Here is a 115,688-nt window from a genome sequence, read left to right as displayed (position 1 = left end):
CTTCCCAGGACTGCTCTCCTGACGGGACAACGGGCTGCTCCCCTCAGGGCTGCTCCCCTGACGGGACAACGGGCTGCTCCCCTCAGGGCTGCTCCCCTCAGGGCTGCTCCCCTCAGGGCCGCCCTCGTGACGGGACAACGGGCTGCTCCCCTCAGGGCTGCTCCCCTCAGGGCTGCTCCCCTCAGGGCCGCCCTCGTGACGGGACAACGGGCTGCCCTCCTCAGGGCTGCTCTTCCCAGGACTGCCCTCCTGACGGGACAACGGGCTGCTCCCCTCAGGGCTGCTCCCCTCAGGGCTGCTCCCCTCAGGGCTGCTCCCCTCAGGGCTGCTCCCCTCAGGGCTGCTCCCCTCAGGGCTGCTCCCCTCAGGGCCGCCCTCGTGACGGGACAACGGACTGCCCTCCTCAGGGCTGCTCTTCCCAGGACTGCCCTCCTGACGGGACAACGGGCTGCTCCCCTCAGGGCTGCTCCCCTCAGGGCTGCTCCCCTCAGGGCTGCTCCCCTCAGGGCTGCTCCCCTCAGGGCCGCCCTCGTGACGGGACAATGGGCTGCCCTCCTCAGGGCTGCTCTCCCCAGGGCCACTCCCCTGACGGGACAACGGGCTACCCTCCCCAGGGCAGCCCTCCTGGCGGAGCACGGGCTAGCCCGAGGAGGCCTCTCCTCGGGCCGCAATTCCTGCCCGGAAAGAGTGAACTGCTCCCAGCCTTAGCTGAGAAAGGATTGTGATGGTGGTCAGTTTCAAACGCACCTGCTGATAACAAGGACGTTTTAGCTCCTCCCATTAAATAGGATAATTGCCTCAGAAGAAAAAATGAGGCAGCTACAAAGCTGCCATGCAAAAACAGAAGGGAAGAGACCCTGCAGAAATTGTTTCCTGCCCAGGAGAATGGACTAAATTCCCTATGGAACAGAGGTAAGATGTGCGTACTTCCAGGGAGGGAAAGAGGCTCTAGGCATGGAAGGAGAGGACCTCTACAGTGAACGTGTGGGCCGCAAGAGGCCAAAGCTCTCTCTCTGGCCATGGTGGTGGCAGTAAAAGTACATAATGGACTAAGAGGGATTAAAACTTGATGTGTGCCATGTAGTATAAAATATAAATAGATTTTGAGGTTATTCATGTGTTTTGAATGTTTGGGATAGACAGTACTGTAGAGCTCGGTTGTTTGGGGTTTTTATTAAGTTCTCATTTCAGTTGTTTAAAATTTTCTGGGAGCTTTCAAGATAAATTGTCAGAGCAGAACCAATACTTAGTATAGAAGAATTCAACAATTACAAGTGACTGACAAAGTTTTAACAGAACTGTTTGGTCTTGTTAATACCACATTCAATTTAAGTCTCTCTTTTAAATGTTAGCAGATGATTTTTAAAGTGTGAGTCCTCATGCCTTTCATTTGGGTTTGTGCGTGGCTGGGCCGTGTAGAAGGAAGCTGGTGACCTCCAACAAGTGGGAGGTTTGCCCTCATTTGTCCATGTTTGTCTCTGAGTAAAAGTGAGTTTGCTGTCCGCTGTAGGTTTTGTTGATTGCAGAAAAATATCACTACATAAAATCATTAAGGCTGGGGAAGACCTCCATGATCATCAAGTTTTACCTTTGACCTCATACCACAATTCCCTGGAGTCTAGAAACTTTCTTGTCAGAATTTGATGAAAAGTGGTGTCACAGTTTTACCCAGGCTGAAGAATCATACTGCTTTTAATACACAGAAGCTTGTATGTTATGTTCCTAAGTTATTTGTGGAGTTAGACTAGTGTTTTTTCCCTTAATATTTAAAGGAATACCTTTTCCCCTCACTGAATATTGTCTCCTTCTTTCACCTTCCCAAGCAGTTATATTCACTTAATGTTGTTACAGCCAGCATAGTTTTTACTGCTTTTGTATCAAAGCAGCATGCAAATAGGAAAGCCTGGTTGGTATTCATAGCTGTGTGGCAAAAGCAGCAGAGAACCAGCTCAGGAAGGGTAGCAGTCCAAGGTCTTGACCAGCAGTGCTTGAGTAAGTGGTATAGCCTCTTGTCATGTTGGTATTCTCCATCTCCAAATGACTTGTACTTTGATTTGAAAAAGAATTTAATAACTTTTAAGATTTAAGATTTTTAACTAGGCATATACCGTAAAATAGGTCTAAATATTATTTGCAGATATTAACTAATAACCTTAATGTTTTTAAATAAATCAATTAACAAACAGAAGAACTCTGAAACAAGAAATGGCAGAAGCTTGATCCCAGGTGTTGGCTGAGCAGCTTGTACATTGTGGCTTAGTACTAAATTTTTTATCGTATTTGTGAAGACATGGAACAAAATTTTGTTTTAAAAGAGTAATATTAGCGTTAAATTAGTAAGAAAAAGCTGTGTAAGTAAATGTCAGGTAGTAAACTGAGTATACACCCCTATTATAATATGTTAGCATTTTCTAAAAGGTGATTACTGAATAACTCTGAAATTAAAATTTCTGTCTCTGGTGCCTATTAGCTTTTCTCAAATTCAGTTAACAGTAGGACTGAAATTGTGAGGACATTTTCTTTTTTTTCCTCTTTATGCTGCATTGAGACCATTTGTATCTGTAACTGAAGTCAAGATGAAGTAAAGTAGGTGGGCTTTACAGAAGGTAAATCAGTGTGATTGAAACATGTCATCATATCAATTAGGTGTAAATCCTGTTTCTACCAGAAGGCCTCCAGTACCATCTTCAGATTTGATGTTTTTTCTTATTTGTCAGAGAACTGTTCAATAGGCAAGTGTCTGTTAACAGTAACTGAAACTGCAAAGCTGGAATTAAAGAAGGTAATAATGGTGTAAAGGAAAGGCCTGTAGAACTGCAGTTATGTTTTGCTCTTTTATTTCTCTACATTACTTTAACCAATGTTTAATAGCACTGTATCTTATTTTTTACAAAATATTTTCATGTTAATTTCCTGCTTCCAGCTGAAAGCTTCATACAACAGTCACTACATGTCAGCACCTAAATCTTCATAATATTGTCATTCTCTAGTGAATTTTGTTTTGTTTCAGACCATGGTTAGAGATCTTGCTCTGTATTCAATGTTGTCTTATTTTTCTTGTTAGTGCAAAATGTTTTCAAGGGGGGATAAACATTTACAGTGTATTGGTAGCAAGGCCATGGCTCTACATGAAACAAAGTTAACCTTGCTGTTCATCCATTAATTAAAGAATACAAAAGTTTTATTTTTCTCATTCTTGGTTTCTGTTTGCACATGATAATATATGCTTAATGGAATGGTCAAAGTCAGATGGATAAAAAAAAAACAACCCCAAAATGAGCTTTTTATTTAGTGGTAGATGTGTATTTGTTTCTTTAAGCTTGTTTATCCTGGTGATAAATTGACCTACCTTACCATTTGATATATATTATAGACCTTTAAAAAGTATGGAAAATTCTAAAAAAATTGTTAGGGTCAAAAATTCAGATCTCCATTAAGTTCCTTGAAGAAAGGGAAAAATAAAAGCAATAAAAATTCCCGCCAATATAATTTAATGTAAGTAAATTCTTGAACATGTTATTTTTATATAAAGATATATTTTAATCGTAGATGTAATTCTGTTCCTCAGTTAAATATTATGACTGAGGACAAAATCACTGTATTGCAATGATTAGAACATCACTTCTCAATCTTCTTTATAAAAACTCCCACCTAAAACATAAAAAACCCCACCGCAACAACAATAACCAAAATAACAAAACCAAAAAAAAAAAACCCCACACAACAAAAAAAATCCAAACCCAAACCAAACAAAAAACCCTACCCCCAAACTCCGGAGATCTGTATCCTCAGCTGGTGTAAAACACCACAGCAGTCTGACATAGGACAGGTGTGGCCACAGGAATTCCAAATTACTCCAGCAGAGCAGGTTCAGACAAGTGCATTTCAGTCCACCCAGCATATTTCAAATGCTGTACTGGTTATGTGGACCAACTTTTGATGACATTTTTCTTAACAAGAACAGCAGAAACAACAGGAGTTTTGAAAATAAAGATACAGTATTTAAATAGATGATAAAAATCTTAACACTACTAGGTAGATGTGTTAAATAAAAACTGTCTGTAGTTTAATAATAAATTAAAAATAACCTTTGGGTTTGAGTCTGAAGTATTTAGAGAGATATAATTCAGCATCTGGCTCTGTAGAGTTACTGGAGTGCATTTCAAAGTACTGCAGTGATATGAAACTAAACCTTTAATGTAAATTATATGGTGATTTGTGTAAAATTATAAATTGATAGTAAGTAACTATGTTGGATCACAGAGAAGTGTTGGTAGACCAGGTAAATTGTATTTTTCCATCATTTTCTGTGGAAGCAATTTAGAATACGCAGGGCATAATTTCATTCTGGTGCCTGTTAATGGACAATTAATAAATCAGGCCACAGAACTCCTTAGAAACATGAAGAAAATGAGGCTGTAGTTCAATAAAAAATGATAAAGTGCTTTAAATGATCATTTGTTGTTTACTGCATTATTTCTCATGTCACAGTAGACAACAAAACCAACACAATGAGATACAATAGTGCTCTGGAATAAGTAAAACTGAGTCTGTTACTTACTGTAGTCAATATTTCCAGGTCTTGATGTTAAACTTAGTTTACTGTGGGATCAGAAGGGAAGCTTATAGTACAGGCTGAACTTGCACAGACATAAAGATCACCATAAATAATCTCTTATCTTGATATTTTCATTTGCAACAATGTGTATGTAAGAAGGAAGAAAAAGAGCAAGTTGGAAACAGTTCAGATCCAGTGTGTGGGGCCAGCGGGCCTGAAATACATTGTTCAATGTTGTAAGTCAGAAGAGTGTTGCTGGAAATGTATAGAAATCTGAGAATTTATTCCAAGTTCATTGAGTGAAAGCTGCTATAATATGGACGCTTCTTCCATGGCTTCAATCCACCTGAAAAGTAGAGGAAAGAAAAATGGTACATACAAATTTTTTTTTTTTTTTGCATTTTAAGAAAAATAAGTACTTTAAGAACATAAAGCATTGAAGAAGACTATATTTTCCATCCCAGCTCTAATGAGGAACAATAGTTCTGTGATTAAAGTGGGGAGCAGAGTACTGGGACTCTTGCTTTCTAGTACAATCTTGATCAGTCATTTATTGTAAAATCTCAAAGTCAGTGCTGTCTTAGAATAGGAAAGATGAATATGGCAAAGTATGATTTAAAGCAACAAAACCTCCTATAAATACTAATTTCTTTTTTTGTGTGTCTTGGGGTGCTGGGTTTTTATTACAAATCTTGTGGCTATCTTATTATGTGAAAGCAGTAACATTAGAGTGGGAAATCCAAACAATTATTTGTGGATGAGAAAACTAAGAAATGGGTAAATTTAACATATAAATTAGAAGGTTTTTCTACAGTAATCACTTTTGACAGACTTCTATCTATGACTCCTGAGGCTCAGTCTCTACCTACAGAAGGGAGCAAATTCTCCTTCCTGAAGGAACTGAAAAGCACCAGGTAGATTTTTAATGTCAGTCAGGCCAGTCACATGCAATCTGGCTTAATCAAAATTCTGAAAGCTGTTTTTTCATCTGTTACAAAGGTGTTCTGAAGTGAGGGAGGGACAAATCCTCACATAAGCTCACTGGCTGATGTGGAAGTCTATCCCCATACCTATGTGCTGAATTGTTATCCTCTGCTCGGAAGCTATAAAAGAGGGTCTGCTTGTGGTAGAGATGAAAAACTGTATCCACGCTTCCTTCCTCCTTTTCTGGGGCAATGGTGAAACCCAACAAAGGCAAACTTTCTGTAGCAACTTTGTCCTGAAAGTGAAGAAGCGAACCAAAATGTAGAGAGAAGGCTTGTAACAGTTTGAGGGCTCTTTCTGAAAAGCAAATGATCCAACCCTTCTGTGACAGTTCTGCAAAAGCGGTAGTGTGGATGTTCTGCTGGACACATGGCTTTTAACCCAAACAGGAGCAGTGCCTGTGTACTGCACATGTTTTATCTACTCTGAGTCTTGAACACTAGCTCTCAAAGTCCAGTTCTTCATAATCATCCATGTGGCCATGAAGGTCAAATTAGCCATTCATTTAATGGCTGCCTTTGACATTAGGGTCCAGGAGACAAACTTGAGATTACTAAGAGTACAGCAGCAGTTCTGAAAGGCTGAGACTCACTTCCAGTTATGTTTATTTCAATCATTTTTATTTGCTGGCTGCAAGTAGTGGTTCTTTTGGTACCTTGTCATTTCTTTTCACAGCATGAGTGACTTTTTTAGAAATCTGCTCTTTCTCAAGCTGCACACATGCTTTCCAAAAGGCTGCTTGGAAATTTCCTAGTTAGTAATGCAATTAATCATTAATTTACTCCCATGAATTTAGCTTGGCAGACACAGCTTTGTACGAGTCAAAGAAAACCATAAGTCTTAATAAAATTGCAGTTAAGCTGTTACTGATAGCTGCAGTTTTTGGTCACTATGTTTAGGTAGATTATATGTGTATACTGCCTTTGTCTCTGCTTTTAGAAGATAAATTGCAGCCTAGGAATGTAAAATAACCCATTATTGCCTTTTTCCAATTGCTAAATGAGAAATAATCACTTTTAAGGTTAAAAGAGATAAGGCAATTGTGTTGGATACAGAATTTGATGCTAACGGTCTGAACTGCTGGCTTTGGCCATGAATCCTTTTGTGACTCAATCGCCTCATCTGTTTAAAGGGGATAACATTGCTTCATGTAACCAGCACAGGGGTGGTGGCGATTCAAGTTTAAATATCTGATGTTTGCAAAGTATTCTAAAGGCTTAAAGTACCAAGCATTGCTTTGACAGGTTTTTGTATTCTATATCCTTTATTTGAGCAAAATGAATTTTTATGGTTTTGCTTATGAAATCTGTCAATTATAACCAAACTTTATATCACACTTCAAGTTCATCTGTATTACAGCTATTATATAATAAGAAAAGGGATAAAATACATAAAAATGATCTAGCTGATACCCAGCCTCCTTGACTGTAAGGAAGAGCTTGCAGGCCAATACAGAAGGCATTGTTCTCACTTCTGCCTCCTGTCTTTCTCTGTTGGTGCTAGTTGGACAAGCATGTCTTATTTATATTTGCCAAACTACAAGATCCTCCTCCCCACCCAAAATGGATCATAGTACTCTCCCTCTACAAAAATATGTGACAGTTACTAAGTGCACCAGAGAATATGGAAGGATCTTGAAGTCTTTAGGTGTAAATATGTATGTTAAGGTTCCCAGTGGTTGACAATTTAAAATAGTATGAATAATAAGAAATCAAATAATGAAGGGCAGCATGTGACAGGTCCAGGTAGGACTGTGGCCAAGTCAGTCTGTTAGGACCCGGTCTCAGTAGCAGGTAGTTGGAAGAACTACCATTTATACCTTTCCCATTTACTGGTCTCCTGCCTGTAGGAAGCAAAGAAGGAGTCTCGGATAGAAAACTATTTCAAGACAGATTACACAGTACCTCGTTTGCTAGGTAGGTGTAGAGGACTTTGCCTTTGATAACAAACCAGCGTTTCTTCCAGTGTCTTTTGCCTCCCTTACATCTGCTGAGGTAACCACTTATGGTAGCTCCCTCTCCTGAGGCTGCCACCTGGAGCACAGAAGGAGAAATCAGGATTTGTAACAGTAAAGTTTTTTCCCCTCTTGATTATGCATGTTTGCATCACACCAACCACTAAGTGAAACCTTAAAAGTATTGATACAGAAAAAATATAAGCATGCTATTATTGTTCTTTTTAACTGTTTGAATATTTATAGGTAAACTTAATTCTCAGTTACTCCAATGGAAAATATGCAGTTGAGTTATTATTGAGGTCAGTAAGATTACAGTTGTTTTCTGAAAAGCCAAATTTGTCCCTTTTCCCACATCTGGTGGCTTTGGGGTGCTTTTCATATTTTAAAAGTACATGCTTCCAGAAGTGAAGTAGAGTCTTGTAGCTGAACACTTTTAAGACGTAGGTATATATAGGGCCTTGTCATGTTTTTATATTAATTTATGTTAATCACTTTGGTAATGACTTGGTTTCATTTTTGAAATAATATTTCTGAGAAGACTTGCTCCTCTTATAGAAATATTTTGAAGTCTGAAGGCTTAATGTTCTCAAAAATCCAGGTTTTGAGTAGATGGAACTATACACATGCACACATAGAATGCAGTGTGCATCATTTGTTACAGCAGTAAACTATAGTAGTATTGGATTTGGAAACAAAGGACATAGATTCAAAAGCAGCTTTTGTAACACTGATACAAGAGATGATTGAGAATTAAAATAGCAGTGTTTTGCAGCAGCACAGAAATGTTCCACGACATGGAGTAATGCTATTGTGAGATAGTTCATGTTAATAAAGATGTGCTGCTTCCCTGTGGATAAAAAGGTGATGCTTTTTTCCTCATGGGGTTGAAATTCTGCCTGCTAGTTCTTTTAGTACTCAATTTGTGTGTTTGTATTACGTGCTTGTATCTTTGGCACAGTTTCATGAACAAACCTCAAGAAATTGTGCAGTGTCTCAACTGCACAATGAGTTCAGCAAAATGTTTGCACCCTAGTCTCTTTAATACAATGATAAATGCCTGCAGAAATGGGAGTGCCTTACTGTACTCAAGTTCAGTGGGCAGTTTAGCTACCTAGAATCAGTCATCAACATGATTGGCACCTTGTTCCTGGAAAGAATACTAACACAATTGGAGAAATCATGTCCCCATTGAAATTAGTGGAAATTTTGTTTACATTGGCAAAGTCAAGATTTTACCCATTTGATTTGAAATAGTTTTGTTTGAACTGGAAGGGAAGTGCCTGGTGAAACATGCACGCTCTTGAATTGGCTGCCAAGGACTACTCACTAAGTAAGTCTGTTTCCTAAGTAAGTGTTATTTTATTTCTCTTGAAATCAAAGATTTTAGAAGTAAGGGCCTTCTTAAGAAAGGTAACTGATGACCAGTATATCATGCTCTGTTGATCTGCCCTCTTGTTCTGACTAGTGCCCTGAAAGCATTTTAGTTTTTTCAAGATTTCATAGGCTGATGAGCAAATTAAAGTACCATACTCTCCCACTCTCTCAGTGGGCTCAAGACACTTCTGTGGTATCTCCAGAGCTCAGAGTATTTTTGTGAACACTACTGTGAAAAGCAAAAAAAAAAAGAAATTGCACGATGAAAGTAAACCAAGGCATGTATTGAGCCCACTGCACACAGTATAATTTAAAAACACAGCAGCTGAAATATGAGCACACACTTTTCTATAATTCCTTGCCTTTCTCAGGCAGCTTGGTTCCTACCTCCATGAGAGCTGAAGGGATTTTCTTCTGTTTCTTAAAAGATGAATAATGAATATTGTGGAAAACAGAGGAGAAGGCACTGCTTGAACACCTAGATGAAGCTGGAGGGAAGCTCACACTTAGTGGTCGCTCTGCAAGATTAAGAAAATTCAGAAAGGGAAGGGGGAAATTGATAAGTTGGTATATATCAGGCTAGGGTAGAGACACGATACACTAATATAAATAACTATGGAACATGCAATGCCTCCTTTACACACAGTTTTTACTTCAGCCTTTCTTTCAAATAACCTTTTAAAGTCTGATGAATGGGTTCCATGGCACCCTCAGTTAATGGTACTAACCTAAAGTTTCTTGAAAAGGCCTGCAAGAAAGCTGACAAAGCTCAAAACACAGCTTGTTTTCTTCTTGTTTAAAATGAGCATTAAGCAAATGGTTTTGACGTCTTTCTCCTTTATGTTCTGCAACACCTTTCCAGGATAGATTTACTAATGCAACATTCTTTCTGTATGAACCATTCATTATCTTTGAGTCGTACATGGGAGACAGTTATTCTGTATCTGAAAATTTCCATTAGGCCCATGTGTCTGAGTTAATATCTTCATGATTTCACTTCTGGCAACACATTATTTGAAAGCTCTTAGTAAGCATAGCATTAGTTTAGCACAAATCTTAGTTACTGTTTCTGGACACACATTGGCTTGGGGATGCTTTTTTTGGCTGTTGTGACAGCGTCTGTTTGATGTATTTTCTTGGCTAGCGTGAATTTCTTTAACCAGAAGGGAAAAAACGAAGCTTCATCTGTCCATGCCTTTTTTCCTGGCAATGTAGTAAGCTTACTGTTAGAGACTATCTACATGAGTAGTTGTGCAAGAAAATTATTTCCTGTTCATTCTCTGTTCATATATCTGTAACCCCTCACCCCCTTTTGTCTTTTATTTGGATGTGTACTTAAATCAGAAGAGACTTATACAGTAGGATAATAATACAAAGTTCTAGATAGGCAGTAGCTCTTCTGCTTTGAATTCATACTTTCATCTATAGCTAGATAAACTTGCCTTGTAAAGCATCTCTTAGTGACTCTGCACTTAGCTTTAGTATTTCTTTTTGTAAAAGCAACAACATGGATAAGGACAGTGAAGAACCACAAAGACATGTTTTATTTTAATGGATAATTAATTGGAAATGACAGGGAATAGTTATCACCTATAATTACATCACAAAATAAAATAGTTCAGTTAGGAAGAACCTACAACAATCTAGTCCAATTGCTTGACCAATTAAGGGTTGCCCAAATATTAAAACATGTTATTAAGGGCATTGTTTAAATGTCTCTTAAACACTGACAGGCAGGGGGTATAGACTACCCCTCTAGAAAGCCTGTTCCAATGTTTGACCACCCTCTGGTAAAATAAAGGTTTCCTCATATCAAGTCAGAGCCTTCCCTGCTGAAGTGCTGAACTTTTCTCATGTGTCTTGTCACTGGAGCAGAGGGAGAAGAGATCAGCACCACTGTTTCCATGTCTCCTCCTCAGGAAGCTTCTGAGAGCACCTTCCAGACTCCTTATCTTCAAAGGAGGCAAACTCAGTCCTCAGCTGCTCCTCGTAGGACATTGTTTTTATCATTATTCTGGTTTATCCAAAGGCTAAGGGAGGTCTCACAGAACTGGCTTATAATCATACAATCCCAGAATGTTTTGAGTTGGAAGAGACCTTAAACTTCATCTTGTTCTGTTGAAAGCGAAGGGAGACAACCCATCCTTGTTGATCAGCATCGACTCCGTTTTATTGATCCAAAATGCAGGTTTTTATAACCGTGTTAATTAGGCCATACATATTGCAAAACTCGAGCTCACGATAGGCTACAGAACAAACACTAACCCCTCCTTTTGTTTTCAATACCTGTGGTTTGTTATTGAATCCAAGATTTATTTTCTCACCCTGTTATGAAAGTTCTCAAGGCCTCCAAGTTATTGAAGACAGACTTGAGAACTTAGCTGTTTACAGAAACAGGCTGTGAGAATATGCTCCTCACAGCTGCCTTTTAAGCCAATTCTGAGCAAAATTCTCCAACATTGTTCCATCCCCTGACATGGGCAGGGATGCCTTTCACTAGACCAGGTGGCTCCAAGGTCGGTCCAACCAGGCCTGGAACACTTCCAAGGGACAGGGCAGCTGCAGCTTCTCCAGGAAACCTGTGCCAGTGCCTCATCACCCTCTGAGCAAAGAATTTCTTCTGTGGAGCTAACCTAAGTTTCCTCTGTTCCAGTCTGAAAAAACAGTTTGCTAAACTTGATTTTATGGCTCACTAAGCAGTTTTAGCTGCTATAGAGCCTGGCTCTCCCAGAACCTCAGTACACATGCCTCAAACTTGAAATGAGGAGTACTATTTAACAAAACACAATTTAGAAGGCAGGTCCTAAATCATCCCCATTATACAAGTAGGAAATAGATTTGTCAGTTTTGTCAAGAAGGAAGGAATCTTACCTCTTTTCTTAAGTTCCACATAGCAGCTATCACAGACTTTGGCTACTTGATCTTTGAGGTACTTCATAGGGTACTTGTTTCTTGAACAATTTCGACATACAATCTGTTTCAGCAAGAGGAGAGGCACATAAATACAATATAAGTTTATAGATATGCACATACAAAACAAATCCCCTGAGCTGGCTGGGAGAGGAAGTTGGATAGTGGACCAGACGTGACTCTCTCCTGAATCTGTGGCAGTCGGGAAACGCCTGCTGATTGAAATGTGATTGCTGTAGCTTTACACTGTTGCAAGCCAAGCAGAATTGGTCACTGCATTTGGTTGCACGCTATTGCTGTGTCCTTCTCTCCAGGAATTTACACCTTCCCACCACTGAATCACAGAAAGACTGCTTTAATATGACTTCTGTTTTCATAGCTTTGTAAGTAACATTGTTTTCTTAAACAAATTTGTGTGCTCCTCCAAACCCTGTGTAAGTACAGATTGATTTTCTCAGTGGAATTAGGAAAAAAGATTAAGTTAAACGTTTTTTTATCCTATCAAAAATTACTGTTGGTTTTATTAAAATAAATTTTAAAATCAGGTTAAAAGACAGCAGTGGTTTAAAACAGGACTGCAGTTTTATGTATACAGGCAAATCTCTTTAGTCAGAGGTCTAGGGATAAAACCAGGAAAGCTTATAGATCCCCTGAGCTTTAGGGCAAAAGGCAATAACTCTTTGGAGCAGAGAGGAAACAGTCCCTTTAAGTCACCGATCGAACCATGCTCTGCTGCTGAGTTTCTTCACTTTCCTTGGAAGATCATTTTGCCAGCTGTTACTAGGGACAGGACATGGAGTAGTTGTGCTACTGCTCTGGTCCAGAACAGAGCCTGTATTTTCAGTCGATTTCTTCATTGTCTCTAGAGCTAGCTGTGTGTTAGATAAAAGGGCTGCACTCAAAAACAATTATCCTGTCAGCCTTTAACAACTAGCTTTAAGGAGGTAATTTGACTTTAAGGAAAAGTTACTGTTATTCCTTCTAGTAACAGTAGAAACCTAACTAGCTAATTTAGCAAAGGGCTCACTGGTTCTATTAGAAGTCGAATTGTCATTTTGATGTTGCTACAAATTTTCGGGTTACAGCAGCGGCCTCCAGTGTCCTAGAGGTGTGAATAAAACCCCCTTGAGAAGCTGGCACAGCTCTTACCTTCCCGCAGGCATGGCAATGATGTCGCCTCAAAGTGAGGGTAAAGTCACAGCCACAGTTCATGCACATCATGACATGGGACACGGGCACCAGTGTAGGAGGCCTCTCACCCAAGGGTATTCCAAGCCTTTCCCTTAGCTTAAAATCAAAGAAGAATAAATGAAGAAGCATCCACACTTCCTAAGTCCACTTAGTCAGCCCTGTTGCATTACATACAATTCTCTCATTTCAGTCTACCTTCACCTACTAAGATCCCCAAATTTTCTCATTCTTAATGCACTTCTATAAGTGGCATACAGCTGCTTCAGCATTGAAAGACTAGCACACACTGCTGTTAAAGCGAGTCACAAAAAGTAAAAATCCACATAAATCTATTTTTGGTCAGGCCCTGACACTCTTCCACATCAGAAAAGTATCTGACTAATTGCATATGAAAATTGCAGGTAGGAACATGACTTAAAAACATCTTTTTGTTAGCAGCTTTTGAAATGATATCCAAAAAAAGCTCTACAACCTTAAATCGAAAAAGCCCTTGAGCTCGTTGTCATTACACCTTGGGACAGCTGTGTGATAAGGGAAGGGAGGATAAAGAAAACAGTAGAGCCAAAGATGAATTTACCCCACTCCAAATCTGATCCATGCTTTCTGGTTGATCTCAATATGTGTAAGCAGTTTTAGAAAATGTATTTACTGTTCCTAGTTCTTGAAATGCATCACATGGCAGTGATGTTCAGGTGCCTTTGCTCCAAGCCCAGGGAGCCACAATCAGTGTGGAACTAAATGCAAGCTAACAAGGTGTGCTACTTCAGGTTCAGCACCAAAGTATTATGAATGCCCCATTGGATTTCACAACTGCTCAGCATTTTGCACAAGTAGGACAAATTTTGTGCTTTTGAAGGATTGTTTCCTGTATGGAAATTAGGCTTCTGCCGACACACAGGATCTAAACACAGACAAATCAAATTCCTCCAAGTTTCTCAATGTGCACATTCAAGCTTATACCAGAGGCAGAGATGCAAAATAAATTATTGTTTCATTTGTTGAAAAAGGATTTGGTTTAGATTAAACTGACTCATTTCAAATGATTTTTCTGTGAAATATTTGAAAGTAGATTCGAATACAGGCCAGAAAAACAAGTCCGATTTGTTTTTGAATTAATTTTTTACTTTCTGATGTCTTAAAAAAATAATTCATAGAATGGTTGAATTTGGAAAGGAACTCTGAAGGTCACCTGGTTCAACCACTCTGCTCAGGCAAAGCCATGTAGTGGCAGTTGGCAAGAACCGTGTATGGGTGTCTTCTGAACATCTCCAAGGATGGAGACTCCACAACCTCCTCAGGCAACCCTGGGTGCCAATGCTCAGTCGCCCTCAGGGTGAAAAAGTGTTTGCTGCTGTTTAAAGAAATTTCCTGTGTTTCAGTTTGTGGCCACTGCCTCTAGTCCTGTTACTGGACACCACTGAGAACAGCCCAGCTTCTTATTCTTTGTGCCCTCCAGGTATTCATACAGTAGATGATCCCTGAGCCTTCTCTTCTCCTGGCTGAACAGTCCTAGCTTTCTCAGCCTTTTCTCCTATCTGAGGTGCTCCAGTCCCTTATCAGCTTTGCTGCCCTTTCTTGACTCTTCCCAAGGTTTCCACGTGTCATACTGAGGAGCCCAGCATTGGACACAGCACTCCAGATGTGGCCTCACCAGCACTCTTCTGTATTTAATAAAACTGGGGCTCTATGTAATCTAAAATAGCTTTTTAAATTTTTATCAGATGCAGGTTTTGCCTCCTAGGCAAAACCTACTAGGAGTAGAATAACTGAAAATAATGAGATAATAATATGCATAATTGCACTGGTATAATTTCAATATTGCTGGTGGGGTTTGCACTGATAGTGACTTTACTGTGTATATGATATTAGTGTAATTAATGGGTAGTTTTTTTTTTTAATCTGTGAAGTTTGTAGTTTTTTTTAATAGATCCAAAATAACTACTTGTTTGTTGTTAGGACAAAACAATCTTCCTCCAGAAGAAAGAAGCAGAGGCCATAGAGTATGGAGTGTGATTAATATTTCAGAGGTGACCCATGAGCTGTGATGAGTTTCACTGTTCAAGCTTGGTATGCTTATTTAAATGAAAATAGAATGTATGGCTACTAGGAACTCCATATTGTTCAACCCTCCTCCTTTCATGTCTCTGTCTTTCTCTCCCTTCCCTTTTCAAGTATTGAAAGATTTGGCCTCCTTTTACCTCCACGCTACTGTGGAAAGTCGAAGTCTTGTGAGCTTTGCAGTCATCTGGGATGTGTTTGGTGATGCAGCTGTACCAGTCATCCCTTTCTGAGCAAGAGCTGGGGAATGAAATACAGCAGAGCAGTCAATGCCATGTACAGCAGGGGCTGAAACAAACTGATCAGAGGAGAAAAGTTTCACTTCATGAATGTTTGCTTTTCCCCACAACTGCACTGAACTTGTAATTTTCTGACCAGGAACAAAATTGACTGTTGGACATATTCAGAGTGATGATTAGTGTAGCTCCATGCTTAGGACTGTGACTGAGAAGGAACCAAATACCCAGAAATTCTTTCAAAGTAGTCTCTGGCTTTGCTATAAGCTGCTCAATCCTGGATCACACAGGACAATATGAAGTGGTTCTTTTTGTCCTGTCTTTTTGTCCTTGTCTGGCCTATCTTTTAGGGACTCTAGTGCATAGAGTGTTGGCATACAGGGGCTGCTCAAAACAAGCGTGTTTATGCCCATCTCTATAGTGGGCTGCTTAGGTGAATTGAATACAGGGAAATGCAGAAGTGTATTGCCCACAGTAGAGATGTGAATGATTCATTTTCCTTTAGCTTCTTCACAGACAGCCTCCTGTCTCCTGGAACAGAAGAAGCCAGGATAGCAATTATTGAAGGAAGCTGGGTGTTCCCTGGAGTTGCAGTTACACGTGGAGGCCAGTAATTCTCCAGACTGGCCCCTAGATGCCCCCTGTGGACAAGGCAAACCAGCGAGCACTTCGCATTTGCCTGCTAGTCCAGCTATCCGCAAAAACCAGCAGGGTGGGTTCCTGTTATTTTACAGATGCATTTGCTGTGTTACAGCTGTGAGGTATCCTGCCTGTTTTAGCTGTTTTTTCTGCTATGATTTCAAACAGTGCACTTCCTGTTCATATGAAACTCTGCACAGCTCTAGCGGTTTCTAGCCTGTCACTGGAGAGAATGCAACTCAGTGTGGTCTCCCCTTTCCAGATCATACCAGCCATTCACATTAAAGCTACCCACTAGCCTTTGTTGTAAAAACTAGCAGTGGTATCATTGCCAGCTGCTGTTCAGCTGTGATTTCCTCACACTGTCCTCATGAAGACCACCAAACATGATATCTGAGAACAACTTGTGTTTATGGTCTTAAAAAAAAAAAAAAAAAAAAAAAAAAAAAAAAAAAAAAATAAAGAGCACAAAAAGAGAGGAAAGGAAATGTCAGATTTCCAGATTTTCTTGATGATCTTTGACGTGGTATCCCTCTGCACTATAAGCACAAGCCCTTGTCTGACAAACATCAGCCTGTGCAAAATTCAACAAGCCTGGAACAGAAACCCTGAGCTAGTGTATGTACTACAAATGGGGTAGCTTCTTCTGGAAATGAAGGAGCTAAGTTACAGGAGATCACCTCTGTCAAGAGTAAGACTACTAGTCACAGGATCCCAGAATGGTTTGGGTTGGAAGAGACCTTAAAGATCATCTCATGCCATGGGCCTGCCGTGGGTGGGGACACCCTTCCCTAAACCAGGTTGCTCAGAGCTCTATTTAGCCTAGTCACTCCTTATTACTACCAAAGTTACCACCTGTCAAATTACACTTTCTAAGAAATCTGAAGATGTCTGCATCTTCCAGACAAATCATGTTCACTGCCTAGAAAACACTAAAAGAAGTCCTGATTTTCCTGATTTAAACGTTTGTCTTGCTAATTCTTTAATGGAATTTCTCTTCACTTGAGAATTAATATATGATTAAAAAACCCAAAAGAAACACAAAGGAAATCATGGCCCATATAGTGGTGGAAATTAAAGCCACTTTAGGAAAGACAGGTAAGAAGGACAACATAGCAAAAGTCTGTATCTAATTGGCCCCTTAAGCCTCTTTTCCACTCAATTAAAAATATCTAGGAAGTAATTAGCAATTTTTAGTGACTAAATGTGGGAGTAACACCCATATGCTGATAAGTAAAATCAATTATGTCAATTTGCATAGGCTTGTTCTTAATTAGATATTTGACTGGTCGCATGAAAGCTCAGCAGAGTTTTTGCTGAACCTTTGACACTCAGAAGCTCAGCCCTTAATCCACCGTTGCCGCATTTGGTCCTTGTAGGATTTTTGGGATGCATCTTCTGTGCTGAGCTATCGGTTATCCATGTCAGCTCATATATTCATCATTAAGCAAGCAGAAAGAAGGGGTCAAGTTGCCATTGCATTTCATTAGACAGCAGGGGACATCCACAGAACAAAGAAATTGGACCAGGATGGGATTTTGTCAGAGCGCTATCACTATCACTTTAAATTAACCTTGCAGGAGGTAATATTGACTGTGTTATCCTAATATTTTCTCTGGTATTTTATATAAGCACCACAGAGTTATACCTGTGTCCAAGATTAATATTTTTGAAATGTAAATAAACATATAAGAGCATATGAGCCTTCTCCATAAAGATGTTGTGCTCAAATCTGTTAGTAGCTCCCTGCTAAACCAATAACATGACTCTTCAGGTGAATGAGCCATTTTCAGCAGGAAATGCTAAGACTTTACAGTACTATCTGCTCATACAGCCATGCTGACTTCTGAGTTTTGGTCATCCCTGGTCTACAGCCTTTAGTCCTTGGCATTCATGTTGTATTTACTCAGTTCACTCACCTTGTCTCGTACAAATATAAAGGCTTTGAGGTTTTCACTTTGGTTGTTAACCACTGGCCTGTAGTGCAGCTTGCAGCCCCTCAGTGTGAGCAGTAAAATATAGTCTAGAGATACTTGAAGCCTTCTGGACTTTTTTTTCATGTCTTTGGTGCTTCTTTTGGTGAGTGTAACAGGCCAAGGGTGTTGTGCAATGGAGTTAGGAGAGCGTGCTGGCTACTGGCTCACTGGTATCTCATTAACTCTGCCAGCCAGTTCAAATAGGAGGAGGAATAATTGTTCTTGGGTGACTTTTGGCAGTTTGGTCACAGAATGAGCAGCACAAGGAGATGGAAGGGGCTCTATCCCAGCCTCTGTCCTTCTGTTATCAGAAGGATAATCTTAGTCTCAGGTGCTGGTTCTATCTACAAACAAACACAGCTCACAGTTGCCTCACATACTTTATTTATCCTAATTAAGCATGGACTTGATATGAGTACGAAAGGCAAAGAAGCAACCTAGTAATGCAAGCAGTGCATCCCAATCTGCTCAATAGGGATGACAACTTCATTTGGTCTGGGGAAAGGGGACATGCAACAGAATTTCCCCTCTGCAACACAGAAGGACTGTACACATCTTGCTTTTATAATTGGCAGGTAATTCATTATTATATTTTGAGGACTGTGAAGAGTGTGGAGGTCTATGGAAATCTCAGATATGATTGTAAAAGGAAATGGACCAAAAGGCTTTAACTGGTAGCTGAGCACTCCCCACAGACGATAAGTGCTCTGGGAAGGATGAGAGCTCCGAATGCTGATTCTGAGTAAGAAAGTGCCATCCCTGTCTTTTTCTGGCACTGTGTCATTTAGAAAGTTGGCTGTGTTTCTAGGCATTCTGTTGCATGCTGTGGTTGCAGACTGATGGTGGGAAAGTCAGTACTTAAAAGCACTGAAGACCTTGTTATTTGGAAGAATTAATTTTAATACCTCTGCCATGGACATTTGGGAACAGTACCTTGCTGACAGGGTCAGGCATTGCTCATCATATTCAATCTTCAGGATGTTTTGGGCTTTCTCTATCACTGGGCGACTGACCTAGAAACAAATGCCATGAACATGAATGTGGACATGAGTTAAACTGTCTATAATCAATACACCACACAAGTTTCAATGCATATGACCTCTTATATCCCTACCATCTGTTTCATATTTCAATGCAAAAAGATGGGCATTAGGGTTTTTTGTATTGCTGTTGTAATGAGGTATGATCTCTATTTCAACATGATGGTGTGCTGAAGGGAAAAAAAAAACCATAATCCAGCCTATAAGGATGAAGTATCTATGAGGGTTCAGTTTTAATATGACAAACTTAGAAGATGTTTAGTCTGCCAAGTGTCAGAGCATTTTGGTCTATGCTTGTAATGAATAGAAATCACTTTTTTTCTGATGTGTGGGCATTATACAGTGAAGCACTTCAGTGAATGCCTGCCTGCAGCAAGGCTCTGTAATAGCAAAAAAAAAAAAAAAAAAAAACAAAAACAAGCCAATTTAAAAGCTACAGCTTAGCTAAATTTTTTTCCCTACCACGGAGTATATTAGTAGCCTGCTAATAGCAACAGCCAGTGAGGAGAAACATAGGTTCATAGTTTCATACATTTTTATTAACAAGCACCATTATGTTACTCACTCAGTATTTCAAATGTATCTCAGTAAGAACTTGCTCCACAACTCCTTTTCACTAAACAGTAGAATATTTTGGCAATTCCAAAACCCCTGCCACTTTTTCACAACACCTTAAACTTCCTATGTCATTCCACTGAAATTAATGATTAGTAATTCTCATCTTGTGTGTTTTCTAGATCATCAGACTCTTGACTTGTCACTTCAAATTCTCTTTCACATAAAAACAACCTGGAATATTAGTTATAGAACAGTTATGAAGGTCCAATAGATCTCTTTGGCCCACTATTTCCTGTTGCATAGGTTCTGGTGCCAATGAATACTTAGGGAAAGAGTGTGAGGACAGCTTAATTGTGTTTGCAATTTATAAATTTATTGAAGAAGAAGCTGGTTTCATATCACTACATGAAATTGTTCCCAATATACCTTTTCCCCATAAAACTGCCTAATTGTTTTTTGAACCATTAATGCTTTTGATGAAAACAGTTAAAAGGCACATGAAAACCAACCATGTGTCAATTTTGAGTAGCAAGAGTTTAAAACCAGGCAGACGAAGCTCCAGTGAATATATTGAAAGGAAAAAGAATGCATTGGCTGGAGACAAAATGAGATAATAAATCTTTTCTGTTTCATGTTTGGAGGGTAACTGATTTTGGCTTCTATTATTTATGCAGTCCGAATAAGGCTGTCATATTAAGTCACAGACTTAGAGATAACATTTTTGTTTGTTTTCTACTGTTTTTCCTTCTGTCTCCTGTAAGACACAAGGGAATGCTGTGATAACAGGTCTCTCCCCTCTTTCCCATTGCTTGATATGAAACATAAACCAGCAAAGCACCAGCAAAGCACCCTATAAAACTTTAATTCAACCTTTTAATAGAGATGAAGTATTACCTTCATGCCTGATACAGCCCAAGTGTTTTTCAGTCGGTATTTGCCATCCTTCTGGGGATATGTATACAGCAGAACATCATTCATCTATATGAAAAGAAAGACAGAATCAATAATTTGCAATATGGCTTGCAGGCTTGCCTGCTTGCCCATTCTCCTGGGGGGTATACCGGAACAAGCTGTAATTTGATGAACTGCTGGAACTGTTACCTAACCCTAACCCTTTCCTAATATCCAGCCTAGCCCTCTCCTGACAGCTTCATGCTGTTCCCTTGGATCCTGTCAGAGAGCAGAGACTAGTGCTGCTCCTCTACTGCCCCTCCTGAGGGAGCTGCAGGCCATGATCAGGTCTGACCTCAGTCTCCTCTTCTCCAGGCTGAACAATTCAAGTGGCCTCAGCCACTCCTTGTATGGCTTCTCCTTCAGATCCTTACCCATCTGTGTGTTCCTCCTTTGGATGCTCTCTAACAGTTTTAGCTCCTTATGCTGTGGTGCCCAAAACTGCTCACAGTGCTCCAGGTGAGGCTGCCCCATTGCAGAGCAGAGCAGGACAATCCCCTCCCTTGCCCAGCTGGTGATGCTGACCCTGATGCGCCCCTGGACATGGCTGGCCCTCTTGGCTGCCAGGGCACTGCTGACTCATATTCCAGTTTTGCTGACCAGGACCCACAGGTCCTTCTTCACAGTGCTGCTCTCCAGCACCTCATTGCCTAGTCTACACTAAAGGTTTTTCCCTCCCCAACACTAGTCCTTGTTAAACTTCATATGGTTGGCGATTGCTCATCTTTCTAATTCGTCCAGGTTTCTCTGCAAGGCCCCTCTGTCCCCGAGGAAGTTGACAGCTCCTCCCAGGTTTAGCATGATTGGCAAACTTACTTCTTATCCCTTAGAGTCCTGCATCCCTGTTGTTCACGAAGACATTAAAGAGCACTGGCTCTAAATGGTCCCTGCAGTACCTGGGCACTAAACCCAAGGAAGTGAACTCCTGAGAGAGATTTTCAGGATCCTGACATAGTCTGCTATGAGGCTTCCTGAATAGCAAACTCAGTTTTTTAAATGTATTTTAAAAGTTATATATCTCTTTAAAAACCTGCTTATTTTTTTATTACTCTTGATAAAGGATGACATTATTAGCATGGTGTACATCATTAGCATGACGACCTTACTTAATATCCCAAGATTTTACTAAATGTTACTTTGCTCTTAACTGCCCATTTTTTTTCCCCGTCCTTTTTTTCTCCCCTATTTAGCAGTAGGCTGTGATTTGGAGGTCTTACTAGCTACAATTTGACATGGTGAAATCATGACAAATATTTCAAAGCTTGTGAAGCAAAGCACACATATTCATGAAGAAAGAAAGGGTTTGCACTCTCTGCTGTTTCCTTTGCAAAGACCTTAGTGATGGCCATATGAATGGTATGGACAGAATTAGTATTAATACCAGTGGTTTCATGCAGTCTCCTCCTTCAACTGTTCACTGTTCCCTCAAGCAGTGAAGACTAGCTGATGATAAAAGCTGATCTTGCAGCCTCTCAGAAATTTGTGCTAGAGGAGATGGACTGCTAGAACCCTGTGGGAAGATTCCCAGACTGCTCAGAGTTTGATATTGGACCACATACCCTTTTTTTGCACAGAGAAAGAAGGATATGTCTCATCCTTTGTTCCCTTTTTTCCAGTCACTGCTTTCCTTTCCTCCCACCTTCTTTTTGTAATTCTCTCTGTTGTGACAGTACCTAAAAACGTTACAGTCAATGCAAGTTTTCTAACCTACAGTGTTCAAGTTGATTGATCCAAACAAATTTAAGCCCTGCTAAACTGCTGGCATCCATACATAATATACTCTCTTTCTAAAATCTTCTACTGTGTGTTTGGTTTTTCTGAATGTTTTAAAGGCTATCTAATTATGAACCCTGCCTTCTTCTATTCAAGTCGGAGTTAAACATGCCCTCAGTGTCAGTGGATCAGTCTGAATGTGTGCTGGAGCTGTGTTTTTCAAGCTGTGACTCCAAAAACCTCCTATACTTCAACCCTGCTAGATACAGCATTAAACAGTCTCCCATTTGATAGCAGCTTCCTGCAATCCATTTTCAAAACAAGTGGTCTTTGTAGAGAAATTCTTAGAAGGGTGAGATAAGAGACAGGCTCTGAGTTGCAAAGTCTTGTGGTGAGGGGCAGTTAGGGGACCTGCCAGTTTCAGCAGTCCATACTGTGCTGCACAGAGGCCACAACATCCTTGTAAACAGAGACTGGACTCAGGAAACAGACACACAGCAAAACTCACAAAACATCCTGCCAGGAAACACTAGATTCAACAATACCATCAGCCTGCACAAAACAGCCAGCTCAAGTAACATTTTGATACACACAACATACACCTGCAGAAACATTTGAAAATTATCTTTACACTGTCATGCATATATGTGCTGTGCAGAGACATACAGTGCTCCTTAGGGGTAGATAAATATTCAGAGCACACCACTAAAGCACACTTTGAAAGCACAGGCCAAGTAGAAGCCTAGCACACACCAAGTTTTACAGCCTATTCTAGCTACAACTTCAGTTTGATGGGCTCATCTCCTGGGATGTGTAGGGATTAAGTTCTCAGGGTTATCCTTCGGTGTGTACTCTTGCTCTGAAATTCTCTCCAGTTCCTGATCTTGATTTAGCTTTAGTCAGAGCAACTTCGCTACTAAGAACTTCAGAAAATGCTATTCATGTAAAAATCTCCTTGGGATAGTGAAGGTAAATACACTTATTCCATCAAAGCAAATTGATGGAATACATGTTATCTTCTGGTGATCTTTTTGAGTCACCGCTGACATGTGAAGCATTAAAAAGAAGTTCTGAAAGGTATTTTTGTTAACAGACAAATCTGAGTTTTGCAAGTGGCTTCAAAGGATTACAATATGGTCATTAGAAGATAAAGGCCTTTAATAAATGTCAGTTTTAGGAGAAAATGTTTAGGAAATTATTCTAGTCTTGGGGTTTTGTCATGGATTTTTCTTCCACAGAAATCACTGAACCTGAAGGTAGATATTTGCCAATAAGTTTCAAGTAGTTTCAATGATCCAGTCACCCTCTCCCTGCCCCTACTGAAGATACGATACAGAAAGCCTGAAGTAATTGCAACTTCAGTGTGTTAGATCAGGAAATAAGCCAGGTTTATGTCTCTTGGTTCTTGAAAGTGATCATTATGACTAGCTCCACCCCATTCTTTGCATGACAGCACATTTGGTCACAATTTGCCTTGCTGACTGAAAGGAAGAAAAACACCCACTGTTTCTGGATAGCGAGAGCGTCTATTAACAAGACATTGGCTACTGTAATGTCTCCAGCTGTCAAGAGACACTTTTCTCTCTGCAGTTAACATCTGAACTTTCCCCAGGAAATAGTTTCTAAACTAGAGAGTGCCAGAAAGTAATTTCTGTGCTTGTTCTGTTCCAGTAATTTTGGCCTCTTGTGACTTATGACCTTCAAGCTGATACAACCATTTTGGATAACTTGAAATTTATATAAGTTTATCCCATGTGTAAATTACTTTCCTCTCAGTGTTTATTATCAACTTGATTTTTGATCTTCCTTTAAAATTCTCTGTATCAGTTACAACAGCTAAGTTTGTAGCACTTCCGTTTTTGCTATACTAATGGGTTATGATGACAGCAGCAAACACATTGGAAGATTAAAGGGTAGTGACGTCTTGGAATTTTGCTCCAGCTTTAGCTACAATTCCAAAGTAATTTTGAAGACTAGTAAAGGCAAGCTCTTCAGAAGAGAGGTCAGTAGGAATGTAATTTTCATCTGTTATTAAGCGGTTATCAGTGGACTTCAGAGTTACTGCTGCTGAGAACATTGTTTCTTAACGCCAGCTCCTGGAGTTTCTGGCATAGCCTTTTTCCTGTGACTGCAACAAAGTCATGATTCTACATGGGCTTTAGGTAACCATAGGTGTAGGCCGGGCTTTGACTACAAAGGCTAGGAGGAGGGCCAGGCTTGCCGCTAGGCCTGATCAAGAAGAGTTTAGTGTAATGAAAGTTTGAGTATTGGGAAGTATGTATTTGACATTTATTGCACTTGTTACAGTCCATTGATGCTGACTCTGTAAAAGAGAACTGCAGCTATCTCACATTTGAAGATTTGTGTGAAATCCATACTTTTCAGTACATGAAAGTCTGAATTTTCACAGAAACCACTGAAACTATCAAAATAGTGCAGCACCAGCACTTCATCCCATCCCATCTGATCTTTGATTATGATGGCAATATGTGATTGAGGCAGGAAAGAAGCTTGTGCATACACTCATGCACAAATAGGAGTTACAAGTAAGAGGGAGAAATATAAAGGATTAATGCAAAATACATGGCTTCTGTAATAAGCCATCTCTCTGCCTTACAATGATCCCATGGTGAAAAGCTGTCCGCATTTAAAGGCAACAGCAAATACATATGCCAGGCAAATAATTAATTTATTTTAAAATCAATTCTGCAAGCAATATTGTAATGTTAATAGCAGCAGTAATTCTCAATTCTTTATGGCTTTTTTCTGGGAGGGAGCTCTGAAGAATTTTTCAAACATTAACAGGTAAGCAGGTAACAAAGTTCTAAGACACAGGTAAGTATCATAATCCCCTCAATATTGAAAAGTGCGTAGAAATATGTGTGGTTACAAAACATGCTACCTGAAAAGTTGAGAACAGAGCTCAGGAGCCTGGAGTCTCAGATATTCTCTAACTGCTCAAAGGAGTGTGTGATGCAAAATAGAAAGCATAAGTGATCATAGCATATCTCCAACAAACAGTGGGGTTTCATCAGTTTTGATTTGATTATGATGGCAATATGTGATTGAGGAGGGAAAGAAGCTTGTGCATACACTCATGCACAAATAGGGATTACAAGTACTTGCAGGAGGGTTGTGGACACTTGTAAAGGGTATTCCAGCCAAGTGATGAAAGGTCCATTTTTCCTAATTATCCTAGAAGAATGTTGCAAAGTGTCACTGAAAACTCGTTCTAATCCACACTAGGCTGGAGGTGTGTGTTTAGAGGAATGACACTGAGGCAATGCACACAATTATCAGGACAGCAGGAGCTAAAAGCAAGTTCTTCAGTTTCAAAGATCCTTCCCAAGTGTGACCAAAGGAAATTTTCAGCTACTTCAGCAGTAGGGTATTCTCTCTTGTTTCTGATTAAGTCTTCAAAGGTCTTAGGACTTTCAAGTGTGTAGCTTAATTCCTGAAGGTTTTCAGGAGTTCTCATCTTCCTCATCCCCTTGAGAACTTGCACTTCTTGGCAGAATTACATCCCGGTGAAGGCTGTATGTAACTGTTGCACAACTGGAGGGTTGCAGAGCACATATTTCTGTATGTGGGGCCAATGGGATGTGTGAAAGGACTACAGCTCTGTTGGCAACAGGAACTAACTCGCTACATCACTGTTGATGGTTAAATGACTTGCAGCCTAAAATCTCCCAGGCTTCAGGGTTGCATAAATGCATTGAAATATATGAGAGAAACAGTAAAATTTAAAAAAAATCTTACCAAGAACAAATGTCGAGGATGCCTGTTTTTGCCAGAGACTTTCATCAGTGTTCCCTCTTTAACAAAGATCTGAAGGAGAAAACAGCAGATTGTAAACCTGAGATTTCATTCTGAATCTGAGAAAAAAAGAGTATTTGTCCTTGGGAAGGAGCTACGCCAACACCATTCATCAGCACAAGAAGACATAGAGAGCCTCAACGCTTGTTTCTAGCCTTACTCTCTATGATCTGGCTTAGTCTTTGCCTGGGCTGCTCTGCTACCCTTCATGGCTTGCATTTGTGTCAGTACAAAATGGGTTGGAATCCCACTTGTCCTCAGCCCACTCTTTCTGCACTGTGGACTGTGCTCAGAGGTGATTGTCACAGGTTGAAAATTAACATGTAATGGGCTTTCGAAAAGAATTCTTGTCTTTAAAAGTCCTCTGAAATAGGCAGACCTGAAAAAACCTGAAACCTTGGGTTTTAGTATGCTACACCATCTTAACTATACCTCCATATATAATTTGTATAATTTTGCAAGCACAATACTTTTTCAGTCCATCTCATTACTTAGTATGTAGGTAGGTCTGTGTATGTAAAAGCAGCTAAACCAGCACACTAGAACTTCATTGCAGCAATGTTTGAAAAAGTCTGTCATAACTAACTGAACTACATCAGTGGATTAACACTCATGTGCCCTTTTCAGATGGAGAACAGAATCTAGTGTACTTCTCCACTCTAGAATAGTTTATAATCAAAAAGACAAATCCTGTAAAATCTGTATGCTGGACTTTGCAGAATTTGTTAAAGCATTACCTGGTAAGGGCAAGTGAGAATATGGATGTTAGAGAGAAAAATATTTACAATATTTGGCTGATGAGTATTCTTATGCTATGAGTATGCATGCTTTGAAAATTGCTTCATGAATTTTGTTAAAGATATTGGTGGACTGAAGGGAAATTCAGAGTTGCAGACCTCAGGAAAGAAATCTTTTGAAGCATAGAAGCAGGTTGGAGCTGAAGGAACTGGACAGGTTTGAAAGTCAGAAAAAATTTGCATTTGATGTGGATAGCAAGACAGCTGTACGCTCTCTCATGTTTCTGTTGATGTGTTGCTTAAAAACACCATCTTATATTAAAAGTACCATGGGCCAATGGTGAAAATATAAAATTGAAAAAAAATTAATTGCCCTAATTTAAGGTTCTTAGCCAGCTATATAAAGAGGCTTTTCAGGCTGAAAGTAATTCCTGCTAGAGTTGCAGCCTTTTGATAGGAGTATATAAGGAGGAAAGCAGTAGCTCCATCAAAATACACTACACTTGGGGTGTCTGAGGACTGCTGAAGTGAAAAGCCAAAAGGCTGCTCTGTGTAAAAGCAGAGACAATGCATATCTTTCTCAGCATGACCTTCTTTTTGTGCACTGCCAGAGTGATGTTTTTTACACAAACCAGTGCTCCAACTTGTATCACAATAGCTCAGTAAACAACATCTGTAGTCATCTCAAACATGGCCATCCACACGGAGATATTGCTGGCCAGAAAGAATACCCTTATCAGCATAGGTTTGCCAGCAGCACTCACCCTTCCTGGCTGGAGGAGGCCACTCTGCCCTCTCACACTGTGTTCAATGTGTACTAGCTTCTGCAAGTTTTCCTGGGAGAGAAAAACAGCATTTAGAAGGCTGCATGGAGACCGTTTTTATACAAGTGGGCAAATTTCTCCTCACCCCTCCTCACCGTTTTATTTCTTTAGAACTGGTATTACAGGATTAGATTTCAGAGAGAGCTGAGACAGAAGATTTACACCCAGAAAGTCTTCTTCCTGCCTTATGGATTTTACAGAATCTCATCACCTGCATTCACACCTGCTGTGACCTTCTACCATTCTTTTACCTGTGATTCCCCAGTGTACCTTCCAGAGGAACTGCTAACTTCATATGGTATTTATACATTGGCTTCTTTGCTGACTTTCTGGCTCTATGAACTAATAAAATAGGGACAAAGTACAGTATCTGCTCTGAAGGCCTTTGCATAAGAGCCATGACACCAATAATCCAAAGCATGCTTTGATACTTTCAGACTGTTGCTAGGTTTACCTGAAGATTTACATTCTGTGATAACAGATTAATGCCTTTGCATTAGGGGATGTAGAGGGTACACTAGTAAGCAGGCAATGAAGCTGCATTTCTGTTTGGATGCTCTGCAAAAACCAGGAAGTTTATGATTCAACTCTGATACTATTAACTATTTACCTGGCCTTAAGGCACAGTCAGTCAGTGGGCACTGGCACCAGGCATGAACTTATCCATGAAGATGGTAAATAAGATTAACCTAGATAAGTCTGTGCTCCCATAAAGAAAATCAGATGAATGTAAGAAGGAAGAAGGGATGACTGTACCTTTGCGATATTGCTAGTCTTTTCAAATCTCCTTCCATTTAGCAGATGAGGCTTTTCAAATAGAGGCTTGTGCATAGGATTCAGCTGCGATTTTTATCTGATCAGAACAGTAGAATAAGCTACCCAGGAGAAGTGAGTCCTCACTGGAATATGCCTAAAAATTAGGAGTCTCCTATCTAAGTCTCCTAGACTATAGAGCCACGTATCCCGTATCTTCAGTTATACACCCAGATAAACTACAGACTAAGGACCATACTTGATACAGCTTTGTGACCTGACAGCCTTTTAGAACAGTTTTCTGCTTCAACAGGCAATGTTTTCCTTTGCTCCATTGACTGGCATTAATATACCCCTGGGATTAGTGAGACTTGATTAGATCATACACTGTATCTACCTGATAAAAATCAGTCATGTCTACAGGATCAGCTAACTGAGAAAGTTATCACAGATACCAGAAGGAACATATCCAAGTTAACATGATGATATGTCAAGGCTAATTTACCCTGGATTTCAGCTAACACAATTAACATACCTATCAAGGCTTGCTTTTTGAATAAGCCTGAAATCTCCCTATCTTACCACGCTAGTGAAATATTGCACTTGTTTAGCATGATACTTAACTCTTAATCAGTAACTGGGTCTCAAATACATGGAAATACCTACAAGCCTACAAGGCTTGACCAGCACAGGGCCTCACTGTGCCCATGCAACATAATTGACAGTTGACACATTTTCAAGAATTTGAGATGTCAAGTATCTCTTTTGCAATGCAGGAAGCAACAAATGGATTTTTTCAGGTCACTTCTAAAATACTATAGGCAAATAAAATAGAATCAACATATAAAGCAATAGCACAAGAAATATCAGGGATCATGGGACAGCTAACTTTTGCAAAAGGTATTTGCAAAGGACTTTCCTGTCACTGAAGGGTATTTTAGCCTGGCAATACCTGTCCAATTGACAGCTTCCATAAGGAAAACCTGTTTTTCATCTGCAGAAAAAGCAGTGTTCTCCTGTGAGCACACTCATGCCAGCGCTACTTCTACTCATCTGGGTTTCTACCAGAGAAGTTGCAGCAGCCCAGCTTCTCTCAGGACTGCTGGCAGAGGAGCCTCTTGAAATGCTGATGTTTGCAATATGGACACATGTTCACCAGGAAACAGAGAAGTATTGAACTCATTTCCTGAAGGAAGTCAAACACGCATCACATGTGAAGGATAGTGGTTTATCTGGGAATGTGGACAGCTGAGGCTGGGCATAGTTTCCTGTCAGTTCCCCAAAATTCTGAGTTTATATAGCTTTTTTCATTGGTCTTAAAACTACCACTATTCTTCTTTCTAAGATCCTTCACAATCCTACAATTAAGGAATAAAAGCAAAGCTCTATAGTACTGCAAAAGTGGGTGTCAGAAATACTGCTGCGGCCATTTTAGCAGTGAACTGCAGCTTCCATAATTTTAACATGATGTCTATGCAGCAGGAACACCTCCCCAAGGAATTCACCAGCTGTTAATAGCAACAGTGATTTATAGCTGTTAGCATCTCAGGGCCTCTAACAGATTATAGATATTCAGAGAGCAGTACAAACCCTGCTTAGTTCATCTCCTGGAATTACAGATAGACATAGACTCTGTGGTGATGGTGTGCCTTGTACTTCTTTTTGTACATCTGTAACTTGAAAGTAATATTTTCGTATATGGTGAAAATGCTGTAGAGAAGGTTATGGTCATAATTTGCTTGAAAATCCTGAGTTAATAGTCCCCAGGAAAGACTGCTAGAGTCTTATTATCATAAAACAACAAAAAAAAGCTAATAATGGGTCACTGATATTCTATAGGAAATGTAGATCCTAATTCAGTGCTCCTATGAGATTTTTGGAGTGTTGTTTGATGAGCTGGTACACAGGAACAGAAATCATCTTCCTTCCAGGTATATGCCAAGTCTAAATTATTTCTTAAAAATTCAGCCAGGTACATGACAATTTATTAATGCTCTAGAACAAGTGGCATTGTTCAGTTTCTTCTGTAATTAGAGTAATTATTTGCTTTTATGTTTTCTTTTTTTTAAACTGAGAGAAAGAAAAGAAGTTCTGGTTGTGGCTTTTGTGTCTGGGATGTTCATTCAGGAGGACAACCTCTGATTTAGCAGAAAATTGAACTCTGTTTCTCATGAACTTGCGTTTTCACAAAACCCTCCACATTCACACAAAATGGAAAGAAGAAAATTTTGTTTCATCTCTTCCATAACAAAGTTTTGAAAAATAGTAGATGTGCTCTGATGATACAATGAAAAATAAGTGTAACAATATATCTGGAATTTTTGAATGGAATTATTCCACAACAGACATTATTTATAGCAATTATTATACAGTCTGTGACATGTGTACAACTCAGATGATACAATGACATTCTTCAAATTGAAGCATGGCTTAGTAGAGACAACATGATTTCATGGCAATGCAACACAAATTTGATTTTGGCCACTTACATATACTTCTGACTTCAGAAAAGTATTTCTATAAATATCCGATATACCTGAGTGAAATCTAAGGAAGCAGAGTTGCCAGGAATGTGTGACCTTGATCTGTTTGAACTGAGCTCTTAAGAGTTCTGAACCTCTAACACAGATATCCCTAAAGCTCTGAGATTTTTCTGGAAGGTTTGCATGCGCTCTCAGGTTTTGGATGAAATATTTATTTTGGTACAAAGACTGCTCTAATAATGGGAAAATATGATTATAAATTCTTCGCCTGAGGAGAAGGAAAATCAGAATCAAACCAGTTGAATCAAACCACTTTGCTTAGAAGACTGGAGTTTCAGAGTCTAGTTTACAGAGGGGTCAGATTACATTCCTTATTATGATAAAACTCTAGGCTTGTTAGACATCCTCCCTGCAACCTACATCTGTTCTTTCATCTTCATAACCGATTAGTGTGTTCTTCCCTAAAAATTTGAGTGCATTCATTTTTTCAGCCTTAAAAGCCTACCTGAAAACAAGCTCTTACTGAGAAGATTGATATTTCACTCCTTTCTTTCATCTACATCATCTTAATGTGATGCCTTTTCACTTTGTATTTTGAATTTCATGTTCTGATGCCTGAATGATTATTAACAACCCTCTCATTGCTCAGAAAATGAAATAATAAAGAAGTGAGTTGAAACCTAAGAGGGAAAAAACCTCCTCTGTGCTATTTGCTATAGTATCTTACATCTTGCACAACTGCATTAAAGGGCACAGACCAACTCCACATCTGCAGTACTGTAAACCAGATCTGTATAAGCCCTTGAGTCTCACCTTGGAGGAGGCTTCAGAATCTAGCAGACATATGTATTCACTTGAACAGGTGTGTAAAAACCACACTATTGATCAGGGGAGCATGTGTCATGGTAGGACTCACCGCTTGGAGCATGCTGTCATTGGCTTGGTCTGTGATTTCAGAAACAATGAATAAGGCAGCTGAGGGATGAAGGAAAAAAAAAAACATGCATCACACAAAAGAGTAGAAAAATAAATCCCTCCTGATTGCAAGGGCATCCTTTGTCTTCTCTGCCATTTTCACAATGCAACAGCCTAGCAACTCTGACATGGCATGGGGTGCTGTCTCCCCTTCCTCTCTTCATCATTTTCTTGTGTGAAACAGCATCATGCTTGTGCTGATCCAGAGAGCTTATGAGGTCCCTTTTAAGCATCAAGGATGGCACAAAGTCTTTTTTGTAATGTTTTCTAGTTGCAGATTCTTGTCAATGTCTTGTTATATAGAGAGATGAATGTAAACCAACTTTAGCCACCAAAGTTGGTTTACACCAAGCCACCAAGCATGGCAGTCTAAACTGTAACTCTTACTGCCGAGAGAGAGGACATGTCATTCCTTCCTGACAGAAATGTGTGTGAAGTGGTGACACAAATTAATTCCTGGATTCTCCACTGGCAAATAACCTGGGCTGGGACATGTTTGCTGGCACTGAAAGCAGTGGCATAACACGGCTCAGGTCCCTATTTCACATCCCTTCACCTGTGGCACAGGGCTTTCTATAAATTTCTGGTCATAACTTGGGAGCATGCTGGCTAGGAATGGCACAAGCATCTCCTAACCAAAATGAGATAGGCAATTGTGGTCAGAGGGCTTGAACATCTGCCCCGCTAGTGTTTAAATTACTGGTATAGCTGTTGTGCTACCGTCAGTGACTAGGGACCTAAATCTTGCATGAGTCTCTGCTCTTGGGCAGAATAAACTGACTTTCAGTCAACCACTGACTTTATTGCTATGAGTTGGTTTGAATTTATAATCAGTGTAAGAGGGCTGAATTGATTTCATTAATACAAGGTTACTGCTGCTTACTCCAGTCTGGAAAATACTCCTACAGACATCACAACTAAACCTTGTTATGATTTTAGTGGGAGTAAGAGACTTCTGCTTTATCTATCTCATGTGTTGGAAAGGATGGTGTTAGCAGTAGATTTTGCAGAACTGCTTTTTATGCAATATCTTTCAACTTTATGTAACGTTAAGGAATCCAGAATACACATATGCAATTCAAATCTCCTTGGTTTCTCTCAAGTTCACAGAGTATAGCAGGCATACCATAGCTAATGGTACATAATCAGGCAGGGGGAACCATCGAAATGGATTTTACAACGACCAGGCCAAACATTTACAAAGTCAAAGAGGACTAAGATTTCCTCAGTGACCGGGGCAAAACTACAGTGTCTGCACTATGCCTGAATAGATGTTTTCTTCTTCTCTAAGTTCCATCATGCCAAAACTATAGGAAGCCCGTATGTTTCAATTAAAAATAAAATTATACCATTCTTGTCCTAAATAATTTGTCTAAATTAGTAATCCATTCTTACAGATTTTACATCTAACCTATTAGCGCAAAATCTTGAAAAGAATCATCTTATATATACTACCAGTATAGAAATATTGCACCTCTTTGGAAGCAATGTTAGCAAAACAGAAGTTTTCTTCTACCAATTTCATTTTACCTTGTGTGGCTTCATACTCAGTAGAATCAGGACAAAGATTATTCAAGTAATCTGTAGTAAATGATCAAATAAACACAGACATACAACAATCAGAATTCAGATCAACATAATTTGTGGTGTTGTTAGCTAAAACATTAAATCCTAATCACAAAATCAGACACTGGTTGGGGCTGGAAGGGACATTAAGTATCATCTTGTTCTAATCCCTCTGCCTTGGGCAGGAACACCTTCCAGCAGACCAGGTTACCCCAAGCCCCATCCAACCTGGGCTTTGAATGCTTCCAGGAACTGGGCATCCACAGTAGTGTCCCACAGCACTTTATTCCCAAATCATTAATTGTATACACAGCCTCTGTCTGAAGCAAAATTCATCTTTGATGGCATTTTACTTAGAGAATCAATGCAAAGAGCATTGATACAGATTCGGGCTCACATAACCTGGCAGGTACAAATAAACTGTCAAAAATGTTTCTCAAGAGAATTGCTGAGTAGCACCACTTTACAAATAACTCTTTTTAAAATTAAGTTTGATTTCCCATCTGAATGAATGCGGTTGGCTATACTTGCAGTTAGACTAAATGAATCATATACTTTTTATGGGCACAGGAAGGAGACACTAGTTCTCTACAAGCAGGGTTTAACTAATTACTACCAAACTCAATCATAATCTGAAAATAGGTTCTGTAAGATAGATACAATAGTGCTTAGTGTGACAGCAATTATATTTGCATTATATACAAACCTTTAACCAGTGTTATTTTGGACTATTTTTCTTGGACCACCTGCTTATTCTGTGTCTGGGTCTTTATGCTTTTAAAGACTGTAGTATGTAAGTGCTACAGTTTAAAGACTCTAGCCTTCCTTCTTACCTTGCTGATTAGTCCAGATTCCTAAATTCTGCATTGAAGAACTAGACTTCTGTGCTGAGAATGGTGCTGGGCATGGATGTCTGTTCCCTTGAATGTCTTATCCCTACACATTTCTCTTTCTAGTGCTGTGTCTTCCCTGGCATCTTGAACTTCACCTGGCTTTTACCTGCAGTCTGGAAAGCATCTGCCTGTACTCAGGCAGGCAGAAGGGGTTGTGTGATGTCATCACTCAATATTTAGTGTTCCTTTTCACCACTGCAAGCTCTGTTCTCAGCTGTGGACTAAGTGGACAAATCCTTTCAGTTGTGGTGCCATAAGTGGTAATCAATACCCTCGTAAATACCCCTCCTTATCTGGCAGAATCAGCCAGTTATCACACAAGTGCACCTGAGAATCTGAAGGACTGCACTGCTCCAGACTTCTGTCCTAGCAGTCAAAGAGGGGCTTGGTTTCTTGAGGTGAAGGACTAAAGCAGTAAACCTATTTTCTGTAGTATCTTAATCCAGTAGACTTCATCTCAGTACACACAAAAGCTTTCGTTTTCCCAGTTAGTGTCAGTACATGGGACAAGGAGGAACTCAAGTTGTTTCAAGCATAAATAGAATTCAGTCACTGGAGTTTCAATGAAGCCCTTCAGCTTTCTCACAAAATATCATGCTGCATGCTTGCAATTTATCTTGTGGACCACAGAAATGGGAAAACAGAGAATAGAAGGGCTATTTTAAAGTTTTCATATGGTCACTTTGTTCTGCTGCTTTTATAGAAGCCCCTTCTAGTACACTGTGCCCTTCATTGGCTGTATGGACAGGGTTTATGGCTTCCTTTTTACTGTCCCATGGGTAACTAAAACTGATCTTGCATCCTTGTCCACCCACAAATATGCATACTTCCAAAATATTTCTCTATCTGTATGTCTATGGAACCTTGTTCTTTTGTGTTCTGACTAAATTACGTGACAACAGTGAGTTTCATTGTTACATTTCACCATTTCCTTCCCTAGCCAGTTCTAAACTTCGCAATTCTTTTTAGTGGCCACATTCTGCTTCAGAAAGCCTACTCTTCTCACAGGCTCAGACTTGGTAGATTTGGGGTGGCTTGCAGAGAAGGAATATAACCCCCCTTGGAGAGACTCAGGTAGCAGTTATACATATGGCTCTGAATGTAAAGGGAAGGTATAACTGTAAATGTAAAATCTGTAAGTTAAAGCTGTACTGTTAATTCAAATTTGTGTCTCTTCCTCCTATAAGGCAGCAAAATTGGACTGTTTTTTTGACTATCATTAGCTTTCGGTACACTGTGCATAGGACTTATGATGTAGTACTGGGTACAAATGTTTTGTTGATAAGATGGTGCTTGCCACTTTCATAGAGGATTAAGTGCAGAGTATCCTTGCCAAAGTCACCTGTCTTCTAGTGTCTCTGATAACTACCCTCAACATAATAAGAAATTAAACCTCTTTGTTAGTAGTGAGGCTGAACTCTGCCTCTCCTTATTCACAGAAGGAAAAAGCCAAGAAGTAATGGCTAAAAGCATCTGACTATGCTTTTTTTGTGACTTTTCAACATGGCTGTCCTGCAGAAGTGCCTGCATCTCCCCAGGCTGCCTGACACTTCCTGAACTAAGCACATTGAAGTTCCCAGGAAATCCCATACTGCTTTGGCCCTATTTTAGCTGTTATGGCATCAATATGTAGCACAGTGGAGGCACAGAACGTCAGGGTAGTGTTTCTACTGGGTTCTTTTCAGAGTGATTTTACTGACCTGTGAGCATCACACGATACTGGAAGACACGGTGTACCACTTTCAGAAGCTGGTGTTTCACACTGTAAGGGCTGTCACTGGAGCTTTGCTGTCCTCAGTGGAAGGGAAGAAACACTGACATCAGGCGGAATGCGAGCTCAGCAGCACATTGTCATCTTAGTTCTAATCCTAGTTATTAACTCTAACACATCCTCAAAGAGCTTGATAAGTTAATAAAGTGACTGAGAAACCACTACAATATGTTTCAGCAAAATATGTACTCATGTATCTGTAGATTCACCAACACAAATTCTGTATGCACACACAGGAGTGTGTGGGCAACAGAGACAGAAACAAACACATCACACACAAGTGAACTTCTCATTTCAGTTTTAGCATCAGGTCTGTGAAAAAAGACTATTCTTCCATTCTACCCTATGTGTGAACACTGGTGGAGTTACTGAAAAAATAAATCCTCGAGTAATCCCCATGGCAAAGCCATGCATTTAGTGCATGTAAAAAAACACGTGAGCCTCACCTCAAACTCCTGAATCATGGTAGCCAGTTGGGAATATTTAAGGCACATTTGATCTAGCAAAGCCAAATTCCTGTCAAACTGCATAATGTATGCTGAGTGGTGATGCAGCCTTGATTTTCTGGAGAGAAAAACATCAGCAACTTTCTGGTGTTCATCCCTAAGTTCACAGAAAGAAAAGAAGCAGCAAATAAATAAATAAAAGTAAAGAAGTAGAGCCATACCTCTTGCTTATTGTATTAGATGCACAGTGGCTCTATACACTGTGCACTTAAAGCCTAGGCTGAACAGCAGGAAAGGAGGAGTCCTTCAGGACAGATTGACAACACCACAGGCTGCTGTAGCATGGGCACCATGGGGCTGGTCCTTTGGCTGTGCCTCTGCCATAGCATCACTGTGAGGCTCATTTCAGGACACGGCTCCCTCTCCTGTAAATAGACCTTCCAATTGCTGCAGTGCTTTGAGTACTATTTGTGGGGGAGAATATAGCATTTGTTGTAATATTAGATCTTCAGCTCTCCTTCACTGTCTGTTTCTCAGCACTGCCTCACTGTCATCTGTCTCAGTATTCAGGTGCACAGTGTTGAAATATTTCTAAAGCATAGATAAGGAGAGAGCAGAACAAAACCTGAGTTCACAAAAGAGGAAGGAATCATACTTAAAAGAGGAACTTGAGTTCCAGAGCAACAGAGTGTCTTGAGCAGTGCAGGCACAGGGAAGGGCTTACTGGAAGCTTCAGGTGTGGTAATCACCTGGGAACCTATTTGAGTGCAGGCGTATAACGTATATATATCTGTTGTGCTGGCAGCATTTGCAATACAGTTTTCTTTTATCCCCAGTGCCACAGAGTAGTTCTGGACAGAACACTCAGGGTATTTATGGTTGCATTCTTTTTGTCTTAGGGAACTGGCTGCAGAGTAGGGTTGTGGCTTTTTTAGTACCCAAGACATCTGAGATCCCAGAAACACTGTGTCTGTTTGTGTTCTAAGTGTATAAATCACAAATCATCAGTGATACTTTTTAAGTCTTTCTCTCAACAGTCCCTCGGTGGGCACAAACCAAAATACAGTTCCCTTTAGCCTCTCCTTTCCTTCTTGTGTGCTTTGATTGGGAAGAGTAGGGCTGCAAGGAGACTTGCGCCCTACATTTAGGATTGTTACTGAAGAATTCTACTAGTTTTTAACTGATTTCCTTAATTGCTCAGTAGCTGTACAGAAATAGGATCATCCATTCTCAGTGACCAATGCCTCCTGGAGTTTGGCAAGTTGGAGGTGTGGGGTTTCATTCAATAGAAGCTGGCAGACTGGCTTAAGTCAGGGGCCTCCTCAGCTGAATGAATTTTGCAGCATTGTCTATCCTATTCATGGTCTTATTCTCTCATGGAAAGACTTTTCCCTGTAAGGATGTTTGATGGAGTCCATTAACAGGCTGCCAGAGTCCATTTGGCTTGGAAGCCTAAGGTAGCAGATCCCTGCCTTGGTGCTGGGAGGAAGGGGCTGTCCCTAACTGAGACCTACACAACTGCTATGTAGATTTCTGTAAGCAGATGATCCTTAGGATCAGTTCTGATGTAAGTTGTTCCTGCTTTCCACAGCATGAGCCTGTGACCTTCAGGCCATAGGTGTGAAGACACTTGGTGATGACTGAGAAGTGGCAGGAGATAATGCATATGAAGCTGGCTGTTCTCACACTGACTGACAGGGCCATTTCGAAGTCATTGGCTGTTCACTACACACATATTTCAGTATTTGATTTCTTAGCCTGACTGCTTCTACATTTACTTCCTTTCTGTCTGTACGCAAAATCTGCCAAAGTGGTTCAGATTGTATTCTTTTCATTTCTGCTGGGATGGTGAAGGGATGAATTCACCCACCTACTATGGGGAGGGTATGTTAAGGCCATCAAACTATGCCATTCTGTACTTGCCATTTAAGGACTCGCTCTTCCAGTTCTTCCAGGATGTCTTGGTGTAATTCATAAATTTCAGGGAGTTCACTTAAACCTTGCTTGAGTTTAACTTCCTCTTGTTCATTTTCATCATCATCTCCGAGAACTTTCAAGATACCTTCATAGAAATCCTGTGAACAACAGCATTGAAATGAGGCAAACAGACTTAAAATATCCTTTCTGAAATTATTATTTCTTGACTCTTAAACTATGCTTTCTAAGAATGAAAAGCTATGCTATCAACAGCAATAGTGTTCAGTATGGCAAGGAGATCATAGAATATGTTTTCTTTTATCCATTAGTTCATACACTGTTTCAGCTGAATTCCACAATGCTATCAACCTAAAATGGAATGTTTCACCAGATCAAGCCATGTGACCCTTATGTATGCAATGCTTTGGTATCTTTTTATTTCTTTTCCCCCCTGCTTTCCTGGGTCTGGTTTGCCTCATTTTTACAGTGTTTCTTAACCCAAAACATAATTTTTAAAAATGAAGGATGAGATTCTTACCTCATTGGATCCAACATCTTGACATGAAAAACATTAACAACTCCATGTCTTGTGCTAGAAATTGCACTAGCTATACTTCTGAACTTAAATTTAAAAGTATGGAACAAATAATTTTCCCTATGAAACCTGAGTCCTTTCTTCCTCATCTAAGAAATGGTTTTCATCATGAAGTGGTTTATAAATTATGTAGGCATAGGGGCAATTTCCTCTATATTAAAATATAGCCCACTTTAGTACATAATAGGGCACCTATTTCAGAGCGCATAGCAAAATACTTTCCCAGGTTTGAGTTGCCAAGAAAAGAATTTTTGTTCCCTGGACTTTTAGGGACAATCTTATGAACTTCCCTGGGCCATACTGGGATTTATCATGGCATTTCTCATGACACTGGCTTCTGTCTAGTTAATTTTTTAAAAAGTAGATAGAGTTATTAAGGAGGAGTCTAAAAAGAACAGACTTGCGCAAATCTTGCGGATGTCCAGGTATGAGCAACACATCAGAGTATGCTTCACTGTGAATCTGTATTTTACGTTGGATTGTCCACTTTGGACTGATTAAATCAAGGTTGCTGTACTGATTTCGGCATGGTGAGATGTGGTTGGTATGACTGTGATCCTGCTGAAAGGTTCTGCTCTTACACAATAGGAAAGAGTCTAGTCAAAGACCTTCAAAACTCCTCTCATGGATAGGAACTGATTCCAGGCAATACCAGGTTTTAGTTTCCTCAGATTAATTCCTGGTTTTTCTGTTGTTACTGTCAACTGCAACGTCCACACTGGCTCTCTGTGAACTGGCATGACTGGATTATCTAATTGATAATAGCCAAGAGTCACACATAGAAAATGTTGGGGTTTTTTAGCAACTGTAACAGCTGAAACATTTGTTTTCTGAAAAGCCACTAGAACTAGGTAAAAAAAAGATCATGATGACAGTTTTCTTTTTGATTAACTATATCCTGGATAAAAAAATATCATAAAGATTTCTGAAAAAGTATTACTATGTTTCCTAATTATCTGGGTCTAATTTCTGCAACATGTCCTGCCCCAGTACCATAAATAATCCCAATGTTGTGCTATTAAATTTCCAATTTTTTCGGATGTGAGTTAGCCTATCTAAGTTCTTGTTTCAGCCAGTGTACAATTCAAAAGCTTTTCAAGCAACTAAACCAATCAATCTCTCTTCTGGATGCTTTTACTAACTCAAAGGAATCTGCAACTTTTCAAAATCCTCAGTCATCATAATTAATCCAGATCAGGGAAAGGGAAAGAATCTAAAGGGTTCTCTCGGCTTATTGTGCCTAGACAACTGAATAGCTTGTAGTTCACTAGTGATGTGCTTAAGTAATCTATTACATTACAAAGATGTCATCTTTTCCAAATTAACATCAAACAGCTCTGTATCTGTCCACTTTCCACCACAACAAGCAACAGGATTAACACTCCTTTCCCACAGCATCTCACTAGATTTAATTAGTTTTTAATTGTCTGTCCCCTTGATTATAATGAATTCTCAGACAAATAATTAAATTCCAGTTGCCTGGATAGCCAGCCTTCTAATGATTAACAAAAACCCTGCAGCATAACAGTAATCACTATAAACATCCATTATAAATAATTATGTCACTGTTGAAAATGCTGAGTGTCTGTGAGGCCATTAATCAAAGGCAAAGTGCTTTTCCAATCTCACTAACTGTAATCAGTCATGGCACCTGAAGGCCTCCAAGTCTCTCACAAAAGCCCAATGTCTAAGTACAGGAGGTAGTAAACACTGAGTCTATATAATTCCCTGATGGATCAAAACTTTCTTAAAACAGCTTCATGAACAGAAATTGTTTGGTTCAGGGCTCTGGTGTGATAGCTACAAAGCTCAATCTATCCAGGGTTGGATGAGCCTACAGATCTCACACAGTCTTATGCCTGTACTTGCATGGGCATGGAAAGCATAACCCAAGCTGCCTAGGTGGCACAGAAGGTTAGCAAGCCAGCTATGAAAATACATTTCTGAAACATAAATATTTTTATTACATTTTGGGGATCCATAAGTAAGCCCTTTATAGCCATCAAATGGCCATATCCTTAACATTCCTGATATAAACCCTACAAATAATGAAGTGAAACAAAGAGGATCAAACCCCACAGCCACAAAGGTTGTTGGCTTGGTTTTTTTTCCTTTTGTTTGTGAACATCGCTAATACACACAAGTTATGTCTTTTCCCTCCAGAAATGCCTCTGAAGAATTCTGTTCTCTGCTGTAAATGGGGACTGTAGTCTGGAGTTTGTTATGAGAGTATGAGACCAGGAGGAATGCAGGGTTTCAACAGTATCTTATGGTTTATGTGGAGCCCTGCCTAACTGACATATGATTGGCTCTTGGAAAAGAATCTGACACCCTCTTTGAGGTGATGAGCCTCCCCGCAGGACGCTGGGGTATGAGACGCTTTACTGATGCTGGGAGTGCTGGCTGACACTAACAGGAAACAGTTACGGTGTGTGAAGTTTTGGGAAAAAAAAAAAAAAGTATGTGGATCTAGGCTACAGAAAAGTAGCCCAATTTACCTAGGATCAGCAACCTTGATACTTTTGTAGCAGGTAGTTATTTCTAGATACTCTTACAAAGAAGTCAGCAATGCCAGCAACCAGAGGTTTTTGGTAGAACATTTATCAAGAAAGTTCTGTACAGGATTCAACATCTATATGAAATGTGATATTCTAATAAAAGGGCAAGAGGTGTAGTTAATTGGACAAGAGTTAATTCTGGGTTTAGCTTCCAGGATTCTGTGAACAGATGCAGAAACAGTGAGTTTGTGTATCATTTCTCTCCAACAATAGGAGTGAATGTGTGAGTCCACCTGCAAATTTCAACTGTGCAATCCTGTATATATGTTAGCCTTTATTAGAAAAATGAGTGAAATTAGAACATTTAACCTTGCAGGACCCTAGTGAAAGGAAGGAAAATCTCTTGTCAGACTTATGACTTATCAGGCAAGTAGGTTACCCTGGAGAAAAAAATTGCCTCTCTGTACATGTATACATACATACATATATGCTATGCTGGGTGACTCCTTTTCTTCAACTTCTACTTCAAAAAAACTTGGAGTGCAGTAATTCATTCTGGATTCAGAATGTCTGTTTCTTTTTTCTGTATATAGCAGAACAGGCCAAATTAGATCAGTTCATCCACTAGAGATGGATGAATCCCTGGGAACTGAGGACTACTACAATCAGTCTAATAGAGGTAGTCAGAAAATGATAGGACTGAAGTTATTTTCTACCTTTACTGTTAAAAGCTAATGGTTCTGCCATCTGCAGTGTGTTGAAAGCAACTATGAATATTAGAAAGCTGAGTACACTAAAGAAGGGAAAGTTGGGATTTTGACTTACAGGTGTAGCTAAACAGACAGCACTATTTGAAAGAAGACCTTTTAGAATTGTCCAAGAAATGCTGATCAGTTGCTAGATTTACTTGGGTTTCTTATTTTTCATCTTCTAAAGCACTAGCATAGACAATTCTAATCTAGTCATAATGAAAATCCTAGTCCTTGCATATTGACCACAATTGCAGGAGAACAGAATGGAGAAGGGAGTACATCATCATTAATATTGTCTTTGCCAATAGTAATTTCTAGTCCTATGGTCTGACCAGAAGTTCCTCTGCAGGTGGGGACTGAGGTTCCTTCTCACTGGCTCACAGCATTGTGTTTCTAGCATCAGGCCTGAATTTGAGCTAGAAAATGTGATGTTCCAGTAGATAATTATGATTATAGAGCAAAGCCACTCTTTAATAGGCCAAGAGAAATATCTGAAACAAATAGCATTTCTGTGAACAAAAAGTGCACATTGTACTAGAAGGAACAGATTGCTAGATTGTGGTTGAATTAGAAAAACTCTGAATGCCTGCAGTCTAAGGATTATGGGTGACCTTGATTCCAGGTCTTGAAAACAAAGTTAATTTGCTCTTTATTACATCGTCTCATTGGGAGGAACAAAGGTCGTACAAAGCAGAACAGACCTGAACTGCTTCCCGAATTTTGAATTAGCTTCACATTGTTGTTAACAAGGTAAAGAAATCTTAACTCAAAAGGATGCAATGCAATGCTCTGAAGACGTTAATCATCTGCTGTTCTTGCCAGAGAAAAACGATGTAAATCTACATGAAGCAGAGGTCTGACCCCTACAGCTGTAATGGCTGAATCAGCTTTTCTGCATATATCTCTAGACTGTATTAAAGAAAAGGGAATGGTCTGATGGGTGAATAAATTCCCCTGGGATATTTCTACAATTTTTAAAATAGATGTGTTAGTTTCCATTAGGGAATAACACTGGGAAAAAAAAAAAAAAGAGAGCAAGTGTACAGAGCAGATGCATTAGTGGAAAACTGCAGCTATTTTTCTGCCTTTGCCTTCATATGGGGATACCAGCACTTCAGCTACAGAAATCATGTCTACACACAGCGTGTTTTTACCTTCTTCACACCACAACACCCACCTGGCATCCAGACTTTTATGCTTTTCAGCAAAATACACACATACATCAACATACGTGCATACAAAATAATTTTATATGTATATCTAGAATTGCAATTGCTTCCGTAGTCAAGCTGGTGTTTTAATGGACCGATACTAATGGGAAGTCATCATATTTGACACTTTGTAATGCAGCTAGGGAGGACAACAGAAAATCTTGTTGCAGCCCAAATTATGTAAATAAAGCCTACACTAATTGCATAAAATGGGGCAGGATTTTACAATCACTCTCACTTCTAGAATGAAGGTGGATTTAATAGATTCTGCATATTGCAGAATCCAAAGCTCCTTTGGACATCTATGCATTATACCTGAGGGGAGGGTGAAGAGTTCAAAGGGGGAAAAGACAGCCTCCATAATAAAGCCAAGTACAGACATGAGGTGCTGTACAGTACCCTATGAACCGAGTCTGACTCATGGAGATTCTTGGAGGTATCTGCATCACAGTTAGCAGCCCCTCTCCGAATGATGAAAATGGCACTCCTGAATTAAAGAGTGGCACATCATCTATAGCAGACTGAATGACCCCTGATCTGTATGGAGCAGCGATCTCACATTTCTCACTACTAGACTCAGCAGAAACAATGCCAGATGAACAGCAGAAAATGCTATCTCAGCAGCCACAATTAGTCTCTTATCCTGCCATACAGGGTACAATCTAGGTCAGGAACCCTGACCTCAGCACACATTCACATGCAGCCAAATAGACATATTCATCCAAAACATAGCAAATGAATTTCAGAACCAGCAGACTGTACAGTATACACTGAGGATACTGTATCAGTGCAGCTTTTTACCAGGGAATTGTCCTGATCCAGATGTGCTGGTGTGGCTTCCTTCTCCTTTTAAGAGATACACAGGTTATCTGAAAGCTATTTTGGCTCAGCATTTCCACTGTGGAAGCTCCCCGGCCAATACATAGTTATTTTCCCACTGCTGATGAACACAAAAATGAATAAATATATGAGAACAAAAATCAGCCTAGTGTGAGGACAGGCTATTCTTTTGTAACAGTGTGTCCTTAGGCTGTTACAACAGCTTCAGAGGGCCTAACAGCAAGCTAGCTCTTTGCTTAGGCAGCACATTACATTCACTAAAACATTTTATTAGGAAAGTAATGACTTGATTGGTTAAGCAGAAGTTTGAACATCATCCAAGAAATTCACAGTCGTAAAAAAGGCTCAGCAAATCATTCACTGGAAGTGTAAATAATTAGAAAGATGGAAGGGGATAATGAGATAGATGGAATTCTGTTTTTTCTAACACCTAGCAGTGGTTCCTAAATTAGGCAGTTAATTTTAGGTTTTGAGAATGTGCCACATATAAGAATTCTGAAAATAGAGTTTAATCAATGAGGTTTAACTCTTAAGTTAGAGGCTTGAGCACTACGATTATTTTGTTCTTTTTTACGTCCTAAGATCTATTTTGCAGTCATGAACACTGAGATGTCCAGTGCAGGGTTGAATTCCAAACTGCTCTGAAGGCTGGAGAACCCGCACATATCGATCTTTATCATATTCATAGTTATATCTCCAAATGCTTAGGAAGCATAAATCTGGCTGTCTTTGTTTCTAACAATTGTGGTCAATTGTTTGAGGAAAATACAAACCAGGAAACAGGATCAAATTTCTTTTTCAAAGGAGATGTTGGGGCTGATGTCTTTTCAGTGCAGAGCTGTCCTTAATTCAGTAAATATCTTGGAGGGAAGTAATAACTTCAAAGGGGTTTCTGCACACACAGAGATTTTATGTACAAAAGCCAAAGGCAAAATAAACATGAATATGGTCCACTATTAAAAATGAAAGGCAAAATAAATGTGATCATGGTACACTATCAAGGAAATGCTTGGTCCCATACAGACTGGGATCCTGAAGCAATCTAAGTCACCCTAAGTTTCATTTGTGTACATCTTGTAAAGCCATTTGAAACAGACCAGCTGAGGGGAAGCAAATAAACCATCTTGGTGATGTGTGAAATTTTAGACTGAGAAAGCCATCTGCAGCATTTTGTTCAGGAGCAAGTACTAAGAAAAAGATGTCAAGTGCAGCCTGCAGTGCTGGGGAAGCATAATAGGAGACAGAATGATAAAGCTTGAAGATTAAGTGATCCTGAAGGAGATTCAAAGACTAATCGACTTTGGAAAAACCGTGAGTACCAAGAGGTCATCAACTTGGACTAGAAGGCCCTGCCAGTGCCACCTGCTCAGACCAGAATGGGTCCTGAACTTACTGCTCCAGAGAACTGTATTACCTTTGAGTAGGGCAAGTAACAGCTAACCTTTTAAATTATTATCACTACTTCCACACCAACGGATACCAAGTTTGTGAGCTAACACAATGTTTCCAGTCTTTCAGTTCAATAGCAGAGTGGGTGTATGGAAATGTCATCATTTTGGCAATCAATCAGTTTATTAAAGTCTCCACTGAAAGGCCAAACAGAATCTGTTATGCTGAATGAACAGCAGCACTAGCCAAGCCTGGAAATGAGATGGGAAATTGCTCTTGCTGCAGGCTTAAGAAAAGCCTTTTTTTTCCTTTCTGAAAGTAGCTAGGGTGTGGTTTAGTTCTTTGCCTTTCTTACCAAGATGTGGATTTACATGAGAAGATGAAACTTGAGACATGATGCTAAGTTTCTAGAAACTGTTTTCTTGAGAAAGTCGATGATGGGAAACAGAAATGCATGCCTGGGTTGAGGAATGTTGTCAAGGAAGGTCCTAACTGGCCATGAATGTTGTGTTGTACCTTGAGATCAGTTTGGTGACTGTGGGCACTCTTGGTTGCTTCTGAAATCTGCCAGTGGAACTTGTGTCAATAGCAAGTGCACAGGAAAGCATGATTTTTTGCTGATGTGATTATTCTTAAAACTATTCAAATACGGAAAAAGGAACAATAATTAGAATTATTGTAACTCTTAGTGTTACGGCAGTATTGAAAATATTGCTTGGTTAGGTAATAACCAATATTACCCCTACATTCTAAGGGATTTGCATGCTGTAATATTGGTAATAGTTTCTCTAAATATTCTGAACAATACACTGGGCAGCAGGTGAATACAAAGATTCAACATTAGTTGGGACAGAAAAAGTGACAGTGTTTTCTAGATTGAACATGTTTGCAAACATTTGGAGAAACCTGCAGATTATTTCTGAATGCCACTGCAGTAGGTAGGTATCATAGAGATGTCAGCTTATACCAGTAGAGACCAGGGTGACGGACAATCAATGAAACTCAGAAACATACCCTCTGAGCCTTTTCCCATGAAGATTTTTGACTTTTTCTAAACCAAAGACTGCCTGAACTAGCAGACAAGTGTGAAAACAGGCTGCCCGTTTCTCTCTTCTCTCTCATTCTCTGACACAGGTTCCATTCATACATCCTCACTAGTTAGAAAGCCAACTCATAAAAACAATTACATCTTATCTGAGAAACTCGTTTATTGGCTCTGCTGAAAAAATGCCTCCTGTAATCCCAAAAGGAGTGTATGGGTCAAGACACATATGAACTTTTCCTTTATATAAGGAAATAATTAATCAAAATTGTGATTTTGCCCTTCTTAAACTTCATACGGTTGGTGACTGCTCATCTGTCTGATGGGTCCTTCCAGTTCTCAAATTGAGGAGGTCTTATTAAACTTTCTAACCCAGGGAATTGGGACAGGGAATGTCACAGTGCATGGTTATAGTAATTCTGACATTTAACAACCAATAAGTGGATTAACTTTGCCCACCAGTGCATTCATTCAAGGGTTTGCTTTGGTCCATTTCTCACTTTCATTTGACATATTAACTTCTGTCCTTTTTTTCTCTTTCTCTTCTCCTTAATTTCTTTCATAACTAGGAAAAAATGAGAATATGCTAAATATTCGTAAGATCCCTTTAATCCAGTGAATTGGGCAGGCAGGGAAACAAATTTCACTACACAGGGATTTACCAGAGGAAGCAGAAAAGGGAAGGGATGGGGAATAGTCCTGAAGTATTTTTTTCCTGCCTCATAGCATAGGCAAGGCAGCCTGACAGTAACATGGTGCTATAGCAGCCATGAGGGTGTGCAGCCATTTACACTGTGTGTAAAGGCACTGAAAGGCATTTCAAGTTCGGATATATTTATTGAAAAGTTTTCTGGCATTAGTAAGTCACTTTTATCTCCTAGAGGTGTATGGAAAATGCCAGGATGTAATGCAAATGAGAGGCTTCTCCTAGACACCTCCACTAAATACTCTTACTCTACTGTCTATGTGCTTTCCACAGTGCTGCTCTCCAGCCTCTTGTTCCCTAGTCTATATATACAGCCAAGGTTGCCCTGTCCCAGGCACAAAATCTGGCACTTGTCCTTGTCAAACTTCATGTGGTTGATGATGACCCACCTATCTAACTTGTCAAGGCCTGTCTACAAGGCCTTTCTGCCCTTGAGGGAATCGACAGCTCCTCCCAATTCAGTGATATTGTCACATTTAGTATCCTTTGAGTTCCAACCTCATTACTTTTGTCCCCATCAGAGTTTCTGTTCCACTGCTAGTGCTTGAGACGTCCTCCAAGGACAACGTGGAGTTACTTTTTCCCTTCTCAGGAAATTTCTTTCCAAGCAGCAGAGGAAATAGCAGCAGCATGCTTTGTGTAGCAGCTATTATTCCTTACTACCTTTCAACTAACAGCCAAGAAAGATACTGACCGCAAGGCCATCTAAGCTCTGTACCAGTCTTTAGGGAAGCAGAGGAAGATCTGTTAAAGGGACACAGAGTATTCCAGGACAAAGTTACCAGTCAGTTTATGCCATGCAAGAATTCTCTATCAGGGACTAAAATTGATTATTTCTGGGTGTTCTCTCACATGTTTCTGACACCAGAATCTGTATTTTCACCATGGTGATTAGCTGTGTGTCTTGGCTAACCCAAAATGTTTTGGTATTCTGTACCTGAGACCAAAGTTGTTACTGTCTTATTAAGACTCCATGGCCAACCAGAAGCAGAACCAGAAGGTGCCTGTCTTTTTCATGTTCACATTGCCCAAGCAGAGCTCTTTTGCCTCTTGGCTCTGCTCTTTTCCCTTTTGTTCTTGCAGGGCAAGATAGCTGAGGCAGTGCAGGTAGAGGCTTTGGCTTGTTTTTGTTTCCCTCTGGCCTTAGAAGAGAGTTGCTTCAGGGTAGCAACCTGAGAGGCTGCATTTCAAAATGAAAAGCTTTCCGAGTGAATTTTGCAACATCTGCCCGCAGCGCAAGGCTGGCACTGGTTGGGGTTGAGCCACTGCTCTTTCTGTGCTTGAGAGTCCGTTTTCTCCCTAGCCCTCATCAGAACAGGGACCCGAGAGAGCAGCACAGCATCAGCACCAGTGGCTTGGAGGACGCAGTGCTGATGCTGGTTGGCTGCCGCCAGCCTAGGGACATGCAGAGAGGCTGGCACTGCAGATTCACCGAATTCTTCAGTTCCCAAACTCCAGATGCCCGAGGGTGCTGGCCACCTTTGTCAATGGAGCTGTTGCTGCTGGAGAGATGAGGCGGGGAGGGCTGCTGCCACCTTTGTCTCCCCACATGCAGTTGCGGAAGGCGCCGTCTTAGGGGTTTGTCTGACATTTTCCTTTTGTCTCCGACACGCTCTGGGCTGCAGGGGGCGTCGTCTTGGGAGAGGGGTTACTCTGGCCTTTGGAGTTAATGTTTGTTTCCGGTAGTCCGTGAGAGCTCAACAACTTCGTAACTAGTGAGGATTACTGTTATTTTTTGCCTGTTGCTGTTTCTTTTTTATAGAATGCTATTTTTTCACTTATATCTATTCCTGTTCCTTTCTCCTTATTGGTGGAAAGGAATTTGTTAAATCAATGGAGAGGTAACTAATTTTAGAGTATCTGCCTCTTAAATTGTCTTAAACCAAAACACTGTGACACAGTGTGGATACCCAGAGCACACTGGCTATTACCAATACTGCATTATTAGAAAACAAGAAGCTTAAATGCAAGCAGAGTGAGTCCATTGAAACCAAATCCCCATGCTTCATAGCTCTAATCCCATCTGTCTCACTGTGAAGGGAGAGTGTCCACCCGTTTATCACTATCTCCTTCTCTGCACTAGGGTTGTTATGCACCTTACACCAGTCTCAGCCTCAAGAAACCCCAACTGTTGGCCAAGGCTTTTCCCTCTAGATGACAAATAATAGATTAGAATGGTTCACAGTAAGCCATTCCTCCTCAAATTCACTTAAATCCCTTCAGTGCTTTTATGTCTTTTAAATTGCAGCTAAATAAAAGGGTATCTAGGTTTCAGCGATTAAAATTATTTACTTACCATACGTAACAACTGGAGCATTTCCACGTATCTGGGGAGAGAGACAAACTTTTATTAACTGCCATCAAATGAATATGGAAGGGTGGTCTACATAGCTTTAATTTTAGAAGCGCAACAGGTAGATTATAAAAACAAACTCACACTTTTTCTGAAGACATTAGTTCCTGGGCAATGAGGTAAGCTCTGGACTGGCCTTCTTTCTGTCAACAGAAGAAGTCAGAAGCAATTAAGAGATTTCTCATTCTACAAAGTAAAGCAGTGTTAGAGAGCACTTTAAACTGACATATTTCTATAGTAAAAATAGTGAACAGACTTTATTCTTTGTTGTTCAGTGTCTGGTATCCTGGACTTTTGAAGACAGGCCATTTTCCTCAATTCAATACTAGTAATACAGTACAAAGTAATAGCTGCTAATACAGATGGCAAGTTTGAAAATGTCTTGTTATTGAAGGAGGAGTGAAATTTTCTGTGGATTTTTACAGGTCCAAAATTTGTCAAAGAAGCAGAAAGTGCTTAACTTTGAACAGGCTAGCTTCACAGCTGTTGAGGATATACCATCTGGAAAAGGGAGTTCTTTATCAAAATGGTCATATTCCAAACTGTTCTGACTGCTGTCAGTGAGACCTGTGGAAGCAAACAGGATAAAGGGCTTTATTGCATACTAAAAAAAAGTGTCTAAACTAAATGGCAATAAATATCTCCAGAATTAGTTCAGTACTTCACCAGAAAACATTGTTTGAAATCTCAGAGGCATCTATTTAACTGGTTGGCATCTTGGAAGAAACAGATAACTGTGAAAGAAGCAAACTGTATGGCTCTGAGGTGCAAGTGGCTAATAGTATTTTGCTCCTAATTCACGATTCATCCTTATGGTAAGACATGGCTAAAGCATAGAAATATGTACTGAAAGGAATGTACTGGAAAAAGTTTGACTTTTTCAGCAGTGATGAAGTAAGGAGCAAAAACAGTGGTCTAGTAGTTGCAAAGAAATGCAGCCCTCAGTGACTAAAAGTGGACTCACAGGAAATGAGTGCAGTATCAAGTCTCAGTGACATTGCTTGCCAGACCAAGTATGCTGGTAAGAGACTCAGCGAAGCAGAAAGTCAAGGGTCCCTACATGGCTGCCATGGCCTCCATCGGCTAAGCAAAGGCTTGGAGCAAGGCCCAGAGGGCAGCTACTGAAGAGGGAGCTGGGAGACAGCTATACCACAGGACTAGGCACATGACTGGCTGTAGGGAGTAAAGATTTTAAAATGCTGGTAGCTTTGCAGTCTTATAATAATCACTTGGACTTTGTTTCAGAGAGTGAATAGTTGAGGGACCTGCACCCACAGATTTGCAGAAATCTGTCTACAAACACTGTTTTGTATCTCAGAGTTAATTTCCTGGTTAAACAAACAGCAATTAAATAACCCAAGACAGGCAATGCATAGAGACACTTTCAGACTTGTTCTGGACAGACCACGTGACACTGAAGTCCCTGAATTTTGCCTGTGACATATTAATCATAAAGATTGATGGCACTTTGGTGACAGTGCCAGTCATTCCCCTTTAAACATAGTGCCAGTTCTCAGTTATGCTGACCCAGCTGTTTGTACAACCTTTATCAGAACCAGACTGGTATACTTAAAAAACTGAACTAAACAGATCCAGGTTAAAAAAATGGTGGGGCTGGAGGCAAAACTGCCTCCATAGGGCTAGGATGGAGTTGTTTGGCCTAAGAGCTGCACAAGTAGATCATAGAACAATTTTCTAAATCAGAAGCATTGTGCAAGTCACTTCTCTGGAGTACTCTTTTGTACTGCATTTCAAAGCAGGGCAACTCGTGAAAACATGGAAGCAGAAGATCCATCGCTGTGTGTGCCACTAACTTGCCATGCTAACATGGATAGATTTCATCTCCTCATGCATTTCACTATGTGTGTGTTGTACTTCAGAGTGTATTGCAGCTTGATTGTGTTCTGGTGTATTGTAGCTTGATTGTACTCAGACAAGAGCGCTACTGCCACATTTAGAGGCTCATAGCAGTTTTATAAGCTTCACTATCTGGGTGACTTTATAATGCCCCATTTGTAATTGTTATGCACTATGTAGCAGTTTACAGTAGTGCTAATGGTAAGTAAACTGAGGCATTATGAGAACAATTCACTTTTTCAGTTTAGCTCTGCAAACCAGTGAGAGTGAAGGAAAAGTAGTCCATATCTGTCTTCCAGATCCATCTTTGAAGAGCTAGATTGCAGCTGTCCTGGAGGATCTGCATAATTATATAAATCAAGAGCTGTCCCTTGAAAGGCATCTGAAGTAGGTGCTTCCTCAAGGCACACAAGTCTGTAGTTCCCAACTGCAGCACATTTCAGTTTTATGTATGTGCACAGGAGTGCACATTTTGATATGTTAAAGGTTTGCAAAACAGAATGATTCCTGGAGTCTGGAAACAGTGGAAATGTGTAAGGAGCAGCAAAGACATTCTTATGTACTGCTGCTTTTGATTCAGTAGCTGCCCTGCTTGTTTTGAGACCTTTGAGACTCTGCTTACTGGTCCCTGTTTGTGCACTGTGCAGGTCTTCTCCATATGTCTTTTTTGATTCAATGTAATTTTAAATTCTCAAGATGGAAACTAAATGCTTTGGAGTGAGACTTTTTTTCCTGACATTCAAGCCAGGCCTTTCTTGCTGTTTACGTTGTCTCCATTGTCCATCTTCAGACTACATTCTTTGCCTTTGCCATGTGCTGTAGAGGTAAATTTTTCCTAGTGCAGTGGGGGAGCGAAGGACTGATGGCTCTGCCATTTCTAAATGAGCACCAGACAAAATACAGACAGCTAAGAATCCAGAATCTTCTGCACATTGCTTTTCCCTCTCCAGGTTTCATGCATTAACCACTTTTAGAGTTTTTTTTTACCTTGTTGGTGAGACTTGGATCACCAAGGCTGCTTTCATCATCTTCTGAACTCTTCTGTTCCTCATCTGATGTGACTACTTCCATTGGTGTCACAGAGACTGGGCACACCTTGTAGGGCTCAGTGTAGGCACTGCAGAAAAACAGAACAGACTAGTTCAATGGTGTTATTCCCTGACTCACTGTTGCTCAGACATATAGAATCCCTGCAGAACTGCAGGGCTTGGAAAGCAAAATTTATAAAGCAGGTTTTTTTTTTGGCTGCTATGTTCAAAGGCAACCATTTGGGCAAGCAGAAGACTCTGAAAGGAGCAATGGGAGGTTTAAACAAACTTGTTCAAGCTTCCCCAAGAGATGATTGTTCTGGCCCAGTTTGGAGTAAAAACTTCATACTTAGTTGGAAGCAGAATTGCTTTGTTCCTCCATAGTCAACCCCTCAAAATAGATTCAGTAAAATCACACTAACATTTTTAAATGGAAGTTAGATGCTGTGGCAATGGGTTTTCTGGGAAAACATCAAAAGGACAAGAAAAGTATAATGGTAATACCAATGTCATTTAAACTACAAGATACTCAGGTTCCAGAATCCCTGGATTGTTTCAAGGGAACATGAATTCAGCTCCAGAAACTCAGAGAAAGCTGTGCAGTAAGAGTACTGTACCTGGTGTGAAACACAGGCCAGTGCAATACAGGCCTGTGGCTTCACAGCATTTTATTAAAGAATTATTTTTTTCCGATTAAAATGGCCAGTGATCTCAAAACCTCCACAAAGCATGACTAAAGCGATCTGTATATGCCTAGCTCCAAATTCCAGTTGCTGGATCTTGTTAAACCTTTGCTGAACTGGTGGCCAGTCTTTCAGATTTTGTTACTGTGTACTTACAGGCTGTATTCAAGTTGTGCCTTAATTTTGACTTTTATATGAAATAGGTGAAGATTTTGGTGTCTTATTCTGTCATGCCACTTATGATTTAATAATTCTAAAATCTCTGAACTTCATCAAATTATTATTAGCATTAGCATTATTCAATTTACCAATCATTTTAACACCAACTTTTGCTGCCATCCAGTTTTGATACTGCTCTTGGTACTGCAACACGTAACTCATTATTCCGGCACTGGCAAAAAATGAGTACCAAGCTGTGTATATAAGCTGTAACACCCATCTAATCCTACCTGACTTTACTGAGTTTTCACATTCAAGGATCACATTTGGTTTTTTGACCACAGTGTCATTCTAGGATTTTATATACAGCTTATACACCACAGTGGCCCCAAGCTTTTTACATTTCTAGGGCAAGGTTCCTGTGTTCAGCCAAGACAGTGAGTCTTTTGTCTTGAGAATCAAAATCTGACATTGCCATATTTTCTAGTAGACATGTTGGCCAGGCAGATCAGTCTGTAATGTGGGCCTGGATGACTCAGTTTATATTATTTCTATACTTCCCATTTCCTCTGAAACACTAACTTCCTTTCACATCTCTGCTTCATCCCTTTAATCTGCTTGGAGATCCCAGATGTGAACAAACCCACAGCATCAAAGCCAATGCTAGAGTAACAGAAGGCTGGGAAAAGATGAGCTAATGTAAGTGAGAGGACAATTATGAGACTCCCAAGGTCACTGACCAGATTCTTATTTCCTTTCAGAAAGGAAACTCCTTAGATATCTGCATTTACCTCTAAGCTGCAAACAAGGCTATGTGTCTCCCATGCAAGTGTGGCTGTCAGCCTTTCTGTTCTGCCTCCATATTTTCCCTCATGTGCAGAGTCCAGGAGCTCATATTCAGTCTAAAGAAGGGTATGAACAAGTGCTGCACTTAGGGAACCTCTGCTGTGTTCATATTTGAAATGAACTAATAATTTGTCTCCATAAGGTACATACTGCCTAAAGGATGATCCCAGCTAATAAAACTCAAGAGGTCAGCAAAGGATATCTTGCTCAATGTGTCCCAAAAACAGTGTCTAGGGTGTGCTGGTGTTTCAACCATTGTGACATGATTTGGTTAACAGGTATCTGTTCAGCATTCAGACACCCAGACTACCTGGATTACCTCCTTGCTGCCTCCCTGTGGTCTTTCACTCTATCTTCCCAGTCAGTGTCAGGACAGAGAAAGAGAGAATAGTTATTTTCTTTGCATCTGTTGCAAACTGCAAATTTGATGATGCAAATTAATTACCAGCAATATACATGAAGGCCAAAGAGCCCCCGATATATTTTCTCAAAGTTTCTTATGGTTTCAAAAGTGTCTGAAAGTAAAGATCATGACAATATTTGGCCAAAAATTTCACCACAAGATGAAGAAAGTGGTGGAAGAGGCTAGAAATCACATCCCTGGTTCCATTCCTACCAGTACATTAAAGGTGCTTTTGTCAGTAATTATAAACACAGGGCTCACCATATTCAATGTTTACGTGTAGTGGCATAGTCTATGTTTCTGAGGTAAGCACCGACTTCTGCTCTGCCTGTTGTGGGGTAACAGAATGTCTTTTTGTCTAGGATGTTTCATCCATTCATTAGTGAGACCATGTTTCTCAACTGCTAAAAGACAATCCTTCAAATATTTGCCTAAGAGAGAATGGCTGCAGTGTTGAGTTCATTTAGACCTAGATCCACCAAAGCTCTAAAATGAACGAAAGTTATGACCCTAAATGTTTTTCTGTGTGTATTGGTGTTTGCACTGGCAATTATTTGAACTGAGTCACCAAAGCAATCTTATATGAAAACTACTTTGGAAGGTACAGTTATTCTTTCTCTATAGACTACATCCTCTACAAGTATATCTTCCCTGAAGCCAGCTGAGTGGTGATGAGCTTGACATATCAATTCAGATAGCGCATGCTAAATTTACAAATGACTACTAAACTGCTGCCATAACATTTCCATCCACAGACCCCACCCTGTGCCCATTTAAATTCCTCTGTCACAGGAATCTTAGCTCATAACTAATTATAATGTATTCGATGCAAGATCAGAATCTCACCTGGACACAGCTGGATTATGCAAAACTCACATATGTAAAATTTATGCCATCCAGTGGGAAGGAAAAATAATCTACACCTGCAAAGACCCCAGCCCTCCATTGTTTGGCCAAGAGGATTGAATGCTGCTTTTTTCTGCATGCAGTATCCCTGTCCCTAACTCAATTCCCAAGCCCAGTAGTTACCAGTTCAAACTCTCAGACAGTGACGTTCTTATTGCAAAAAACTAAAATAATATGAACTCAATGCAGTGATTGAGTAATTTGGGAGATGCAGTGGGGTGCTGAAGTACCCTGTTTTATTAAAACTGATTATTTATTTCCCTGTATCAATTTGCAAATGATTGTTTTAATTCATTCTGCAAAAGGAAGGCTCATTAATAAAGGAAAATAAAGTCCAAATGCATTTAAAGACAATAAAAGGAAATGTCTATTAGTGCAGCATAATGCCTATTAGTGCAGCATATGTTTAGCCAGTCAGTTCCCTATGGCAGATCATCAAGGCAAATATTGTACCTGAAGTCTGAAAAGGTCAAGAAAGACATGATGCCTGCTAATAACATACACAGCCTGTAAAGGCAAGGTAACACAGGGATAATCACATTTCACACTTTGAGGCATAAGCTGTTTGTCTGGCAAGGCCAGAAAGGTGCTCTTTCTAAATCCACAAGCATTTCAATTTGAATATTGCTCCTTCTTACATTATTGTGTTACAGAATACAGGCGAGGGGAAGAGGATTTTTGATCAGGTGCATAAGGCTTTTGCTGTTTTCGAGACAACTTTGGGGACAAAACTCTCCCGGCTTCAACCACTTCTCCTGGAGATGGTCACAGAACAACAGTGCTGGTACAGCTCTAGTTTTGGAAAGGAATGCAGGAAGCACAAAGGTGTTCGGGCTCCATCTTAAGGAATATCCTCTGGCCCAGCCTGGGGCACTATCAGTAGAGAATGGATAAGAGAAAGCCTGAGAGTGAGGTTTCACTAGCCATGTCCCAGATGTGCCAGGATGGATAGCTTTGAGGCTTTTGCTTTGACGCACCTGTGTAGCCAATCCACACTTCAGGCTCAGTGATGTACTCTGGGGTGCATCGCTGTCTGTGAGCACCATTACTCTCCCCAGTCCTGTAGTTTTAAAACACTAGGTAAAACAAAGAAGCAGTAAAAGCTGGACATGCCTGGAAACAAAACAGTGTCCTTGGGCCTCAGACAAGTGGCATACCCCCTTCCTGCTCTCCCAACCATGAGGGAGAGGCAGTGAGCTGTGGTGGCCTCAGCTTGTGCTCAGCCCAGCCCTTTGGCCCTTGTCCTGCATTTCCTGTAAACAGGGAACAGTTCCTCCCCAGAGATGACCTGGCAATGAACTAGCAAGGGCTGACGCTCAGCTGCACCACACCCAGCGTCCCACCGTGCCAGAAGGTACAATGGGGCAGCCAATAATACATAATATATTATTAAAGGCAGATCTACCCTTTAGGGACTCCTTTGAACATATTAATCACATCACGTCAGCCATCACAGAGCTTTTACTTTCAATAAATCATTGGCTTCAAAGGCACCCCAGAGCTTTTATATCCAACAGCCCCAGCAGAGGTTTCCCTTACGATTCTTTTTATGCTTCTCTTTTCCTTCTTTCCCTTGCTAAATCATAGCCCTGTTGATCTCCGTCACCCTACCATTCCCATCTGAGGTAACCTTTTGCTATGTTGGATCTTTGCAATGCAAAGGATGTGGGCATAATGAAGACCTGAGTGCTTGACGGTGACAGAAGTACTGTGCTGTGAAACTTCTTCCTTCCTAGACCATGCACACCATATATCTGCATTATGTTGAAATTCCATTCTGCATTTCTGTCAAGGGACAGAAGCTAACAAGGAATACAGCCACCAATTATCAGGATAGGTTTCAAATGATTTGCTGAGTAATCCCTAGTCACAGTACAAATGGCCTCTGACTGTGAAACCACCCAACACTTTTGCCGTATTCTCCTCTATAAAATGACTTATCTCAGTGACAGTCTGACTGTGGATACAATGATGTAAAAATGGGGAGGGTTCATCCTGACTTCAGTGGACTCACTTTGTGATCTTTGAGCAGCATAAGACCCTGTGATTTCATACAACCCTCTGTAAGACTTATTCCTCTCTATAAATCAGTGACAGAATAAGCCAACTACCTACAACTTCATTAATAAAGGGAAGGAAAAAATATAAGTTAGAAGTGACTTTCAGCTGGTCACCTGATAGTCATCTCAGAATATGAGACATACACCTCTCTGGGGAGACCACTGTCTGAGAAGCAAAGCTGAAACCACTGCTTTACTACAAATTATTTGTTTTGATCTTTGGCATGTTTCTCAATTTCGTGTTTAGGCAGTCAGTTGTGTAATGTGGGTAATCCCAAAGCAATGTCACATTTAGAGCACATGTCACGTTTAGACCTAAGGCTTTGGACACTGTGGATCCCTGACAGGGTCTAAACCAGAGCTACTTTGTCCAGCTCCCTTGAGGCACAGTTTTACTTCTCCTGTTTCTGTTCACTGCAAACTAAAAGGGATTTCACTTTGTCTTTAAGAGAGAGGGCTGGGTACCCCAGGATTATGCCCATGCTTAAGGCACAGAGTAGTGTTTTCATTCTTATGGCCAAGCTGAGATGCAGAAATCTATCTGGAACTATTTAACAGTCATGTTTGCTAGTATTGCTGCTTTCTGCTGGCGGTGAGGGTTCTTGAGTTTGGACTGTCAGTGGCTTTCAGGCAGCCAAGCTGATGATTTCTGCACAAAGGCACACACTGGAGAAGAACAGCAATAATGAAAGATTTAAATAGTACTACTTGCCCAAAGAATTAGAATTCATAAAAACATTGCAGCTGGACCATTCAGAAAAAGATCTGTATCAATCATCATGTGGGAGTTTCGCAAATGGAGCCAAGCAGAACCAAGGCACATTTGTCACACACAAACCTGGCCCTGGAGACGTTCTGTGTTGGTGGACAGTTCTGTTATCTAACAAGCATATTAAACAGGTTTAAAATTTTACATAGGTAAGAATCAGATCCAGATATCTTTCATACCTGCACAAGGAGCTTATTTACTATAGTGAGCTACACAGAACTAGAATATCTTTACAAGTCCTCTTCCTTAGTGAATCTAGATCTGTACCCTACAGCAGTTGCTCTGTACTTTTGCACAAATAGTCCTGAAATTCAGAGTACAACCAGGACTACATTGTTGCTTCTGGAATCTAGTCTGGATGAGATGTGATTAGGTGTCAGTTAGGCAAATGTGATCAACATAGCAGCAAATGGATGCAACTCATAATAATCCTTTCAGAATATCCAGTTTGACATAATTGTAAGTGATAATAGCTGTAAAAACTCAAAGGAGGATGCCAGCTTGGGAATTGTGTCAGTGAAACACAAACATAAAATTCAACTTGAATCAATCATCATTTGCTGCAGACAGACTTTTTAGTGACCTGTTTATTGAAAGAAATTTGAATTCTTGGAATCTGATTCCAAAAGACATAAGAACTGGTGGACAAAAGAGGCATTGGTTTTTGTGGTAGAGAACACTGCCTTTTTAAAAACCTTTTTAGAGTTGTATTGGGGAAAGACTTAAAAGTAGTATTCCTAGAGTCATTTAGATTACAGAGAAAATGATACTACCAACGCAGGTAATGACAGTTTTCAGGGTTTTTTTCTTTCTTTTCAAAAAAAGCATAATTTTTTCTAAATTTAGGAAAAGTAGAAGTAACATAGCACCAGTACTTTACAAAGTCTGAATCTGCTATGACAGACAAAATACTAATTTCTTACAAATAGTACCTTGTTTAGAAGTGAAGTTACAAACCTTGTACAATAATGAGTCCTAATACAAGAATTATCTCTAAGCATTGTTATAGTATTACTGAATTAAATTTCATTCATGCATAAGTACAATAACAGTTCGTTACATAAATAGCAGAATAAGGGCAGAACACAGAATTTCAAAACTGGTATTAGGAATGGGAGGACACCTTCGGTTTGTAATTGCCATTTCCAAAATGGAAATGACACTTGTAATGTATGGCTTTAAGAGATCCCTTTCAATGCAGTAACAACATCTGTCTCTCAGATCCAGCAGTAGAAGAGTGCCCAAGAGGGCAGAATGTAGACTGCAAAGCTCTGACTGTTAGTTCAGTTCATACAGAACTTGACCAGGAGACCACTGTCTTTCCTTGTTGCAACATCTGAGGTGTAGGAATTTATTTTTGTACCTGAAAAGGTACGTTGGGTACCTCAGGTATATTTTTGTACCTGAAAAGGTACATTATTTCACACATTCTAGAAATGAAACAGGACTGTGTCCATTTTTGGGTCTTGCGACCAAAACCTGTAGGTATTTCCTTCTCCCTGTGGCTGGTGTTTTAGGCATTGGGTTGTGAGAAACTCATAATCTAATTACCACTGCTGACTGATTCAAAGTCATCACTCAAAGTGATCTGGAAAAGCAGACCTGCGAGAAGCAGAGACTAGGTTTTCTATATCTTAGGCTACAGCATATAAGAGTTCCTTTAAATTCTGTCAAAACAGATGTATGCTTCACATACAATTCTTTTGTGAATGTTTCCCTTTTGGAAAATGTTTCAGCTCATTCTAATTTCAGGTTCTAGCACAAATCATCAAGGCAGTCAAATCACAAATTGCTGTTCACATCCTCAGATGTACAAATGTACCCCACATGAGTATCTGGCATAGTATCATTTATCACCCAGATTCCATTTCACTTTTCTAACTATGACAATTTTACTAATGTCCTTCTGACTATGAGTCCTGGATCCTCTTAGAAAAAGATGATACATTTCACAAAATGAAACTGTTAACATGGCACATAACACAGACTGGCGATTAGGGATATGTTCCTGATTATTATTACTTTGTTTATTTTTTGGCAGTGTAATTTAGACACTAAAACTTGATACCAAAGTCTCTATGTTCTCTTTTCATTTTGTTGCCAGTTCATTATTCCATACTTTCCATGGAAAATACTCACAGTAAGTTCAAAATAATGAACACCATTCTGCCCTGCAGGACTCTTAAGATGGAAGGCAAGTTGTTATTTCCCTGTACTACCAGGATCAATTGTTTTACCAACACCATGCAGCCTGGAAACAAACCAGGGAAAATTGCAGTGAAGCTAGGGTCAAGTGAACTCAGTTTTCTTGCATTTCAGAGATTTACCCAGTTGTTAAAACAGTACTTCCAAAGGAGAGAAACAGAGCTTAACTGCTAATCTGTAGAGCTGAAGCAAAGTGCTCTCCTCTGTCTTCTAAGAGGTTGGGTTCATTTCCCAGATTAAAATTAGAGTTTGCTGTACTTTTTGGCTGAGGTTTTTTTAAATTGGAAAATCAGCTTTGGAATGATTAAAAATGACAGATTTGTAATATTTGGCTGGGATGAATACATTAAATACTTCTGGCCCCTCTCCCAAATAATTGTGGAAAATCAAAACCATCTTAATTCTGCAATTCAAAAATATGGCTTAGTTCAGAATTTACTTCAGTATCTATTTTTTTTCTTACTTGCAAATGAAACAATCAGAAAAATGTCAGGAACTACAGAATTCCTTTATTTTGTTGGGGCTTTTTTCTCGGACTTTTCAATTAGGCATGCATATTTTATCTCTCTTTTAGCCACTGAAGCAATGTTTTTTCTTAAAACTGCAATCAAATGGCAAGATAAATTACTTGTCCAGACAACTTACTATATGTCACTCTCACTGAGTCCCTTTGCCCTGGATGTATTCACTGTGATGTAGTTTTATCTCACTGCCAGTGTCATTTTTTATGGCTAGCAATGTGAAAGTAGAAAGAGTGAAGGAAAGATTTTGAGGTGCCCAGTTTTACCTCACATACTGCCCTTTTCTACTTAAGGAACAGAAGATTTGACTTCAAAGTTGTGTTGTACTGTATGCAGTCCATTACTTCTGTAGACATGTGTGTTAAGGAAGAATCTTTTCTGAGTTCTTCTAGCCAACTCTCAGAACTAAGAATGCAGACTGAGACCTGAAATGTAAGAGGACAAGAAACTCATCAGAAACACCAAACTAGCTATCCTTGATGAGGTCCACCTGCCCTGAGGGCCCATCAGGGGGATGCAGTGGGTTAATATCCAAGTTTAGTGAACATATTCAAGGCATAAGGACAAACTACCAAGAGACTTAAGAGGTACTTAATTTGGGACAGCTGAGAATAGCTGGATGGAGACTGTGCAGCAGACATATGAACCTATCTCTTGTCTCAGTTCATCAGTACCTAGCTGTATTTCTTTTGAGAAAAAGAAGTTTGAGTATCCCTGTGATATTGATAAAGCTGGGGTAGCATGTGCTTTTAGCATTGCTTAAATCACACCAATATCACTTCTAGCTCCATAATCATCATCCAGGACAATTCTGCACAGCAGACTCTCTCCTCTTGTCTAATCCCACTGAAATGTATTTCTGATTCATTTAATGGAAACAGTGAAGACAGAGAAGTCAACCCAGGCATAAAAGCCCTCAGGACATGAAGAGGGCAATGTGAACACATTTCTTCTTTTCTGCACTGTAATTTGATAATTAAAATAGCCATCACAATGGAGTCCATCTACTAATAAAGCAAACATCTGCTGAGGTTTTTGGACCATTTCCTGCGAGGTATATGAGACTGTGATTTCTCATAAACAAAGCCAGGGTGAGATCTAGCACGTCGTGTCTGAGTAGCAGCAGTTTTCTGAGGCTGTGCTATGTATGCAGGATGGTGATATGCAATGCAAAGCTATGCTGGGGAGCACACTGGCTTTATCAGGACTTATACTGTCCCTACACATCTGCATCTCCAGCATGAACCAAGTAAAACAGCTCCACAGATATGAGGAAACAGGACAGCAATCACAGAGTTGCTGGAAAATTGATACCTGCTTGTAGGTAATGTATTAAAATCTTTCATTCTTTGGTATTAATCTGACATTACTGATACTGTCTAGAGACACTTCTCAGAGGTGCTTCTTAGAAAAACTCTGCCATCCAAGAGCACTTAATATTTTCTGTCTCTAATGCCTGACAGTGCAAGGTGAAGCATGCCCCATTGCCCAGCAGCAATGGGTTATCTCCAGCAGACTGTTCCCTGTCTATGAGTAGCTTGAATTCTGCATTAACCACTGTCACCTTCAAATTCCCTGCTGCAATTCAGACAATACTCAAGTAAACAGAAATAAAAACGTGACTCATGTCAGAGCTGGCTGAGGCTGTTGTCAAGATTTTCAATAGGTTGTGCATGGCCTGAAGTCAAGTATAGTACTGGGATCCCTTATTCTGCAATGAACTTACAAAGCTTTCTTTCAGGTTTATGCTGCAAAATTCAAGAAGTGGTGAAAGCTCATGAGATTTTATTTTTTATCCTATTCATCCGATGACAAGTGACAATGTCTCTTTTCCTCATCTCTAGGCTTAGACCCTGATTCTTCTTCCCTCTGTGACAGCATTTTTATGGGACTTTCTCCCACCTACAAGATCTAGAGCACAGCATGTTTCACACTGACATTAAAAAAAAAACAAGCCAAAAACCTATGTAGAGATTTTTATGAGCAATTTTTAAAAAAATTACGTTTCTTTTAAAAACCTCTCACAATGCTCATGATCACTTTGGTTCTCTTCAGCTAAATGATTGTCAGCAAAATTCCTTACAATTGACCCGTACAGGTCTTTAAAGGAGCTAAGCCCCATTAGTAGACCACTACCTCCATAATAAACATTAATATATCACCAGCCCTGAGAAATGCTAGACCTGCAAAACCAAAATTCTGTCTCTTGTAAAGCTTCTCATCAATGCTACACATGCATGCTATCTTAGTGTAGTCACAGAGCGGGGGTTTAAGAAGTAGAGAACTAGGAACTGAGTAGATTCAGCAGCTAGAATTTGTTTTCCTGTGAAAGCAAGAAAAAGAAAGGATGAGAAAATCTTTCCCAAATCAACTATCTAAAATTGATGCTGATTCTGTAGCTCAAAGCCTGCTTTGTGGAGATTTGCCTCCAGTATAGATATAACTTGCTTCTATTGCAAATGCAGGGTAATGTCAGCAACACTGTTATTATCATACATAGCAGTGAGCCAATAGACAGCTTGAACTGCGTTGAACATGTGTTATCTTGTTTGGATATCCTCTGTACTGAGCAGCTCTAGCTAGGACAAGCAGAAAAAACAAAGCATGAGTTGATTTTATCTTCTTGACAAAATTCTCCTTGAGTTTTACCACAAACAGGAAAGAATGGTAACTGAACTGCTCATTGGGATGAGAAGTCTTGATACGGTCACCACATGGGCAGGTGTTGTACAGGTCAAAACCAGCTAACAAACTGTGTGTCTTTTTTCTGCTCCCATTTTCTATAAAATGTCAGAAACATCTGGAAACTTGCTGTTGATTCTCCTTTCACCACTACTTCTTGTATATGAGGTTATTTTAATGATCTAGAAGCAACTAGAATGCTTCCCACTCATTTGCTCTTTGTTGGGACAGAAACAACTGTAGCCTTACGGTTTACTTTGGGCCAGAGTTCACCTGAATTAACTGTCATAGGAAGGGGCAAATTGCATCTGTATAAAAAACAATCAGGTGCTTTAGCTGCACCTATTGCTTGAGCTGCACTTTTTATCCAAGGAGTGAAAGGCTCCAGGAGTTTCTAGTGGCCATCCTCCATGCCCATATGATGCAATAGGAGTTCAGGAAAGGTGGGTGAGTTTCAAAACAGAGATCTTGAGGACACAGGAACAGACTATCCCTCTGTGCTGAAAGATGATTCGACAAGTTAAATGCCCAGCTTGGATGAGCAAGGAGGTTTTGAAGGAACTTAAGAATAAAAGGAGGATGTATCACCTTTGGAAGGAGGGTTAGGTCTCTCAGGAAGTATATAAGGGGGCTGCTAGAGCATGTAGGAAAAAAATGAGGGAGGCCAAAGCCTGGTTTGAACTTAAAATGAGAACTTCTGTAAAGGATAATAAAAAATGTTTCTACAAATATATTAATGGTAAAAGGTAGGGTAAGACCAACCTTTGTTCTTTACTGGATGAGGGAGGGAACTTAGTAACTGCAGATGAGGAGAAGGCAGAAGTACTTAACACCTTCTTTGCCTCAGTCTTTAGTGGGAAGATGGCTTGTCCCCAGGACAACTGTCCTCTTGGGTTGGTTGATGGTGCCAAGGAACAGAACGGTCCCCCCATTATCCAAGAGGAGGCAGTCAGACAACTGCTGAGCCACTTGGATGTTCATAAATCTATGGGACCAGATGGGATTCATCCCAGGGTGATGAGAGAGCTGGCAGGGGAGCTTGCAAAGCCACTCTCCATCATTTGCTAACAGTATTGGCTCACTGGTGAGGTTCCAGATGACTGGAAGCTGGCCAATGTGATGCCCATTTACAACAAGGGTGGGAAGGAGGATCCTAGTAATTATAGACTGGTCAGCCTGACCTCAGTATCTGGCAAAATAATGGAACAATTTATACTGACTGTCATCATGCAGCATCTACAGGATGGCAAGGGTATCAGACCCAGCCAGCAGGGGTTTAGGACGGGTAGGTCGTCTCCTTTTAAGACCAGGTGGCCCCCCGGGTGGATGAGGAAAAGGCTGCGGATGTCGTCTATTTGGACTTCAGCAAGGCCTTTGACACTGTCTTCCACAGCATACTCCTAGACAAGCTGGCAGCCCACGGCTGGGACAGTAGCACTCTGTGCTGGGTTCAGAACTGGCTGGATGGCCGGGCCCAGAGAGTGGTGGTGAGCAGTGCTGCATCCAGCTGATGGCCAGTCACCAGTGGTGTCCCTCAGGGGTCTGTGCTGGGGCCAGTTCTGTTCAATATTTTTATTGATGACATGGATGATGGGATTGTGTCCTTCTTTAGTAAATTTGCAGATGACACAAAACTGGAAGCACGTGTCGATCTGTTGGAAGGTAGGATGTTTCTGCAGAGAGACCTGGACGGTTGGATAGATGGGCAGAGACTAACAACATGAAGTTTAAGAAGTCCATGTGCCAAGTCCTGCATTTTGGCCACAATAACCCCCTGCAGCGTTATAGGCTGGGGACGGTGTGGCTGGACAGTGCCCAGGCAGAAAGGGACCTGGGGTGCTGGTGACAGCCAACAGAACACAAGCCAGCAGTGTGCCCTGGGGGCCAAGAAGACCAATAGCTCCTGGCCTGTATCAGGAATAGTGTGGCCAGCAGGAGCAGGGAGGTCATCCTTCCCCCGTACTCAGCACTGGTGAGGCCAAACCTTGAGTGCTGTGCACAGTTCTGGCCCCTCAGTTTGGGAAGGACGTTGAGACGCTTGAGCACCTCCAGAGGAGGGCGACAAGTCTGGTGAGAGGCTTGGAACACAAACCCTGTGAGGAATGGCTGAGGGAGCTGGGGTTGTTTAGCCAGGAGAAAAGGAGACTCAGAGGCAACCTTATCACTCTACTTCCTAAAGGGTAGTTGTAGTCAGGTGGAGGTCACTCTTTCTCCAGGCAGCAACTGACAGAATGAGAGGTCACAGTCTCAAGCTGCATCAAGGGAAATTTAGGCTGGATATTAAGAAAAGGTTTTTACAGAAAGGGTGATAAAGTACTGGAATGGTCTGCCCGGGGAGGTGGTGAAGTCACCATCCCTGGATGCATTTAAAAAAAGACTGCATGTGGCACTGGGTGCCATGGTTTAGTTGAGGTGTCAGGAAATGGGTTGGACTCAATGATCATGAAGGTCTCTTCTAACCCAGTGATTCTGTGATTCTGTAATACTACAACTGTATTTCTCAGAGCTGATTAAAATCTTGGTATTGCTGTTAGGATTCTCCTGATGACTGCATAGCAGCACACTTCAAATGTCTGTCCTTTTAAGCAAGAAACTTAAACAGTGAATCTTCTCATCAGAGAGTTTCTGCGAAGTCCCCTCTTGCCCTGCTGTTCCCCAGTCATTCACAGTAGGGAAGGTTCCTGGTTTATAATAATCTTTTATAACACTCATGTTCTGTTCTCTGAAGTGTGATAGAAGAGTTGAACTTGGTTATTCATCAAAAATGTAGCAATTCCATAAGGTAAACCAGATGTTAAACCAGATGTTTAGCACAAGTACTCTACAGGTGAATGCACAAAAAAGAAGTTCATGGGCTCAAAAACCATGTATTGCAAGGGTTTAATCCAACACACTTGTACTCTCAAACAGTTGAAAAAAGCCTCTGGATATGAGCAAGCTGCAGTTCAAAGAAATTTTTTACGCCATTTTGGTAGAGGTATGTTAGATTGATATTCTTACTAGAAATCTTAAATCCATGGCAAGGCATTTTAGGCCAAACTACTTCAGCAGCAAATAAAACATCCATGTCCATACATCATGTATGCATGTGTAAATAGGCGCACCTGCTTGTACAATTTGCTTTGCTTTTCAATTAGGCCATACCCTGTTTCTTCAAGTCTGTTATGCCACTGCATGTGTATGTACATGGGATGTGTATTTACATTTCATCAAAGCTTTTCAGGCATGTCTTTGTCCAAAACATGCTGACAAAATATAGCAAATAATAGCTATCTCAGCAGTAATTATGTCTGCCTGGTGCTCTTCCCCTCCACCCTGGTTATCTTGATAAAGGAGCTGTACAGGAGCCTAGCCTTCATTTCACCTCCAGTGGCAAAAACTACATGCACAACAAGCAGCAGGCTGAAGACTATGTTCATGCCTTGACCTCGAGACTTCCTGAACCAGTTTGGATTGGCTCTCCCTTTGAAATTACAGGCTTTCACAGGAAGTTCATAAATGGGCCCAAGTCACAGCAATTGACGTAGTCCTAATATTTTTAACTTGGTTCTTCAAGAACTACCTACAACGAGTGGTGTTTCACAGATACAAAGAACTGTCTAGCTTTTTCAAAAGCAAATGTCAGTGTGCTAGGTGAAATGCAAACCACTGAAAGCAAGTGAGTAATGTAGCTTTTGCTGCTCTGTGGATGTGGTGGTGTGTGCTGTGAAGCTGCATTGCACTCCACCATGTCCCCGTGTCAGCATCACTGGAGCTCTCAATACTGCAGGCAGCCATTGTCTCCAAAGAGCTAAACCACAGGCCAGTGTTCCACACCCCTCAGCTTCAGGTGCATTTGGATCCACTGCTTAGGCCTTAATGCAATCTCTTTTCCCATGTCTCACTCACTACCCCACATAATTTGTGTCTTAGAAATGGTTTGCAAGACTCATTCAGAGGAATTACAGAAAAGTTCTTTTACTCCCGAAATCCAAAGTACCCTGAGAGGGGTTTGTGAAATGCCCATGGTTTGTTCTATCCACAATAACAAGAGAGACGAGCAGAAAAAATAAATGTTGCAAAGAAACACGAATCTTAAATCTTTTAGAGAATGATGGATGCAAATGGGCATGAAAACCTTATTTCTAAGATTTTTATCTTTTTCATATAGCTCTAACAAAATGCAACTGCATTAAAGACATTCCTTTTCATTCGCTTTGCACCTTGTTATCTCATTACCTGTTAAACACAAACTTAATAGAAAACACTCTTCTTATTTACATCTCTGCATTCCACTGATTGTATGCTATAATTTGACAGCAAGTTCAAATTCAAAGGTGTTGAATGCATTGCTCCTACGTTCCTTTGAAAAAGACATTTTCATGTTTGCAAATAACCTGATGGAATGGGGTGAAAGGTTGTTATTGATGTTAGCAGTGCATATGATTTCAGAACTATTTAATTCATTTCTAATTTAGCAGCTCTGTCCAAGGGCCATGATAGCCCTTAAAACAACTTCTAAAATTCAATGTCTAGTCTGATTAGTTCATGATTTGGGATTTTCTAGTCTATATTTAACTGATGGACTTTGAAACACAAATTATGTATATATTATTGTTTTGAGAAATTATGTATATATTATTGTTTTGAGAAATTCACAGGAATTAAAAAATGAAGCAGGGCCCCTTCCAGCATATAGGCTCTCTTTTCATTCAGTCAAGAAGTCAGAAACCCTTCTTACTGAAGAACAAAGCAAACTCTCCCCGTTTCCCCTGCCAGTCACTAAAATTAAATCCACTGGATAAACCAAATATTTTTGAATATTCTTTGGTTTCTGCCTGCAAATCATAGGATCCAGATCCAGTATTCATTTACAAAGTAAGGAGTTAATTTGATGTCTTTTATTTTTTTCACTGATAAAGGCTTATCTTGTATTCTTCCAATCTTTCTTGTAAGCATTTCCTGAGAGGGGTGTAAGTCAGCCAACATGGAGAATCTGCCTAGGATACCTAGGAGGGAAAGCCTTGCTTGTTTGGCCAAGGCTAGCATGTCTTACATAATAATTTATTACAGTACCTTTCTGTTTCCTGGTCTGTGGTTTGCTGCTTGTTTTCAAAGCCAGTGAAGCTGCTCATATCCACATAGCCATCATTCTCATTAGCAGCAGATAATGCCCTGCTGGGATCTTCAAAAAACTCAGTAAAAGTTCCTGCTCTGGTGGATCTCCGAGGAGGAATTTGTATGTTTTCATAGTCAGAACTCATAGCAGGAATGTTCTCATAGTCAGATGTGTCAGCATTGGGAAAAGAAATAGACCTAGGTTTCGTCAATGGCAGTGGCATGAAAGGAGGTCTGGACCGGTCCTCAAAGGACTCCACCCTTGACACACTCCTGCTGAAGGACTTGGGCGTTCCTTTTCTTTTACCATCCTTATAGAAAAGAACAGCTGAAGAAGACTCAGATGCACGGAGCTTACCCACATGAGATTTTAGTTGAGGTGAGCTACTTAGGCTCCTTCCTTCCAGCTCCATCAGCCTAGGAGGCCCATGATAGCTAGACTCTGATGAGGACCTTGAAGAAGAAACATTAACATCTACATGAACTTTATTCTCATTTTTCTTCTTGAACTTTAGAGTAAGAAACTTCTTAAAAGAAGACTTCTTTTTCTTGGAATACTTAGTAGGTGAGTCATTCTCTATCAAAAGGGAAGGTGAACTTTTAGTGATTGGCTTTTTGGTGATGTAGGCAAGTTCAAACGGAGGTGGTATATCAACAACTGAGGATGGAGTAGATACGCCACACGATGAGAGATGATTTTGCTGGGAAAAACTACCTGAGGAACCATTGACACAAGGCAAGGACAAGTTATCTTCTGTCCTTTTTATTCTAACACCATCCAGTACACAGACATCACTTTCTCTGTAAACAGAGATAGGTATCTCTCTCCCTTCAACAGAATAAGATCGAGGATATAAAAGAAAGCGTCTTGACTTGGTTGGTAAAGCCCTGTTGGCTTCCACTGGTTTTCCTTCCAATGAAAAGGAATTATTGCTCAAGTCTTCTGTCTCACAGCCATTTCGGGAAGAGGGTAAATCAGTTTCAGGACCAGTTTCTTCTGGAACAGTTTCTGGGACATAGCCTGGCATTCTCCCAGAGAGAGATCGTGTTCTAGTGACAATACTTTTACAATCAATGGGCAGCAAGTTGTTTTCACCATCCATGCCTAATTCACCCTTTTTACTGTGATCAGCTCCTAAATCAGTCTGCACATCATGGACAATTTCATTTTCTTCAGGAAGCACATAAGGATCATCTAGGGAATCACTGCTAGTTTCTCTTTCCTCCAATTCATCAGTCACAATGACCACTTCAGGGACTGCTAGATTTTCATGCAAAACACATTTGGTCCCACATTCTATATTAATTTTGCCATGCTTACAGATTTCTAAGTTGTCCTCAAGTGGGACCTCTTCAGGAAAACTTTGGACACTTTTGCTGAGGCTGTTTGCTTCCACCTCATTGTCTTTCCGTTGCAACTCATCTGACTTAGAGGCCTTGACAGTATTTTCATTATCCTCTTCAACAGTTACAGCTTCTACCTCTGGCTCCATCCCTGGACTACAAGGCAGACTATCAGAAATCATGCCATCTTCATGCAGAGAGGCTTCTTCTGTTTGAAGACTCTCAACTGAATGTTCCAGAGGTATTTCCTCGCGACATTCATTCTCACAAGGTGCAATCTGACACCCGTCATCCATATTCTCTGCATTCACAGTTTCTTCTTCCTCTGTCCCAGAGACTTTGCTTCCTTCACAGGCTGACTCTGATGTCTTCTCACTTTTCCTCTCAGTGATCTGGCAGCCATCACTGGCATTTCCTGTGTTTGTATTATTGTGCTCATTTGGGTCTACTTCCTCCTCTTCAGCTGCTGCTTGATGGGTGAACTCTGCTAAACTGTTTTTGGCACCGCGTTCATCTCCACACAGTTCTAAGTCAGGACTTGTTTCTTCACTGGCATCCTCAGGCAGCATGTCAGGGTTTGCACAGTCATCATTTTCTAAGTCCCCTTCCATGTTCAAATCAAGCTCTGCATGCACACTGCGGTCATCATTTTGTGCTAGACACCCATCTGCCATTTCTAAAATCTCAGGCAGTTCCTCCTCTTGCCCTACTTTCTCACAAGCTGGGATCGATTCATCTGCAGGCAGTGGCATTGGAATGGTATCTCTACAAGTATCATCCATTACCTTCTCATCTCTATTCAAAATGTTATCACTATCAGTCTCACAATCACTACTGTTCTTGACCAGTTCCAGGTTGTAAGAAGTTTCTTGCCTGTTTTTGGTTTCAGTACAATCACCTACAAAATCCTCATCTTCATCTACATTCTTGGTAGCATTGCTATCCCTATCCGGGGCATCTAATGACTCCTCACAAAGTGCTTTGAACTGATCACAGTCTCTGGATGACTCCTCAGAGTCTGGTTCCCTTGGTTCAGCAGTATCTGAAGAGTTACGGTGCTCATCTCCGAAGACTTCTCGATTACTGGTATTCTCACTACTAGCAATGTTATCCTCTTCCTTCTCTACCTTTTCTGGAGTTTCTGAGACTTCATTTTCCACAGAGGAATCTAGATTTTGATCATGCTCATGCTCCAAATCATTAGAGTCTTTGCTGGGCAGCTCACCTTCAGGAACTACAATGTATTCATTATCTGCCTCAGATCCTAGGCAATCAGCATTGCATTGGTTTCCTTCACACAGTTCTCCACCAAGACACAGCAGTTTCCCATTTGCACATTTATTTAAATTATTGTTGTTAGAAACACTGGATTTGCCCTCAGTGTCAGCTGAGAATTTTGGCTTGGGAGCAATAGGTGGTTTCGGACCCCTAGACACAGAGTTTGGGTGATGAAGAATATCAGCTCTTGGCAGTGAAGGAGAAAATTTGGAGACAGGTGCTGGAGAAAGATGACCAATAATCTTTGGTTTCGGTGCTAATGGTGGTTTTGAAATTTCTGGAGAAAAGAGATAAAAGTCATGTCAGTCATCTTGGTTTCTTATTAAAGTCAGCAGAATATATCTTGCAATACACTTTATCAGTGACTTGTAATGCAGAAGCAGTCCAGCCAACAAAAAGCTGAAAAGAGAACTGAAGGAGCTAAGCATATGGATTGTCCCTCCATGTGACACTGTAGCTACTCCAGTGAGCATAGTTTAAGGTCACATCTGAACTGAACTAGATCCAGCCCTAACACACTTGGGGAAAGATGTACAGCTGCAGAACCAAGGATGTATCACACTTCAACCCAAAACATGAAGACAGGTACTGGTTTAAACTCAAGTTATGTTTTCAGTGTACAGTTTCTTCAGCCCTTTAGTCAGAAGATCCTCCATCCCTGCTGTAAATGCCAGGATGCCTTGGAGGTACAAAATTCTCTAAACATCAAAATGGACTTTAAATGTATTTATGTAAATGCATTTATTGTTATGTATTTAACATAAGGCCAGCCTTGTATTTCTACTGGTAGTGCTGACACATATGTAGGGGAAATCAAGCAAACTGGCAATAAAGTAGATTGAAGCTATGTGAATGAAATTGTATCTATATCACCATTTAACTCAGTAGCTTGCCTGCCACAGTCATTTCCAGCTGTCTTGGTCCTGAAATTATTATTCTTCAAAAACTAAATGAAATGCTGAAAGACTGCATAAATAGGCAGCAATAGGGATCCTCCCTGGTGCAATTTTTTATGAGATAAAACATGTAGTGTGAAGAAGCCAGTGTAACAAATGGTTACAGATGGTAAGAAGTAGGGAGAAGTGGTTTCCTATTGCTGTTTCCTGGCCATCAATAGATAATTACATAGGTAAGCAATCAGAAATCTCCAATTATAATTTTAATTTACACATTCTGGAGGAAAAAGGAGAGCTCTCCATTGTAAAGAAAAGCATAGAACAAACTACTTCATCATTACAAAGATAGAAACAATTCTTCATGGATAATCTTCATGCACAACACACAAGAAATAACAGAACAGCATCTCAAAAGACAAAAACTGGTACACTGTTCATATGTGAAATCCTACCCAAAATCATGATACGAGCTTCAGAAAGTGTAGCTACTGTGCTGTTGCATTTAGAGCATTTTGAAATGCGGACTTTAGATACGTAGAAGTGCAGACAGTTAGAACTGAGCTGTGCACTGTACTGAGAATAAAGGAATACTGAATGTAAACTGCTTGAAAAAGATTCTCTGATTGTTCCAATATTTGGTGGCATAGTACTTTTCTTATTGTTATCCTAGTATAATTGGAGAAATTTGTACTGAAATAATACTGGCCTATTTGTTTGGTTATACTCTGGGAGACATAAAAGGCTGTTTCTTCTGATCTTCTTAACCTTCCTGAAATTTCTTCTGATACACAGAAAGAAGCTGACAATTTGGCATTCTGATGTAATCAGAAAACAGTCTTTCTAGAGTTATGAGACACCAGGGAGATTTTCTCTGGTTAAAAACTGAAGTTAAAAACTCAATCAGTGATCTCAGCCCAGAAGGAATGAAAAATCTGTTATAAGCAGGTGCCTTATTGCATATACCGCTTAAGAATTATTCTTTATCTGGAGTTTTATCCTATCCAGCTGCATGTGGGAGACTTAACTCATGAAAAAGGAGGGAGACAGAACTGTGTATTCACCAGTCTGCAGTTACTGCGGTGTTTCACAGTATCCACTGCTGGTTTAGGCTGCTGGGTGTCTGTCTAATCACAAAATGGGTAACTCGTTTTTCCCCGCCCATTAAATCAGAAGCGTTACATGCTGAATACTCCACCTTTGCTGAAGTAACATTGCTTCTTTTGCAGGCAGTGGTTGAAGGCTGTAGAGTACTGGAGACTCTTGCCAGTTAAAAACAGGGAGGCAACAGAAGTGGGTTTAGTATCTTGTAAGCCTGATGCCGCAGCGAGAGCTACCTTTTACATTTTTAAATTAGTTACTGAAATCATGGAACATCCTAAACTAACTTTCTGGTAGTAAAATGAATGAATTTGTTATTAGCTAAAACTGAGTCTTTACACCTTTACTACCCTAATAAAACATTTTCAGGACTAACTCCAAGAAAAAACCCATCATTTTGGAGGTACTACACCACTTTCTGCAGTGCCTAGCCTTTCCTAGGAATGTATATCCAAGAGTAGGATGCAAATATTAGTCTGTTCCTGGAATGTGACAAAGCTTGAAGTTTCTCCATTCCCATCCTTGTTCTTTTCAGAGAGTGTCTGTACCAAAAGAGTGAATAATGAGGAAAAGACTGGACTTTAGAGAGTGTTGGGACCTTCCAAGCTTTGTCATATAAACAAATTTGAAATAAAATAATGACAGGAACTCATTTCCTTTAAGTAAAATAACCATGGAGACATCCACTTAAAAGAAATACAACTTAAACAATTACCCACTTTTCCTCCAGTGATAATTTTCTATAGCAAAAGGACCAAATAATCTTGAGTTTTTCCTTCTGGTACCTTCAGTAACACTGCTGTTGGAAGAGAACTTATGGTAATGGAGCCTGTTCACAGTATGATAATAGGCATTGTCGTGTCCTTCTCCTACCCATTTGTGCTAGCTACTGATCACTACTGTTTCCTTACATCGTTTTTTTCCTAACTGCTTTGTCCATGGATCTTGCATTTTGTGAGTCTCCTTAAACAATTTTCCTTTTTCTTTGGTGGCAGTGTGAGGAAGAGGTAACAGGAGGAATGCAAGTGTTCGTTTAAAAAATAACCCAAACAAAAGAAACCACAGCTTCTTGCCTTTTATCACAACTTCATTCTGCTTCAATTTCTGCTTCCTTTGCTGTCTGAGCCACTTGAAAGGCTCTGGCTGTAACTTCTAAATGCAACATTGCACCATAAGTAATGTGTATGCTCCCAAATAATTGTGCATGTTTATTTTAGGATGTATTTTATGTTGGAGGAAGACACACCCACCTTGCGCTTAAAAGGAAACTCTTGGGGAATACAAATTCCTTTAGCCTGCTCCTCCCCTTATTGTTCAGTGCTTCCTTGTACTGACAAGGACCGCTTCCTCTCCTTGCCCACCTTCCTTCAGGCAACCCTGCATAATTCTATTCCTTATGATCCATAAGAAATTAAATTACATTAGTCTCCTCCCGTCCAAGTTTCTAAGCAATCAACAGTAGTCTAGCAGGTCACCTGGTATAGCTCTCCTGGAATAGCAAGCAACCCATGCAGCCTTCACTGTTTAAGTGTTTCTTTGAAACAATATATAATTTGTAGTATGGTATTACCAGAAATACCGCAACTACCCGCTTTCAAATAATTTCAAATTTAGGATTTCAAATTTAGCCTAGAATTTAATTAGGGTTTATAAGGGACCATACCTACAAAACACCACCACTGAAAACTACTAAAAATTGAGGTTTCACATTTGCCTGGATATACTGTACACGTGTCCCAGGGCCATGGTCTCTGCTAGTGACTCAAGAAAGTACATAGCTCCAGAGTGCATATAGTGGTTCCAGCCTTGACTGGTGCTGCAATCCAGTTCAGGTTTCTTTTAAGATGGTGAAAGTAGCTTTTTCTGACCAATGAACTTTTGTGGACCTGTGCTTCCTCCATGCCTTTGGCACTAATTCAACTCAGACATTTGTTAAAATGGCAAAGGCACTGAGGACAGAGGGCAGAAATGCATTGTTCAGGGATTTGCAGAGCTTTTGGGTGGAAGTGACAGGGCCGGTGAAGGGACAATACTGCAACAGTGGGATGGGACTGCGCCAAACTGGGAATCCTGGTAGAAACCAAGTTTTATCTGCCACTGCTTCTGCCCAGGAAGAAGGGATTGAAATCCACAGATAGAAAGTGTCTGAGAAATAGGAGGTAGAATAGGAGACTATCCAGACAAGGACACGAGAAAGTCCTGTTCAGCTCTGATCAGGAGCTTTATAATCAGAATGAAGTTAAAACTGATTTTCTAGATGATTTTGGTCTAAAGTCAGTGAAAGGCAGACTATACATCTTAGTATCACCATATTTTAATCCTGTAATTAATTGTTGATTTAAAAAATGAAGCCCTTATTTCCATTTAGCGCTGCCTTGCTTCTATTTCCAGCACTTAATAATGCTTCTTCCATTGAAACATTCCATTTATTATTGTTTCTTCCGTATTATTATTTGTGCAATATTTGATGCAGAAATAGTTCTCTTTGTTTTACAGCATGTAAGTGCATAATTTTTTTCACATTACTGGAGAAAAGTGTGAGATTACAAAAATTACATAAGAAGTGGAAACAGTTGCATGGGAGTCACTTGAAATGGAAAAAATATTCAGACTAGGATTTTCAAATTATATAGGACTGAAACTCTTCCTATTAAGTGGGGTTCCAGTCCAGATTCAGGTACTAGTTTGACTTGAACAGGTATTAGATACTTACATGGCTTTTGCAAATTTTAACTTCAGGAACTTGAAATACGAGGTCAAAATCAGCAGGCCCCTAGACGCCTCAGATATTTATGAAAATGGCATTTCATGTTCTTTGTAAATCTGACACTTTTGAGAAGTATCTATCTTATCAATACGTGTTCTTGTGATCAAAGGTACTCTGCATATAGCAAGATATATCTTCCATAGTGTGAAGATAGACTTATAGTCACTAGTAACGGTCCCAAAAATTCCCATAGGAATTTTATCATCTTAAAAGTCATAGCTGCAATATTAACAGCTGGGCTGTCAAAGCCCACTCCACTCTGCTGCTACATACAGTTACAGGAACACGTACTCTATGATCAGATCAGTGCATTATGATGCTGGGATATCAGATCAATACCTTACAAATTTCTGTCACTATACAACTTTACTGCAGTCATCTATAATTATAATACAACAGCATAATATTCCACAATGAAACAGTGTTGGAGAAGGGAAAAAAATCAAAAGGCAATAAAATCAGGAAAGGGTATGTTTCAATACCAAAACCATCTTGATCCTAAAAATTCTCCCGTGTTTTCACTGTCTCTAGCAGACCGTACATATAAGTCTTGCTGGTGGGCGTAGCAACAAAAAACCACATGTACATGACAAATAACCTTGGTTCTAAAGTACTACCATACATTTCTTTTTAATGTAATTGTAAGGGTTTGCGATGTTACCAGCTTGGCTCTGTTTTCACAACAGTAACTTAACACTGAGGCAGACAACCTGTTGTTTCATATATTGCTTCCTGGGAGCCAAAGATGATGGTTAAAATTCTCTGACAGGTCCATACAACGTTTTTCCCTATATCACTTTCAGTAGCAGCTGAAAGAATATACAGTCTGCTTATATCTCTGAACAATTGGGAGTCTAATGTCTGTACGCTTTTCATTTTACATCATTTCACCACCTGGCAAAAAAATTACTAGAGGCTAGAAGGTCCTGTATATGAAGCTGGTCTGATCTCTTGTCTCTTACCACAGATTTCCTGTGGCCTTGGGTGGATTGCTTCATCTTTTCATATCAGTTTTGCATCTCTGAGGATAATCCATATCTCCCTTCCTGTTCTCAGTCTGTCATTATTTTAAGTTCTGTGGGATCAAGGCTGCCATATATGCCTGCACATATGACTCTACTTACTGGCGTTATGTATTACTTACTATAATACAGTGATAGCCTAATGCTGGTGCCCAAGTTGTACCAGTTAATAAATATCCCTCTCCTTCAGATTCAGTAGGAAGTTCTGCTTTGCACTGATGGGGGAGACATTCTTTGCATTGTGCAAACATACAAAACAAAGGCTGAGAAGGGATATGAGCACTCTATAAATACAACCTGGAGGTAAACACCAGAAGAGGAAAAGAACTATTTTTAAGCAAAAGGACAATGTAATCACAAGAATAAATGGTGTTGAATCTGGTCTGGAAACCAGGAGTAGCAGGAGAGCTACCTGAAAAGTTTTTGTTTAGGATATAATTGGAGGAATTATTAAAAGCAGTAATAACAATGGGTGCCGCTTTTGATAATGAAGGCAGTCCCATTTGGTCCTACATTCCTCAAAACTAATAAAGTTTAGTGGATACATCTAATATTCCTTACCCTGCACTTCCACTGACAACAGGGGTAGATTAGAGCTGGTCTGTTTTAAATAATGGAGAGATGAAGAAAGACAGGTAGGAGCATCATTGCTGAAGTTATTTTTGGATGGCTTCATTTTCACATGAGTTTGTCTCTTGGGAGGGACGGGAGGGACAGAATCCAGACCAGGATCAGAAAATAGAATGGAATTATCACCAGATTTTAGGACTAGAGGAAGAAGAACCTTTTTGCTTTAAATTCAGAGGAGTGGCATAACTTTGGATTTGACAGAAAGTAACTTTTCCAATCCTATGTTACTATGCTTTGGCAAACAATGAATCATAGTTTCCCAACATGAAACAGTTGTAGGGCAAGGTATCTAGCGGTAAAATCTCTGGGCTTCGGGATGTACACATACATGGCAAGTGAGGTGCCCAGCAATGTTTACCTGGAGCAAGCAAAGACAGCGGAAATTTTTAGGGCTAACAAAGAAGATCTGTTGCTCTTCATCCTTAATTCTAGAAAGAGCTTTAAATTTTTCTAAATAATTCCAGTTAGCAATAATTGTTTCCTATATTGTTGTGCTTTTCGCACACATGCCTCATCCCTGAAAATTGGAAAGTCTTGGTGAACAGTTTAAAGTTTGCCCCAATTTTCCAGTGGCTTCTTTTTTCTGTTTCAACTGTTGAATGCCTGTTCCCTTATTCCGTCTCTTTCACCTTCCTAGTTTCCATCAAGGAAAAATTTGAAAAGTTAACAGAAAGGAGGAGGAAGGGTTCGGGTTTGCCTTAGAGAGCAAATTCTGCAAAAAACATAACCTTCCCCCAAAAATATACTCTTGGAAAGAAACTCACAGCAGATTTTCTAGGAACTTCGTGAACGGTTGAGTGTGTCCAAGGGAGCAGTGGGTGCACAGCCATGTCCCTTAGCCTCATCAGTCTGCCAGCCTGGTTGTCCTCGGAGCACCTAACCTCGCCTGCCCTTGATCCTTCAATGGCTGGGCAAGCAATGGGTACTCACAGCCTCGGGGAGCCACTGAGCACCTGCTGGATTGCAGGGAAAAGGAGGGCCGGCCCTGGACGGAGGGTGCACGGGGAAGAGGTGGCAGCCCCAGCGGCACGGCCCAGAATCTGCCGGCCCCGAAGGAGGGATGCCGGGATGAAGGGGGACGCGAGCCCCGGAGGAGCTGTGCCTGTGCAGGGGGTCTATCCTGGTGAGAGGATGTGCCGGCCCGAGGGAAGGAGGGAGCCGAAGGAAGGAAGCCCGGCCGGCGTTTGCCGGCCCCGGGGAAAAGATGTCCAGAAGCAAAGACCCTTCCCGGAGGGCCCGCGCACTTACCGGCGTTGTTCATCTTCCACCCCAACTTCGCTCGCCGGCTGCTCCGGGCGCTCAGCGCATGGCTCCGGGGGCCCCGCCGCCCTCGCCCCTCGAGGCCGCGCCCGGCCCTACAGCCCCTGCGGGGGCACGGGAGCGCAGCGGGACGGCCGGACGCGGACGGCGGGCTGGGCGGGTGGCGGTGCCGGCCGGGGGCGGTCAGCGCCGCGCGCCTCCGCCCTGCCCCGCGCGCGGCCCGTCGGGGGGCGGTGGCGGCGCCGGGGCCCCGCACGGCCGGCGGCGCGCGGGGCCGGACCGGGCGGGGCACGACCGACTGCGTGCAGGCAGCGCCCGCCGCGGGGCGAGTCCGGGGGTCCCCGTGGGGAGTGGAGGACATGGATGCGGCACGGATGCCCAAGCGCGCGAATATTTAAAGGCGCGGCGGGGTCCTCCGGCCTCCTTTTCGCGTGCCCCCCCTCCCTTCGTGTCCCCGCTCCCTTTCCACCGCCCTTGGTCCCGCTTTGCGCTCTACATGGTCCCTTTCAGCCCCTTCTCCATCCCCTCTCCCGCTTTCTCTACTCTCTCCGTGTCGCCTGCATCTCCCCCCTCTCCTTACATCTTTTTCCTTCTCCATCCTTTTCTTCCTGCCCAGTCGTCCTTTCTCTCCATCATTTCCCCCCTTCCATCCATCCCCCTCAATCTATTCATTCACACACACACACACACACCCACCCACCCACCCACCCACCCACTCCATTCCCCTGAGAACCACGACGGCCCCAGCCTAGGACCCTCCAGAGAACGAGGTTCGGGGAGGCCCCAGCCCCGCCCCAGGCGTTTTTCCCTAACCATGAGCATCCCTGCAGGGCCATCTGGCTCAACGAAGTTAACGCAGGCACCTAGTTTTCGGGCTGGTAGCAGCACTAACACCCAAACAAAATTGGATTGCCCTCTTCCTCTCAATGGAGGCATTATATCGCCTTGCTACGTTTCCCTGTGGGGCTGGTATTGCTCACGCAAGTAAGCACAATTTGGCAGATTCCGCCCCCCCCCCCCCCCCAGGCTAAGAAATCTCAGGAGGGCTGTCTGAAGCTGACCTCGAGATTCGTTTCCCTAGTCTGGGACGGACCCTTCCTTCCCGGAGCAGGTCGGTGGTTTGCAGCAAGCCCAGAGTTCGGCAAGCCAGCAGAGAGAGAAGTGGGGAGAAGTACCACATTATACTTGCCCAGTGTCCAAGTAGGGATATGAAGCTGTCAGTTCTTACTTTGACATATTGAATCCCCCAGGAACCATGACAATTGCTAACACTATCCAGAGAAACTTAATTTTAAATGCTGTTGTGTTTTTGCAAAGAGCCTAATAACTAATATCATCCTGCTGGCAGGTGCTCTGTAGTACAGAAAAGTTCTTTTCTTGACCTTTCTTTTTCTTGACCTTTTTCTCATTGTGACTGATGGGGTGCAGGGTGCCTTGCACTGTAGCGCACAGACCTCTCAAGAGAGAAAGCAAGCAGAAATGGGAAATGGGAAGCAGAAATGGAAATTCTTTGCATGGGCTTGAGTGACTCCCACTGAGGCTGGTATCCAAGAATGCTGAATTTGATTCTCTAGAGGACCCTGGTTGTCTCACTACGGCTCTAAGTATGCATTTGCAATGCTGTATGGTTTTGGAGGTGGATAAATTCACAGTAGCAGCTCTTTCCTTACTACTCTGACTGACATAAAGGCCTATATAGACCCTCACAGCATAATGTGTCTGGTCTGTGCCCTGGTGCAGGGAACAAAATGGGTTTCCCTGGTCCACCTATGACCAGCTGTCATGCAAGCTTCTCCCATCTTCATGTATTGACCCCTGATTTTATTCTTGCCACCTGCAGCCTTGATGTCTGTGTCAAGCAAAATAAATAAGATGTCAATACAAAGCAGCATGTAAAATAACTTCAAGAATACAGATTTAAGATCTTGTAAATGCTGGGAAAAAGTTTATGGGACACAATGGAAAAAGAATGCACAATTTAAAAAAATCAAGCACAGTAAGAGTGATTTGGGAAAAATTCCTTGAATATGTTTTCCAGGAGAATAACATTTTGGTTAAACAGTTGCAAAAAAAAACAAAAAACAAAAAAAAAAACAAAAAAAAAAAAACAGTAGGGAAAGGGGCAGCAGGAAGGCAAGAAACAAGTTTTCACAGAAGAATTGAGAATATTTGCTGCAGAAGTTGGGGTTATTTCCAAATAAACTGAAAAACATAGTCTAGACTACAAAGTTTCCTCATACCTAAATACATAGTGGAAGAATGGTTAAATATGTTACTATCTAAACAAAGCCGTGGTAAAAGACATGTTGCAATTAGACTAGATGGTGTTGCAATTAATATAGTATTTCTATAGTGCCCTTCACACAAAATCTTTTTTTATCTACTGTAGGACAAAGAACCATGATACTTCACAGGTTTTGAGCCAAACAATTGATTCGTGAAAATTTTCATTTTTCTGTGGAAGTAGCTGAACACTCCAGCAGAACCCTATACTTAACGACAACGAGAACTTGTCGGGAGTTAGGAACTCCCGTTCCTAACATCATGCCATTAGCTCAAAGCCTGGCTAAGAAGCAGACATTGCCCGAGGTTAATTTTGGGACCTAGCTCTGTACAGGCTGAGTGCTTCTCACAGGTTTCTGACTGCCTGTGCTCAAATCTGCTTCCTAATGGGAAGAGCATGGTCCCAGGGTACCTCCAGGAGTTATTGACTCCTTTCTTTTGTCAGATCTGATTGGTTTGAATTTTGAACTGATTTGTGGTGGTTAAAAATGTAACCAATACACTGCCACAAGATATTGTACTCTTCACCAAGGAATGTGTTCTTGAGCAGTTCAGACAAATTTTGGGCTCCGAGAACTGTTGCATGGGCAATTAGACTACAATTTGGATTCAACAGGGAAAACTCCCGAAAATCTGTGCAACTAAAGTGTACTTAGTAAGCAAAAGCCTTATATTCTTTTTATTATTAGCCTAAAAGACAATCCAGGGTGCAATTTCCTGTACTGAAATGATGAAATGTTGTGAGAATTTTGCAGTTAAAGGCAAGTAAGAACCATAAAATAATGGCTTGAAATTTATCTGTTTACTCTGTAATCCTCTTGAAAAATAATGGGGAATGATCTGTATTATAAATGGAAGAATGGGAAGGTGAATGCATGTGAACATGTTCAGGAGATGCTTAAGGGTCAAATCAAGTTTCAGCAGCCAGAAGAGGAATCTCTGCTTTTGCAAGCATATCCTGCAATTAAGGTTTTAAAGGGTGGAGTCCACACCACATAACACATTCCTTGAAGTAAGCAGAGTTCAGAACAGAAAAATCATTTTCCCCAGGGAGAACCCATGACTTAATTGATGGGAGGTGGAATTGACACATCTAATTTCTTAAGTCATCTATAGCAATAAATGAAGCATATATTTTAAAAATAATTTTTACTAACTTTTAATACTGAGATGTCTTTTAACAAAGAATTACATAATATAATAGGGATTAACATAACCCAACTACCCATTTGACAAATTTTATGAATTTAAAACTCAGATGAATGTTCTAGGTTTATAGGTCCCCATCCAGCAGCTGTTTTAAGTACATGTTTAAAGGTAATCAAGTGCATGTAATCTGTTTTAAGTAGGGTTACTCCATATGCTTGAGTGCCCTGTTAGATCAAAGCTATCTAGCATGCTGGAGTCTCATTTTTTTATCATTGTAACATAAACTAGCACTCTTTTTGCCATTTTAATGGAGCTCTATAGAGTCTGTCTATCATAATATACTACCTAAGCATCCTAATTGTTATTTTTAAGCCTCTTTAATGAGGTCTGCTTCTTTATAAGCAGTGTTTCAGGGCATTTTTCATGACCTTTGACCCTTCTGTCTCTTTTTCTTTATGGTTTATAGGTTTGGATTTTTGGGGTTTGGAGTTACTTTATCACTATTTCTGTGTCAGTGGCCTTACTAAAAGAAATTTTCTGGCATTGAACTAACAATACTGGGGGTGAGGGAAGAGGGTGCATTTGACCTCAAAATTACATTGGGCTAAACTTAGTTCCTAGTAGGCAGAATTTCAGAAACCAACATTGCTTTATAAATCTTTATATGCATCTGGTCTTAGTTGCCTGAAAAATCACCTATTTTCATGTTATTTTGATATTACCTGGTACATTCTAGCTGGTAGTATGCCCCCCAAGAAACCACAAGACACAGAGAAGTGGTTCAACAACACATCTCTCTTGGTGACCTGGCAAACCCAAGAATGTAGATCTGTAACACAGGGTACATAGGGTAGCTAATCCCTTGTGTTTCTCTTTGCAAGTGTGCTTGGGACATCTGAAAGGCTGAATGTGTTGGGAAAAATTGTTATATTGGCAGGGATTCAGGCCGATCAGGCCTACTTTAATGTTATTCTACAAAAGCATTACAATTATTGCAGTAAAGTGGTGCTGCATGTTACAAAAAGTGAAATAATTTACTAAAGCAGGATGAAAAAAGTTTAATTTAATAACCACAAGCATTCCTTGGTATGTCAGATAAATTTAAATGTAAAATATGGGCAGCTGTGATGAGCTGAGCATAGTAATAGGTAAATACAGTAAATACTGGTAGGTAAACACTTTTCAGTTATTTATCTTTTCTGTGATGTGGCACTGGAGACAGAAGTCATTGCTACCTGTGTCTGTGGAACTTTATATCCTTCAGTGACTTGGCATGTCATCTCTCCGACTTTCTTGGTTTCTTTTTCCTCTCTCCTCAAAAGGCTGACTGACACCAAGTCAGGCTCAGAGACAGAATAGTAGGGAGTGCTGTAGTGACAGTCCTGACCAGTCAGTACTCCTCAGTGGCCTGGCGAACCACAAGAGATGTGCTGTATTAGAATTGGAGTTGCATTGGCAGGATGTGTCTTACATTTCTAGTTCTGTAGTACTCCAAGTTTCTTCAGTGAGAAGTTAATATTCTCTTGAGAGTTCTTGATAGAGAAGGAAGTTGAAGGTCCATCACTCAGATGAGATCTCAAAGATTATTGGTGAAAATTTCTTTGAAAGACAGAAATGAAAACAAATGTTGTCATGTCCATTGGAGACTGAGATGAAATCCTTCACCCTGCAGGAGCCCATATTGCCTGGCTAAAACATAAGTGTCTGAAAGCAAAGCTTGTTCATATCAAAATTTTACAGCATTAGCTGCTCATCTCAGCACAATAGTTTCTGGCATGTAATGGTAATTTTTCCTATTTTTGAGCACCAATATACCTTTTATGACAAACAGTTTGCTTGCTGCCTTCACTCTACATTTGTGTTCTTCTTTACATCAAAACTGATTGAAAAGAATGTGTTGTATATATGTCATAGCCTGTCACTGTTGTATTGAGATGGGTGAATAAAGCAACATATAGACTCTAAGGTCTCAGAAGGTAAAATGATGAGTTTATTAGACATCAATTTCTTTTTATAGACTCTTCTGATAAAGCTGGACCTGATTGGTCCTCAATCAACACCCCTCACGTCATTGGTTAATTAGGAACAACATTTTTCTTGTAAACATCTTACAAGTAATTAACATGTTCAAAACACCAGCTGCAAAGGTAAGGGATTACTTTAATTCTTTCTCTGAATTTTTTCAAAACTTCCCAGGGCAATACCTGTGAAAGTTTATCTGACTCTCTCCCTCTGACTATACTGTTCGTAACCACAATAGCTTTGGCCCCTGATTTTACATACTCATTAAAGGCAAGAGAAGCTGAATGAAGACAAACACAAAGGAAGTGGAGAGGAAAAGAAGTATGGGAAAGTTATAGCTACATGATTAGTATTCTGTCCCATACAAGCAGTTTGTTACTTCGCAGCATACATTTTTTCACAGCACTGTTTCACAATAAAAGAGAAGGGATTACATTTACCAGTTATTAATGACTAACACTGCAGACATGCTGTCCATTACATAGTTAAGAGAGCTCATTTCAGACTATGAGAGATACTAGATTTTGAAAGATGGTTGATGTGTACAGACCCCAGCATGCCGTAGGAGAGGGAGGCTACAAGGATAGTGGCATCAGTTCCTGGAAAACTAGTCTGTGTTTTTATTCCTTACAAAGGAATACAATTCTGAAATACTCCAAATATATCTTTGACTCTCACTTGATCAAATGAAGATCTGATTGCTTCACTCATCATTTTCAGTACAGAGCCTCTAGTAAGAGCACCAGTCCTCTCAGGATGGAGATTTACGTGTTTCCGTTCAGTCTCACAGTGCCATTGAGGTTCCTCTAATGCATCAAGTTTATGAGCTTTTTACTTCTTAGTATAATTGTAAGAAAAGAAGATTTGTAGCCAATTGTGCAAAACCTGAGAAATGCCACATTGCTCATTGCCATGGAAATTTTCTTTGCCACTCAACTGCCCAGATACCTGGTTCTCATGTCCTGGATTAGTTTTTGCCAATGTCTTACCCAGGTATGACTTCATTTAATGTAACTTTGCTTGGGCAAGGATGCGTTCAGAAACAAGTCTATCTTTAATCAATGGCATGTGACAGTTCTGCAGTCCAAAGCACTTGGTGCCTGTATTTGGAAAATGTCAATACAGCTCTACTGGCAACAAACAGAGGAGTAGCTGAAAGTACATTTTGATGGACTGGCCTACTGCAGTTACTTGTTTTTCTCCAGACTTTCACATCCTTGCAGATGCCGTCCATTATACAAAGCATGAGAGGAAATAGCATCAAAAGAATCGAATTGTGACCTGTGAGCTGAAGGATGGCAGACAGGTGCTTCAGACATCACTCAAAATAACCAAGCGTAAGTGAGGAGCAGTACCATTGAGGGTCAAATGTTACGCAGGTGTAAATTTGATGTCAGTGAAATAAAAATTGGTCACCAAGTCAAAAAGGCTGAGACTTGGCTTAAAGAAACTCATCAGCACTGGGGACCTTCAAGAGCTGAATTTCAGTTCTTGAAGTCAGTAAACACTCTTGCTAAATTTCATTTCAAAAAGGGGAGGGAAAAAAACCTTACCCAGCTGGAGAAATTTTGACTGGTTTCCTGTGTGTGATGGGACCGTGCATTTGATATCCCCCGATAAATGCAACAGCAGTGGGTCATCAATGAGAGAAAAAGTTACAGCAATGATGGTTACTCTGAGCATTGTTTTGAACCACAACGATAATTACACATCTCATTTTATCATGGCTATGTACTCGGTGCAATCTGTTGTATGAGAGCTACATATAGGGAGGAAGACAAACGCCCATTTCCTCTCAGTATTTGGATTTGTTTTGGTCTCATGCCAGTGAAAGTCTCAGTCCAGGCACCTTCCACCACAAATCCTCACTTTTACTGTGCAACCTACTTATCACTAGGGCCTTTTTTGGCTGTGGTAGACCTTGGCTGCATTGATTAGTACAACCACTGACCCAGAGTGGGGTTGGCAGCTGCATTCTCCATTTCCTGCCCAGGCATCTGCTGCCTGATTGGAGGAAAGTAGTTCTTAAGCCTTCTTCAAAACAGGAAACTTCTCTTCTCTCTGCTTCCTGAGATACAGGAACCGTCTCCGAAGCAACCCATAGACAAAGACTCATATTAACTATTGGGGTGCCATAACAGATATAGAGGGAGTTCATAATTCAAGCCATAACCTACACTGAAAGCTTGGAAAGTGCCTCTCTATGCACCACTGCTCCCACCTCTCTGTGCCTACATTGCTGCCTCTTTAAACAGTCTGGATGTTAAGTAGCATATGATAATCCTATCCACTGGAAGCATTTGTAAACACTTTTCATCTTCATGATTAAATATTGATCTTGTGCCACCAATCTCTGGAATATAAATTTGTAATATTGCCCCTCTGACTTTGCATTGGAGAGGTTACTGAACACGGCAACATTGCCACTCTCTTTTTTCAAGTTTTTAATGACAGTACAAGTAGTACAAAAAATATTGATATCTCATGCTTTGCTCTTTGAGTAGTTTCCCTGTTATGATCAAGCCTCCTTTAGTAGTCAGAAGTGGAGCTTTCAGTAAATCACTGCAGCTTGAATGCAGTCCATTGTAGTCCTGGAGAAAACTACATTCAGGCTTATAGTTTGCAGTTTGCATCACTGAAGGCTTGTTACTAGCAGAGCCAGTGAAGCATAGCTGAAATTAATATAAACTTCTGTAATTCTGCATTCATAGACAGTGTCAAAAATTTTACCCTCAAGCTCTGATTTGGTGGATACTTTTAAAAGAGCCTGCTGATCAGCTGTATCTGATAGATGGTTAAAGGGCACTTCAGAGCATAAAAACAAATGCAGTAGATGAAAATCATAAACTGTGAGAAATCTTTGTTCTTATTATTGGGTTTGGACATAAATTCTACCTACATGATCATCTTTTCACAGCAAATGCAAAGCCCCTGCAGGCTCCACCCGTAAAGCTGAGCAATTTGGATGTCTGAGTAATTTTCCTTGTGTTAGGCTTAAGGATAGAGCAGTAGGATATAGCAACATTCAGAAGTCACCCTTTTCTTTGCATTCAGCTACTTTCTCACCAAATACTTCCTGACAGTAGAGTGCTACAATGGAGGATTCCCATCAAACTGTCTGATTTCCTGCCAGCAAGCTATGCTGTTAATCCTAGAGTGGCTGCCTTCAAAATCTAGACTAATTATTTTGCCTATGACTCTACCCGGGTAATCAGCAGGTAACAGGGGAAGCTGTTATGTTAATAGTGGCTAATGCCTGCTGTAATCCAAGCCACCTGAATTGCCAGTAGTGAATAGAGATGCCTTACAGAAGGGTTTCTCATTGTTTCTAGTGATTTTCATACACTCAGAAGCCTGTCCTTTCACCGCAAGTGAATTTTAAAGGGAGAAGCAGTTTGCCAAGAGAAGCAATTTATCTTGATAAGCTGACTGATCTGGGTCATAAGGCAGACAAGCTCTCCTTCAGTTCTGTCACCAAACTAGGGGAGAAACCAGTATGTTTTAAGCTAACTACAAGCTGTATGTAACTCTTCTTGCTTTAGCCTAGTCATAAATGCAAGAAGAATGTAATGAGACACAAGCTTGCTACTATGGTCTTCCCAGTTCATGGGTGTTTCTTTGTTCTTTGGAGGAAAAACCTTAAACCTAGCTCTTAAAAGGTGATGTTATGTTGCATGAGGAGAGGTAATACAAAAGTGGTGTGATCAGAATATGGAAACATTTTTCACAGTGGCCTGGGCTGTGGGATAAACTGCTTGTCTATCTATCCTTTGGGGCCATTTATGCTGGGATCCTTATTTGAGATTAAAAAGTTGTGAAATGCCCAACATTACCTATTTTGAGCACCTCCCTCCTTGTTTCTTCAGTCTCTCTCATAGGTAACCAAGATCATTTTTTCTATTCTACTATGTCTAGAGTAGGCCAAGTGGTTCCAGGGTGTTATTCCATGTCCTGGCTGCAGTGCAAGTCAATGTGCTCCAAGTGGAAGTGCACGTGAGGAAAGATGTGAGGCACTCCTGCAGTTCTGACTTACTTCTCACTGAGCCAGGCAATTAACTTTTTGAGCATGCTCTCAGGCACTGGTATGGATGGTGAGAAACTCCACTAATACTGATTGTAATTTGGTGAATAAGCAACACAGGATGCATGAAAGCCTCGTGGAACCAATGCACTCAGAAATGCTCCTCATGTGGAGCATCAAAACTGAAATCTCTCTTTTCTGTCTGGCATGGCTTTGCCTCTAGCAAACATTTCTAAGTAATTACAGGTGTTTAAGGGTGTAAAGATCCCTTTTATTCCTAATTTTGACATTAGGTTTCATTTCACTGAAATTTCTCTGTGGAAGGTATCCGAGCAGCCTACTTTGGAGCACTTCTTTGATGTCCTCTAGGCAGAACTGCCAAATAAACACTGTTCCTGAATGAATCAGTCCCCATTTATATATTTGGAACATTTTTAGACATCACCAGGAGAAGAATGTGCACACAGCCACAAGAAAGTGTTTGTACAACCACTCTGTCAAAGCAGAGCAAGAATATCTTCTGCCCATTTTGTAGCAGTACTTTCTTTCAAAAGCATTGAGCCCTGGAATGAATGAAGCTTGCCTTCTCATAAATTTGTGTCATCCATGGTTTTCTTTCAAGTGGAACATAGTGTGAAGTCTGATTTTAAGATCTTGCCTATAGCTGGGCTGTAAACAAAAAACTTTCTGAATTCTCTAGTGTCTGATAAAGAATGGACTCATACTGCAGTTTCTCCTGTACTGATTCCTCCTCTCTGGTCTACATGCCAATCCCAGACTTTGATCTTCAGTGATGAGCATCAAAAGGAGAGTAACAAAGTTCAGCGGAAGGAATTTTAATGTGGAGGACTGAAGTGATAAGACACACAACAAGTGTATATGCTGGGTGGTAGCATTTACGAAACTTTAAAGCTGGGTCAGAGCTCCTAGAGTCCACTTCTGATCCAAGCAGAGAAAAAGGGACAAAATTTAATCAGGTGACAATATTTAAAACTATTTAATTTTCGTAAGTGTTTTGATTCATGAGGACAGAATCACTGTCTTCATGTCATCACTGTCTCTATCTGTTCTCCTGTAACCAGGAGTCTTCCACAGTTTCTTAGCCTGCACCATTTTTCAGACTGTTTGCTCAAAGTTACAGAGGCATTAGCTTATATACTCTCAATGTGGATAAAAGTATATTGCTTTCCTAAAATCTGGATATTGGATTTTTTTTTTCCAGGAAGCTAGAAAATATTTTTCCTGAGTTTCCATCACTCCAGGACATCTCTATTTTTGCTTAGCCGTGTCAATAGCATACACTTTCCATGATTTTTGTATTCCTTAGTTAAGACAATAGTGACAAAAACATTTTGTACAGGGGTAATTATAGCTGATTATTTCCTATCCTTAAAACAGAGATACAGAGTTTTAATTGTTTAAAAACAATTTCTTGTTTTGCTCTGCATACCTTTTCACTAAATTAGAATTCAAGTCATGCTAGTTCTGGGACTTTTTTTGCAGTTCTACATATTTTCTAAGTGTCCTTCCTGTCATAATGAAGGGTTCTTCAAAGTCTTGTGAAGGTCGGTGGTTTCAACATAGTGGGAACTGAGAAAATGATGGGGGGAAATTAGGAAAAAGAATTTGTTCTAGCATTTTTTTCCCTTCCTTGGGCACCTCGTAGTGGGAGAAGAGTTTAAATCCATTTTTGCAGATCCTCTTGAGCGCTGGTATGGAAGGACTCTGAAAACAAGTGTTTTCTTTTGAGAGGAACTCTCCCTTCTGTAAGCTGAGAAGAGAAGGGAGCCAGAGGGGCTGGGAAGAAAGAGGTCTGTTTCTAGAGGTCAATGTGAACTGTGAAAGGATTTTGCTCCTAATTCACAAGACCATCCTGGACCCTGAGACTTGCCAGACTTCTTACATTAAACAAGGGAAAGGTTTGCTTTGATTGAACTGTGTGTCTGGTGTATTCTACAGAGACCTCCTCCACTGGGGTTCCTTTGCCCTCCAAAACCAGGACCTTTCTGGGGGCAATCTGCCAGGGCTCCTATTGCTGCTGTTACTGTGAATGGTGTGCACACAGCACGTCTCTTCCTATGTACCCACCCTTGCCTGATTATCTAGCCTTTATTTACAGCACCTGGATAAATAAGTGGGTTTTAAAATTATTTTCTCTATGGTTAGCTTTGGTGATATTGATTCATGAAAAAGGAAGATTTTGACTGACCAAGGGGCAAAAATACACTGGATAATACTGCATTTCTAAGTGGCCAAAGACCTAATCAACTTTTAGAGAGCAGTAAAAATCTCCACAAAATCAGCAAAAGAAAAACATGTTTTTAATTTTCCAACAACAGGGACTTCAAATGTCCTCCATTTTTCAGTGAAAAAAGCACCTATTTGCTCCTGGCTTTTAAAAAGAGAATATTATTTTGTATGCATTTTGCCAACAGCTGATAAATATTTCTGCAGATGGACTTTCAAAGAAAAACATGTTTTTCTGTCTCTACCAGCTTTTTACTTCCTTGCATTACACAATTGCAGGAGAGAGAGTGAGCAGTGAGGAAGGTGGGGGTAGTTGTGGCTATTACTGTAAGTCTTTTTTTCCCACATCCAGTTTTGTTAACAGATATAAGACATGGCAAAACATCTTTTTCTTCATCAAGAAAGTAAATTTTATTTTGCTGCTGACTTAAAAAAAATTTTATATATATATAATAGATACTATATTTATATATTTTTTTATTTTATATATACAGGAATATATATATATATTCCTGCCCCCCCGCCTGCTCCAAAAGTCAAACTGATTTCTTGCATTTAAATTGTAAGTAACGTTTTGAGACCTGCTGGCACTTTTCAGATTGACAGCGGAACAAGTGCTTGTGAGAACTTGTGGGTTTGAAGAATAAGGACAAAAAATATTCAGAATGATTGTTGCTAGGCGTCTGTTGTATGTGTGAAAACACAATGTTCTTACACGTACTGGTAGGTCTGTGCAAATCCACAATCTGATTCTGAATTCAAAATTTTAACCTAAAGTTTTCAGCATGGTAAAAGCTGAAAAACTGTGTAGTATTGGCTCACTTATATTGCAGTTACTGTAGATTACAATTGTAACAGAGTGTCTTATAGCAAACACTTTGGTTCTTATTAAACACATGTACAACATCGAGGTGAGCTTTTTATTAATATATATGACTATATATATGACATAGATATACCAAATGCAACTATAATTAGACATGCTAATTCTATCAGTGTAAGACCTTATTAGGTCTTAAGTACTGCTCATGACCACACATTCTAGAAAACCAGTATGTCAATGTACAAGCATATCTTATTGAGTGTGTATGAAATTTTCAGATGCAGTTAGTGGGCTTGAATGCTTCAATTTTGTTCCATTCTGAGCTGCAGAAATGCTGTCTTACAGCTGTAGTGGCAGCTGTAGGTTCTGTGGATGTTAAAGGACTAAAAATCTTTAATTCACCTTGCAAAAAAATAAGAATCTGCATTTTAGAGGCCACTTAAAAAGTCTCTTTATGGGTTTTTTAAATTCTGCTTTTAAATTCTTACTTGAATTTACATATTATATCTAATTAAAATACTTCAGCTTCTTGGTGGAGTGATATGAGTGAAAAGAAAATGACACAACTCTAGACAAAGCTATTGTTTTACATTTCCCTGGATAGCCATATGACCACATGGGACCTTGTGCAGATAAAATATGGCTATTTTGCATTTTAACAAAGGTGAAAGTGAAACAAAATCTGGGGGATTAACAAACCTGTTGATAATGTAGTAGGTGTTGGTGAAATAAAAATATTTGGTCTGGTTTGACAGTTTGTCAACAGCACTTTCAATCCGTATTAAACACTGAGTACTGTCTTAAATATCGTTCCCTGTAGGGGACATAACTGTCATCTGTCTTCGTCAGGTGATTGCCTGCGCCAAAAATGACAAAATTTAAGTGTTGTCGGTGACATCATGCTGGCCAGCATGTGCTATACAGAGGGAAAGCCTTCTTTTAGTAGGGTGTTGGAAGAACCAAAATTTTCATGGGGACTGTTAACCTGGAAGCTGCTGTGAGTTGCTTCCTGTCTAGCTCCACATTGCAAAATGTGTTTCTTCCAGCTGCCAGGGGAATCTCTTGGGATGCTACATAATTGTGCATGGTGCCACTGAATGGAATTAGGCAGTTTGTAAAACACAGGAGAGGAATGCCTAGATGGGCCAGCTAGCTCGTGACCATCATACATATTGTACTTTTGCCAAGGATCTGGCTTATACCCTGCTCAGTTTGTTCTGTTGGGAGTATTACTGTGATGGATGGGTAGACAAATTCTTTGGATTACGCAGTATGTGGCTGAACAGGTCATCTGTTATTTTACCTAACTCAAGACTCTTTGCTATCACTGACGGCTGTCTGAGCAGAGCTCACAGACCTCATCGCGGTTTCTTGAGGTGAAGGTCTGCAGTTCATTTTAATACGTCCATTTTCCATGGGAAACATTGCATCTTTTTGCCTATTTTCATTCTGGTTGTCTTCCTCTTACTTGGATGCTTTTGGGAGAGCTGGAGGGGTCTATACCAATTCCATGGTGCCTGACTTGCATTAAATGCAAGACACAAAGATTTAGGCAGAGATTTTTCCATCCAAGAAGTCAATAGAGACAGGCAGAGAGGTACACCGTCTTTCCCTGACTGGGTAGGTGCTACTCTCAGACATGTGCTACTGAAAAAGAACTGCTGGCAAGCACTACAGTTGCCTTTGTGCACTTACTTAATTTCATGCTTTTTTACCTGGGGGAGGGTTCTGGGAAAGCAACAGAAGTCTCCTCCCTCAAAACCCCAGCACTTCTATATAATTATTTCCTTGGAAAAATTAGCTTCCCATTTTCAGCCCCTCTCCAGAAGAGCTTCCAGATTCCCCTGTGGAGCTTTGACTTTGGCAGGCTCAGGAGACCACAGCAGTATTGCTTTACCCTGGCTACAGAGGGTCCTGGGCCTTGCACACACCCTGGCAGTTCACGCCCTGCGGGCACCTGGCCCTTCAGGATTGTGCCTGGGACCATCAGCCCCACAGCCCATGCCTGTTCAGCAGCTGTGGAGCAAAGAGGGGCACAGCTGTTTCTGAGGCTGTCTGACAAGCAAGCCTTTGGTTTGGTACAGCCAAAAGAGACACTGCCTGTGGTACATTGCTTGAATGTACAAATACAGCTGCTGTTTATTGCCTTGTTTTTCAGGGAAAGCCATCAGTACGTTCAGAGACTCAGGGAATTTCCACTATTTTTCTCAGCGCTCCCCCCACCCCCTTGGCCTTCAGACACACACATTGTGTTGTTTTGACGTAATTTCAAGCAAATATTTTGCCACCGAGACGCAGTGCAGGGTCACAGAGGTCCTCCAGGCTTGGGCTTCAGGCTTTCAGCCCTCCCCAGTAAACAATAGCTCTATAACTCATTAAAACTCCCTTTTGATTACTTTTTCCTGTTTCTGATTGTTTTGGAGCAGCAGGGGTGGATTCCACACTCAACAAACTTCTTTTTCCTGCTGCTAAATTTAAATGTCTCTGAACTGAAAGGATTTGCTAATGTCTTCGGCAATAACTCCATCAAATACAAACTATAACTTAAAACAAAATTTAGACTATTTCTGAATGCTACAAGGGAATTGTGACTTGATTTTGCAGAACAATTTTCATGTCTAGAATTTTTATTTAGCTGTCCCTTTTTTTCTTTTTGTTCAGACAGAGAAGTTACCCAGATCCTAGTACCTTTTCTGATGGTTACTGTACCCTCTTCACTTTCAGATTTAGTAATAGTCATGTTTTCCCATTATGGCCTGCATGAAACCAAGCTGGTAATCTTGCTTATCTTCTATTTTCTTCAAATTCATTCATTATATTCTGCTTCACATCATTGATTCAACACTCCTTTTTCTGTCTCTATTCTCTGAATGCTTTTTCACTGCATGGTTTTCTCCTACTTGCAAGTCACCTGATTTATATGATCTACCTCTAAAACTCCCTCACTCAGCTGACTTCTCTGACAATTTGCATATTCCATCTTTTATTTATAGCAGGGGTAAACTCCCGAACTGTTTTCAGCAACCTCTAGTGTCCTCATAGGCCAGATATAGATTAATAAATTAACAATTTTCTTTGATGTACAGCAAGGAGCATTTAGGAAAGTGAATTGCAAAAAATCCAATTCTAGGGAAAAATATGTGCAAATTTATCCATCCACATCCTTTTATCACATACACTGCCACACATACATAGACACTAATCTGCTCAATCTGTACTAATCTAGCATGAAACCCGCTTTTCAGATATAGTGCAAAAACGATAAAATAACCAATTAAAATGTAATCTGTATAGCACAGGTCCCTATGTGGATTTAATTAGCAAGACAATAATTTACTTCTGTCATTTTTAAACCCACAAGTAGGATCTCTGGGAGAACAAAATATGAACATATATAAAGACCCAGCGTGTCCTGACAACCTTCTTGGGAATTTGCTGTTATTATTTGTTATACATGCCAAGGAAAAATATATTTTTCCTGCCCAAAGAGCAGACATCTTAAACAAAAGCAAAACAGACTGCAAAAGCAGATAAATACTGTTGGGCATACCGTCCCTCACTTCGTGACTGCCCCTCACTTCCTCTCATGCTCCTCCCCACCCTGCTAGTTTGTTCTCTGTTTTTTGTTTGTTTGTTTTACTTCTGTTGCCACTGGCTCAGTTTTAAGCACCCTCTGAGCAGAAAAACTGTAAAATGACACAGTGTAGTAGATTCCAGAGCGGACTCTGTGCCCAGAAGGCAGAATGACAAAAAGACAACTTCCTCGAAAGAATTATGCAGCTTTTTCTTTTACCAGCCTAGCTACTAAAGTTGTCCTTTGCAGAATAAGCCAGGGACAGAGACAGAACTGTTCTGTCTGTAGCAAGTGCTGCGTAGTCTTGCAAGGTTTGCTACCACAGTAATGAAACCATGTTCTTTGCCTCAGAAAAGACACGTGCCTCCACTGTAAAGTGGACAATTTTGCCATTGCCTTTTCTTCAATGATGAAAGGGAGCACCTTTCTGCACAGTCTGGAGGCGATAGTGCTTGAAGGTGACAACTAGTGGATTTTAAATCTGAATGGAAACTTAAAAGTCACCTTAATAGCACACTGAGATGTTGCGCCTCCACAGCATGACTTGTTCCTGCCACATGAACAGGCATGTTTTGCTTGTGGTGGTCTTCAGAGAGATGCATTTTATATATCTGTCATGGCTTTGGCATGACAGATACACAGATACACTACTGCAGAGTGTGAGATAGAGCTGAATCTATCTGAATTTCATCTTATTCCTAACTGCTTTATAAGGTATCTCAAGATGTGTAAGCAGTAAAGCAATAATAACACATCACAATGCACTCATCACAGATCATGAAGAATAATAGCCTATGAGTCAAGCAATATGCCCTCTCTAAATGATATGATGCTTCTTGCAGACAGGAATATTAATCACTCCAGGAACTGACAGGATCTGATGAGAGAGACTGTTATTAATATTATCTCCCTTGGAAACATTTGCAATGGTAATAGTAATTTTAATAATGCTGGAACAAAATTAGCTGGGTTGGCTGGCTTTGTAGCAAATGGGAACACTGAGGAAGGCAATACATAAATAGAGAGACTAATTCATGAAGGAGGTGGACCAGATTTCTCTCTTGACAGTTCAGACACGATAAGGAGAGGGGGAGGGAACTTTTGGTTTTAAAGGTTGCATTTGCTTCATCAATTGTCAAAATCTTGTTAAAAGTCTAATGCAGTTATGATGTTTTTGTTGCTGTCCAGAGACTGAATGTATGTAATAGAGCGGCCTTATATACAATTTTTGCCACAAGCAATTTACGATGATTATATTATTCCAATCTGTCTGGTTCCCAAGGAGCCTCTGAAACCAAATCGTATCAGAGGAAGATGAATATTAACAATCCTATCTCTCTCAGGAGAGCTAACAAAAGAATGGAGATCTCACATTTAGGTTCAACACAAAGAACTTTGAAATGGCCGTGGAATTATTGATATCAGTTCTCAAGATTCCTAGTTCAGTTATTTACTGCTTGGCTTTTCTGCACCTGTGCCACAAGCCAGCAAGATTATAGTGGAAATAATGAATTTGTAAGCTAAATAATGAGTAACGTGTCATAAGGGTTTAGTAGGAAAACAAAGTGCCAAGAGGACTGCATTTAATTTCTTCCTTTGTTACATTCTGCTTTACCTGAATATGCCATCTGCCTTAGAGTACTATATACTAATTAATAATGAATAAACAGATAAATTTGGAGCAGTGCTTTAGGCAGATAGCAAATTGCCCAATAATTTTTTTAAAAATATTAAACCAAATAACTCTATGACTTATCTTGAGACTTATCTCTGAGCATCCAGTATGATACATTCAAGCTGTGTTGATAGCTGTGACTGGCAGTGAATCCACCAATGCTGCATTACATTCCCAACTGGAAAACTATAATAAGGCATTTGGCTTTAAAACTTCTCAGGTAAAAGGAGGAAAAGTAAATTAAATTGTAGAAATTGAGACATTTTCAAACCTTTCTTTCTGGCCCAATTCTCTTTAATAGTGGTATCAACTGAAGAGAAAATTTAGGCTTCTCCCAATGTATTTACGAGACGCACAGAAAATAGTTACCCATATATGAATTATCTTATCCCTGGAAAGAGTGTGGTAAGATGCTTATTTAGTTGCTCATGTAGGCAAAATGCTGGTAAGACATTCTGAAAAAAAAACTCTCTATTCCAGAGCTTAATAATTTAAAATGGGGGAAAATACTACAGTTCCTGCCCCTGCATATTGCTGCCTGAGATAGATATCAATCTCCATTCAATATTTTAATAGACTGGGATGAGACTTTATTGTTACTATGGCCTAATATCTCAGTTCTCTATTTACAAGAACAACTACTTAGGACTTAAAGTGGTTAAAAGGAATTTTAACCTGTTGGAAAAGGCCAGTTTGCCTGAAATACTTTGAGGAGGGAGAAATTATTAATTTGCGCCTTTTCCACAAAAAAAACCTCTTTTAAAATTAAAGATGTGACAAGGGTGGCTTTGCAATGCCTGCTATCAGTCTCTCTCCTGAGCAGGAGAAATATCACATCAGTTTAAACAAGCAACAGTGACTATTCCTTATTTCCTGCTGTCTACTTGGCATGGAGCTGATAGCAGAGCTAGAAAATTCTCCTTTGCTTTGCTTAGGTTTTTCCCAGTCCCAGAGTTAGATGGATCCTCATCTAACTCTGCCAGTCAGACAAAGATTCTCAGAATAACTGACAATTATGTCCCAAATAACTGGTTGCCTAATGTGATGACTAAATTCTGAAACCAGGGTTAGTGACCACAGAGTGATCATATGGATAAACTATGCAATGGACTATGCCTGTTTTGGATAAACAAGTTTCTGCTCAATGAATGCCTCCAGGTTCAGCACAGCATGTGCATGTGATAAAAATCATGCACAATGTTATTTTCAGCTTGTGTTCTCCTTCTCTACCAGCACTATCAATAAACTTGAAATAAAATGTGGGTTCAACCATTTAATGTGGTAACATGAGGTGACATAGCAGACATGAGAAATGGACATATTTTCACATGGAAATAGCACTTTCAGCCTCTCCATTGCCATAGAAGCTACATCATAAAACTGCAACAAAAGCCTTTACAACGCCATAGTAGGTATTTCAGTCACAACTACTGCCTTGCCACCTGTTTTAGAAAGGTCAAAGACAGGAGCCTTCACAAGTAGGAGCCTTGACATGAGTAGGTCAGTCAAAGAAGGAAAACCTCTGCCAAAACCAGGAAGGCACTAAATAAAAACAACCACGTGAGATGCCTGTTACTCTCAAAGGGATAGTACTTGTTTGGAGAGAAAGATTTCAGGAGCAAACACCTAACATTCCTACTCCTTTACAGAAATACTTTGAGTTCTGGAACTCCAATCCAGCAACACCTCAGTAGCACTGGTGGTCGCTTCATGTCAAAAGAGTCACAGCTAATTTTCTTGCACTTAAAAGCTATTGAAGGAGCAGACAATACTGGGCATATATTGCCTATAGATCCTCCCCCTCTTTCATTGCGTTCTGGTTCATGTGACCTTATAGTGGCCCCTTGTATTTTTTGCTCTTGGGGAGGAAAAGTCTCTGTGAGGAGAGAGGGTCTGAGCAGCACAATGCATGGGATTGCATTTGTCTCTGTGTTTCTACCCAGAGGGGCTTCAAAGTAACTTACGCTAGGAAGGTGAGATATATATAATGTCCCTGCAGCTATGTGAGGAGGGTTTCTGTACACTAGATCAGTGTTTAAACACATCACCATTTCCTGTCTATGAGTGACACAGGAAAATTGCTTTAATTTTTCTATTTTTTCTCAGATGTAGAGAAACAATTTTAAAGAAGGAACAGGAAAGTAGACAACCCAGCATAAAAAGAAGAGGACCTTTTCTGTGTTGATTACTCCTAAAGCATTTTTCCTCAACACTGCTAAATATAATTGTCTTCTAGGGAGTTTCTATCTTTTAAAGGGCAAAGGAGATTTGGTATGCTTTTTCATTCACTTGCAGCCAGTCTCTGTTGTAGTTTGGCAGTATTCAAAGATCTTTGTAAAAGGGTTCTGAGCCGAAGTTAAATTTTGTGCTCCAAACCAGTGCCCACAAAAATATGTTCGCTTCACTTTCTGCTCCGTCAGGTTCACTTACAATCTTCTGGGAAGAATCAAGGAAATCAGTAAATTCTTTTGGGGCAGAGAACTATTTAAGCAGTGTTGAGAACTGGCAGCTGCCAGAGGCATACTGAGGAATGTGCCCAGGTGGCATGTGGCATAAAATTTTTGATACCAGAAGAATTTGCACACCTCCTTTCACCTGGTAGGAAATAGCTAATACGCAGGAGGGTGACTGCAAGAAGTGACATGCTTCTCATCAGAGAGGCTGCTTGGAGCCCCTGCTTGTCCCAACAGGTCCACTGAATCTCCAAAATTATGCCTGGATGAGCAGAGGATCAACAAGTGCTCTTGACTTGTATTGATGTCTTAAAAGTACGTGTGGTATTTTCCTGGCAAGGAGAATGTGGAAAGGCTGCAGGCAGCATGATGCTAGCTAGGAAGAGCACGTGCGCTGAAAGTCAGATCTGTCTCAGAAACAGATTGTCTAGTTTTGATACTCCAGACCAAGCATACACTGGGTACAGGTAGTAAAAAGAGAGAAGCAGGAATTAGGCACAGACCTACAGCAATTTTGTTTTTGTGGTCTGATCTTAAGGGGCTCAGATCCTGTGCTCCGACTGGAGCCATCCACTTCTTTAAAACCCTCTTCTTATTCCCCAGCTTTCAATTCCTGTGAGTTGTGGTGATGAGGAGAATGGCTTTGCTTTGCCCTGCAAGAAAGAAAAGAACTACTTCAGCACCCTCCAGCCTCTGCCATCTCCTAAACATACGTCTTCATCATCGGGCTTCAGCTACAGTTGTCAACTAAAGAAAATTAAAAGCATTAGATATGAGAAGTACCTCCACCAGGCCAGCTCAAACAATGACAGAACAATCTTTAAATGTTCAGGCATAGCCCACCGTATCTCTGCCCACTGCAGCACCAGCCAGGAATTCCTGATAACTTTTTACTGAATGCATTAAGGTATTTTTTCTGCATAAATAAGAGTAGGTCTGTGACGTCAAGAGCTTGTCTTTACTTTGCAGTAACTTATTATCTTATTATCACTGTTTGCAAACATCTGTGCTCAGCATTTCCTTCCTTGTATTACTGAAATACTAAGTGTTCAGAAAGCCTAACCATCAGCCATAAAAATCAGTAAACTGTTGTATGCACTAATGCGGAATTAAAACCATTATTTGGGTGATTTACTTTAAGCACATATGTGACAAAGGAGCCTATAAAAATTACAGGCTGCTTATTTTCCTTTTTCCTCTGCTGCTGCAACACTTGCAGCGATTAGTTGGCATTTTAAAACGTGTTAGGGTGTAGGGGAGGGTTTTTCTTGTGGTTTTTTGTTCTTTGGGGTTTTTTGACTCACAGACAAACATAGGTAACCCATCAAAACTGAAAGCGGAAAAGCGATGTATTTTTTACAGCTGGAATCTTGGCTTGGATTAAACGTCTTCCTTTTCCTGTTTTGTCCAGGGCTCTCAAATCTGTATTTTCTCTCTATCTGGCGCTCTCAGTGCTACACATTCTTCCAAGCTGGAGCTCGGGAGCAGCAGCGAGGGAGGCCGGGAACAGAGAACGGAGCACTTTTTTGTGCGCCCGTGTCCAGCGGTAACACTTTTTGGCCACCCCAGACCTGCGCCCTTCCAACCGGCGGGCGCACGCTGCTGTCTCTCCGGAGAGCGAAGCCGCCGCGCCTTCCGTCCGGCCAGGCAGCAGCCACCCGACGCCGAGCGCGGCCAGGGCCGATAGGACACGAGCGCGGCTCAGCCGTGAGCGCGGGGCGGGCGCAGGCCGGGCGCCGGAGCCCCGCCGTACACTGCGGTACTTCCGTCCGAGCCGTACCCGCTTCCGCCCGCGCTGCCGCTCTTCTCCCAGCTGCGGACAGCTCGCTTGGGGCCCCGACCAAGTAAGCGCATCCCCGCGGACGGCCACGGGCCTCTGGATGTTTCCTGGCCGCCGTGCCCGCGTTCCCCCTGGGGCAGAAGAGGGGGCGAGGAGGGCCCTGGCACTGCGCCGGGCGAGGGCTGCTCGGCGCCCCGTGCCCCGCCAGTGTCTGCCCCGGCCGCTCGCCCGTCTCGTGGCCGTGCCTGCGCTCGCTGGCGAGCCGTGGGGCTGGAGCAGGGTCGCGGCCGGCGGGCGGACCGCCTGCCCCGGGCGGCCGCGGGCGCGTGGTCCGGCTGGCGCTGCCGGGGCTGCTCGCCCGCTGCCACCCCGGCGGCGGCCTTGGCCGCGGGTGACGCGCGCAGTGCCGTGGGCTGTGTGTACTGAGCCGTGTCTGAGCGGGGTTCAGAGCTCTGCTGCCATGAGATGCTTTCTGCCACCTCATTTCCCCCCCCTTAAATTCTATCAGCAAACTAATGCAACCAAGCTTCCATCTCTGCTGGATCATTCTAGGTATTTTAGTATCCCAGTCGTTAACTTAGTGTTAACTTACGTTGGGTGCTACTGTCATGGATTGAGTATATCCTCCCCTGACTACTGCTGGAATTAGCCACGCTAAGCACTACATAAAAGTTGAATTTCTGGCTTAATTAAGTTTTGTCCCTCTTATTTTGAGGAAGGAGAGTAGGAGGGCACAGCATATTGAATGTTCTGCTGAGTTTTGATTTGAAAATGCTGCATTTTTCGGACATGAGATGCATTTAAGAATTAAGTTATGTGATTACTGAAGGTTTGGGTGGGTGTTGCAGTCTGCTATTTAATATTATAAAATCACCTTTATTTCCTTTACTCATCCTAAAATGCTTTAATTTTCACACATTTTTGTCAAGGCTTCTGATTACACTGTGTTGTTCCAACAGCTTCTGAAGATGACTCTGAAGACTGATGCTGGTAGAACTTTCATACTGCAAGAAACAAACAGAATTGCTGCAGAAATGCTGAACTGGCAAGAACAACATCAACATGCATTTGTTTTATTCCTCTCCTTAGTAAAATGCGTATTGAATATTACTGTAGTTTTTGAAGCATTGTTGAATTCAAAATCAGCTGCTGCACAGTGGAGCTCAGTAGACTTGAAAACAACTCAGCATGTGTGCAGATTAGATACATAGAAAGCAACTTTCCTTTTTAAATTATGCGGATGTTGTGCTTTGTTTTGGAAGACATCAGATTCTGAATATTTAAGGAAGCTCTATCTCCCTTTGTGTTTTCTTCTTACTGTAGTCAGACTTCTGGCTTTGTCTTACTGAGTTTTGCTCCTGTACTGGCACTAAGTGGTTATAGGGGGTTTCAGGGGGAGGGTGGGGATGCCCGTGTACTTAAATAGGTTTTGTTAAGGTGTTCTTAAATGCCTCTGTTGCTGCATCATATAAGTGATTGCTTCCATTGTTAATGAATGAACAGGAGGATAAGCAAGATACCATAGAGATTGTTTGGATTTAGGCTTATATGAAGACTATTATTTAACTCAAAAAGCAATAAGAACTTGCAGTGGTCTTTTAATACTTGGTGATGGCTTTTTTATGTACCAGTTTGGAAATCTGAGATTATATTTGATATCATGTGGCTGTTCCATTATGGAAATTGCAGGTGTAAACTCTTGCATTTCAGCATTCCTGGCAGATATGCAACTTGATAAAGACTTCAGGTTGTTCAGTTTAATCAGACTTTTTTTAGATCCCACCCTCACTGTTCAAAGTGCCGGTTATCAATGTGTTTTCTAGTGTTGTCACTTCTTTATAAATAAAGATGAAAGAGGTATGCATCTCTGCTGGTATTGTCCATTTCATTTAAATGTGGATATCTACCAGAACTTACACTTGAAAGCATAGAAAGCTGGAGTCTGTGGGATATCTTCACTAATGTTTCTGAATTCTTACGCAGATATTTTAGATTGTTCTGACCATTTTGGATTGAAATGCTTTCTATAAATGGTGGTACAATAAATTCGTATACATGTATTGGAATTGTATGTCCTACAGATATGTGTTGTTTTGTAGTTGCCTCAGTAAACAATGTGTCAGCAAAGAGTGCAGTATGTTGAAATGCCATGAGTTTAGTTTATTATTGCACTATGTAAAAATAACTTGTGCAGAGGAAAGGATGTGCCTTACCAGCTGAAATGAACTCGTGATTTGCAGTTAACTTTGCTAGCATTACACAAGTTAGCCTGTCATCTGTAAGATTTGAAAGAAAATGGAATGCTAAGGAAATGGCACATTTCTATGCCCATTCTGGTAACTTTAGGCATTCAGTGTCAACACTTACAAGTATTATTCAGTAATTAGTTGAAATACAGCTCTGGGACATTGATCTGAAAAGTGAAGGTCCAGGCATATGTGGAGATGTTTCTAATTCATTTCTGAAGAAGGTGAATTGAAGTTTATAATAAATGTTCAATCCTTGCTGAGGTAGATGGTACTGCTTAAGAAAATGTCATACAGTGAAGCAGTCAGTATTTTATATGCACTCAATACATTTAGGGTTACAAGCCTGATACCCTAATAGGGTTATAAGTTCTGATACCCTAATAAATATGTGGCTTGAAGGATATTGAAAAAAAAATTCCCTCAGTCTTTGTAACAAAACAGCATTCCATGAAGGTGAGCGATGTAAGGAGCTCCACGTACAAATGTGGTTGAAGTGATATTGTGTTCGATGTTCTACAGCCTTGTCGAGCTTTATTGCAAATGAAACGGTGACATGGGTGAATGCCCAGTGGAATTGGTGAATAGTAGAGGGTCTGATTGCACCAGTTGGGAAGAATGGTGCCACCAGACCCAGCTGCCTTCTCCAAGGAGGGCTGCCTTGCAGATGGGTGGACCCTGGCAGCAGCCAGATTAGTTGCCATTTATGTAGCTGTGCTGTGAGATCTCTGTCCATGAGCGCACCTATCTGTGCAAGCTCTTGTGGGTCCATGCCAGCGGATTTTTGTTAGCACACCGCACGTGTGTCCATGCAGGTGTCTGTGCAAACATGCATTTTGTCTTGTTCACACGTGCACGGACCCTGCTAGTTCTCAGGGTTTCAAGACATCAGGAATAACTGTGGCTGGTTGCTGGATCCCGCAATTCATAGTCAGACCTGATCCTCAGTGGTGGGCCCAGATCTCCCTGATGAGGCCAGTGATGACAGATCCATGTGTGAATGGGAACACGCTGCAGGATTGAGTGCCTCATCCCATCCTGGGGCCAGTTAAGAGCTGTGAGGCTGACAGGATGCAAAGGTGTTGAGTGCCACCGTGAGTTTTCAGGGCTGTGGCTCCTGCAGAGCGCCTTGGTGCTCTGCCGGATGTGCTCCAAGTGTCTATCCTGGGCTCCTATGTTGGGGGTGAGAAGGAGAGTATACTTTTCCATGTTACTGGAAATTCTGACTTCTGCTACTGTGCAGTAGTCTTTTGTTCTGTACCACCCTCACCTGCCAGGGTGTTTGCACTGCAATGATCTGCCTTGTTTGAAATGTCCATCTTGTGCATTGATGTGTTCCTCCCAAACCTAAGCACGGGCTGGGCTCTTCTGCTCGTTAACGCTGCAGATAAGAAGGCTGTACGTGTGCAGCACAGAGGATTATAGTAGGAGTCCTAGTAAAATATATGTATTGTATTTGTATAATTGTTAAAAGGGGGAAATATTGTACTTGAATATCTGTATTGTATTTGAATATCTGTATATAGGCCTTGCCCTGATAAGCCCCGGTTGTTTTTGATGGGCTGCAACTTCGATGTCCTTAACTGGGCTGCAGCTGTAGCTAGTGAAGATAACTGGGATTAAAGGGGGTGGGCTTGGCCAGTCAGGGACAGCCTGGAAGGAGCCCTGGCTAAGAAGCAGCAACAAGCAGAAGAAGTCTGTACTGTGAAGAACTGCCCCCAAGAAATATCACTGAGAAGGTACGAGATTTTAGAAATATGATTGCGACAGTACGGGACTCTAGAAATATGAAATACAACGAGATAACAACAGAGGATCCCACCCGTGAACACGAACTCTGCAGCGCCGTGCATGCGCAATTAAAAAGCGGTAATAAAACTACTCAAACATAAAAACACCCAGCAAAAATGCGGGCACGTAAGCGGCAGGACTCAAAAGAGCAAAGCGACGAGCGACGACTCGCAGAGCGGCGCACGCGCAGCGCAGTACGTTACTGCGCATGCGCACGTTGCGGAGGAAGCTGTGTCTGGGGCAGCTCGCTGTCTCCACCTGCTGGCTGACAGGAGGTGATGCTGACTCGGGAGAGCCGCCGTGTGCAGGGAGCAGCCGCAGCTGCGCACGCGCAGTGCCCCGGCACCGCTGCGCGCACGGCGCGACTTCTTCCGCCCGGTGCCGCCGCCTCACGCTGTAACAAACGTGCCGTACCGCAGCCAAGACCTCACACCTTCCCTGGGTGCCGCCGCCTCATGCTTGTCCTGCCTTTGTGGGGCCACAGTGCCCTGAGTGCAAATCGCACAGCTGTGGCGCTGCTGCCGCCAGGCATTCGTAGTCTCCTGCTGCAAAGCTAAAGGCTGAGACGGGATGCTGTCAGTAATACAGAAAATAATACTGTGGGCGTACAATTCATCTGAATACCTCTGAAGAGACTGTGCTACCTCTTAGCTAGACACTCCAACCCAAATAGTTGACTTTAAAAAGAAAAGCAGACAGCATGTCTTTTGTTTCTCCTGGTTGCTGAGGACTGTTACCTCCCGTTGAGACTCTTGAGACCCTTCAGCTTCTTTTGTATGTTGGCAACTCTGCTTTAATTTGTTCTCTACCCCTGTAATAAAGGTGGAGTATGCACGACTGTACACACCATCTCCTGAACTAGTTGGATGTTATGGGGAATGCTAAGAAGGTGACAGATCAATTGTTGTTTTAAAAACAAAGGCAATTCTTTGGGATGATTCCAGAGTACAAATCTCACGCTCAGTTGTTGCTTTATTGCCACTGAGGGTGGTTGCTTTCAAGTTTATGAACACTGGTTGACTGTCTTACTTTGTTTGAACAGCCATTTTTATTTCATCCAACTCCAAAGCTTGCGAAGAAACTAAAACAGTGTTTGGAAATTGTTTAGAATAAAGCTGGTGTTCCAAGAGTGGAGGAGTAAGCACTCAGGAGTCATTTAAGGAATCAGCTTTCCTCAGCATGAGAGGAACCAGCCATGGGCACTGCTGTGTAATATGGAGGACATGCAACCACTGCATCTCTCTGAACACACCCTCCAGTCTTTTGCAAGCCAGTGAGCTGTTTTACTTTTGTGTGTAAATATTTTGGCAACAGGGACTCTCATATCTATGTGTGGCTGGGTGCTTCCCTGTTCATATTTAGGTATATCAAAGAAAACTGCCTGTACTTGTGACTGGGACCATTCTGAGAAGTTCTTTCCTTGCTGTCCTTCACAGGAGGCTATTACTTGAGAAGCGCTTATGGAGCACTTTCGCTGCTCAAGAAATCCCAGGAAGAACAAGCTGCCCAGCTGTCAGTGCCCCAGAAACGCTGAGACCCTTGTGCCTGACCAGTCTGTCAGCATCCTGGTACGGGGACCCTTCATTAAGCAGTCCTGCTGGATTGGAGGGAAGTCTGACTGACATTGATGGAAATAGGCCAAGAACGTAATGGAGACTCCTCAGCAGGTCTTCCCACTTTATTACCCCTCAGTAGGGCTTCTTATTTGAATATGTTACCTGCTGCTGGCAATTGCTAGCATCCATGGAGTCCCACTTTGGAATTTTATGGAACAGTTTATGGAACTATACTCTTTATAAATATAAAATTGTGACAGGTTAAGGTTCAGGGATTCTTGGTGACGGTATCTGTCAGTGATAGTATTTGACTGCAAAAGCTTATTCAAAGCACTATCCAGACAAGCTGTAGTTCCCAATATAAATATTCAGCAGGCAGAGAGTGCATTTCTAACCCAACAGGCATTCCTATAGGGGAGAAGACAGCCCATTGACTGGTCCCAGCAGTTATGATGGAGCCTTCACTAACTTTTTCTCCATTCTTGGCTTACTTTTATAGTATTTCTTTATATTTAGGTGAAGCTTGAGTGACTCTACTCATGCATATATTTGCTACTGATTGGTGTAGAATCCTCTCACTTCACTTTCAATGATACAGCCAAAAATGTATAGAGCTCATGTCCAATGAGAGGTTGTTGTAATTTGGAGGCAGTTAACTTTGGGATGGAGGTGTGCATTAATATTACAATTAGGCTATAATGAACCACGTTCATCTGAGGAAAGCGATTTTGCCATGTTGCTGGCTTAGCAGCAAGACACCTCTCTCACAGCTGCTATGCAGTTAATCAGCTTCAAAGTACCATCAAGTTGCTGCCAGGGATTTTGACAGTCTGGTCGAGGTATCTCCATTCCACTGCACCCCTCCTTAGCAGGTGCTTATGGTTGTATGGGGAATCATCATGGAGCATGCCAACCCAGTTCCATCCTGGGAACAGCACCTGTATTTTACCCTAAAATTTCTGTCCCATTATAGCTCCTGTTAGGATACAAATGTAACTCGGTTTCCACTGATTTTACCCCCAGTCATCTTTCCATACAAACACTGCTCCGCTCTCCAGAGGATTATTGTGAGCAGATGTGAGCTCTGCTGTCCCTTTGGACTGACAAAGACAGAGGTTTTGTCCCAAGTTCCTTTTGAACCTGTCCTGCCCCTGTTACGAGTCCTCAGTCTCCTGCAATTTTGTGGGTCAGTCACATGTAAAACAGCACAGCTGGCTGGCATGCTTTGCTTATGAGGGGAGACAAGAGAAGAATCCTTCTGCTCACACCAGACCTGCAGCTGCCAAACCTCACCAAAGCACCTGAGGAGCCCCCAGGGACTGATGGTACAGAAGGGAGGTGATGGAGGACAGCACAGCAGGCAGCCTGCCCTCCATCTGGGTGTGAAGAAGGCAGGGCTGGGAACTGTAAGCAACATCCCAGCAGGTCTGGCTGATGGTGCCACCCTGAGGGCTTCCCCTGCCTTTGGGCAGTCCCAGCTGCTGCAGCTCACTTGACAGAGACTCATTGTCTATACTGTGCTTGGCTGCACTGGAGATGATGAAGCCGAGGACAGCAATGGTTGCCTTCACATCCCCTGACTGCAGATGGGAAGGAGGGCGAGCTCTGTCACCTTGGGAAGGCATCTGCAGAGTCACTGCTGCCCGTCTCTGGAGCGTGGCTCCATCGGGGGACCGTGGTAAGGACAGCAGTGCTCACCTAACTCTGCACCTGAGGACAGCTTCAGGACCTTGTCATACTGTGGGAGAGCAGAGCTTCACAGTAAATACCAGCTAACATACTTAGTACCAGTGTTAACACTAACAATCCTTACCTAAATATTAATACTAGTAACACTTACTATGCGTATTATTAATCCTATTAGAGGCTGGTAGAGTTCTTAAGGCTGAGGCTTGCATGAAGAACACAAAATTAATTAACGTTGCTGATTATGCTATTGTGTTGAAATACTTGGCCTCCACTGCAGTAGCCCCACACTTACCTCGATGGCCTGCCCCAGCAGGTCCCAAAACACCTGGATGCAGATCAGCTTAAGCTTCACTGATGTGATAAACAGAGTTCATTCTTTAAAATTTTTAAAAGTTTATTAAAGGATAAAAGGACAAAATAATCCAGCACTGGGATGCTTTTAGCACACAGCCAAAGAGCACAGAGGTAGCTTAAAAACATGTTCACTATATACTGTTACATTGCTGAGGTTACAGGCATATTCATTAACTTACACATTATTCAAACATTCCTTTGACTTTTTGATGTTCCAGGAACTCTCTTGTTTGGTTTTAACCTCTGACTTGTCTGCAGAACGTTCTGTAAATGAGGTCTACACATTTTATTTCTTCCTGTAGTTTTATCCTGTTGCTTCACACTCCCTGATAATACCGATAAGAGTCGATAAATGCTTCCTGGATGCTTAAGCTCTTTTTGTCACTATTATCACTTGGTAGGGGCAGTCTGCAGTTATAAGAAACAGAATAATTGCTTTACACCATTTTCTGAGTTAGTTACATAGAAGTACTTTAGTTTCTATTTCAACATTTTGCTAAAGCCTACAATATATTTATAAGGCTACTATTCATATGAAATATACAGTGCATACATAAACTGGCATATTACACTATACAAAGCAGTTAAAAGTAAGTGTAAGTTTTACCATATCAAAATACTTGTAATGCAAAAAGCTAATCTATGAATGTGAAAGCCAATATTGTTTTATCATCTATAACATCCGACGACGAGGGTGAGCAGCGGGCCCGCAGCAGGCGGAGGGCGGGCAGGGGGACGCGGGCACTTAACTTTGGCCAGGGTGCTGATCTCGGCCAGGCGGGGCAGGCCAAGTCCCCGCAGAAGCGGAAGCACTGCGGTAGAAGAGGCACCCAGAGCCCGCAGCGGGCGCTGCACGCCCTCCCCGCTCCCGAGCCCTCTCCTCACCAAATCGCCGCCGCTCCCTAGTCCGCCCTGCTGTCGCAAAGACGACCCGGAACCCCTCCCGGGCTACACTCCTCTCCGCCTCCTGCCCCGAGTGCCGATGGGGCGCTCCGGTAGGGGCTCTGCGGGGGTCTTTTCGCCGGGACCTGGGCACGAGAGAAGGCCGGAGAAGGGGACGGGGGTTTGGCGACCGCGACCGCCGCCGCCGCCGCCTGCGAGCTCCGCCCCACGCTCCCACGGGCCGCAGCCTGACGGCTCCTAAGCCTGCCAATCACGGCCCGCCTTTCTCCGTCCGCCCTGTCCAATCACAGCCGCCCTTTCAAACCGGAAGCGGTCCCGCCAATCTCAGCCCGCTCAGTCGCGGCTCGCCGCCTCAGACTGGCCCCGCTCGCCCGTACGCCTGAGGCGCCGCTCCCGCCACCGCCGCTTTGGGAGCCGGCGGAGCAGCGTCCCCGCTGCCGCTGCCTCGGCAGGCGCTGTTGCGGACGGGAAGGGCGGCCGGGAGCTTCCAGTTCAGGTCCTGGTCGGGATCAGGTTCTGGTCCAGGGAAACGGGCAGGCGGCGGGCAGCGGGCGGACGCGGCCACAGCAATGGCGGCGGCGGGAGCAGCGCTTGAGGGGACCGCGGGGAGTCGCGGATCCGAGCGCGGCGGGAATGGGCGGGCTGGGATTGGTGGAGCCGGCAGGCGCTGCCTCGGGTTGTGATTGGCTGGCTGTCCGCCCGTGGGGCATAAATAGCGGGCGTTGGGGCGGCAGCGGCGTCAGTTCGGCGGTGAAGCTGGGAGCGACGGGAGCTGCGGATGCGCGGTCCGAGGAGCGGCGCTGCGCCAGGATGGGACCCCCGCGGCAGCTGATCCGGGGAGCGCCGGTGAGCACGGGCGCGACGCCTGCGGCAGTATCTGGGGCCGGCCGTGTCCAGTTCTTTCTGCCGCGCCCTGCGTGGCTCGGGTAGCCGGCGGCTGGTGTGGGGCCTGGAGTGGCGCGGTGGGGGGGGGGCGCCGCCTGCTGTCACTGGGGGCTGGGAAGTAGCTGCTTCGTGGTTTCTGGATTTAAAGAAATGTTCAGAATACGAGGAATAAAGCTTGCTTTTTGTATTTTTATTACTTTATTTTCTTTTTACTTGCAATGTTTTTTTTCTTAATTGTGTTATTTTAGTATTGCCTGTTTTAATACATCTTTTTGGTTTGATTTGTTTTCTTTACTAGATATCTCATGTTAATTCAGTAAGGGTTGTGGGACTAGGGCTGAAACACCAGTTGTGAGAGCAGTGGGGACATGAAACCCCAGGGTGTGGAATAATGATTTTGGCATGAGTCAGGCCCAAAACAATGTGGAGTGGTGGAAATGCTGAGGCTAGATAAATGCCATGGGAGGAAGGCATGGAGCTGCAGCACAGGGCCTGCAGGTTATGCCTGGGGGTTCCCAGCCCCTGCCCTATGGTACCAACGAGGGGCTGAGGGTGTGGGGGCTCAGAGGGTTCTAGGGCTCAAGAACCAGCCCAAGAGTGCCTTTTGGGATGGGGGGGCAGGAGTCCAGTGGCTGTTCCCAGCCCCCAGAGCTGCCTGAGGGGAGGTGAGGGGGCCTTTGTGCAGGTGCTGGGCTGAGAGCCAGGGTGAGGGGGAGGGTGGATGTTGAGCTTCAGGCTTCCAGTGTCCCCAGAGTTGGGATGCCACTTAGGGTTGCCACTTAGGGCTGGGTGGGTGGATGGGACAGCTTCTAGAGATACTGAAATTGTAATGATGGCAGTAACTGATTTGTGGCCTTATCAACAGCCCCAAGGTGCAGTGAGAAGCATGAGCAGCTTTTAGCTGCAGCCAGTAGGAAGCTGAGGAGCTGGAGCTGAGGCAGCAGAGCTGGAGGAGACAGAAATATGGTAGGGTTTGATGTAAAACCTCTGTGGGGCTGGGATAGGGATTGTGGAGTGGGGAGGTGAACTGCATGGTTGGAATTGAAATTGCTGTGAGGGCTGTGATCTGAGCTCAAGAACTAGAGCTAAAACAAAGATCCTGTCCTGAGAAGCACAAGTAGTATCGTGTGGCACTACTGTGAAGATGCTGAGCAGGAAGTGCAAGAGAAGAGCTGGCAGTTAAATAAAGCTTGTGGGACTGGAGTTGAAATCACTGGGGACGGGGTGGGGACTGCAGTGCTGCAGAAACAGTCACTGCTGAAAGGGATACTCACTGTGGATCTCAGGACTAAACGCGGAATGGGACACAGAGCTGGAAGAAGAGAGCTGGCAGTAAAATAAAGCTTGTGGGTCAAGAACTGAAAGAGCTGGAATCACTGGGTATGGTCTTATCATTGTGGGACTGGGATCGGGTCTGCACACAACACGGGAACTATAGGGCTGGCACAAAGACGATAAAATAAAGCTTGTGGGACAAGAGCTGAAAGACCTTAAATCACTGGGCCTGCTATTGCCATAATTGTGGCACTGGTATTTTGTGTGTTAATGTGTAAATTGCAGCTTAACACATGACAGCAACCTTAGGGCTGGTAAAGGCAGTGTATTGTTCTTGCGCTGAGGTCACTGTAGGCCTGTGACATGGATGCAGGGGCTGGGTATTGCCGCTAATAGTGGAACAGGATGTGTGGAGTGGGGAAAGGGGGCGGCGAGCTCGCGCCTGAAAACCCCGTCGATGCTAGAATGTTGCCTGCGCCTGTGATGGCACCTCTTGGGGTGCGGCTGAAATCTCTGTGGGGCTGGGAAGTGGACTGTGGGGCTGGCAATTTGAATGAAAATGGCAAAGCCATTTGATGGGGGTGTCAGAGCAACACCAGGTGTAAGTGTGAGGATGATGGGGGGTCGGAGCAGCCCAGGTGTGAGTGTGAGGATGATGGGGGGTCGGAGCAGCCCAGGTGTGAGTGTGAGGATGATGAGGGGCCGGCTCCTGCCGGGGCGAGGCTGTTTTAGGGGGAGGCTTTGCCTCAGCTCCCTTTTGCATGGAGCTGCTGAGTGGAGGGGTTTATGGGGCGCTCCCGGCGCTGTCTCATGGAAGGACTGCGAGAGCTTCCCACAGGGTCGGGGGCAACACCTGGATCCGCGCTTGGGTACATGGAGCATCGCTTAAAGGAGGCGCCGAGGGACGAATCTTTGTGCCGGGGAGCAGCAGCCGAACAGGTGAGCCCGTGTGGGTTCGGAGCGGGGAATTTTCTCCTTCCCCTGTGCAATTTCATCTTGCCAGTCCCTCCCCGGGTCCCCAGGAACAAAAATGGAGCTGATGAGCACAAAAGGAATTACGGAGAAGGAAGCAGCTGTTCTTCTTTTATTGTCTGCGTTTGACCTGAGGGGATCCCTCTTCACTTGTGGTTTTAAGGGTGTTGATTGCAGGAAAAGCTGCCTTTTCCAGGCTGTTAGGGGTATCCTGGAGGTGACAGGGAATCCCTGCGTTCTCTTCTAAGGGGAATGGGAAAAGTATTCTTGTGGTATTCTGGGTTTGATTTGAAGGCAGCCCACCCCATTTTCATCACCCGAGGGTTTAAATGGAGGGGAGAGCCCTGGTGTCCCTCCTTTTCAAGGGTTTGAAATGGAGGTCTAAATCGCCCTTTCCCATCAGTCGAAGGCTTTCATTTGGGAAGCGCCCCTTCTTTTCTGCTCTCCTAGGGGGTGAAATTGGAGGGGAGAACGCATTTCTTTGCCCTTGTTGAAGTGAGGTGAGCCCCGCCTGCGGCGTAAGTTTCGGGGTTGGGTTGGGGGAAGCCGCAGCTCCGGCAGCGTTTGCAGGGCTGCAATGGGGCTGTGCCGCTGCATTGGAGGGCGCTGCCCGTGCCCGCGGCCCGGCCCGGAACGTTCCCGCTCGGGAGCGCTGCTGGCATGGCCCGGGCAGCTGCCGGGGCGCACGGGGGATTCGGCGCGGCCGGGCCGGCCGAGGGCGGCAGTGGCGGAGCCGCGCCGGTGCGAGCCGTGCGGAGCCGAGCGGAGCCGGGCCGGGCCGGCCAAGGGCGGCAGAGGCGGCGCGGGCGCTGCTGCGCCGGCCCGGGCGGTGCCGGCCGCTCCGTCCGCTCCGGGCGCGGGGCTCGGGCGCCGCCGGTAGCCCCGGGCCCGGTGCCGGCCCCGCCGGGCAGGGGCAGCGGGCGGGGCTCCCCGGGACGGCGCCGGCCCCGCGCGCCGGAGCAGCCGCCGCAGGAGCCGCTTTCCTGCCGGGAGCCGCGCTCCGCCCGGGGCCGGCAGCGAGCGCGGGGTTCGGCCGCTCCACGTTCGGCGGTGCCGTGGCTCGGAGGCGCTTTGGAGGCGTTGATGGCATCGCTGGGTTCGGTTTGCAGCGGCTGTCCGCTAAGGGGTACGGTGTTCTTCCTGAGCGGCACGGTTCTCGGTGCCGGTAGGGATGATAATGGTTTGTTTTGGATTGGGTTTCGTAGTCGGATTTTTTTTTCCCCGGGGTGTTATGTTTAGAAGGGCGTGCAATGGATTTTACGGGTCGTAGCGTGAAGCAGCGGTTCTGATTTTAATTCTGTTGCGGTGGCTTTTATTAGCGTGAGTGTGTAGTGTTTGTTTTGGGCGGCTTGGGGTAGCGTCGTGTCGTTCATAGCAGCGGGTTTTTAATCTCGATAATTGCATGTGTGTTTATCGTCTTCCAGGGCTTTTATTTGTTTGGTTTGTTTGATTGTAGTGTATGTTTTATGGTTACGGGTAATTTGGGGGACATTGTTTATGGTTACGTTTGTCTTTAGTCTTTGTGTTTGTTTCTAGGTGGTATTTTTATTTTGATAGCTTGAGGCACTATGGGTTTATTCAGTTGGGAATTATTTTTTTGTTGCAGATTTCAGTTTATCTGTTTTTTGGTATTATTCTCGTTGTTGGTTTCTTTATTTTCTTTTTTTTTTTGTTATTGTTGTTGTTGTCTTTTAATGTATTTGAGTATTGTTTATCAGGTGTTTTTTTGGGAACATGGGTATTTATATGGTGGGTTTTTAAAGTATTTATTAATTTTGGGTAGTTAATTTCTTAGTTTTTAGTGGTTGAGATGTTTTTCCATTTTGTTAATTAGTTCAGGTTTTAAAGTTATTTTTACAGAGGATTGTTTATTCTTTGAGTTAGTGTAGAGGTAGAATTTTGTTGGTTTTTTTTTTTTTTTAGTAACGTCATTCAGGGTGAGTGGCACTGGCTTGAGTTTAGTAGATTGGTTTGACATTTTTTTAGTACTTTTTGTAATTTGCTGTGTGTGTTTCTAGAGGATTTTCTTTTATTTTGGTTCCATTTTTCTGTCGTGATGAGAATTGTTATTGAAAAGAGTGTTCTTTGTTTTTTCGCTGACACTTGTTTGGCTGTTGGAGGTATCTTGATGTTTTTGGAAGATATTGGTGGGAATTTGATGCTGTTTGTTTTGTCATTTCATTTAGGAATTGGATTTTAAATATGCAATTATGACTCTAACTATATTGAAACAAAAGAAATAGATGTGTAGCAATGGGAATGAGCCAATTTTATTTTTATATATTCGGTCAATTTTTAAAATTTAACATGTAACATAAGTCATTATATGTTACGATAAGTTACTCTAATTTTAATAGAGTATTGTGTATGTTTATAGATATATGAATAGAGAATATAAATGTAAATACAACCCAAAAAAATACAAATATAAAAATGTATTGCAACTACATGGAGATCTATAAAAAATTAATAATAAATTGTAAATGTAAAATAACATAAATTGATACAATATATAATACACGTAATACTGCATATATTTTTTGAAAAATATTATAGGAAATGGATATAAAATAGATATAAATTCTGATGTGATATACCTATCTATTTATATCTATCATTTGTTGTATATTATGATAAATATAAATATAAAAAAAAATTAGGTAGTTTAAAATAATGGATGGTTTTGTTTTTTCATTGCCAAAGCAGGGGTTTTAGTATAAAAATTACAAATACAAATAATATAAAGGTAGAAATATAAGTATAGAAA

At 41.5% G+C, this 115,688-nt stretch overlaps 1 protein-coding gene and 1 long non-coding RNA gene across 2 annotated transcripts; one reads left to right on the top strand and one right to left on the bottom strand.

Annotated features, from left to right (window-relative positions):
- Positions 1 to 2,838: 2,838 nt before the first annotated feature.
- On the bottom strand, positions 2,839 to 79,290 carry FGD5 (FYVE, RhoGEF and PH domain containing 5). Its single transcript, XM_058031906.1, has 21 exons — positions 79,212 to 79,290; positions 68,887 to 71,827; positions 52,557 to 52,686; positions 49,797 to 49,855; positions 49,656 to 49,686; positions 38,333 to 38,484; positions 36,410 to 36,566; positions 35,893 to 35,980; positions 33,264 to 33,314; positions 31,675 to 31,733; positions 27,463 to 27,534; positions 25,905 to 25,973; positions 20,376 to 20,459; positions 18,817 to 18,896; positions 15,173 to 15,272; positions 12,933 to 13,070; positions 11,745 to 11,847; positions 9,261 to 9,391; positions 7,447 to 7,575; positions 5,629 to 5,777; positions 2,839 to 4,904 (listed from the first exon to the last, which is right to left on the bottom strand). The coding sequence occupies exons 1-21, from the start codon at positions 79,222 to 79,224 to the stop codon at positions 4,868 to 4,870; spliced, it is 4,773 nt and encodes a 1,590-aa protein (XP_057887889.1). The 5' UTR covers positions 79,225 to 79,290; the 3' UTR covers positions 2,839 to 4,867.
- A 21,909-nt stretch (positions 79,291 to 101,199) lies between these two features.
- On the top strand, positions 101,200 to 103,114 carry LOC131088211 (uncharacterized). The gene is made up of 2 exons (XR_009115077.1): positions 101,200 to 101,314; positions 102,210 to 103,114. It is a non-coding gene; the product is annotated as an uncharacterized LOC131088211 (long non-coding RNA).
- The last annotated feature ends 12,574 nt before the right edge of the window (positions 103,115 to 115,688 follow it).

Source organism: Melospiza georgiana, chromosome 11 (genome assembly GCF_028018845.1).
Source record: "Melospiza georgiana isolate bMelGeo1 chromosome 11, bMelGeo1.pri, whole genome shotgun sequence".
Classification (NCBI taxonomy): Eukaryota; Metazoa; Chordata; class Aves; order Passeriformes; family Passerellidae; genus Melospiza; species Melospiza georgiana.
The sequence above is the reverse complement of the archived record's forward strand: the minus strand, read 5'-3'. Positions and strand labels throughout refer to the sequence as shown.

Excerpts from the sequence above, each read along its gene's own strand:
- FGD5 (XM_058031906.1), bottom strand. Across the intron at positions 52,687-68,886 it reads ACAGACCAGGAAACAGAAAG|TGCCTACACTGAGCCCTACA; the intron begins GTACTGTAATAA and ends GTTTTTCTGCAG. Across the intron at positions 25,974-27,462 it reads GCCTCCTCCAGCCAGGAAGG|ATCTTTGTTAAAGAGGGAAC; the intron begins GTGAGTGCTGCT and ends TTTCTCCTTCAG.